Genomic DNA, 121,896 nt, shown 5'->3' with positions numbered 1-121,896 from the left:
CTTTGCCTTGTGCTTTTGCAGTGAGAATTTCTCCCTAATTGGTATTCAAGTGTGCAGAGTCAGATCAGTTTCTCTTCAAAAAAGAGTGTGGCTTTTTATCCAGATGAAAACAGATACTACAGACTTCACTTATGGGCTCTGATTTTTAAAATTACTGTAATTAGGCTTTGATAGAACCACTGTGATAACAGATGTGTGGTTAATGTGTTTCCTAATTTTATGATAATTCAACTACAGACAAAGTAAATAAATGGTTTAAAATAAGAAAAACTTTAGGAACTTGGACATTGCTGGTGAATGCCAAATTCAGAGCTGAGAAGTCTCCTCTGGAATAACATGAGTTCATATCCTCCTACTTCTCCACAATCCTAATCTTTAAGACTTAAGATAAAGAAAACTTTGAAATTTGGACTTTTTATCTGAATTTGCTTTCTCAGGCAAGAGATAAACTTTAAGCTTCCAGGAGTTACATATTTACAGTCTTGTTTCACAACAAAGAACATTGATTCTTCTAGTCAGTAGAAAAATAGAAACGCTTTCTCTAGAAAGCTGTATTCTATAGTCAACAATGAGGAACTGCTTGAAAAATAAGTAGGAAAGGAACAGTAGAGGGTGTTTTTTTAAGCTCTGTAAAGAAAGGTTATTATTAGAACTGCCAGAATTCTTTACATTGGTATAATTCAGCTGGAACACTGGCACACTTTTCTACTAAATCATGGCTTTCAGACAAGCAATTTAAATGGATATTTTTACAAATCCACACGGTCTAACTGAAGGGCTGTTGGCTAGAGCCATCCCACTGCCTATTTCAAAACAGAGGTGGAGAACAAGTGTATGATCTGCTACATACCTCCTCCTGTGCTTGCCACAGCCTGACCAAGAGCCAGGCCGCTGATGCCACGCCTGCCTCAAGCACTGCACTGGGAGATTGCAGTATGAGCAGGCACAGAGACAGCAAAGAAACACCTGTATGTCCTGAAGGGGAAAAATGAATGAAATAAATGAAATATAAAGAAAGAAATAAAACTTCAGTTTTAAAACTACTCTTCCATAAGAGGCATTAAAAGGGTCTCATAGCTGTTTTACACATTAAAAAAAAAAACATTGAGAAGTTCAAAAGACACTGGTTGCCTTTATCCACCACACAGTTTGCTTTCGAGTCTGCAGTTCTCTGTGGTTTCTGAGATGAGCAGATCTCTCTTCTAGATGTTTCTAACACACCTACTGAGTCAGATTCTTATCCTGCAAATACTAACAGCCATTACGTGCATGCATTCTGGTCTGCAGCATCCAAAATATATTTTATGTGCATGATATCTAGGACAACTTTTAAAATTACAAGCATTGAGGAGAGACACACACAAAACACAACAGAGTTTTGTAAAGTATTTCTGTCACTACAACAAAAAGTACAGCAGTTTGTAAATCAAGAAATCCTAAGTAAATTTCCCCCATCAGCTCCAGGTAATCTGGTACACTTCCCATCAAACCGAGATTTTGCCTTTCTTGTACTTCACATATTCCCTAGTTTAAAGCCAGCTGAACAACTTTTTTTTTTAGAGACTTGAGGAACTTGGAGCAAGACAATGAAAGCTTTCTTGAGAGCTAAAGCCAAGACTTGCCAAGTGAGCAATCCTCACTATTTATACTAAGAGTTGGAGCCTCACACTACTGTATGCTATGTTACACTAAGAGCCTTGAGATAGCTAGAGGTGCTTGGGAAAAAAAATCAAGCAGGGAGTGACCTCTGACTGCCTGAAGCTCTCAACCCAGTCTGCCACTCAGGCTATGCTTTGCCTGACAGCACAGAGAACCATAGAGCTGAAAGCAAGCAAACACAGCCAAGAAACTCCAGCCTCAAGGAAAACTAGAGCCTATCTCCCTCTGGTACTTTTTTCATGTCTTAAATAGACTGCAAAATACCTTCAGAGCTCCTTAACCCAGTATTTGCTTCCTTGTCCATGCCCTTGCAGGGCAGCAGCCATTTAGGCCTAGTTAGTCTCAGTATACAAGCTCAGTGATACACATCTGCCTAGTGAGCCTACCCATACCCATCACTCTCTCCTGCTTAATCCTCCCCTGCCTCAAGAAATAGGAGCTGCTCTTTAAGTTTCTCCAGACAGATTTTGTGTATATAAGACACTACCATGCATTTGCTAGCCAGTTTTTAGTTAAGCAAGAGTTACCTGGTCAGTGTAAATCTCACTGGCCAGGTAACTCTTAGGAACAAAGCAAACTGCCTGGAGCACAGCTAACAGCAGCACTCAGGTTGTCTTGCACCACTATTGACTTTTGTCTGTGTTCATGTTATGGCAAGGATCCTCAACCAAATCAACTCTCTGGGTAATGATTTGCTCTACCCATGCTTCTCTGGTGATTACAAGATGCCAGAACTTTTGGGTTTTGGAACCAAAGCAGGAGTCCTCCAGCTTTTGTGTGTTTCCTCACACATGCCAGAGATGGTAATTCAAACACGATTCTCCTCCCCACAAATCTCTCACTTCTCCTCTTCAGCTGAGCCCCTCTTGCTCTCAACCCCTACTTTCTGGAGGGAACATGACTCAAAACTGGGAAATAGCCACTGGGATTGGCTCTACAGAGAACAGGTGCTTTCTCTGCATAAATATCTGCAAGCAGATATCTTGCCCGAAAGAAAGTAGAACAACATTAGCTTACAATGAATGAGGTTTCCTCTCTTTCTGTGCAGCGTCACAAACCAGGCTGCATTATATGTAGGCTCACAGACCAATTAAAACAATTTAGGAACTTTTTTAGCCTAAGAACTTGCTGAGATGGGAACAAATGGCTGAAGGGAAAAGGTTGGATGACATACTCTGCTTAGCTGTATGTGAAGAGCGATGTGAAACTGAACTCACTAGTCAGCATAACAAGAGACAGAGAGTGCTCTTACTGCTCATAAAAGAAAAATAATCTGAACTGTACACATTTTTTCTAGTGCTTAGTAGGAAAAGGAGAAATTAAAAGAAGAGATGTTGAATAAGGGTATAATAAGGAGCAATTAACTCCATGTTGTGTGTAGAGCAATTTCCTCCAGCACATCCTCTTTGCAAATGAGGCACAGCAGGAACCAAGACCAATGGAAACAGCAGTGCTTTTTCCAGAACACTTACTAGTAGAACTTATCTTCCATAAATAAGAATAAATAAATCCTGGTAGTTTCAGCTCAAATTTGCATTCTGCTGTTTTAAGTACCACATAAACAGACAAGAAGTCAAACTTGCCCCAAAACAGTTGCAGTCTAAAGGCAATAAAATTAGAGGAAGGAAATGTTTATCACATACAGATAGCAAGCTAACATAGTAGCTTGTATCACAGAAGGGAGAAAGAAGCCAGGCAAGTCAATTTACTTCAGGGAAGGAAAATTATAAAGAAGGGCGTTATGGAAAATGGGGGAAAGGTCCCTGCATGGGGCACTGCAGAGGACCCTCATAAAAAGTGCAGCACTGCTTCCCTTCCCAACTGTGCACAGCCAGTGCTCCTCAGCATCCACACACTGCACAGGCCTGGTCACTCAGAGCTTTCAGGAGCTATAAAACATCTATCTCACAATGGTTTCTGAGAGAAGGAGACCCAGGCAGTGATCCAGGCTGCCAAAGCAATGCACTGTATAAATATTTGCTCCTCTTAACCTCTACTTTCCTTTGCATTTTCCAGTGAAAACTCTCAAGTGCCAAGAAATACAAAGTGGCATCTTAAGGCTATCCAGGGCAAGTATATTCCATAATACAGCCACATGTGAGTACCTATGGAGGATCATCTGTTTTTCCCCCTGCCTGCACAGCTATGTTCCTTCTTAACGAGACTAGGACTTTAAGAGAGAGAATGGGAAATGATGCACAAACAGGCTTATTCCAACATTCAATAATTTGATGGCCAGTGTGCAGGTCCAAGTCCCACAGTTTATCTGAGAAAGCAGTGTCACAGGAATGCAGGTTTAAATACATGAATGCACCCTTTTAAGGCTTTAAGAACTGTACGGCTGCACTCAGGTTAAATGTTTGACATCTTCCAGCATTTATCTTCTAGGCCATGGAAAGATGTTCCCTTTCTAAATGCATATCAAATTTCCTTAGGTTCACATATGAAGCGGATGCTTCTGGATTTTTGGCCTCTCACAATAAGGAGCAAATGGAAAAATGGGTATCCATTCTGTTAGCTCCCTTATTGATTTTGTGATTCATAGTGTAATCAATTTGCCTGTCTCTCCCCAGACTTCTGCCTCAGGGCAAGGAGAGCTATACTAATGGTATGGGACAGTTGGACTATCTTTGTTTGGTGCTGTTACAAATACTGCTGATCTGTAAACACACACTCTCAAATGCTTTTTTTATTTACCCTCCCGCCTCTCTGATGGGCACATTGCCCTGAGAAGGTCAACAACCAGGAAAGTCCCAGTTTCCCATAACAATTACTATCCTTCCACATCCTGACCCCACCAAACTAATAGTGCCCACTCACAACTTATCAAGACAATCAATTCATATCTCTTACCATCATTTATCTCTTACCATCATTACTTAGGCTTTATCTGTTTCTCTTCAGTCATATCAACACTGTTTCTATGTTGATATTCCCATATTTGAGGTTCATATCAGTTTGTGACCCACTGGCTAAATGATTGCTAACACAACTATTTGGTTTAGGGGATATTTGCTTCAGCTGCAGCAGTATCCTCTTTTTCTTCCTTCCTGAAGCTCACTGTCTTCCAGTGCAACATATACTCACTGCATTCCACTAGCAAATAATACAACCCATGGGTGTTCTTGTATCCTTCTTTCAAATGCTGCATTGTTTTGGCTAACAATGTTTGTCAGAGCCTCTGCATCAACACATTCTGAGCTCTGGCATGTCTTTCTGCATTACTTGTCGCCTGTAGGTTTCACTTTCTAGTACCCCTATAGTTTTGTTCAATCTTCATAAATTTCATAAACCAGCCTGGGTGTTTTCCTCTGCTTTGCAAATTACAATTGATCAATATAACTGGTCAGTTTTGTGGTATCTAGTAATAATTTTCTCTGATTGCTTTGTCTCTGATCTCACTCGGTATATAGCAGTTCCTCAGGGACTATGTTAACTCCCTTGATGAAAAAAGCTGGTGCCTCAATTTGCATTTTCAATTTGTATTCCTGTAGTAAAAACAAAACAAAAAACCACACACCCTCCCCTCTTACCTTTATTTGGTCCAGCATCGAAAGTCTGAGCCATATCAACTGATTCAGTATGAGAGGGGAGAAAAAAAAATCTCATGACTGTCTTCATCTTTTGCTGGTACCCACTGTCTGCATAAAAGGCTTTTTGAGTTGGCCTCTGCTTTTCCAGAGCCATGTCAGCTGTGGTGCCATTTTTAGCTCTGACATTTTCCTCACTCAGAATATTTTCTTAGTCCATTATACTCCATGTACCATCTGCTGTACAATAGTCACACACTGCCAAAAAGCCTGGTCACAGTCTGCTTTATTCAGTGGGTGAGTCCTAATTGCTTGGCCTGGCCCAACATGAGCCACCGCATAGCACGGCATCCAATATCAACTGCTCGTGCCACAGTTTCTCAGGGGGACAACACACCAGCACAGTGTCAGAGGCAGCTGTGACCACCGATTAGTTCCAACACAGAACAGCCATGCTTCCATTCAACTCCTCTGAAGACAGGAGGGAGTGACCACTCTGTGGGCCTCTGGATGCCCTTTGTTCCCAGTTTCACGCTGAGAACATGGCAGAAAACAAGAGGCTGGGAGGCTGAGAGCTGAGCAAAGCACTGCACATCCTGGATACAAATCATCTGAGTGATGCTACTGTCCTGCCTGGTGCTAAAGAATGCTGGAGGGCTGGGGAACAGGAAGGCTGTGGTTATGGTATTGTCTCTAGTTTTGTATTGGATGCAGCCTCAGTACATATGGACAAGGATCATCTAACCTGTTGAACAAAGGGCAGATGCTGTACAGCTGTTGGGTTTGAACACCTTGGTGCCAGCACTGTAGAATGCAAGCATCCAGTCTCACTCTTCTCCTCGGTGAGTGGGCCAAGGCTCCTCAGAGGCACAGGCAGTGACATAGATCAACCTGCCAACAGAAACACCAGGGTCAAGGGAACCACTCAGCACCCCTGACAAGTCTGAACACAATCCTGATCTAAACAGGGAGACTGCCCAGTCCCACAGCTCTGTGACACCCCAGCAGCCTCTGTTAACCAAATAGGGAAGATTTCTTGTCCTGCCCAACCACACCAGTACACTCTCAGCTGGCGCTGACTCTGCATCTGCTGCACTCTCAACCTGTACAGGCAAACGAATGTCAATATGACAATGACATGTTTTCTTTTTGATCACTTGCTATTTAGAAAGAAAATGGTACTTCTACGTGGTGGAAACCAGGATAGGTTTGGTGGAATGGGAAGGAAGAATAACAGAATGTACTAGGAGGCCAGTTCCATAATATTAATACTCACTTGTTAACCCCTTTTGTAGTTCCCCATCAAAGTACTCTGTTCTTGAAATGTCTCAAGGTCCAAATCTGTGGTCCCTCCACAACAGTCAGTAGAAACTGATGGCACGACTCAGCATTTTGTAGGATCAGACCCCTGATAACCAATAGAGTGTCTCAGAGCAAGAAAGCCTACAAGAAGACTTAGTAGACAGGCATACTGCTTGGAGATGGGCCAGGAAGGAACAGTGCCTGAAGAACCTGCCTGTGAGAATAAAGTCCTTTGTGACATTTCTGGGCTGAAAACACCCACTAGTACCACTCACCACTGTCTTGGGAAGAAAGAAAAAAGCAGCTCTCAGTCTGTTCCATTTCTGCCTATCATCCAGTTGCTAGGAAGGAACCATTTGGATACAGCCTCTGCACTTTGCTTGGTTACAGTTTCATTCATAGAAGCCTTTCCATGAAGTTACTTATTCTGGGGTTGGCAGATCCCACTCGTGCAAAACCCCAAGGATGAGCCAGCTCTAAATAAAGAGAAGGGGACATGTAAGAAAGGCAAGGAGAGGAGCAATGTTCTTACAAATCCTTTCTGCACTGACAGCTAATTAGCATTTACACTAATCCAAATATTTAATATCTGAAAGAATTACTGTTGCATAAAATGCAGTTGAAGCAATTTTGCATGTAGCTTATTAGCAGTAATGGATTATACTGAACACACCATAGTGTGCTACATAGTGAGATATAAAGCCAGCAAGATTGAAATGTAATTTTATTCTATTCTTCCTCTTTCCCTTGAAATGAGAAGGGTTTGTAGACAAAGTGGGGATTACTAAAGTAGGAAAAACTGTAAAATGGCAAACTAAACTACAGTTGACTTCACACTGTAATTAGTGAGGGAGACACAGCCTCTCTGGTCATGGGCATCTCTGCCTGAATGGCTGCTCAACTGGAGAGCAGCTCATCTATAAAACAAATGAAGTAGGAAGAAAATGGGAGCTGTTAATATAAACAGAAATTTGTCTCATATTTTGAGGAGTTAAAGAAATATTGTATTAAGGCACTACATTTTGAAATGTGTATAAGTTGCTGCAGTTTCTAAGGTAACAATTTAGTGGCACACAAATTAAACAAACAGCAAGTTGTCAATGAAACAAATTATTGCCTTGTGGGTGGAGACAATTAGAATCTCAGCTGCCATCAACAGTAATATTATTTCACTTTATTCTCCTTCACATTGTGCTAAGAACATTCCCTCTAAATAACAATTATCTCTGAGGTACAATTATATTTTATTTATTAAAAAATGTTTTTTATTTCTTTGCTATTCAAGAGCTATTAAAATAGACAAAAAGATGACTTTGACTGCATGTAAGAAAAGACTCTAATTGTCTTTAGTTAATCATTACCAGCTCTTCCTAACACCCTGTTAAAGATTTGGACAACTCAATGCTGGGATTGAAAGGAAGGTAGCACTGGTTAGTGACTAGTGCCATCTTGTGAACAAAATCCCAAACACCTTTCCCTCACCCTTTTTGCCAAAATGCAGCCATGCAGCAAAGAAAAAAGAAATCCAACTTTTGCAAGAAAAGTAACTTCATGGTAAGAGCTCCATATTTAGGGATAAAACATGAGACTAGGCCTCCAACCAGGCCAGACAATACTGATACACTAGAGACAGTCTAGGAAGAAGATACTTTATAATACAGTAAAAAGCTATTCCTTTTTCACCGCATTGCAAACAGTATCTAATGTTGCCTTACTCCAGAAATGCACATCATGTCAGCTGCAGACTTAACTAACCAACACTGACAGACCAACCTTCCTTCCTTTTTTGGGTCTGTTTCTTTTCAAAACTTCTGTTTCTCCTGTGCCCAGGGTTCAAATGGCAGAAGAAAAGGTTACACTGAAGCTATTGAATATACAGGAGTTTATGCTATAAAGCCATCAGGCTGCCAAACACAGGGGTGACCAACTCTCCAACCTCACTATGCACTTCACAAGAGTTGGATTTGCAGTGTTCTGACCAGGAGCAGACTGGAAAAACAGGAGAGATCAGGCAATAAGCAGCACTGACGCTTCTCTAACAATTTTTATTACAGCATCTGCTCCTGGCACCATACAATTGTAACCGAAACTCTCCCATGAAATCCAAAATTATTTTGTAACTCTTATCAAGGCACTTGTACTTATTTTTCTCCTCCCTGCCCTTTCCACCCTACTTCACCAGTTTTTATGATCAGGTTTGGCTGTTATCACTGGGTCCTTGTTTCCCAACATCAAGGCTTAGCAAGAAGTGGGGTGCATTAGATTTCCCATTCTAAAGTATGAGTCCCTTTGCCATCTTAGTGTCACAACCAGCTCTCAAGGAAATCAGATGAACTTTTTGCCTTGACTTTGACCATGTTTTGCCCTTTTACTCAATCTTTTCCTTTTCAAGAATACATTGTGGTTAACTCTTCATCTCCTAGACTTTGAGGACTAGATTATCATAGTAGTAGGAAAATAAGAATTAGAACTCACATCCAATGTGGTTACTTGTTTCTTACGTACCATTTCTTGTGAGGGACTTCAGCTTACCAGATGTCTGCTGGAAATACAACAGAGCAGAGAAGAAGCAGTCTAGGAGGTTCATGGAGTGTGTGAAAGGTAACTTCCTGACACAGCTCTGAGTGAGCCAGCTAGGGAAGGCATGACAGAGCCTGTTGTTTGTTAACAGGGAAGGAGTGGTGATGTGCTGGTTGAAGGCTCTCTTGGGCACAGTGATCGCAAAATGGTAAGAGTTTTCAATTCTCAGACAAGTAAGGACAGGGATCAGCAGAATGACTGCCTTCGATTTCCAGAGAGCAGACTTTGGCCTGTTTAGGAGACTGGTGGACAGAGTCCCTTGGGAGGCAGTCCTGAAGGGTAAAGGAGTCCAGGAGGGTTGGGCATACTTCAAGAAGGAAACCTTAAAGTTGCAGGTGCAGGCTGTCCCCATGTGCCCAAAGATGAGCCAGTGGGGAAGAAGAACACCCTGGCTGAAAAGAGAGCTTTAGCTGGATCTCAATTAAATGTCAGATTTCACACAAAAGAAAGCCAAAATTAGAAAACAGAAAACAAAGCACATAAAATTCCTTGAATTTCAGATGCACAACAATCCTGTATGCATGAAGATATCATTATCCTACTGAATAGCAGCTTCTCTGCTGTTCAAAATTTACTGTAGAGACTTAAGAAGAAGAAATGGACTGTAGAAAAATACTGAGTGGAGCCCAGATAGCAGACAGGCTTGTCTTCTCATGACTTGTCTACTTTCTGATTTTTCCCTGTGACTACCCGCAGTTATTTCCACTCCAAGTTCCTTGGATACTGCAGGCATCAGAAGCTTCATTTGGACTGATATGGTGTGTCTAGCTTAAACAATGGCAAGACAGCACAGCATCTCAGCATAGAAACTCTGAAAAAGCACTGATGTGACAGCGAATTATAAAGCCTCTTACAAGTCACAGAAGGAAAACAAACTTGGATTTGTATTTTCAGTCACACAGTTGCCTTTCTAAATATTTCACTTCACATATTCTACAAGCATGCAAGTTAAACATGTGTCTTTGCAAAGACCTCCAAAAGCAATAAATTTCCAAGGATGAGACAGAAAAGGGAGCAAATGTTCCCAAACAGAATCACTGAAGTAGAGGTACACAAAATCACTACTTGTTTGGAACAGTCACGTAGCCTTCTTCTTGAGCCCTTGCTGTCCCTGATTTCACAGCACCAGTATTTTTTCCCTGCTGCAAACGCAATGAATGGTGCACATCAGCCTAGGAAGTGGAAATGAAAAAGGTTCTCTAATGGGACATCTTACCTGGCTAATAGCTTTTATTTCCGCATGCAACCCCACAGTGTAGACTCACCATCTGCCTTTGTTCTAATAAATGAACTCCCATTACAAATACAGAGCACAAACATACTCATATCCTGAACCTACTGCACCCAAGGGCCAGATGTTTTTGCAGAATGTATAACTAGTAAATGTTTACTCCCAAACATTTGAGACAGCTCACAGTCTTTCCTAATAACAAGCATAACCAGTGAAAAACTCATCATAGCTATATTATGGGAGGTAAAAATCCATAAAAAATTACTTATCTATTTTCTCTAATTGCACCTCAACAATATCTTTCCAATTTATTTTCTCTAATTGTATCTCAGCAATATCTTTCCAAGATACAATTCACTTCCCACAGAGTCTTGGGTGTATTACTAATATCACAAACAAATAGATACCACCTGTCTGCCTCCCTGTAACATTAGTCTAACTCTGGAAGCTGCAGGCTTTCATTTCCAAAATTTCACTTTTTAGATTAACAACTCATTTAATTGTGTGTCATTGCTGGTCTGTGAAACTCAGGAAATGGGTTTTTCCCCAGTAGCTTAAACATGATCTTAACTTTTTCCTTCATATATTGACACTCAATGCTGATATCCTCTCCAAATATATGTATCTTTCAAATAACTCTTCCATAAAACACCTCATAATTGGTAATTTGTACCTCTCAATGTATTTAGAAGTATAAACTGTACAACAGATCAAGCAAAAAAAATTACAATATAAATGAGGTTTCAGATTTCATATACCAGTTTTCTCCTATGAGACCAAGGCTGCCTTACAGGTGTTGGAGTTTTGGGTCCCACTTTTATAGTGCTAAGTTTCATTGAAATTATGACAATCAACCATGGCCATAGTGTTGTTACTAACTGCTTAGTTATTCTACCTTTGGAACCCAAGGAACCTTCAGGTATCTGAAAGATGCCCAGAAACAGCCTTTTAGCTATCAAACGAACCACGTAAGATCTGCTGTGATACCAGTACTTTAAAGTTCAGCTGTTTTATTCTCAGTAGTGCATATTTGTAAGGAAAGAAAGATTATCCATGCATACAGTATAGACACAATAACTGTGTGGATTTCTGTCTAGTCTTAGCCTGTTGTCAAAGACATCAGATGGCAACAACCAAATTTGACAGAACAGTAAATGTCAGATATTCGAAGACTTCATACTCCTCTAAATTTGATGAAAATAGTCAACAGACAGACCTTACTCGTCCTCACTGAAGCACTGTCCATTAACACAATCCCTTAATACATGCTGTCCAATTTCTGTAGGAGACATCAGAGAATCCCACACTGAAAAGTGGTATTTAGGATCCCCTGACTGCAGGAAAAGCTTTAATTCAATTACCTACTTTATTAAACATCAGAGTATGTAATCACAGTGCACCAAGCCATAAGAAAAAGTTTTTAAATTGGGTTTTCTTAGTCCCTCTACTTCAATAATTATTTGCTTCTAATTTAAATAATGCTTAGAACAGTGATGGCATAAAGGAATTTAACACTTATGCTTGCCAGATACAGCAACCAGCTCAGTTTAAAGGAAGCAAAAAGCAGGTTTTGTACAGACAATTGAGTCAGTCTCAGCAGCCTCCATTGTTTAAAGACAACTTAAATAAGAGAATAATCAAGACATTTATTGCAATCACTGCATAGTAACTTGTTTGTGCAAGGTGAGCATGATTCAGTACATGTATGCTTTTTCACGTCATTTTAACACCATTTTCCCTGACTACCACATCTTTCTAGGGACAGATCCTCACAGAAGCATAGAATGGCTTGGGCTGAAAAGGACCTTAAAGATCATATTGTTCCAATCCCCCTGGCATGGGCAGGGACACCTTTCACTACACCAGGTTGCTCAATGCTCCATCCAACCTGGCCTTGAACACCGTCACAGATGGAACATCCACAACTTCTCTGGGAGACCTGTTCCAGTGCTTCACTACCCTCACAGTAAAGAATTTCTTCTATATATCTAACCCAAATTCCCCCTTTTTAAGTTTAAACCACTTAACACTTGTCCTATCACTAGTTTCTTCAAGTAAGGATACTAGGTACAGATATCCTTGGCATGTGCTACTGGTGAGCTTACACAACCTTGGAAAAGCTGAAGTGTTGGAGGGTGTACAGTCACTTTACTCAGCACTATAACAACCACATGCACCCCATCAGTGACTGGGCCTCACAGGATGAGGCAAGGATTGCTTAATGCTGAGACTCAACTTCCTCAAACCTTATCATAGTTAAAAAAACTTCCAATGATCTAGAGTTCACAGAAGCAGAGTCACAGAGACCAAGTTAAGCTTTCTGACCATTCATCTCAAAATAACATCTGCTTTATGGAACTATAGCTGAAGGCCTTTCTGTCAGGGGCACTAATTCATGCTACTTTATTTTCCAGGTCTGACTGGAAATGAGACTGAATGAGAAAGATTTAAAACTTAGAAATACTGTTCTCCATTTAACACATTGCTACACAAAATGTGACAGTGATGCACAAAAACATCAAAGTTTCAGCCACCCACAAAACATGTATTATTGTTCTGGCAATAGATGGTTCAGTGTAAAAATGAAGCCAGTGGCTGTCTGCAGCTAAGTCTGTTGGGTTGAGTCAAGTCACCTGATTCATATTTTTGATACTTGCCTACATCTCATTTCCTTTTGGGGACGAACAGTTCAGTGCTCTTGTCTTTGTACATGCTGACAAGCACATAGCAAAGTGACAAGGCACCAAACAGGGCATTCCTTCAGTCTCATTTATGTGCTGTATACCCCAAAAGGACCAAACCTCCAGTCCTGAAAGGCACTTGGTGTTACAGGGTTCAGACCAACCTAAATATCAAGAGGGCTCAGACTACATGTAGTCATTGACAGAACTGCTGTACTAAAGATAAGCATGTGCTGAGGGAAGCCACAAAATGATGGCTGTTCAGATTAGAATAATGCTATCATTGTTATACTCCTTTTTAACATCGTTTTTCATTTACTATAAATGTTACTAGTTTGCTATTTATTACTAGCATGGCAGAAAGGGCTAATGGGTTGCTCAGCAGGGGTCAGCAATGCATAAATCTCCTGGATAATACTCTCCATAAAAAAATGGAGATGACATGTAATAACCCTCCTCGAAGAGTCATTAGGAGAATAGTGTGATTTAAGCACATTTTTCTCTGAGGCCAAAGATTTGTGATACAATAAATTCAGCTTCAGGACTCATGGCATTAGACAAAAAAAAAACCTGTGGTGCCCTGATGCAAAGCAATGATTTCTTGCAAATTAATTTGTAAACATACCAGCTGAATAGGACCTTTGCCAGCTCTAATTTGCTAAAAAAATTTTGACTGGTTAACTTCATAACATTAAGCTTTAGGCTGGAAAACTACCACTTCATTCCATGTACATAACAGCCGGTGTTGAGTGCTGGAAAAAAAATCATTATCACATCTCACAGCTACTTTGTCATAAACTGAGGCAAATAGTCACCTCTGGTCCACATCAGATGTGTATGACTGGGCCATCTAGCAAGTCTACAAGTCCAGTGGAATGACAGCCTGTGTGAATCAATCACAAACTTATATACTGCAAGAAATGAAATCCACACTCAGAATAGAGCCACCCTCAAAGTCACAGAATGCTCAAGAACTTGCCCAGTTTACTCTGTCAGTACAGGCCCTGTCCCAGTACTTGACCTCCCCTTACACACACACACACACACACACACACAATCTTAGTATTTCATTGGAGTTTCCCTTGTTACAACACAGTCCATTGCACAAGTCACCAGATACTCTTCTGAGCTTCCTCTGTTGCAGAGCAGCTGTTCAAAATCCAGGTTAAAGATCCAGGCATGTTTTTGGAATTGTATCATCCAAGATCACAGAAAAGGTCCTGCAGTGCAAAGCGGCACAGCTGCTGAAAAGGAAGGATGAAGTTCCTTCAAGCACTTAAGTCTGGCAGGCTATGAGCTATAGATTTTAGTGGTAGGAAAAGCAAAGACCAACACAACTTTCCTAACAGTGATGGAAAATAATTAAGACTTCTACTCAGGAAAGAGGCAGCTGATAACACTTCATACCAAAGCAAGTCCTGACTTGCTGATTTCAGTTCCAAATTGGAAAGTGACTTGCAAAACCTCAACTATTTCTGCTAATCAGACAAAGAACATCTGAATTTAATAGGGGATAAAGACAACCTGGTCCACTAACAAGCTTCTTCCAGAGTGAAATTTGAAAAATTAGGATGTTATTTAGAATATAAACGCTTGTTTATATAGCTAAATGCTGAGCATATTAAAAAGATACCATTATTAAAATACAAAAGCATCTTACATTATACTGCTCACTGAGTCTGTTTCATTCCTCTAAGTACTGAAAGAAGGTGAAACATTGTAACTTTAACAAGCCCCCAAACCCACAAGTGATAGGAAACACAGTATTATTTTAAAAATAGTTTTTAATAAAAATGAAAATAACAGTTATGATGATAACTAATGGAAGCTTATGCTTAAAATTAACCATATTTAGTGTGCTTTACCTGATCCTCCAACAATGTTGCACAAGTTTTATTAAGGCCTGGGAATACAGATGCCCAACAGGTTGTCTGCATCAGTAAACCATCTTAAAAGTGAATTAGAAATAGTATTCTTATTTTGTATCCAAGGACAAATACCAAGAGGAGGCACTGGATGCAGTCATTTCTGGTTTACCAAAGATGAGCACACACAAGGCTATGTGCCAGCTTCCATTTCAAACACACAATGCTGTTGCTAATCAGCAAGGACTTATGTCTTACTGAAAGGCTTTTGAAATTTCCCTTGAAGAAAAACTCTTGGAACACGCAAGTCTTCTTTCCTATTGACAGTTTCTCGCTGCACATATTCATTGACCACTTGCTCATACCCCTCAGCCTTGAAAAGCTGAGATAAGAACCCTGGAAAAGAATTTTAAAAAAAGATGAAATATTATGTTTAAGCTATTTTTAAAACACCAGACGGCATTTATATAAGCATATGTTCTTCTGTGTTACAGCATGGAAATCAAACAGGCCTTCAGATTTCAAGCTGTTCTATGCAGGCAGAGTGCTGAATAAAAATCAATACAGATCTCCTTCAGAAACACCAACCTCAGCAAAATAGCTTGTAAAACTGAGGCTTAAGCTAGTTACGCAGTTGCATTTCAAAAAATTACCACACCTCTTATTTTTATTGAGGCTTGTCATTCTCATTGTGACTGATGCCAGTGCATTTTCACTTTGTGCAGCTGACCTTTGGGTAGCTGAATACATCAATCATTGCAAGTATTTCAAAGGTAATGCAGCCTTGTAGATGCAGCTCTGCTCAGGGAAGAACACCACCCTATGTTACATGCCATTGCTCAACAGAGAAATGGACAAAATGGCAAAGGGGATATGGTGGTATTAAGCCTCCAGCAAGTTGAACTGAAAGTATTTTCCATAAACAAAAGCATTTTATTCAAAGCATCTCTCACTAAAGAAAGCCAGAAATACCTCACTTAGAGGATGATCTATGCAGCAGAGAGAGCTGCTTATGCTATTAACTTGTCATGTTAATTAAAAATCATAATTTTTTTCCTTTTCTGCACCTTGTTTCACTTACTCAAGCAGTAATTTCACAGTAAATTTAAGCCATTTCTAAACTTGTGTTCCTTGACAGAAAACAAAGACATGCCATTTTTCATTGATTGGGGGGGGTCAGTTCAATGAAACACTGACCATGTGCGTACAGGAAGCACCAGAAGAGATGGTGTGTTGAGGAGGATGAGACCACCCATGGTGGTGGTACTGCAGGTTTACATCAGCCTAAGCCCACCATGGAGCCTCATGCACTGGCTGTAAACAAAGTGTGCATGTAAAATGGGGGACCCACACTGAAGATTTATAAATAAACAGCACTTAATTGTGGACCTACTGAAATCTCATTGTAAGGAATTGGCACATATAACACAAAATTACAACCATGCATTCCTCCACAAATTTAGTATTATTTCAAACAGAAGAATGGATTTTCTTTTTCCATGGAAGAAGTTCAGTGTTGTTATCTGAGGCCAGACACATTATAATAAGCATTATTCCAATCATCCCATACAACAATTACTTGGTGTACCAGTGTAGTGCCACACAAATGAAAAATAGCATGGGTTGCAACCTGTGCAGAAGTTATGGGAGTCATGACACCAGTAACAAAAGAATTCTCGAGCATTAAGCAATATTTATATGAAAATTTGTGAGATGAATGAGACCATAATGATTAAAAATGGGAGCAGAGATGATCTGTGAAACAGTCACAGACCAGCCTAAGGAAAAACAATTGCTAACATGAGCAATATAAAATTAATTCTCTTCTGTCCCTTTTTCCTCTTCCTCCTCCCTACCTCTATGCTTCCACCAATGGAAATATGCATGCACACTAGCAAGGAATTTCTCATTCAGAAACAATTCTAACACACAATAAAAATGGGATTTTAAATTCCACAGCTATGTCAGTCTCTTATTTGTTCCCTTTGGCATCCATTCTCTTTGCAAGAGCTAATTGTTTAAACAGAACTAAAAATCACTTAATAAGTAACAGTTCTAGAAATGCTTCAATGAAGCACAGCCTGCATTATCTTAGATTTCATCATTGTCCTATGAAGACTAGAGGGCTCAGACAAGATTAAGATTTTTTATATATCCAAAGAGGTAATATGTTATGGCATAAAATATGAATAACATTTACTTGGCTCCAAGCTGGTCTCTTCATATTTTGCTTTAGACTAAGAACAAAGAGCCCCACAGAAATAAACTCACAGCTCTTATTACACAATGCTCTACAACTGACAGGGGGGAGTAAAGATTTTAGCCTGAGAAACTGGGAGTTAGAAGCTATAGCCAAACTATAATCTCAACTCATTTTGAGAGTCTAAGCAAATTCTTTCATGTCTCTGTGTTCCAAATTCTCCACCACTAAACTGCAATAATTACCTTCCTTCTTAAACCACTAGGAGCACTGAATGAAGAAGTTTATTTTATCTTATGGAAATGCTCTTTGCACCATCTTTACTGGGGAAAAAAATATGAAACAGAACACAGAGTGACCACAGCAAGTCAGTGCTATCCCAGCAGAACTTGTGCACAAGCTTCTCTGCACTGTAGTCACGGTTCTGCTTTAGAAATCAATGGTTTCTTCAGCAGACCTCCTTTTGCACGCCAGGAATAGTCTTGCACAAAAACTGATGTCAAGAGAACTGCTTAGTTGTTTCATGAAGATGATCAATTCTCTGACTGAACATTGGTCTTTATCCCTTAGCTAACAAATCTAAATGAAATTCAGCATATTCAGAAACTGCTGCTCTTGGCACATTATAGCAGCTTGTAAACAAGAAAGTGCACCACAAAGTCCTGCCAGTCTAAATACCCTCTCTTCTCAAAAAGGATGGTAAATAAAATAAACCACAATTTAACAGTTCATCTGCATGAAACAAAACTTCCATGGACATGTTGGCAGTTCCCTGAAGCAAGTTTAAACAGAAGATTAACAGAAAAGAAAGCACTTTACAGTATGTCTTACCTTCAGTAAAAAAGTATGATCTTGTCCCATCTTGTCTAACATAAAAGTTTTCTCCAAGTTTGCTGCCGGATTTAAACCTGAGCATTGCATGGTCATACAGTCCATAGTCGCGGAACAAGACACACTTGCCAGGTTTTAACACCTGTCACGTAACACATGCTTTAATAAGGTAAACAAATGTAGCCGTATACAATGTATTTATTTGTGTACACACAGACACATCGACATATAATCAAGACAAGGTAGATGAACACATTCGATACAGCACTGGTATATAGATATAGGTATAGATACATCTACTCATTCCCTGTGCAACAAAAAGTTGTGTAAAAACTGGATCATTCACTCTTAAAAATGTTTCCCCATGAAGAGGTGACTACAAACCTGTCTGGGTGCTGATCAGCTAAATAAACAACATACTTCAAATACAGAGGAAACAAGAAAATACACAGTTCAACAGAGTCCCAAAAGAGCATTTTCTTTGTTGAGTAGTATACTGTTTAGCACCTGATTTTGTTTAATGGTTAAAAATAAAATTTAGAATATAATTTATTTTTCATGGGAGAATGAAAAATGTTGCAATATATTAAGAAATACACAAGGAACCATTTCAGGAAAATGGGTTGTGGATTTTGGTTGTTTTGGGAGTTTTTTATCTGCTCTTTGTTAAAGAAAACAAGCCATAAGGAATTTAAAATTTAGAAATACATGGTCATAAGCCATGCTGATTTTAGATATCTGATGCATTCAACTTTCCTACGTCATCAAATACCAACTCTATTTGTTAGAGGAGAAAAGGAAAACTTGCCACTTGCCAATTTGTGCAGAAACCTGAAAATTACTTAAACGATCTAGGCATCTCCACAGAGAAAACAGCAATTAGCCCATTCATAAGCTTGAGCTAAGAACCAATCCTGATTTTGGAAAACAGCTGGAGATATACCCCAAAGTCCCTAATATTCCCTTTTCAAACTAGGGATGATAAAACAAACAATATCAGATAATATAAAACTTACATATATATAAACACATACATGCATAAGTAAAAAATACGTTGACAGTTTCCCTCTGCAGTCAATATATGACATCTTAGGAAAATTCAGAACAATCACAATGCTTATTGTTCAAACCACCCTTTGGATGGGCCTATCTCAGTCTATCAACTAACAAAGGCAATAAGGGAGATGAGTCTGTCTAGATTCATGTTGACCTCTGAACCCTCCACTTTTAAATCACCACAGATCAAGTGTGTTTAATAGTAACAGCAACATTCTAACTCCAAGTCACTGTATCCCTGGAAGACAATTTTGGCTCACTATCTTTAACACTTTATCAAGACAGACATCTCTGCAATCTATAAACATTATTTACAGCATGCAACCCAAGTCGCAGCTTTAAAATCATAGAGTGGCCTGGGCTGGAAGGGACCTGGAAAATCATCTAGTTCCAATCCCCCTGCTATGGGCAGGAACTCCTTCCCCTAGACCAAGTTGTTCAGAGCTCCATCCAGCCTGGCCTTGAGGACTTCCACAACTTCTCTGGGCAACCTGTTCCAGTGCCTCATCACCCCCCACAGTAAAGAATTTCTTCCTAATATTTAATCTAAACCCCCTCCCCTTTCAGTTTTAATCCACTCCCCTTGTCCTGTCACTACATGCTCTTGTAAAAAGTCTTTCCTGTCGCCTCCCTTCAGGTACTGGAGGACCACCTTTTATATACCTTTTTGATATGCTGATGGCATGAATCGGGCTTCAACCCAAAGCAATCTAACAATACTAGGAGAAAAAACCTTTATAAAACCTATTTTAGTCCTGTATACTAAGTGAACTAACTAAATACATCCATGGAATATAATATTAAAGATCACTGTTACAAGAAGGGTTATTTTCTCAGAAAAAAAGGTACTTGCTAGCTAAAAAGAAGTGCTTTAAAGGCTGTAAAATCTGCCAGTTGTTACCTTGTAAATGTTCTTCAAGACAAGATGCATTTTGTCAGGATGAATGGCAGAAAGGACAAATATAAGTGTGACAACATCCACAGAATCAGCTGGTATATTGTCCAGAAGATCATCTTTGGTAAGATCGCAGTGGAACACTTTACATCTTTCAGTACTGTATAAGGCATTTTTCTAGGAAAATAAAAAGAGTAAGCTCTCACTGAAAATTAGCAGCATTTGTTATTGCTGAGAAAGAGTAAAAATGTGTGAAACTAACCAATATACCAACACAAAACATGGTGGCAAAAGAACAGTAACTTCCAACAGGAGACTAATGCAATCAGAAATTCTTTGCTGCATATGCAGTAGTGAAACCACAGTGAGTAGAATAGTCAGTTCACACGAGTTTGAAAAGGAATGTCCATTAAGACAGTTCAGAAAACTTACCATTTCTGTTTTTCTTTAAAAAATACATAAATACTATTAAAAGAAATTCTGCATTACAGGGTGATCAAAGTACAAATCGGGCTACAAGAAGATTGCAAACAGTTGGGGTTCCTGTCACATAACCTGCAGCTGGGCTGTTCTAGCCCACAGTTCTCTGGGTAAAATGAAACCTGGTCTGGGCAAGAAATGAGTTCAGCAGGAGCCATGGAGGAAGATGCCACTAAGTCATCCAAACCCCCAGGCCAACCTCACCCTGGGGTGCAGCTGTGGCATCCCAGGGAGCTGCTGTTCCCTCCTGCTTGCCACACATATTTCTTCCCATCATTCCCATGAGACATGCTGTTTGTGTCTTGTGGTTCTTGGTCACAAATGTCCCACAAGGCAACGCTTTCAATTAACAGAGATATAGAAATGTACCTGTGATTAGAAACTTAATGAGCCAGGAGACTTTTAAAGCCCAAAGCTCCCACCAGACTTGCTGGAAGGCTCAGATTTGGACTGCGGTACCATCTACCCATGAATAAGTATAAACATACCTACTCCTAACCAGGCTACAAATTTCTTTAACAGTAATTTTCATAGTTTCAGGATTCCCCTTGGGACTTCCTCTGTTGAGGGAAAGCATCGCTAATAAATTTTGCTTGTATTGCACAGTCAGCAAAAACTTAATAGTGCTCCCAAAAAAAACAGTCCTCATAAATTATTCCAGTAATACACCATAATGATAAAATGTGATGCTGCAAAGCACAGTCTTGAGCAACAATTTGGCTTCTTACATAGGATCTCAACCAAAATGGATCAGTCTCTATTTTTTGGCAAAACGTATTCTACCCTTCTTACAAAAAGGAAGGCAAGAGAAGCCTCTTACATTCATTTGTAATTTCAGAAGCTTCTAAAAATACTCTAAGAGAAGTTCCAACTATCACACCAACCTTCACATACTCCACAGCTCTAGGAGAGAAATCACAGGCATATGCAAAAATGTTCAGATCTTCTTCTAAGAGCGGAAACAAGCAGTTCCCAACCCCACAGCCTGCTTCCAAAATGGTCAGTTTCTGATCTGCAAACTAGGGAAGAAGCAACACAAGATAAAGCACATCATTTTGGTTTTCCCCATTACAAAGCATTACACTCTTCAGTGAGCAGTTTAAAAGCTATAATCAATTTTAATTATCACTGATTAAAAAAAAAACCAAAGTAGACAGCCATTGGATAATATGACTCTAAAGCCCAGACAACTTGATTTCTGCAAAATTAGAAATCTTCTTCAAATATATTAATATTTCTTTAGTCATTTACTCCTTAAGTAATCCACGGAGTGTTGTACCATTTTTGTCTTGTCTTTCATTCAGCTATAAGGAACAAGATGCAGCTGGCTATTTCCCTTAAAAACATTATGCAATTAGCCTGCAATTCTGGATCCTTTTCTTTAAAGCATTGAAGTGCACCAACTTGCATCTGAAAATATCACAGAAAGACAATCTGCTGATTTAGGACACAAAACAAATATTCCAGACTTCAATCTTACGCTATGAACAGTATCCCCATCCAGTATGGGTCAATTATAAACTGAAACTGAACTGATGCATCTGATTCTGAGAAGCTGTCTTTGATATTAAGATAAACTACACAGGGTACTGCAAACTTACCAAGGTGCCAGCTCTTACCCAAATGGCTTTGTTTTAAGTATTATTAACTTGAAACAACTGATTGGAAACAATCAATCCCATATTTTACAGCAGAAGTGTATAGATCTCACCTCACGACATTCTTTTAACTCTTGAAACTCTCTGGTTGTCCAATGTCTGTCTTTGAAGAAGTTTGTGCTGTTTCTTTTGTAAAAGAGATCCCAGTTCTTTTGTGCCTCTTTCTCCAGTTTTAGTTGTTTGAACTCAGACACCAAAACCTGATCTTTTGCCAGTCTCTCTGCTTCCTCTGGGCTAAGGACTCTCGCACTGTGGCCTTTTGTTTGGAAAGCACCATCTTCAGTAGGTGTTGCTACTATATTTAAGCAATTGGCTGATGTCTTTTCTTGGAACATCCTAGATTCTTTCACACAAATACGAATGCCAAAACCCCAAGGGTCATTTTTTTTCTTTAGTGAATTGTTCCATCACTTGAGTAAAAAAAGTGAGGATCTAGAAGAAAAAATGGGCAATAATTACAGTATGCACTTACAACAATTTTACAGTGATCTGTCCTACCTGATGGACTGACATACCACCAGATTTCTCTTAATTTCAGAAAACCTTCATCCAAACTAACAAGCATATACAACATTGCACTGATGCCAAAGTTGCAGCTACTTCACAGTCTGCTGGTCTTCCCTCCACATCCTAGAAAGCTACTCTAGAAGAGAAAGATGGTGCAGCTCCAAGCTTATTTCCACTAAAACAGCATTTAGAAGGAAAGCAAAGGCTTGGTTTCTTGTTAACCCCAGCTGGAAGACCTCAAGAGAATTGTAACTGAAAAAGCAGTGACATTTAAAAATCACATTAAAATTGATGAAACAAAGGATATTCATGTTAGCATTTCTCCTTCCTGCTCTCACCTCTGTGAGAAAACCCTGGTGAGAACATCAGCATTTATAACACCACATCATCTGAACAAGAAAACAAAGCCAGTACTGTGGCCAAAATGCCCAGAGCTGGCCTGTGCCAGCATTCTTTCCAGTGCCTCCTGCTGAGGATTCACGCTGGGTTTAACAATCACAGGTGGTTTCATTTTCAGCAGTTAACAAAAACGGAACAACAAAGAGCTTTACTTAGGCTGGGAAGGGATCCAAATATTTTCTCTGATGTTAAACTAGTTCTGACCTCTGCCTTGCCATGAACATGCAATGATGGCACATTAAATCCTGCAAGGCCCAGGAACTCTCAGGGTAGGAAAAAGGTGCCACTCGTGTACATCAGTGCCCAGAACCAGGCACTGGCATCATTTTACCAAAATGGAAGGAAGAAAAAATGAGCAATAACCACACTACAACAACATTTCACTTATGTATTTTGTCTCGTGACAAAATACATGACATGGTATAAATATGTACCATGATATCTACAGGCTGTGTGTGATGTTATCATGATCTATATGTGTTATGATAAACATAAAATAGAGAAGTATGCAAATTAAATAAAGAACTGTCAGAATTTTGTCCGGCCACCCAGGAGACAGACCCACCCTTTTTCCTCCGAAACCAACAGGTCATAGAGAAGAGGTTCCTCTGAAAGGAAGTCTCAAGAAGAGCATACCCTTGATTCAGGGTCCCCTCAAGAAAAAGGATTTTATCCCTGCTCCATAAAATCATAAGGTCTTTACTAATTTTTAATGAGAACTGTACTAACTTTGTATTTTATATTAATTTTTGATTTCAGCTTGTACCTTAGTTTGTCAGTGATCTTAACCATGCAGAGCTTTAGACAAAGAGGAATTTAACGCTGTAACTATAAGATGAACTTTAAGAAATAAACTAAAACCTGGGTTAGATTAGAGGCTAAACTGTAAGAAATAAATCAGAAAACCTGTCTAGGTTGAGGCCTGAAGCAGTAACATTGTTTAGTTAAAGGAAATACAGGGCTGCAGAGGTAAGAGCAGCCCATTAGATCTGTCAAAAGTCACCCAAAATATCCTGCTTAACTTTGGGGAGGGGTTATCAGTTGTAACTGAGTATATAAACCTGGAAACACAAAAGTCTCGCCGAACATGTCTTCATTGGAATTATCCCCCATAAAAGGAAGGATTTCGTCCTATTCTATTGGATTTAACTCACCCTCAAAACAAAAACAAAACAAAGCTTAATCGGCAAAATTTCCACTATATTTCTACTACATGCCTATATTCTATGTATGCTCCAAGAAGATCAAGGTGGACAGAACGAGCCAGGGAAAGAAAAAAGAAAACCCAAGCCATCCCTTGCACTGCGCTCAGAACAGGCTGTGCTGGGAATGCAGCGCGATGATAAACTCAGTGCCAACAGCCCTCGCTTGCGCTACAGACCCTTTTAAAGGTGTTTAATCCAGCCCTAAACCCACAAACGCGTACCACCTCCATGCAATCCCCGGTGCCGTCGCGGGCACAGGGACAGCGGCCCCCGCAGCAGCGCCCGCCCACCCAGCGGGGCCGGTCCGGGCCCCGGAGGGAAAGCGGCGCCCCCGCCCGAGCCTGCGCTGCGGGACCTGCGCTGGGGGACGGACACGGCCGGCTCCCACCCCGCGGGACCCCCCGGGCAGCCCGGCCCGGCCCCGCTCCGGCCCCGCCGCGCCCGCCGTACCCCGCACAGCTTCCCGGAAGAGAAAGCCGAGAAGTTCCGGGAGCGCAGGGAGCGGAGGGAAGCGGGCGGCCGGCCGGGCCGGGAGGGGGGCCATGAACGGCTCGGCGAACTCGCTGCTGGACAAGGAGGAGCACCCGCTGCAGCTGGGCGAGAGCTTCGAGCGGCGGCCCAAGGCCTCCTTCCACACCATCCGCTGTGAGCGCTACCCCCGCGGCCGCCCCTTCTTCCCGCTCCGCTCGCGGTCCCCGCGCTCGTCCCGCGGCGGCGCCTCTGCCTCTGCCGCGCCGGCCCCGCTGCTCCCCATGGCGTCCTTCGCGCCGCCATCCCGGGGCTCCGGCTCCTCAGCGCCCCTCTGCCCCTTTCCCTCCTGCCCCCTCATCTCCCCTCTCCTCCTTCCCTCCTGCTCCTCATCTCCCCCCTTCCCTCTTGCCCCCTCGTGGCCCCGCTCCCCCTTTCCCGCTCCCTCCCCGCCACTCCCCCGCGTGTTGTGCCCACAGGAGTCCAGCCTGGGCAGAAGAGGAAGGTGGATGCTGGCGAGGAGGAGCTTTGAGCGAGGCAGGCCAGGGCTTTATGAAGTTTTTCATCAGTCGCTTGGAAGCATAAAGGGATCCCCTCGGCCAGCAGTGGCTTTTCCATTTTATTTGATTTTCTTTGGGGCAGTTGCAGGACAGGTCCCGCCGCAGGCCCGGCAGAGGCAGCCGCAGCACCCGCAGGTTGATTTTTGGCTGGGTATGTTGGAGGTGAGGCCGTGTGGAGGCAGCAGCCCTGTCCTGGTTGTCCCCAGTCCAGCCAGCTGCAATAAATCACTCTCCCAGGAAAGCGAGCAGAAAGGCCTCAGGCTCATCAGTAATGCCTAATAAATGCAAGATCAATCCTGAGGTAGGGTCTCAAGCAGTTATGAATAATTAAAAGAATAGTTTATATCTTTTTTTAAGACACCATATATTATTCCAACTGCTCTATTTAGCCTTAGGAGCAGTGAATTCCATATTAAAATACTGTTTTGAAGAGGAGCTCTCTGTATCCTGCACTTGAATTCTGTGGGCAAGAAATCTAAGCTAAATGCTTGGGATTTTTTACTAAAATTACTAATAAACCATCAACAGTAAATGAAAAGAATACTAAACTTACAGTTCAGCAGTTTTCTACGAAAGTGGTAAATTTACACAGGCAACAGCAGGATTTTTTGGTTTATGATGCATAATTCTAGACTCAGTCTCATGGCCCAGAGTCATACACTACAAAGCTCTTCAGACTACAATTGGGAGAATCTGTTTTTATTTCAAAAGACCTGTCTGTGTGCTCTATTTTCTATCTGTCACTTTCAAGTGAGATCTCTTCACTGCCTGATATTTTTTTTCCTAACTGTTGTTCTGCAATGATTTATCTGAGGTCCAAACATTGTATTGTTCCAATAATCCTTTTCATGCAAACTACAATGAGAGGATTTTGTAAGCTAAATTTGTTTCAGCCTTCTTAAAATACTTCATTCCTTTCTGTAAAGTTTATGAAATATGGTACTGAGAAACTGGATTATCCCAGGAAAACACATCTTAAAAACATTTGACTTTTGGAAAAAGGACTGTGGGTACATTTGGGGGGAAGTGTGTGCACTCAGCCTACAGCAAGATTAGCCAAACAGGTGGCCCTAGTAAGCTAACAAAATGAAAACAAGTTGCTGAGTGTTTGTTTAAAGTAACTATTTTGCTATACCTAAGGAAGAAGTGTGATAGTGATATTCCTGTTAAGGTGGTGACTGTGCTGTGGAAACTCCTGATCCCGTTTTGGCAAAGACACTCGCTGTCGTGCAGCTGGTTTGGTTTATTTAGCAAGCTTGCACATAAAGTAGGTGAGAAACAATAGCTAGAAACAGATTGCTCAGATGAAAATGAAGGCTATGATTTGGTCTGGCAGTTAACGCATGAGGTTAAGTCAAGTGTGTCTGATTCTGCTTGTTGTACTGTCAAAGTAAAACTGAATTAAACATTAACATCCTCCTAATGAGAATTTATTACAAGCCAGGATTTGGGGTTTTTTTCTGCAAATGTGTTTTTCATAGTGGAATTATATTTTAAATTTGTTCTGAGGTATTAATTTCATAGCTAATGCAATAATTAAAAGCCTTCATCATGAATATATTGCACCTCTTCATATCCAGGGATGTTGCAATTGAATGGATGATTTTTTTCAAAGGCAAACAAACAAAGCAAACCAACCTATATCTGTCTTGAATTTATTTCACGTTGTCGAAATCCTCTGTCAGAGTATTAGAGGTTCTGATATTTTTTCTGTGTTTCTTTATGGTTCATCAGCACAACAGAATAATGAGGGAAAAATACTTTTAATTTTCAATGTTCCTAGTTGAAACAAATACATTAAACAGAAGTGCATTGATGGGGAGACAAAGCATTCTATACAATAGAACAAAAATACTTAAAATTAGTCTTTAAAGCCATTACAGTTGCTTTAGTCATGCCTTCTATCCACAGTGACTTTGGTTTAGCTTGGAGACTGCTGAAGTAAGATCACCACCTCTTTTTTTTCCTCATAAATGAGATCTGAGCTCTCCTCCAGCCTCATGGAGCTTTTAGTTCTATTGTGGAGGCCAAGATGGCTGTTAAATAGCCTGAAATACCAGTAAGGCTTAACAAATTGGTGTCACTAAATTAGTGTTTGTCCCAGAGGGAGCCCTCAGGTTTGGAATTGGCAAGAGCCATGCAGAGCCAGGGGTCTTGGAAGTTGCTACTCTCTTGAGATGGTAGTTCTACTCTTGCCTGCTAAACTAAGTGTCACTCAAAGCCTGGGGTTTGAAGAAGTCTGCTTTTGGTCTTCAAACACAACGTCTAGAGCCTTATTTCCATTTCGAAAAGGAAGTTCAGAATGTGAGGTACCATCATATGTCTGGGGCCATGGCTATGTGTAGGTTATTCCAGCCCTGCTGCAAACACCAGTGGGTATTTTAGCATTCCCTGTAATCACAGTAAATGTACCGTGGCTCTTTGCAGGGCAGGATGGAGCTTCCAAAGACTCTAAGAAATGTAATCACAATTGTTTTCCTCTTCAGATGATTTTAAGCCAGCATCGATTGATACATCTTGTGAGGGGGACCTCCAAGTGGGTAAAGGGGATGACGTTACAATCACTTTGCCACACATTCCAGTAAGTCTCTTATTTATGTGTCCTTGTTTACTCTCCAGCAAATTTGCAGTGTAGTTACAGTCTAATGTAAATGCTATTTTCACTTTTTCTTTGCTAACGCTGGTGGGTTCAACACTGGAGCAGCCAGCATTGTGCTGTGTTACCTTAGGAAAGGACTGAACAACTGGATCTTTGTAAAGGGTTATATTTGTAAGGTTACAATTTGTTCTTTAATTCCTTCTCTCCTATTCTTCCTTGAACAAGAAGGAGAGTTTTTCGGTGAGCTGAAGCTGTATATCTGGTTCCAATCTATTTTTAGCACTATGGCTTAATGAAGCAAGGCAGTGTAACTTGGACTTTAGTCCAGGTTTGATGTTAGCAGCCACAGGCAGACCTGTAAACGTATTCCTGCCATTACTAACACATGTGCAGATAGGACATAGAGGGTTCCCTGTCTGTAGCTTTACTAGTGGGAATAAGGGCGGTGGTCGTGGTGAGTGGCAATGAAGTGCTTTGCCATCCACTTCCTTCTCTAATTATGCCACGAAGATCTGCTCTGTGAGGATGATGGTCAAACAGCAATAAAACAAGTGATCCAACTGTTTATAGGCACAGCTGTCTTGTAATAGAGGGTTCAGTGGTTTCCTTACCAAAAACAAAAGAAAGTGCTTGCATGCTGGAACTGGGTTTTTAATTAGCTGAACTAAATGCTATGTGTCAAGCCAATAAACCTGAATTCACAGTCATCAATGGGCTTGGTGGCTGCAGGGGGCCACCAGGCAGTTTGGAAACTGTGTGTCAGATCCTTTTGGTATTCTAGCACCTCAGTGGTTTTATTAGTAGGTGATGGTACTGTGGTAATTCTCACTGAATGAGGCTTTAGCCTGCTTCACCCTGCTCCTGGTTTTTATATGGCTTTTGGTCACCTTTAGTGCTGCAGGTTGTCACATACTGGTTTCTGTCTCTATAAAAATGATTAGCATGGTAGTGCTATTTGAGAGCAGGTAAAAGTGCAATTAATAGTGCCATACATCTCAGATTGACAGGAAACAGTGTTGGTCATTCATCTTTTGTGTTGAGCAGCATCACTTGTAATGTTCCTTTCCAAATCTCTCTACTGATGAGCTTAATTTGATTCTCTTCCCCTGATGTACAGCTTTAAGTTGTAGTGTGCGTGAGAGGCTGAGACAGCCAAGCCACTGTGTGTATGTTGTTCCAGGGCAGTGCTGCCTGTGTTCCAGACAGAGCTGGAAAACACGAGGCATACTGGAAAAGAGTGAGACGTTTTGGAACATTTTGTTCTGACAACTATTACTGAATTTCTTGGGTCCTGCTTTGGTTCCCAGTTGCCCAACAACTGGATAGGATTCAGATTCTAAGTTGTTGGTTTTTAAAAAAATTCATGATTCCTGAGGATACCTCTGATAATTTGTTCAGTGGAGATATTTTGGTGTCTCTTGCTGCTTGAAGTACATTTCTACATGTGGATTTAGTGACTTTTGTATTTGTTAAACGGTCTGTGTTGGGGAAGTGAAAAATTTCTGTTTGTTAGATTACTACGGAAAAGAAGATTAGGGAAGATTATAGAATATCCTGAGTTGGAAGGGATCCACAAGCATCATTGACATCCAGCTCCTGGCCTTGCACAGAACAACCCCAAGAATCCTTCCTGTGCCTGGGAGCATTGTCCAAACACTTCTTGAACTCTGGCAGACAAAAAACCTTCATGAGTGAAAACTAATTGATTAAATGTGACCTGTTTCACATACCATGTTCTTCTATCCTGTAATCAACACAAACTGTAAACCAGTGTTATTTAGGCACTAACGTAAACCCTAAACATTTGATTTTATTCAGCGAGTGGAACTGTTAATTTGCTTAAGTTGTTACATTTCTACTTATTTTTTTAGCCAGAATCACAGGCTTTGCTGAGATAAGAGGCTTCTGGGTAGCCAACAAACTTTGATCAATTTTCATTAAATTTGAGCATTATAAATTTCCTGACTTAGTTGTCAACAGCAAGCAGGATTTGACTTTCAGCTTTCTTTTTATTCTCTTAAATGTTGCTTTCCTCTCTTAAATGTAGGAATGATAAAAATATAGCATGCCTTTGAAGACTAGACTTTCGTGAGACATCCTTTCTGAATCATGTTTGTATCTCTTAACTGTGTCAGGAATTCAGATTTTTCACCTTCGTTGTTCAGAATCCATTTTAAATTCAAATATATTCTATCTATTAGGGTATGGAGAATAGGAATTGCTTTCCGAGTGGTTAAAATATGATTGTTCATTTTTGCTACTCAGAATAAAATGTAGGAGAGTGAGTTTTTTTCCATTTCTCCCTGATTTTGGTTGCTTTCCTATGGCACGTGCAAAGGCGAATATGAATAAACATTTACTTTTTTTAAAATTTCTTTTGTACGGTAACTGTACTTTACAGAGAAGTCTGAGAAGGTTTCAGAGCTAAGAAATGTAACCCCTTGAATAACATGGCCTTTCTGACGTGGCCAAGTGTCCATCTGTGCTGTGAGGTGCAGATAAACCACAGATTCCACCAGCTGTAACCCCAAAACCAGGGATATGAACCAGCCTGTGCATGGATGTGGTAGAGCTGAGCATAATCCCGGCATGATCAATTGGCCAGTGTGCTCCACCACAGGAGTTTGTTGCCTTTATTGCTTCTCTGTCTAAGCCTCCAGACTTTTATGGCTCTGTGCAGCCTTGTGTGGACTTGGGGACTTTCTGGAAGGCATCACAATACCCCCTTTGCTTTTGACAATACATGTCAGTATAATTGCATGGGCATGGACATGCTAATCTGACTATGAGAAAGGCAGCTGTTCTTGCAGAGTTTGTGACAGTTGCTTGTAATCTACTATGAAAATACTGACTTATAGATACGTATTTATGTAAAATATACAAAGCAGTTGAAATTATTTTTCAATTGACCACATATTTCTTTAGGCAATAGTTCTGCTACACAAATAATGCGAACTTTATTTCTTTCCAAACCCATGATTTCCAGAGCAGAAATGTCAGGAAGATTTCTGACACTTGTCAGAGCCAGCTATGCAAATTTAGTTCTGCTACCATTTTGGGAATGAGAACTGTAAATAATGGCAACCGTGGAGAAGATATTTTGTCACTGCAGAGACACTTAAAATGATGAAAGGCATAATATTGCTGTGAGGAAATGTCTGATCTACTGCACATTTTCTTTGCATTTTTCTCTTGTCATGAATGAATGTTTTCTGTAGGAACTAAACATTAAATGCTTAGCCTCTTGTTCAGAACAATGCATATATTCTTTTCTCTTAGTGTTTAAAAACTTTTGGGTAGGGGAATATAACCAAACAAATATGTGCACTTTCTTTGTACCAGGGTTCAACTCCACCAATGACTGTCTTTAAAGGAAATAAAAGGCCATATCAGAAGGACTGTGTGCTTATTATCAATCATGACACTGGGGAGTATGTGCTGGAAAAACTTAGTAGCAGCATTCAAGTCAAGAAAACAAGGTAAAGCTGGGAACAGGGTTGTTGGTAGGATTAATTCCTGCTGAAGTTTCTTCTTCATACTGTTTTTTTAAACAGAACTCTCTTTTCTTTTGTAGGGATGTTTAATTACTAAGCCTTATGGACTTTACATGGCCAATTATCATGCCCCAAAATGCACATAGGAGTGTGAATCCAAGAGTAAAGAATTTGTAAATTCTCCACTGTTGAAGTGACATAGTTTGCAGTGAGACACCTTTGATGATTTGAGGCTTTAGGAGCTGGCTAAAGGATGGGATGTGTTTCAGGAATCTCTGGTTAGCCAAAAAAGACCCTGTGGAAATATTAGACTGTCAAAAGGATCATTAGACTTTCTAGGTTTATTCCCTACAGATTCCTGTGGGAGTCATGATTTTTTAATAACAGAATCTTAGAGAACAAGAGACCTTAATCCCTGTATTGGATTAGTGATATATAAAGTGGAACACAAGTACAAAACCTCCAGTTGGCGAAATGGTGGGGACAACTGGAGAAAAATGGTTATGAGGTTTTTCCTCGAGAAATTGCTGAACCCACAAGTCTTTTCCAACCCAATAGTCTTAATTTGCCGTACAAATGCTACAAAGTTTGCATTTGGAACATTTTTTAGCAGTTTTACTGCTCAGCAAGTACCTGAAGTCTCTGGATTGTGTTCTTTCAGCATCACTGGATCACAGGTTATTTGAGATCTAAAGAGAAACCAATTACTCATATGTCTCATGAAGGAGAAACTCTTTACAGAGTTTTACATAAAAAACCCCCACTTTATTGCAGCATACAACTCTTAGCTGCTAAAACTAGAAGTATGGGCTGTGGCTCATGAGTAGTTGGCTGGATGTTTGCCAAGAACACCTTGAGTTCAAGGTAAATGGACCATAACACTCCTCTGAATCACTGATGTGAAAACTCATCCATGTGGCATTCATCTTTTCCAGTGGATATGAGCATATCATAGACGAGACCTGAATTTCCAATTTCAGTTCTGCTGGAGTTTATCCAGGTGAAGTGGCAGTCAGAAGAAGCAAGTAAGTGCAGGACAGCATGAGTTCAGTGAGGTGTTTGACACACTGAGCGTTGGCTCTGGTGTGGTGAAAAATATTTCAATTTTTCTCAAGCAGTGGTAGGGTAGTAAGAAATTGGGGGATCCCTGTTTTGAGGACTAGTGCTTTGCAAAGTCATTCATTTTCTAGATCAGAAGTGCCCTTGTGTTTGTTTTTATGGCTACTCTGATCTTTAATGACCTTGACACTGTGGGAACAGGGGTTTTAGTGTTAACACCTTGATGGCATTCACAAGGAAGTAAGTGAACTTCTCTACATAAAACCTTCTGTAGTTCCAAGAGCATAATTAATACCAGAAACAGCCTTTGGCTTTTATGTTTCATTTGATACAGTGAGTATATTCCCAAATCCCCACTTCTGTTGTAAATAGACTATGTACACTGCATTAATGTGTTACCTGATAGCTGCATCTCACTGATGAATGAAGAGGTGGTTGTGTGCAAGGCTGAATGCAGAGTTCAGTGAGGCACAGAGAGACCTGAGTAAATGCTAAATATACTTACTCAGGTACCACGAGTAGTTTAGGTGAAGTCCCAGGAAGTTTGACATGGATAGTTCAACTTCTCTCTAGGTGGGATTAGTTTACAGACACAAAGTGTAACACTGCTGAGTGAGGACCCTCCTAGAACTAAACTGCGCTCAAATATCCACATAAGTTGCTTCTGTGCTATGCTACATAAAGCCAAACCCCCACGGCTTTGGAGTTCAGCAATAAAAACACCACACCCTTTAACCTTATTGTGGTGTACTGTAAAGGAGCCTATTTTGTTCTTGTGGTTGTTTGGGGGTTTTTATGCCAGGCTTATTGACTGTCCTATAATCTCAATCAAGTAATTGATTCAGTAAAAGGAAGAAATTGAATTGAACATCTAGGCATACTGTTACTCTGGAGACTATTTTCCACTAAGGAAACAGCTTAAACTATTTTTAAAGACTAACCGCAAACAAATGAAAAACAGGAATTAAATGCTTGCATGCTTTATTTAGCAATAAGAATGATTACTCTAGGCAGGTTGACCTCTAAGAGAGTTCAGTTTGAGATTATTTAATTGCAAGTGAGAAAATAGTTTCTTTTGCTATGATTGTTTTAAGTGGGATTTTGTTACGAGTGGATTTGTAGTTAGTTTAAATTACTATTATTGATTATTATTTTTAAAAAATACAAATATTAATTACTAAATTAAAGCCTTCATTGTTCTTCAAGTAGAGATTTTGGCATCACTGAACCATGTCTGGAATTGAAAATAAATTTTGTTAGGGTGTTGCAGTGTGGTTGTTTGTGCTCCTTTGTTGCTGAAAGCAAGTGTTGCACACAGAAAGCTGCACTTCACTGTTTATCATTTTAAAACAAAGTAGAATCATAAAACAAAGTAGAGATCTGTACAAAAGAAAGACACGGATGATGCATTAGTAGAAGGATGTTGAAAAAGCTGAACACAGTTGTGCAGCACCGCTGAATGTCTCCGGTTGTTTTTGCAGAGCAGAGGGCAGCAGTAAGATCCAAGCCCGAATAGAACAACAGTCTGCCCGAGCATCTCAGCCTCCTTCACAGTTCAGAGCCCCAACTAAGCCAGCAGTTGGACCTAAAACTTCTCCTTTGAAGGATAATCCTTCACCTGAGCCTCAGTTGGATGACATTAAGAGAGGTAAAGAAGGGTTTGTAGTTTCCTGAGTTTTGGTTGGTTCTGTCTTTCTTCATACTAATAAAAACTATGTCTTTCCAATTTCTAAAAACATTCAGGGATTAAAAGATGGTACTTGACACCTGTTTTGTCATCTTTATATCTTGTTTGAAGGTGTCTTAGTGAATTATTTATTCTGCTTTGCTAGAATAGGTATTTATACTGCAGTCTTCTCTGGCATGAGAGAGCTATTTCTCTCTTCTGAAAAGAAATAAAAAAATAACCCTGAATTCTGAAACCTATAGCTGAGTGCTAGACAAATTGCATGGGTGTCTCAGGCAACCACAACAACAATAATAAAAGCTAATGGTCCAAGATCTAGTTATGCAATCAAGTCACTTGGACAAAAGTTATTCCAGCACTGAGTAAGGCTGGAATTTGTCAGTGTGATCAAAGCAGAAGGTGGCTGTGTTGCCAGCACAAGGCAAGCTCACACCGTGCCAAGCAGGGCTAGTAGGGGAGGAATGAAAGAGTGAAACAACTCTGCAGCTTCCCCTTTCCCACAACCACTCCCTTGCAGCTTTGATCACATCTGCCATATGGTTGCTAAGCTTTTATTAAAGTGTCCTAAAGGGCTGATTGGCTCAACTCACTCTTCTGCTCCAGCAACGCTTTCTCTCAGTGTTTCTCTGTGGGCAGGATGCACTTTCTTTGCCCATGTCCTTCTTTTCCTACTGGTGTAATACCTGTTTTTGCTGTGGATAATACAGTCAGAATGAGGAAGACTAAATTTTTACTTGGTTTTCTTTTGTTTTTGTCTGGGACCAGATGCAATTATTTTATTTTAAACTTGTAAGCTTGTTCTTTCAGGGTTTTTTTTCTGGGTTTCATTTTCTGTGTCTTTTTTCCTCTGTCCCATATAGCTATTTCTGTCTGTAGACTTAACCTATCTTAATTGGCCAGCTTATGTTAATTACTCGGCAGGGTATTTTTCCAGTTCATGGTAATCACTAGGTGACACTTTTGCTGCTAAGCTATCTGTGTGTTTGCGTCGGTGCTGACTGCTCTCACTCTTCTGCAGCAGTAGTGTTTGCAGTACCTAGATGGTGGTCAGCAGACACAATCAACATCTGAGAGATTCTATTACCTACATTTCCTTTAGGTGCATTGTCGGTTTTATTTTCTGTAATAGGTAAGGAGAAAGATAACAAGTGATATATCATTTTTTTTAATTCAATCAGTAGTGAATTTTAAATTTCTTTTAGCGTGTAATTAAGTCACTTAACATTCAGGGCACTCTTTTGTATACATGCAGTGATGTGGAAAGGTCCTGTTATAGTAAAATAGATACACTTGTCTGGGGTGAAATCTATTCTACAAGACAATTTTCTAGTGCTCGAAAGTGTAAGTCACATTTTTCAGAACTGTACTAGCATTTTTTTGCCACCTGTTCATCTTTTATTGAAAAGTACCTCTAAAGAAATAACCTGTAGAGCTTTGTTTCCAACATCAAGCAGAAGAGCACCTGACTTATGCTAAAGATAGGCCATCAAGTTGGTGTTTCATAGGGAGACTTGTTCAAGGCCCAGAAAGAGCCAAGTGACTGGGCAGGGGTGTTTTTGCTTACGGTGTGTAGCTTTTTCCAGTGTTGAGGATCTAGAGCATCAGCATTACTGAACCATTTATATCATAAGAATCTACTTACCTGTAAAAGCTGTAAGGTAGTCTGCAGTCCTACTATCTTCTCTTAGTGTGTCTTTTTATGAACACAGACTTGTAAGTCCTGAAGAGGTGTTTTTTCAAGTAGTGGCTTTTCTTTTGGTTCAAGTACCTTCTCTGTATGAAAGAAAGATAAACATAAAGCTGAAATTCTGTGGTTTTCCTTTAATGAACACAGCACAGAACTTAAAATCCCCAAAGGAGGTGCTTGAAAGGAGATCTGGTGCTATGACACTAATTTGCTTCCAGGATGCCCTATTTAAGGGTGTGGTAAGACACACAGCCCTTATGATGTTTAACAGTAGCTTTAAGGTCACCTCAATGCAGGTTTCAGCTTTCCCCTGGTACCCTCAGCTGTGCATTTCCAAAGCTCCTCCTACAGATGAGCTGGGAAATGAACTTTGAGGTAGGTCAGTTCTCTGTCCCCTTAAAGCAGTGTCTGAGGGCGGAGTCAGAGCATATGGGAGTTGAGCCACTCCTTCGTGCAGAGAGGCCTTTGGGAGGCTGTAGGGCTTTGCACCAAAGGAATCTTTTCCTCTGTGAGCATTTATGTTGTCCTTCTGCCTGAATGGAGCATAGGAGAGGATAACAGCTTGTTCTTTTGAGTACTGGCTTACATCTGATAGTGTTTCATGAAGCCATGGACATTTACACTCATAAACCACAGTACAGCTATTTATGTGCATGAAATAATTGGTGTTTATGTGATGTATTTGACCACAGTAGAAATGTTTTCATTAGCATTGACATAATTACAGCATGCAACATATTCACACATGTCAATAATGTTGACATAATTACAACATTTGGGAAAAAACCACAGAAACATATTTCTGGTTTGGAGACTCTAAACTCAATGCTTAAAAAGCTGAGGAGATCTTATTTACCTACAATGCAGCTGTAGTGCTTGAGGATTATGCCATAGCACTGTGTTTGTCTCTCAAGAACATCTCAATCAAATTTCTTGCACTTCAGCATAAAATACTGCCTCTTCCAGCTGCCATCTCCACGTGCTCAAAGTCCAGTATCAAGCTGATTTCTCTCTACCTTGCACACTATTAGTAACAGTAAGTGTTCTGCTATAGGCAAACAACCTTGCCCTCCCTAAAGCTCAATGACTTTTAGAAAAAACTCTGTGGTATTCTTGAAGTACAAGGTTAGGGCTTTAGTTAAGAATTCTGCATAGCCTATTGGAATTGAAAGACATAGGAACAGTTCAACATGATTGTGGAAAGATAATAGGGTATTTAATACTGAATATATACAGAAGGTATACAGCCCTGTTGAGAAAGAGTGTTCTGTTTGGATAATGGGTTCTGACCTTGAGGTTTTGTTTTACTCTACAAATGCATAGAGTGACAGTGTAAAACAGTAATTTTTGTTTTCTGAAAGAAAGCCTTACAGCTGTAACGTGAAATGTGGTAAAGTTAAGGTTCCTGTAGTAGAGTCAGCCTTTTCAGATGATACAGGCTCAATTAAGGCAAGTGTTGAAAACTGGAAAGCTTTTTAAAAGTGACTGCTGCACATCCTGACTCTTCTCATCTCCTAAACCTTAAAGGCGCATCAGCATGAAGTGTTTGGTCTCGTGGCACAAAAAGATCTAGGAAGGGTCAGACACTGTTGTTGTTCATATCACAGTCTATGTGCACATGCACACACACGACTTTTTAATTGGAGGCATCACAAGGAAGTGTTTAGCCATGGCTTCAGTACCTGGAACTGCACTAAGTATAACAGTCAAATGGGAAAATGCAAAATTGAACAATTCTAAAGCAGGTGTGTTTTTCTTACAAGGCCTTGGTGTCATGATGGGCTTAACCAGTGTTTTTGACTGTGTGACACAAGACTGTTTTGAACAGACTTCTCAGTTGTCCTGCTGGAGTTCTGCCTGACAGGCCTCCAGTGCTGCAGCAGCCACCATAATATTGGTGGAAACAGTTGCATTTTTCTCATCTGCACAGATGAGATGTTTAGAATTCTGAACTCAAGGAATTAAGAGAAAACAGAGACATCAAGGCAAGCTGTCAGCCTGTGAGGCAAGAGTTCACTAAAGATTGACTCAGACCAAGTTTCCACTAGTGATCACTTTCACTGATAACAACCTTAACTAGTCCTTGAAGCTTGTGATACTGATGCTGTTTTGCTTTTTCTTGTCCAGCATAGTGGGCCTTACCACTTCCTTCAAGGCATTCTACTGTTCCCTTCTCATGACGAACTCTCTTTTATGGGCTTAGTTTTCTGCTTCCCCAGCAGAAAACCCCCACTGTTCATTCTGACACTAATCTGTAATCTGTCTAAAATTGGCCATGCTAATTTTCTTTCCAATTGGTCGGACAGCATCACTCCCTTCAGTCATCTCTTTGCCTACTATATTGAGCTCAAACTTCTTGCTTAGATTTTTTTCCCTAGTTTTCTGGAGTGCATTTTTGTTTCACCTTTTCCCTCTCACCACCAGTGCCTTAGATTGCCTCACCTTCCTCCTCCTATTTTACCTGCTGCTCTCTGGGCTCCGTCTGTTGCCCTTGGCCTGAGTGCCAACACTACTCCATTTCAGCCACAGACGTAGCTCTGTAAGCATACATGTGTAATTGTCAGGCACCTGTCTTGTGTTATATCTTCTTGGAATATGGATTGATGTAGAGGATTGTGCTTGTTGCAATGCAGGATATTCTATCAATGTATTATTAGTATGACTTTTATTTGCAACCAACAACTCCATCAATAAACTATGTAGAAATTTTACAGCATGAAGCTGTGAGAAAAAAGTTTAAACCTGAGCATTTTAAAGTGAAAGAACCCATCTTCCTGTTTACCTTTCCTTTAGCTTTCCCTTATTAATTTCTTAGGCTTGAACACAAGGAACATTTACAATTTGAAATCCTCGATATGAGTGGGCTGAGAACAGTGACTTACATGTGCTTATTTGTCTTTGTATCAGACTTCAGGCCTGAAATGGGGTTTTAAAGCCTGCGCGACGTTGTTGGGAGGGAATAAGAGAGAAAAACATTATAGTACAAAGTAGTATCTTCTGTTGGCCTAATCATATATTCTTCCTCCCTCTTCTAATGGTCTCTTATGCTGTGTCTTCAGGATGAAAGAGCAGGTTTTACCTGGCATACTAAAAAAGTACAGAGAGCACAGATGGTCTAGACAGGGATCTCGGTTTAGGAAGTAAGTTGGAGGAACAACACTACTATCCTTAAATGCCCAGCTGGAGTGTAACTAGCATTTGAAAATGAGCTCAGAATTTTGAAATTGAAAAATAGTGGTTTTAAAACTGGCAAAAGAAAACATCATTTCTCAAACTAATACATGGTGAGCTAGAGGAATTCTCTATAGTAAATATTGAGGCTAAAAACTTAGCTGGTTTTCTATAGTGTCAGGCAGCCCCAGTATCTTATTAAAGAAGGGAAGACTTAGAGTTGCTCAGACTTACTCCTGCAGGGGCTGAAGATAAGAAACATTTAAATTGTGCCATTTTTACTTAAAGAAAATAGTAATTTTACGTGATCTGGCTATGTCATACACAAGAAAGGTGTCATCATCTGTGTAGCTGGGGTTCTTCACACTCTGACACACATCGGACCTCCGCCAAATCACTCCTGGCAGGAGTTCTCCCTTGCCAGGTAGAGGTGATACCTCATCTCTCCCTTCTTTCATTCTTGTCCCTTTAGTCTGTGACTTCTCCAGGGCAAGCACAGAGTTCTAACCCTGTGGGTATAGAACTGCTAGCACTAACAAAAGCCTGAATTTTGAGGGCTTTACATATCCTGTTCTTCAAATGCGTGTGAATGTTGCTCTCTCATGGAAACTTGTGTAAGTGAACTGAGTCATTACATTAACTAAACTTTGTGGCTGGATACAAAAGAATTGTCCTCCAGTAGTGTTTAGGCCACTTACAGTTATGACACATTTAAAAATATTGTATGATTTGGAGCGATGTACCTTAATAGCTCTTCAGTAACCAGTCATTCAGCCAACACTAGCTGTTACTGATGAGGCTGTTGTGGTGCTGGTATTCCACTCTTTCTTTGAACTGGAAACCCTGAAGTAGGAAGTGTCTTGAATTACCTTCCAGTTTCAGAGTAGTTTCTGTATCTTCCTGGCTACTTGTATGCTCTCTAGCATGTTATGGTGTTTGTACCACTCCGCAGCATGTGAGAATTCTCAGCTATTCTCATCTGCTCCACTGGAAGATTGTGATGTCACCCATCTGCTTCTGAATTCAGTTTGCTTAAAATGGGCTGTGGGACTGTGCTGGAGCAGATTCACATATTACCTGAAGCCAAGGCAGTTTCTGTTGTGATCATTTGCCTATGTCCAGTGCTCCCCACACACAGACACTATTTTTTATGTTTTCCAAAAGCCTAAATGTCACTGGCATCTAACAATTTAGATTTCCTCTATCAGGAAATGTACTCACTTTGTATGTGGAGCACATACCCTGTCAAAAATAAAGAAGTAGGAAGTGCTTTCAGGATTGTAAAGGATATAAAGAATAATAGTGGAAAGGAAGCTTTATGATACTAACCTATGCTGTTGCTTATTTAAATTTAGCTACAGCAGTAAGTAAAAGTTGTATTTTTTGGTTTCCCTTCCTGCTTCTCTCTTTCATGTGAGATATTTTGGTGTGACAAATTATACTTGACAAAACTATTGCATTTTCACATTCTTTTCCAAAATTCCATGGGGCCCTGTTTACGGTTTCAACCAGAGGAATGTCTTTTTATTTCAGAGCTGAGAGCAGAGGTTGAAATTATTGAGCAGATGAGCAGCAGCAGTGGAAGCAGCTCATCAGATTCAGAAAGCTCATCTGGGAGTGAAGATGAAAGCTCCAGCAGTGAGGGGGAAGAGTCAGCACATGTTTCCCCTTCCCAGCCACCACACCAGCAGTACAACAACAGGAATGCTGTCGCTAATGGCACCAGCAGGCCACAAGGAAGCAATCAGCTCATGAACACGCTCCGTAAGTAAATGCTTGTGTCTTACCACTGTTGAAAGCTGATTAAGACCACTCATTTACTTAGCATGTTAGGCTAACTCTTTGAAGTGCCTTTTGCCAAATAATAGTCCCGGGGAGTTGCACTGGTGTGCAGTACAATTTCAATACCTGGACAGATTTGGTGAACAGAGGGCTGAGACCTTTCTGAAGGTGGGGAGAGTCTGTGGGCATCAGTGCAGTGGACCCCACTGGCACTACTGAGCCTTGATTCAGGCCTCCAGGTGGAATGAGTATTTAGAAAAGAATCTACCCACTGGTGTGGGAGGATCTGTTGCACTGGAGGTTGGAAATTACTTTAATGTGAATACACAGATTAGATGGAAGTATTGGGATTGACACGTGTGTCAGTTAAAGGTTTGTAAAGAACTGTGAATGGCACAAGGCTGTAATGTGTTCATAAATGCAGTCTCTGTGGTCTTTGTTCTTGCTTTGTCAGAGTATTTGTTATGTTGGTCTTGGCTATAATTTCACAAATACCACATTTTGAAGGGAAATTTTAAGTGCCATGTATTTGGTTAAAATATTACAGCTGTGGTGTTTGCAAGCATTGAATCGGTACAAGCTCACTTCACCCTTTAAAAAGTGTAAGAAACATTTTTAGTTCTGTCCCATGAGAATATCTCTGGGGACACACCATACATCTGTGTTGCTGTTTCCTTATGCTAGATCAGGTATATTCTAACTCAGTGGAGTTAAAATACTGCATTTACAATTATCATAAATTGTTCTTAGTTCCTCCTGAGGCATGTTTGTGTACATCTCTTGGCACTCATACATAGGGGACCAGAGGAGTTTGAATACAGATATATGTAGGATTTCCACCTTTGAGAAAACAAGTATATTATACAGACCATACTGAAAAGGCCTGCTGGAAAACTGTAGAGCCTGTCAGCCTTCCTGCCAATAATGAATGTCTAAGTGAAATCCAAAGTTCAGCCAAGTCATTAGGAGTCTCTGTGTTTCCTGCCTTCTGACTGTGAGGGGTCTCCTCCCTGCTTCTCCTGGGCCATGACAACAATACTGCAGAGGTCATTGAAAGATAAGCCTCTGACTGCAAGAGAATCGGGGAACTGGTAGGGTAACTCCTCTATTCAGGTAGTGGGTTTTGCCTTTAGGTTTAAAATCCTTTTGCTATGGGGAGGGCACAGTTTTAAGCTACACCAGGGGAGGTTTAGGTTAGACATTAGGAAGAAGTTCTTTACGGAGTGAGTGACTGGGCTTTGGAATGGGCTGCCCAGGGAGGTGGTAGAGTCACTGTCCCTGGAGGTGTTTAAGAAGAGACTGGATATAGCATTTAGTGCCATGGTCTAGTAGACAATGTGGTGTTAGGTCAAAAGTTGAACTCAGTGATGTCAGAGATCTTTTCCAGCCTAGCTGATTCTGTGATTCTGTGAAAATCACCCCTAACCCAAGTTCTTGGCTCGTGAAAGGGTAGAGGAGATGAAGAAACGCAGGGCATAATTGTTGTGTAGCTGCTCTGCAGCTGTATTGGGGCAGGGCCATGGGGCAATGCTGGAAGAGCTGGTTTCAGTTACCAGAACACAAGCATGATTATTGCCCCTTTTTATCCCCTCTACCTCACCAAATCACAAGTGCTCTGCAAAGCAGGATCTGAGACAGTAGCTTTGATCCATATCCTGGCCTTTTGTCTGATCTCTCTGCACTTTGGAGGGAAGCCTTTGCTGTCACAGCACATGTCAGCTTAGTTCAGCCAGTAGCCTTGAATTGCAATGGCTTTAACATTCCTTTTTGTTTATTGACATGTGGAGGCCTTGCCTTGACTACCGAAATGGCCTTAAACAAAAAAATCTGTTTTAAAAGGACTAAGAAAGCCAGGGAATTCCCCAGAGCCATATATGGGAGCTTGGCTGGGTGGAGGCTGTGGAATGCTTTGAGCAGCTGCTAGCATGGAGAGGGCTGTTGTCCCACCAGGGAGCAACTCTGGTGACTGTAGAGCCAAGGATGCTTGGTTTGTCCTGGATCCAACTGTGTATTGGCCCCCTGCAGCTCCTGATGTTCTTGGGCATAGAGAGCAGTCCCATTAAATGACAGATGATGTTGGCATTCATTTCGTACATTACTCTTAGTTAAATCTTCTAGTGTAAATGTGACTGTCCTTTGGTTTGATTGCTATGAAATGGGAATTAATGCCTACTCACTTGTTGTGTTCTGTTGTTTTTTGTGTTCCATAGGAAATGACTTGCAGTTGAGTGAGTCTGGGAGTGACAGTGATGACTAGAGGCTGAGCTTTTGCTGTTTCTGTTACATATACATGAAGAGCTAATTTACCTTGAAGTGATCCTATTGCTTATGAAGAGGAGCTGACACAGAGATGGTTCCATATGTGGAATTTTAATAGAAGAAATGCATAGCCCTACAAACCAGCAGATGTTGAGGGCTGTTTTACTGTGTGAATTAAGTGTATATATTGTGTATATTCTTATGCTGTTAAAGCTTTGAATAGATATGTACAGTGGGTGAGCCAATATATGTTCCTGTCCGTGGTCTGTAAGTTTAACATGTAACTATATGATGTCATCTAAAAGTTTCTTGTTTGTAGAAGATGTTTGACACATCATGACTGTCGGGGGACTTTTGTATATAGGGTGAGCATGAGCCAATAATGAATTTAAAATAACATGCAGGATCTAGTGTGTGCACTGAAGTGAGACTGTCATAAATTCAGTTTCAATACTAAGTTAATTTCTTTGGTTTCAGACTTTTCTAATGCCTTTTTATTGCTATTTAGGGTTGATTTAATGGACAGACTTTTAAAACAGTTGGAAAATAGGAATCATAAAACTATATTCATCCCAAACCTTGCTGCACCAGTGCCTTATAAGCAGGTTTTTTAAACAGTGCTTCAATTCCTACCACCTTTCCTGTAGGGAGCAGTACTGAAACCTCCTCAGATTGCTTTTGCAAACAAGAGCTGTATGTCACATGTAGCCAGCTGTACTCTGAGGGCAGTGACTCTAGCAAGATAAAGGATATGCATCAGTCACCTAAACTCATCCAGCTAAGAATCAGATCAGCATTTGCTTTTGCAACTGAAGTGTCTTGTTTAACTCAGCCATTCAGACCTAGCCTGCAGAAATATTTAGAAGCCCAGCTACCAGTGAAATTGCAAAGTGACAAACAAAATATTTGACTTGCTGAAATTCTAAAACCAGAGCCTTCTTTGCAGTTTCCTAGAATGCAGAAAGAAGTGACTAAATAAGTAGCCACAAAACAACAGGAGTCTCTCTCCCACCACAGTTATCCAGGTAGACTTCAGTCCATATTGTTGGTTGGACAAGATCTGTTTGTGTTTGGCAGTAGTACACAGAACATGAAATACTTGCCTAGGGTGAAATTCATCCTTGTTTACGGGGGTTTGAAGGGTGCTTAGTTGGATTATCATTAACTTCTTTCACTCACATGGAAAATGAGTGCCATAGGCAGCCTCTTATAGCCTGAACACCAGGGGGACTTTTTAAAACCAAAATTCAACTGGCATAGGACAAAGTTGCACCGTAGTTGTGGTATAATGCACGGGAATGGGCAGCTGAGTCAGATACCTCTCCATTCTCATTCCTCAGTCTGCTTTGCACTGCTCTCATCTTTTAGTTTGTGTTTTAACTCCTGTTTGTTTACTGAGCTCTGTCCTTTTTTTTAATGTGTTGAACAGCAAGGGGACATTTGAAGGGAGATTTTATTAAATGGTTTATTTTTTTGCATTAGATACATATTTAGGCATATTTTTGCATTATTGTACATACAATTAAAAATACTTGGTTTTTTTAAAGTGTTTTGTGATGTGGGTACATATTTTAATGGACAATTATGAAATATACTTGATGAAAATCCAGGATTGCTCTCTTTTTTTATTTTCTCTTTCTTTCTCCCTGTTCCTCCTCTGACAATAAAATGGCCCTGTTTTAAGAAGCTTTTACCAATTTGGGATTTCACACTTTGGTGCCGGAGATCTGCATGGTGTGGTTGGTGGTCTAATTAATGTTGATACTGTTCCTGATTCTTCCCCAGCTGAACATCTGAATAAGCAGGGACACATTTCTCTGATGCCATTTCCCTATTACTGGAGCGAATTCCTGAGTTCTGTTGACATTATTTGTGCTCAAATGGAAAAAGAGCAGTGCAGCTTTTATTGCTTACCATTCACTGCCTGCTCATGCACTCTAAAATCCAGGACATGTCAAAGGAAGTTTATTCATTATGTGTTAATAAAATACATGAAACTTAAGAGGATAAGATAGCACCAGGCTACATTGATTTGAATTGCCAATTTAATTGTGAGTTAGATCAGCAAGTGGGAAAGCTTCATTCACATAATTGATTGCTGCCTTGTTTGTATTTGTACTCTAGGTCACATTTCCTTGCTATCCCCTCCGAAAGGTTTTTTTTTCACCTCCCTCTTTGATGGTAACAAAATTAAAATATTTTCACACAACTACACCATTTTTGGCCATCCTTTGCATCCCCCTCAGATGCAGGTATCAAGGCTGTTCTTTGTGAGCTGTTTAGCTGCCCATGTCCACACCCAGGTGAGTAACAGTCCCCACATGTGTGTGACCAGCCTGTCCTCTCCCTACCACTGTCCCCAGCAGCTCCTAGCATCTCCTGCCTGAGAAGCTCTCTGAGATCTCCACCCTTCCCACAATTCTCAGAGTTGCAAGGAATGGGTTTTGTGAAGGTGAACCACGTGGAGACTTCAGTAGGCAACATGTAAGATCAGAAAGAGTGGCTGCCACCTTTTCTTTTTCTGAATAAACATTTTAAAGCCATTGTCAGCCTGACATTTCAATTGGGCCCCTTAAAATTTTGTTTCATGTATTAGGAAATAATAAACATTGTCTATCTCTTCCTATTAAGTGGCTGTTCATAATTTGCAGTGAGTTTTATTTGTATGAAAATTGGAATTCAAGCAGTTATTTAGAATGCTCTTAATTAGTAATATATTGAACATGCTGGAGAAATAAGTTGACTAAAACATTTTTATTAAACCTGCTGATGAAGCAAAATATTCCTGATTATTCCCAGTAGGTTTTAATCCTGCAGGATTTTAGCACTAGCACATTTTACCACCTCACACTAATTTTTCTACATAAAGTAGGAATGTATTTTATATTCCAGTTAGTTTAAATGCGAATTAACAATGCATGTGCAATGCAATTATCAGGATGAACTGAAACAGGATTTCTTTGCACTTATGGAGAGCTGCCTGCTGGCCATGGCAGGGTGAGCAGGTCAAGGCAGCTTTGGTTTCTGGTGGTTTCTTCTGTTCAGTGGCTTCATCCATTTCAGTGGTTTGGCTTTCCTTAAATTTTACCAGCAAACACGGCCTGCTTGTGACTTCCCATAACTAGGATTGTCATAGTTAGGTTGTTGCAATTTCAAATATTGTTAAGATATTCAGTCATCTGCTTGTCCATGTGGGATGTCCTAAAATAAAATTACAGCAATGCACAAATGTGCAGAAAAGCCTCCACCCATCTCTGCCTTGTCCCAGCAGCAAGGATTGACCAGCCCTGCCAGCAGGCACAGCTTGAGTCGCAGCCAAACCACAGGCACGTCACCTCCAGGCAAAAGGTGTCCCGGTTCCCTGAGGAGAGTCTCACGTGTGTAAGAGCATGTGATTCTGTGGAGAAGGCAGACTGATGGGAAAAGGTTTTTCTTCAGCATTTCTCAGAATAGCTCCACATTTGACTGTGGGTGGTACATCTATTTTGAAGATGCTGTGCCTAAGTTGATTTGCAGTTTCCTTTATTATAAACTAGCTATGGACCTGTTAATAGATATGTATGGAAACTGTTTGCTGTGCCAAGCTTTATGGTCTTTTTTTCTCCTTCAAAGTCTGTTTGCTTGAGTTGTCAAAACAAAAAAAAGTAGTTCAAACAGTCTGTGCATGTCTTTTTTATTATTTTTTTTTATTTGGAAACTAAGAAAAATGAGGCCTGGAAATGCACGTGATGGAGAACATTTCGTTTCAGTAATTGCCCATGCTTCATTATTCAGTGTGCTAGCTGCTGAGTCAGAGAGATCCTATGGGAAACACAGCTGTCCAGCAATGGGCATCATGTTGGGATGAAGGCTTCTGATGATAACTCCGTGGATCCAGCTACTGATGACGAATGATGGCATCTTGAATCTATCTGGTTGTTTAGATTTTGTTATACCCACACAAATACGTATACTATCAAAGGGAAAAGAGCAGTGCTGCTGCTTGCCTTGGGAACAAGAGGTGTGATGTAGAGGTGTCATTGGGACAGACATGTGAACTGCTGGAAGTAGTTGATTGTACACCCAAACACTGTTCTCAGAAGATAAGCTGATTAACGAACTAATAGTCAGTTAGCTGATAACTGCCTCTGGTTTATGTGAGAAGGGTGTGTCTATAAATTTAAAAGTATCTGTTTCGTTATTTCTTCCAGTTTCCACTGCTTACACTCCCTTCCTTTCTTTCTTTTGTAATTCCATTACTTCTAGCATAGTTATGCTTTCTGCTGCCAAAGTCCTGTAGGAATTTTCAGGAAAGGGGGTGGGTGTTGAAATCTTACAAATGAGTTGGCTGTATTCACCCTTGCTCGAAACTTACTGTAAATGACAAAGACGTTGTGAATGGACCCATCTTCCTCTCTTGTCTTTGCCTTTTATTAGAGTTAAATAGTATTCATTTGGACAGGAGAAGGCACCAGATGACAGAGGGTGAAACACCTCAAGCTGATGTTGAGTCATCATGTTGAGTTGATGTCCCTGCAGATGTTAAGGATGGTCTCTCACTGAGAGATAGCCTGAACTATCCTGACTCAACCTCAGCATCAGTTGTAAACTGAAGTTGTTGCTACCATTGATTGCCCTGTGGCTGGGAGGAGAAGGGTAGAGGTTGGAGAAAAGGAGGTTGAAAATACCCGGCTAAAAGGATTTGTGCAGGAGTTTTGATAGGATGTTTGGCCCTGCCAAGTTTCTTTTAGGTCTGTCAGTGAGTTTTTGTGTGCCCTATGTAGTGGGGGTACCCAACTTTCCCTAATTTTTTGGGTAGATGCTGGTGGAAGCAGAGGCTGAAGCAAAGCTGACATGTTTGTTTGTTTTTTCTATATGCTGCTGCATTTAGTTGAACTCTGTATTTTTAAAATGGCACTGACAAGCTAAATGAAACAACTGATAGGATATCTTGAAAAGAAATATATGAATCTGACCTGAAATCCTACAGAATCTGTCATTTCTGGTACCTCTGAGCCATTTTACTTGTCACAAACTTTTGTAAAAACAGAGCTTTCTGATTGGCAGAGTGTAAAAATGCAGTAAATACCATGCTGAAGGTTTTGCATGAAAATTTTGAACTGTGTTTCTTCCCAGACCAGCCAGCTTTGTTGTAGGATCTTGTGTGACAACTGAGGCACACTTGTAACAGGGCCAAGTCTGAAGGAAAATGTTCTCTGCCTGTTGCAAGAAAGATATAATTGTCCACTTCTTTGCAACACCAGTCTGCCCATAAATTCTGCTATCACCTCTTTGTAACTTGGGAGTTGGCTTTTTCCTCCATAGCTCTGACACCTCCTTAACCTTTTCCTACTGCCTGATGTTATAGTCACTAACAAAAATAAACAAGCAGCTGCTCAGGAAAACAGCTATCAAATACTTCAGTAAGGAGCATGTGTTTTACTCCAATGCTTCAAATAAGTTTCAGGATTGTGATAGTCTGCTAGGAATACACACCCTGTGATATGAAATCTGGATGCTCATCACAAACAAATATGTAACAAACCAAGATTGTAACAAAGATGGCAAAAAACTTTTTAGGTGTATGGGGCATGTACCAACATTTTCAATTATGCCAGAGCCGCAGACTGTGGCCTGTGTACATTGGGAAGCTGAATTGGGAAGAGATGTTTGGGAGTGAGAGGAGATGACAGCTGGGCTGTTGATGGAACTGAGGTGGAGGGGACATGAAGGTCAGTGTCCATCCAGTGATGCCAGCCGCAGAGCCCTGTCAGTTGGGTCACACTGTCACCCTGGAGCAGTGCAACACAACCAACATGAAAGGTCACCAGTGTGGTGGAATAGCTTTGTCTGCCCTGAGAAATGCTGGTGGTTGTCATCCTTTCCATCATGATGTTAGAAGTATTATATAGGTATGCAGTCATTGTGTTATTAGGGAAGAGAGATAGTCACTTGGGTCTGGATGGTGGAGATCAAGGGCAGAAGGGAAGAGTAGGGATGGGGTCCACTCAGCAGCATCAGGCTCTGGTGGTTTCCTCTCTTTTCCAAGTAGAGCTACTGGATCGTAAGAGAAGGGAGATCACTAGTTCCCACTGGGAATAGATATTGATTGAACCAGACCCCCAGAAATGACTTCCAAAACCAGCTCTGCTGTAATCCTATTTTATTCCAAATTAATTTTTCAGGTTTATGCAAGACACTAAGGTGCTTTACCTCAGAAATAGAGCCAGATTTTTCTTCTACTGTGGCTGTTATCAACACCATAAACAAGATGGTGTAAACGAGAAAATAAAGCCCCTGATTAACCATTAGCTAGTCAAAATACCAGGCTTGGTGGTTAATTAATTCAGCCAGTGAACTTGCCTCCCAAATGCCATCAAGAGATTTTTAAGGTGCATTAATGTGCTGCAGCTGTGTCTATGCTAGCAAGTAATAGAGCCTGGGAGCAGATCCGTAACGCAGAAGAGTGCTGAGATTGCAATGTGCACATTGTCCACCTTTCATCTGAGAGGAATCCACCTTTTGTGCCCTCTTCATGATGCAAACCACAGCAGGGCAAGTGGAGATGATTAGGGCATTCACTTTTTAAATGCTCTCCTGACCTGACCTAACCACTAATGTGTAGGCACCTTGCATGAATTGGCTCCATTCCAGCTTCTCTGCAAAAATACTGGGATAAGAAACACATTAAGAAACATTGCTTAATCCCAGAAGCATAATATTAGACTTAATGGAGACATTCTCAGTATGGAATTAATACATGAATCATACTGAATAATAACACATGATCAAATACATAAGACAACCATTTTTTGGAAAAAAAATCTTTTTCTACAGCGAAGACTTGTAATTTTCACAACCTTTGAGGCACGAACAGCATTCCTAATTAATACATACAAATCTCCATCTTACAAGGTGCTAAGTGGCTACACCAAATCCAAGAATGCTGTCAGCAGCATAGCTGGGACCAGTCTGCAGACTTTCTCTTCTAATCCTTATAGCAGCCTCATGCACAGACATCAGTGCAGGCCTTGCCCTTGCGGACAGGTATCCCAAGAAACCCAAGCTGGAAACTAGTCTGATTTCCACAGAATAGCTTTTAAGTGAAGATCAATGCTGTTTGCTTTTAGAAGCTTAGGCTAAACTTGTGAAGGAGGGGAGCTTTCTTTGCCATGGGGTATTGACCTGGCCAATGGCATTGCTGTCACTGCCTGATTGGTTTTTTATTACACTTCCCCTATAGCAAGTGACTGTATCAGAAATAGGGATGCTTCCAACATCAGTGTGGACTCACTCACAGAGCAGTTGCAACAGAAGTTAGGGCAAGACCCTGTTGTGCTTGAGAAAAGACCCTCAAGGTATGATGGGCCAGATACCGACCTATCTGTGTCAGTTCACACCAGTGCTTGTACCAGTATCATGTTTTTTTTCCTGTAGACAATATAGTCAATTTTCCTCTACTTCTCCTCTCTTTTAGAAGGAAAGTAAATCACTACAGTTAAAATCACAAGTCCTAGTAAAAACCTGCTTATGCCCAGAAAGCTAAGTATCAGAGCTTGCCTGAAGCTTAGGAAGAAGTGGCATCTTTTTCAATAAATTTACATCTCTAAATAGATGATAAGTGCTGAATCAATTTCCATATGTTTAAAATAGCAGAGCATTAAGGATTCTGGCACTTCAACCAATCAACTAATTTGGGACCATTATGAGATATCTTTTATATTACGGGAGCAATTCATCTGAAAATTATGGACAGTCTGCAGCTTTGTGCTCTCTCAATATCATAAAGGATCACAAATTGACAAAAAATCGTGTTTGTTTGCCTGATGAGATGGTGCCTTATGACATTCAGGTCTTTGCAAAATCACCTTTCAGCCCTTAGTAAGCCCTTAATAACATATCACCCACCTGGCTTGCCTGGCCACACAGTCTGCTCATGGCTACAAAAACACAGTGATAAACAAGAGTGTTTTGGCAGATACTTCCTGGTGAAAAATGCAGGAACTGTAATGTTTCAATCTCTGTGTTTAAAAAAAGATGCAAAGGCACAAGCTGTCTGATGCTCCTTCCCAATTTCTCACATCCTTGAAGCCAGTCTGGGCTCCCTAAGCCTCCTCTCTGGCCACGCTGGCTGGCTGCTTGCTGACCCTCAGCTGGCCAGCCCTAACAAAGTTCACAGCTCTTCATTCCTAGTGTTGTGCCTGTGTCTGAGATGAGACAGACCGTTTCCAAAAGGAAATATTAAACGTGTAAGCAGCCTGTGCTTCAGAAAGCTTCAAGGAAAATCATCTTTTAAAATTAGCTGGTGTTGGCGTTACCTGCACATGGTGGTATGAAGGCTTTGTGCTGGGCTTTAAGGGTGAGAAAAAAGGGAAGGTGGAAGAAAAGTTTCAGGTGAAGGAATCCACAGTTAATCCAGCCTCTTGTGTCACCCTCAGTTTGCTGGGTCATCAATTATTTCCATCATATTTCAGTACACTGCTCATAAATGTAATGTGCCATAGCTTCAATAAATTCATAGCACTACCAAGGCGGTGGAGACACTTTTCCTGCTCAGCACCCAGCACTATGGTGTAATAGTCCTGGTCTAGGTGTCAAGAGTAATACAGACTTCAAAACTACCTGCCTGCAGGACCAGGAAGGTGACAGGGCGCCAGTATATTCTCTCTCATATTTGGCACATCATCTTAAAAAGCAGGGACTATGAGGAGGATTGATTCAGGGGGTGTTTGATGATTTCTTAAAATTTAAGTTCATATTTTGAAGCAGGCAATACCACCAGGGAAAGCTGCTAATTAGCAAGTGGATCTTGCATAGCCCAGATCTTCATCACTATTTATGTGTTTAATTTCTTGCTGCCAAAGCAATAGGATGTTCAACCACTGATTTCAAAAGGAGGATTTGTGGGAGCAGCAGGATCTTCATTCTATATAGATTTTTAACTAACATTTTAACTTCATTGAGAAACTGTGCATTTCTAATTCACTTTCCCTCTACAACATCTTCTTGGCTTCCATCATTCATCACAGTTTTCTTGCTCTTTTCTCAACTCCATTTATCATAGCAATGGGGTAAAAAAAAAATGAAAGGCAACCCAAAGCAAAGAGAACAGCCACAGCTGTGTTCCTCATTAAAGACAAGAAAAACACAGGCTGCTGTCTAGAAGCTCTGAAAAGCTGAGTATCCTCAGGGGCAGGGAATTCAGGTGGGGAACAATTTGCAAGATACCAGCATGCTGACTCCTGGACTCCAGACTCAGGGGATGATGGGGCTGTGTGCTCAGGGAGGATGCAGCAGCTGATGGGCAGGTTGGAAATACAGCAGGCAGGAATTTTTTGTCTTTTAGTAACCTCAGGGTTAGCAGTTAAAAACTAACCTTTTCATCAACAGTCACTCAGATTGAGTCCCTGAAAGAACACCCCATTGCTTTGCTGCAACAGGACACATTTAATACTGTTACAGGCTTGGTGGGAACACATGTAGAGCTGAGAGTGCAAGCACTACTGGAAGCCCTGCATAGACCAGGATATTGCAGGGACAGCTATTTCAGCACCTCTTCAGCGAGTGCAAATATCAGGGCTCTGGACCTGTGAAAAGAATGATGTGAATGAGCCAGTACTGATAACAATAAAAAACATTTTCTTGTTAGAGGTCCATGATGTAAAGAATGTCTATGAGGGTCTGGCCATGAAGGAATCAACCCCCGTAAGCTATTTTATTTCCCCCTAGGATTTCTTGATCCTTTTCTCTTCTGGAGCAAGGTAACCAATCTTTCCTAGGAAACCAGACTGCAGAGACAGCATAGAGATGCAAAAGAATAAGCTGACACAGTACAGCATTTAAGGGTGTATCTCTAATAATTTACTGGAGCTCACCCTTCTGACCTTTCTGTATTTAGATCAGCAGGAAGGGTGCATAATGAGGGCTGCAGGAGGGCAATCGGGTTCTTACAGCTGGTCAAGCGAATTAATGCGAATTGCTTGGCAGTTCACCAGAAGCAGAGCAATGAGGGCTCTTCATAAGAAAAAAAAAAGAGAAAAAAAAAAAAGAATCTTGAAGGTGGCCAGTCCACAGGCAGGATTTGTCAGATTTCTAACCTGCTGTAAGGGAGAACAGTGCTTCAGTGTTTCAGAAAGACACCACAGCTAAGGGCAAGTTGCCTTTGTCTGACACATTTCAGAAACCCTTCTGCTCCACCACTGTCTGCAGCTCCTCACCCCTTGCTCCCTGCATGCCTTTTCCCATGTCCTTTAGTGTCGCTGTGTCCTGGGGGAGTAGAGGCATAGTGAGCACCTCACACTCTCTTCCCTTCCTCACCTGAGAATGGTACTGTCAAGTTTTCAGCCTTTGAGACCACACTTATCACAAGGCATTGCAGAGGCAAGAGCTTTTGTAATGGTAACTCCTGGGAAGCAGGTTCTTTAAAAACCTTCCTGTCCACACCTCCTCCAATCCACACAAATGGCAGAACATAGATCTATCCACTCAATCCTCGTGCTGTCATTCCTCTTTGACCTGAGTATTTAATTTCTGTGAAGGTGGAGTGTTGGGGTAAAGTAGATTTGCAGCAATCAGAGAAGGCAAACTCAGGCTGCAGTCTGAGCAGAAGGCTTAGACCTAAGACAAAGGACTTTATTTTTAATTACAGCTTCACTTTTATCTACTCTTGTATATAACATGCCAGCACACTATTGGTTATAGTTAGTTCCCCTAACATACATGGAAAAATTCTACTGGTTACAAGGTATCACACATTCTACAGGTGGCTCTCTGGCCCTTAAGGGTGCATTCATCAGTTACCTCAGACCTTAGGAGATCCACGCACACACTGTCACCCCAACAGTGGAGAACATGCATAAAACCAGAAGTCACCAGTAAAATGCGGATATTTATATTTTTATTCCAACTAGCATGACCATGGCAGTGAATGTGCTCTCCCTTTCTGATACTCTCAATATCCTCTCCAAAGTGAAACTCATTTTTCAGTAGGTGATAATTACTGGCTAGTGACATCCCTCTGAAAAGATCTAGCAACATTTACTGCCCTCCCTATGGCCTGGATCAGGGAAATGGAAAGCATCATTGCTGCTGTGTCCCACAAGGAGATGGAAATGGAAGTGCATCCCTGCAGGGCAGAGGAAACTACTTTCCCTCTGGTGTGGTTTCCCTTCTGCCAACCATGCAAGAAGACAGCTTCTTGACCTCCCCTCTCCTCTCCCAAGAAGACAGTTGCTCCCTTTATGTGGCCATGCTTTGGGTCATGAATGCTTATGGGTATTTGGAGCAAGTAAGAAGCAAAACAATGTGTGTGATTTCAGTATGTAGTGGTTCAGAAAAGCTGGGGCATTGTACAGCACTGTTGGCCATCTACCCATCTCCTCAAATGAGCGGCAGGTGCCTCTGATTTTGACTTGCAGAGAGGCATAAGGGTGTCATGAACATCGCATCTGCCTCTGTGTTGCCATCCCTCGGCCCCTGACATGAGCACAATGACTAGGGCCACCAAGCCTGGCTTGCTCTGCAAACAGCACTTCTGCAGGTTCCTTTCTAGCATTGCCAAAATCACCATCCTTTACTGGGTTGTTTTTATAATTTTCTGCTGAGGTAAAGATGTTAGGGCAAAGAGATTCGTCACATGCAAATAAACAAATAAGCACATCTGTCTGATTTGAGTGGCTGCCCTGTCAGATGTGACAAAGGATTTTTCAGCACGTGCTGCAGTAAGGTATTTAAAATCTCATCGGAAACCTGTCAGCTTCCCTGCTCCACAGAAGGGAGATAAAGAACAGCACATACTTCAAAGAGATGTTTTAAGGACTAAAAAGACATTCATGTGGGGCTTTGAAAATGCACATAAATCACGGGTGTTAACACTAAGACCTCATCTATTTAAAATGGTGTCTGTTTGCAATGCAGTCTTGACCTCCCCTTGCTGCTATGGCCAGGGCGCTATCAGGCAGGAGGACATGGCTGCCTCCTTCAGGAAATGGCAAGAGGTTTAGGATTTCCTTTCCAGCTGTTCAGGACTCAGTACTCTACCCCTAGGCTGCCTGCAAAGCCACAGATCTTCCTCAAGTGCCCCACACAGCGAATGCTTTGTGGGTATTAGCACACTCACCTCCCCAGGTCTGTGTGCCAGGTAGGAGACTGATGTTGCCTCATTTTCCCCTGGGGAAGAGACATTTGGCAGGAGCAGGGTAATTACCCACAGGAGCACACCAGATTCTGGGATTTCAGGCACCTAGGCCAGGATAGGAACATCAGTAATTTTGGAACATTAGTAATTCTTTGGAACATTAGTAATTTTTACCCTGCTTTGCACATTCAGAGCACAGCTCTAAGTGTAGTGAGGGGTTCTCAGCACTTGCCTCTCTAATAGCACCCCAGGAATGAGAGCATTATCCAGAATATCTGTGCAGAATAAATGAAACATCCTTTGGTGGAAAAAACCAGCAGGCATTTTCATCCCACATGCACAAAGGGACTGAGTTACAGCCACACAAGCACTCATGTTGTTGGCATTTCCTGATACCTTAGTGCTCCACTGCAATGCCAGTGGAGGTTTTTCTCTGTGGTATCATTAGTACCAAGTTCTGCTGCATCCATGGCCACGTCTGGGACAAGTCAGGGGCAGGAGACAATGACCATGGGGCTGAGCACAGCAGAGTGGGGCCTCAGAGCACACCCTGGGCCAGCCAGAGGCAGGGGTTTGCATCCTTGCCGTATCCTTTCTGGTTCTGCCATGCTCAGCCTCATTCCATCTGCAGCTTAGAATCATAGAATCATTATTTACCACTATGTTCTAACCAACTGAGCTAATCTCAGGGTCATTCATGTTGGATAAGACCTCTAATACCATCGAGTGACCTCACCAATTACTTTGCAGTGGTTGAATGATTTGTGTACCAGCTCATACATATGTGTGAGTGTATGATGTGTGACACAGACCACATCAGCTGGGCATTTGGTATCTGCTGTGGAAATGCAGTTAAACACAACTTGGGAGACAGGCAAGAGCCTCTGGGCTGTTTTGGAGGCCAGTGTTGTCTTTGTCCGTGCAAGCTCTTCTGTCCACTGCCACACATGGGCTCTGTGCTTCCTGTTCACCTCTATGAATTCCTGGGCATCCAGCTGAAAATCCACCCAGGCCTGTGGGGATTTGTTTTCCTTTGTGACACAGTAGACATCAATGCAAATCTAAGGCCCTTTATAAATGCAGATCAACTCTCTGCTTCTATGCCTTGCTGGGACATACAGATAATTACTTGGGATAAGCTTGGAAGAGTAATGTGAACCTCACTGCAAACCCAACAGTCCCCAACAACAGGATGGAGGGCTGGGGGGAACCTCCAGAAAGCTATCCCATGTCACTGGGTGGATATGCCTGCATGTGCACAGCCCATCAGCCGACATTTGGTTGGCTCCCACGGAACCCAGTACAAGGGGTACCCACCCCACCCGTGTGTTCAGCACAATGGGCTCTGCCGAGATTCTGGGAAGGTGCAAGGGAAGCGGCAAGGCAGCGCCTTCCTGAGTGACCTTCCCCCCTCCTCCTCCGCCCCCTCCCCAAGTTGCCAGAAGGCGTCGAGTCAATTGTCTGCAGCGCCTGCCGGCGGGGCGGCGCGGGGCGGTACGGGGGGCGGGCGCGGGGCGGGCCGAGGCTCGGGGGGCGCAGGCGGTGCGGGGGCCGCGGGCGGGAGGCGGCGGCGGCGGCGGCGGGGTCGGCGATGGCTTTCGAGGCGCTGGCGGAGGCGGCGGAGCGCTGGTGCGCCCGCACGCCCTTCCAGCTCATCGCCGCCGAGGAGACGGAGCGGCGCATGGACTTCTACGCCGAGCCCGGCGTGTCCTTCTACGTGCTGTGCCCGGAGGCCTCCTGCGGGGACAATTTCGTGAGTGCCCCGCCGGGGGATCGGGGGGTGCGGGCGGGCGCGGGTGCCCTCCGTGCGGGACCGGGAGCGGGAGCGGGCGCGGGCGCGGAGCCCCCGCGCCGCTTTGGGACGCTCCGTCCGTGCCGGTCCCCGCTGCCTGCGGGGAGCACCCGAGGGGGAGCGCTGGGGGGGCGGAGGACGGGGCTGTGCCCGGGAGGGAGGGATGCGGTGATGGAGGGCGGCGGGGCCGAGGGGATCCTCCCACAATCTGCAAAATGGAGTCCGCTGTCGATGGGGGGCGGCCCCGCGGGCAGGGGCACCCCCGCCCCTCTGTGCCCCCATCCCCATCACCCTGGCCCGGGGGCGCTGCGGGCCCGGGCGGGCGGGGAGGAGGAGGAGGGAGAGCTTCTCCCCCCTCCCCCCTGCCCTCCCGCGCCCGCGGGGGCTGCAGCTGCCGCTCCCCCCGCGGCGCCTCCATCCTCCCGGGGTGCCGGGCCGAGGCACGGCGCGGGGACGGGCGGGCTGGCAGGGCTGTCACGGCAAATGGAGAATGGGCAGGAATAAAATGGAGGCAGGATGACAGGAGGGCCGCGCCCCCGCGCCGCTCCCCTGGGGCCGCCGCGGGACCCGGGCAGGTGCCGACGGTGCCACCGCCCCAGCCCCGCCAGCCCCGCGCGGAGTTCGGCGGCAAGTTTGTGCGGACATGAGACCCGCACCACAAGCCCTGGCGGTGGGAAGGGTGTCCGGGGGTGCTTTCCCCTTGCCCAGACCTTCCGGGTGGTGAGCAGAAGTGCAGGAGGAGTCACCGAAAAGCGGCTCCTCGACACGGGGTTTGTAACCTGCCAAGTGCCAGTTTATGAAAGGGGTTTATTTGGCTCTGTTTTTTTAACAAAATAGCTCCTAGCACAGACCGTTATTGTAGGAATGTTGTGGAACCTTCCCTTCCCAGAGCAAGTTTCATCCCTCCACCTGTCTGACAAATGTTCACTAATTCCCTTTTGAACAGGTAAGTGCAGAGTAAGCCCATTTGATAGATGAGACCATGGAAACAAAGAGCAATGAAGTGAATTCTCCTCACCCACAGACCCCAGTGAGAAGGATATTCATTTGTTGTGTTGGGCAGATGGTCATGTTGAATTATGAAAGAAGTTTTCTGGAGTTTAGTTATGCATCTGTCCAGGGATACATGGCACCTCCAGCTGCAGCAGTGGAGCATCTCAGGGGATAGAGCCTCTCTGTCCTCTGTGGGACTCGCCCTCCACATCCACCTTCCCAGCACCTCTGAACCTGTCGTACCCCAGCGCTCATTCCTCTCTAGAGATGCCTATGCCCAGGAAGGGCCATGCCTGCTGGGCTCTTAAGCAAGGATACGTATGAATCCAGTGCAGCACTAGGCTAAAACTTTGATTGAACACTGATGATATTGGAAATTGCAAAGAAAGCTCATTATTTTTCTTAGATGTGTATTATTTCTTTATACACTGCTCAATAATTGAGTGGTCTCTTTCAAAACAAAGTCTAGTCAACTTTAAAAAAAATCTTAAGCAGTTTCAGACTCAATTCCTATGCTTCCAACACTGGCTGTTTGGGGTTTTTGAGTTTTCAATCACATTTTCCCCTTTTTTGGCAAATATTTTCATTCCGCAATTGCTGTGGGAAGGACTCCCTGCCCAGAGCCACCAGCAGTAAACCTGAGCAGAAGGGCTCCTGTGAAATGCAGAACATAAACAGTGGAAAACCAGAAGCAGTGTTTCCTTCTGTCTTTTTCAGCATTATTACTTGCGACACTTTTTGTAATGATAATATTTATAAAACAGTCAGATAGCCATCATTCTTAATTCTTTTCCTGTTACAGTGTCTCTGTAATGTGATTAAGACACCCTAATGAACAGATTCTCCAGCCTCCTGTTTTCTGTTCCTTGTGCACTGTGGGACTTAATTTCTAGTCCCAGCTTGGCTATCTTGTTTTTTGTGGTCATTTTTCTTTTTTTTTAATGTTCCAGGAGATAACTTTCCTTTCTACCTGCAATTACAGGCTAAAGTTTATTTTAAGGAGACTTAATACAAGCCAAAGGACTGATTGTCATTTGCACTTTAAGCCTTGTTGCATGGCTCCTTTAACACAATGGAGTGTGAAAGTGAGTAAATATAAACAAAATTCACAGTGACACACTTTACAGCCCTTTTGCCCCCTGTGAGTCTTACAAAGGAGCCTCACATTTAATAAGCATCTGCTGCCTGGTATTCTTGTTCTCTTTATTTCTTCATTTCGGAATAATGTGACTTAAAAAGCTATGTAGGAGGTGCCAGAGAAGTCCATGATAACCCACTTATGAGAAGGAAACGATGAGCATGATGTACTTAAAAGGGAGGAGGAGAAAAATGTAGAAAGGTTGCCAAGATGCAATCTGGGGGAGAATAATTCTGAATTTTGTATAAAATCAGAGATACCAGATCACAACAATCAAATACTTTTCATTTACAGCAAAGGTTTTTTAGAGCTAGGTATTTAACATGCTAGGAATGCAGGAAACCCATGTAGATGCTTATTGGCTTTTCAGTTCCAACTGGACACTAAAACTCTCTGAATCAGCATTTTAGGTAGCTGAACTATGTATAATTTAGGTCCTGAGGCTCGTAGTGTTCTCAAGAAATTAATTGGGCTTGTGTAGCCATAACCAAGGAGGATGAGGGTTGTAGTGCTATTCCTTGTAGTCTGTCATTTGTTTTGTCACCATGTTATTACTTGTGTTCAAAGCAACCAATAAAATAAATAAAAATATGAGGCCATCTTGATGTAAGATTTCCTGTAAAATATTTTAGAACAGAGTCAGTGAGTCTGAATGTTTTCTACGAGTCAAATTATGCCCACAAAGAGAAAGTTTTGCTGCCATGCCCAACAAGTGGGCTGGTTAGAAAAAGGTGGTCCAGCAAGCGGCTTTATCATCCAGCAACACTGAGTCATCTGAAAGCGTGAGGGAAAGCAAACCCTTCCAGATGCAGCCCTATGAATTGTCTCAGCTATCTGCTGTGTGTAGATGCTCAGCTAAATAATTCAGCCATGATCCTAGGTCAGCTGAGGTGGAAATTAGTGGCTGTGTGCTTTTGTAGTGAGACAAAGCAACTGTGAGCAAAACTGGGCAAGCTTGGAAACCACATGCTCAGAGGATGAGGTTAATATTTTTTTAATTAAACAGGCACAGCTGGGCATGGTGGTCCACCAGCTTGACAGCAGCCTGCTTTTCCTGCTGCAAAGAGATCCTTAGGCATCAGGTTTTCCAGGAAAAGCATCTCCTTATGTGCAGCCTTACTGAATGCTTTAACTTTCTAAGCAGGAGCTGAATCCTCAAATTACATTTGTTTTTATTTTGAGACACCAACATTCCTTTTGCAGGTTCCTGTGGAGATGCATGAGTCAGTGCTGAGACAGTTCCTGCACTGCCTTGGTGCAGCACTGAACCTCCACAGAGAGCTGTACATGCTGCTGAACCTATAGGCATTATAACCCTGGTATTTATTGTGGTTGAGGGTTTTTTTGGGAAAGGATGAAATCAAGCCATTTAAGAATGAGATGCATGCACTGATAGCACGTGAGACCTTTCACAGTGCATTTGTTGCTATAGTTAACATTTTAAATCTTCTGCACATAGGAAGATTGTTGGAAGCCTTACTTGCTTATTGCCTTATGATGCTATGCAAAAAAACCTCCTTAAAACTACAATGATGAAGTTACTCCCTTAGGTGTTCCCTGGTACTAGATCATCTTATTCTGCAGTACTGCTGACAGATTCACACTGGAGTCTAAAACATGGTGCAGCTTTGTGCAAACATGGTAGGACAACATGGAGTTAACTTGCCATGGGGAATGAAGTAGCTATTATTTATTAAAGGACAGGGCCTGATTTTTATTTATGTGGTAGCTCCTGTATATAGCTCTGGTAGTCAAAAGAAGCCACAATTTAAACAAGAATGAGGATCTTGGCAGTCATAATCATTTTATACATATAAACAATTACAACAGGTTTAGCACGAGCTAGGAATTGCCATTCTGCAGTATCCAGCTCTGAAGTTTGATGGAAAGATTACCAGTAACTAAAGAGTTATTGCTAACCCCAAATATGGAGCCAGACCTCCAAAACCTTGGGTCTGTTCTTAAAAGTATTCTGATTTGAAAGTATTCATTTGTTATTTTAAAGAGGGCTCATTTGAGTTTACTTCAGGTACCTTCTGCCTTTTTAGGCTATAGAAATCACAAAATGCAGGGATTTTTTGCTGCCTTTTTTTTGTAAACAGAAACTGAGATTTAGTTGTATATTTAGAGGATTACAAGGCCCATGACTCTAAGATGGCACGAAATACCATGAGACTTGTGGTATGTGCGTTTGAGAGTTGGCGAGACTGTAAAGAACTTATTTTTATTGCCAGAATGGTTAAGAGATGACTCTGGTTGTATGGAAAGAGCAGAACCTATTCAGTAATGCAGAGCTGTTTTCATAACAAAACATTTCACTATGTTTATGCTTGTAAAATGCAACAAGCAGCAAAGAAAATGTAGGTCAAGTGAGGTTTGTAGCAAAGCAGTTACAGTTTTTATCTTAAAGGTGCAGCTTAGATGATGTTAAGTACTGTTTTCTTTCATTAAGTGTAAAATTGCGTCCCTGGCAGGTATTCACCACTGAAGGGGAAGGAGACATGCCAGCCTTATGTTAGGGATTGAAACATCTGTCGTTTTGAGTCTTTTCCTGAATGTTAGTTAAGCTTCAGAGAGACCCTCCTTTTTCCTTGTTTAAGCATAACCTGCTGTTTATAGCAGAGTAAAAAGCTACACGGCAACTTTGGGGAGAAGAGCTGCTGTGCAAAAAGAGAGGTACAGGAGTCTCAAACCAATTTGGCAATTTTGTGCTTCTCTGTGTAGCTGATTGCCTAAGACAGCCCCTTGCACAAAGTCTTCAAAAGAAAGTCTTTAAGATGATGCATTAGCTTGTGCTGTGTGTTACCCTTGTGTGCAGGAGGCATCGTTGCCTGAGTGTTCCCACCATCACTTGCCAGCTCTGTTTCAAAAACCTCCTAAACAGCAGAATAAACATCAGTTTTGGGAGAGGCTTCACAGAGTCAGGCTGGGGAACCAACAATCTCCCAAGCAGAAGCAAGATAAGAGGAAGATCCGAGATGGGTTTAAGTGTGCCTACTTGGAAAGAGATCATGTTGTAGGAGGAGTAAACCTGAAAACAGGGAGAGAGGCTTGAATTGTCAGGATGTTGTGAGTGCCCAAACATCTTCCCTTGGCTCCGTGTCCTGACTGTGGGTGTATTTTACATCTTTTCTTCTGCATCGTCAAGAGAATTACATACCAAGTTCCACCTCCAGGGTCACATCACATTTGCACTAACGCCAGGAAGAGAAAGAGATGCTTTAGCTTCCTGAGGGCTTCATTGCACCGGGTGATGCAGAGGAAGAGAAAACCCAACATGGCTTCCAGGTCTGAGCAGGGCTTATGTCAAACAAAAACACATTTATGGCTAAAATGTGTGTGTGCAAAGTGTGTGTACCCTTCATTGCTGGTGCAGTCATGAGGCACTTTCACTTCTGGATCCTTTTTCATGCCTTGTGATGCATCATGTTAACAAAATGCAGGTTTCTCCTCAGAAGTGTGGCTTCTGAAACAGCCTGCAGTGCCTGTCCCTTGGGCGGGTCTGAACTGCAGGACGTTCAGTGTACTTTGGCAGATGTTTACAACATGTCACCTTATAAAATTGCATGGAAAGGCTGGTGTGAATTCCTGTTAATGCCTTTGCTTTCTTGTGTTGCTGTTGGCTTTCAGCATGTGTGGAGCGAAAGTGAAGACTGCTTACCTTTTCTGCAGCTTGCACAGGATTACATCTCCTCCTGTGGGAAAAAGACACTCCATGAAATATTGGAAAAAGTCTTCAAATCCTTCAGACCCGTAAGTGTCTTTTATTCGCTTCTGAACTTTTACTGTTACCTGTGACTTTTAATAGGACAGCACTGGATAGAGCAAAGTGTTTTTTCTTCTCCGGGGACTTAAATCTCCAGTTGTCTGCCTGGCCACATGAGTGTTAGCACACACACTACCACCAGGCCAGTGGAAATTCTTTCTTGGAAGTCAGCTACCTTTTTATTTCCATCTCTATGTTAGACGATGAGATTCCCATGCGGGGTGGGAGGCCAACTGGCGTGTCAGCCGATGGCAGCGGGCAGGGGCTCACATCCTGCTGATACAGCGCTGACTCCGAGGAATGGGACGCGAGTCAGCGCTGCAGGACTTTGTGGCAGAGTTGTTTCCTGGCACTGCAACTGGGGAGTTTTGCAAGGATATGAGTAGCAAGAGTAAACCTCTGGAAAGCTGGAAGTACAGTCTCTCCTCAGAGTGGTTTGTTTTATTTTACAGTTGGCTTTTTTCTCCCCCATGTGATTGAGATTTTGCTCCAGATTTTGCTGTTAGGATGTTTGCTACTTGGTATTTGCAAACGCCAGTTTGGTCACTGCTTGAGAAGAAGCTGGAACAGAAGCTGGGCTTTGTGGGGATGTATGTTTCTGTTTTGCTGCTACTCAGCTTTCACTGTCCCTGTTTAACACTAAGATTTGGGTCAAAGCCTGAATTTCATCAGGGAGAGGTGTCCTAGGCTGGCCATTGTCCTTCATTTTTGCCAAATCCTCCCTTTGCAGAGCCTCTCCTTTTGAGTGCTTGGGACTGGCTAATGGCTTGGTGCAAAGCAGAGTGGAGGTTTATTGCCAGAGCCACACTCCATGATGTCCTTGAGAAAGTTGACTGATGGACATTTTTATACTCAACCGAAAATGTAGAGCTTTTTCACTCCTGTCTTATTCTGGCTGACTAATCAAGAAGACTGAAAAACTGTCCTAAGTATTTAGCCCAAAAGGGAGCACCAATATGAAAACACTGGCCCTCCCTGTGTTACACCCTTGCAATGGTTTGCCATGGACTGTCACAGCTGGTCAAGATAAAAGAGCATCATTTTAAAGAATCCTTTGAGAGGCTGGAAATAAATAGAACAGATGCACACTTTTCTTAGAAAGGACTGGAAATTTGATCTGTCACTACAGCTGGTTGTAATTGAGAAAATATACAAAAAATGTAAATATGTTTCCCAAAACAATATTTGGCTCTTAAATCTTCATAGCTGTTTTCTCCTGCTCAGAGAAGCTGTGTCTTTGATGAGAAACTTCCACTGGTTTAACTAAAGAGGACTTCAAAAAGACTTGATTCAGTTGGTACAGATTACTTAATTCATTTAAACCACATTTATTTCAGCATAGTTCAAGTTACTGAGAAATTCACTTCAGTCAAACCAAGTTGAGCTACTCTTCAGAATAAAAAGATTCAAAGCAAGGGGAACCATTATGCTTATATAGTCTGGGCCCTTCATTAATGTGTCACATTTCACCCCATGATTCCCACAAACAAGCACAAAAATTGTGGTTAAACTGGAACGTGTCTTTTCCAAAGACACCCACTCTTGATGTAAAGTCTTCAGGTGAATTAAAGGATACAACATTGCTTGGCACTTTTCTTCTCATCTTTAGTTATGGTGCTCTGGGAAACTATTTTGTTTACAATCTACATTTTTCTAGTTTTACTTCCTATCTGCTGAATATCATTTTGCTTCTGTTTGCTCAGTCTGAGACTGCCTGAGACCTCTTGCAGACTGCAATTAAGTAGCTCTTAATTTTCTCTTGGATGTACCACAAAGATTAGGTTTCTCAGATTATCTTTTGACCTAGCATTGAGAGATTTACATCTGTATAACGTCTGGGTGTATCATTTGAAGTGTGGTTGCATGTGGGTAAGTCTAATGAGGAATGTATTTACATTTTTTCCTTATTGTAATTATTAAAAATTGCATATACATGTAGGAAAGATGTTTTTAACAAATGGTTTTATAATAGATTTATGGAAACTGTTCTTTTGCACCCCTAGGCCTTTGCCAGAACAAAATCACTTTTCTTCAGTATTGGGAAATTATTTCCTTGGTATCACTTCATGCTGTCCCGCATCCTTTTTCTGCTGGACCTCTTTTGCTAATGAAACCACCTTGCTGTCAGCTTCAAGGCAACAGTGCATTTGCAGGGCATTTTTTCTCCACTATCCCAAGCAAATCTGCTGTCAGAGACCAGTGTGGCAAAATTCAGTTTTAAAAATGACAGTGTAGGCCAGACTGGCTCCTCTGAAGTGTCTGGGACTCTGGCTCTCAGTCTGAGCTGGTGAAAGGGGACCAGGTTTTTAGCATGTGCTTGCTTAAGCACCTTTTGAAAGTCTTCTGCATGTCAGTATTCCCGGTGGACATCCAAGATTATTAGATAGTTCTGAAATTCTTTGTTGGGGTCCTTTGAAGGGAAGTACTTAGAAGAAAACAATGGCAGTGCATCTGCAGCTCTCCGTGCCCTTGTGTACAGCATGAGCATCTGCCCTCCCATAACTGAGAAGTCCAGGACCAATTTTTGTCCAGTAACTCAGCTCAGCCCTGCTCTGCATGTTCATGGTAACAGCCCAGCAGTGTAAAAGCCATTTATCCCACATTCACTGAATTCATGTATGTCCCAGTGACCTCTCCTCTACCTCCAGAGGGGTAGTTTGGACAGCAGGAATAAATAGATGTAGTTCAGGCAGTGGTGCCCCTGATTGTTGTCCTCTCTCCCTGCTTTCCTCCCTCTCTCTTCACCATGCTCCTGTCCTCCTCCTTCCCACAGGTCCCCACCTGGAAGTTTTGTTCCCCTTGACTCTTTGACTGATGGATCAACTCTCTCTTTGTACGCCCCTTTCATGTTTTACCTCTTTTCTCCGTGTTTTTGCTCTCCAATTAAGTCCTTTCAAGTCTGCTGCATAGCTAATAATTTAATATGTGAAACAGATATGGACTAGAAGCAGAAACTAGTCTGTTTGAAAGAAGACAAGGTGGAAGTCAGTCTAGGGTCAGCTCAGGTCATCTTCATCATCTTATTTTGTTGTTACCTATTGAACACCCTCCTTGTGTTTTGACCCAATGTTTTTAGAGCTCTCTGCACTGTGGACCCTCATCCTCCCTCCTTGGGGTCAAGATGTGGACTGCAGCATGGAGAGAATAGTACGGGGTTAACAGCAGTGATGGACCATGGTCCTTTGAGAGGCAACAGGATGTGACCCCTAAAAGCAAGACCTGCATGATCGAGGTGCTTGGTGCCTTGGAAGGTCATAAAGTGTCCATGGGAGAATAAAACTAGATCTCCCTTGGAGAATCCTCCCATCCCACCCTATCCCATCCCTCCTCACCCCACCTCATCCCATCCCCATCCTTCCTCTGTAAAACCACTAACATCACTCTTAGCATCACTCTTATTTACACTGCTCCAGGGAAAGAGGAGATGGATTTCCCAGGGGCAAAGAAAGGGGGGATGTGTGAAAAGCAGGATGTGCTTCCCATTCTTTGGGATTGTGTAAGTCTTTGCGGTTCTCGTGGTGTATGTTGTGTTTTCCATGCTAATTTTGCCTGGGAAAAGCTTACACTATCCCATAAGTGAAGACTCATGTGCCTCATTTCCTTGCAAACAGAGGATGAATTATCACCAGAGCTGGGGGGGGTGGGGGGGGGAAATGAGGTCAAAACTCTTTCTGCCAGGTAATGTAAACAGAGGAGTACAACACTCACATTTAATTTGAATCCACCAGTTTATCAAAAGTAATACTGGTGTATAAGAAAGTCTAGAGAGAGTCCTTACTTTTGCCTTTTGAAAACTGAGTATGTTAAGTTTAGCTTCAACATGGAACAAAACCCTCACATCCTGAAAATGAACCAAGCAGTTTCACGTTCAGTTAAGCATTTGATTTGAAAAAATAGGTACACGTAGGAATTTACTTTGTTCTGCTCAGAAAACAAAAACATTTTCATTTTGAGGTCTCTCCATAAATATTTTTAAAATGCAAAGGAGGGGATCTAGTCAGAAAATTCTTTCCCTGCCAAAGAAACCCTGAAACTAAAAAACTATTTTTCTCACAGTGACAGAGAGGAATAGAAGCTTCATTGCATCCAGAAGCTCATTCTGGGCATTGTATTTGTGTCCACTGAATAATTCTGATTGTCGATCACAGACTAAATTAGTTTAGGTCCCTGAAAATCTGCCTTGTCATGGTCTTCTCCTTTTCGTGCTCTCACCTAGCGAGTGTCACCCTTTTTTTCTGGGCTTTGCCTCTTGCAAGAGCTAACAGCTGCATCACTCTCCATACAGGGTGTTTGCATACATCTGCACTGCCCTTCCAGCCCTTGCAAGCTAAATACACGGTATTCCCAGTAATGCCTGGCATATGATTTTGCCTTGTGACTATTAATAGCTGTTAGTGTAGGATTCTAATAGGAGATTTCTACAACAGATGCATTATTGTGACTATTATTTGGTTTGTCTCTTCCTGACTTCTGTTGGCTTGGCAACCTTTTGGAGGAGAAGGGAAAAGTTCAAACATGGCTGTTTGTTCCTTTTCGTATAGTGAACAAAGGGTGTCGCAGTGATTGGAGCCATCAGATGGAGGTGTCCAAACGTTGTCCAAAGAAGATGGGCTGGCAGTTCCTCACAAGCCCAAATCTCATTTTCAGAAGTTTAAAGGAACTTGGTCAATTTTGAGTGGAGTACAAAGCACTTCTCACTGCAAGGGCTTTGCCCAGCATGCAAGGCTTTGATGTAATGGAGTGAGGGGTTAGAGGGGTTAGAGAGAGAGTTCTTTAGGTTTTTTGGGGCTCCTTGCCCACTCCATACTAGCCAGTTCTGCGTGAGGCTGCTTTCTTCTTTGGCTTGTGTGGGGGATGCTGAAAAACAATCTTAAACCAAGGTAATGACTGCTACAGTATTATTATGCTTCTTTCTGAAGTTAAACCACTGCCAAGTCTTAAACACTCAACAATTCATAATGCGACCTCAGGGAAGAATGTGAAGCTTTTTGCAAGTGCTTTGTTTTGATTTTATTTATCTTCCGGTCTCTGAGCACTTAATTTGGTGTGAAGATGCATTTTCAACTCTTCTTCTATCCCAGGAGGGAGAGAAAGAGAGTTGAGATCATTATGCAGTACTGTTATTCCAGAGTGTGAGGTTTTCAAGAAGTAGCACATAGGATTTGTGTGAAGATTTGCAGTGAAGCTACATGAGTGGGTAATGCACTGTTACACAGTATTTTCTCTTCTTTGTAGTTACTTGGGCTTCCAGATGTTGATGATGATGCATTTGAAGAATATAACGCAGATGTGGAAGAAGAGGAACCAGAAGCTGATCATCAGCAGATGGGTGTCAGTCAGCAGTGATTTTCTGAGACGCTAAAATAATTCGGAAGCCTTTGGTACCAGGTGGAGTCAGGTGGTCCCACGTTAGCCTGTTCAGATTAGCACATCACAAGGGGATATCTGGCTGCCAAGATAAAAGTTTTACAAAAAATGGTTTAAAAAAATAATAACAATAATAACTTGTGATGAGCTTTGCTAAGAAGTGACCTGAATTTTGCTCCTGCTTCAGCGGGTTTTCTATGGAGTTGTCTTGGTAGCATTCTGCCGCTATCAGTCTAGAAGTAGTTTTGTTGCTGACTTGTCTCTTCGATTTGTGCTCGAGAGTAGCATTCACTGACATGAATGTAGAATACTGAGAATGTAGGGAGTGTGTGGTGAGAGTGTCAAGTCCTCACCAGTGACCCTTCCAAGGAAACCAGCATGGAGAGCAAACATGACCTGCGCTTTTCTATTTTCCTCAACAGCTGTAGTTTTTGACAAAGTACCAAACTTGGAGAGACTTCTCCTGATAAACAGTAGTTTAATAGTGGTTGGTGCTGCAGAAGTGCACGTGAAGGCTTAACAAAAATGATGGGAGGTGGGAAATCCAGGGGGTATCAGACATATTAATGTCGTTTCACTGACAGATGAGTTTACAAGTGCTGAATTAATAATGGAGAGTAATGAGTATCAGCAGCACACATTACAGCCAACTCTGGTACTCCAACACCATGTGATTCAAAGGCAAGTGCTGCTTTCTTACAAATCAAGTTAAAAATAGCCATTGCCTATCCCACTTCTGCCTGCATGACAACCAACTTGAAGCTTTGCTGGTTTTGATACACTGCCAAATTATTACTCAAACCTCGCGGCTTCGTGAATTAGAATCATAGAATATGCTGAGTTTGAAAGGGTTGATCAGGATCATCGAGTCCAGCTCCTGGCCCTGCATGGTAGACCCTAACAATCACACCATGTGCCTGAGAGTGTTGTCCAACTGCTTCTTGACCTCAGACAGGCTTGGTGCTGTGACCACTTCCCTGGGGAGCCTGTTCCAGTGCTCAGCCACCCTCTGTGTGAAAAATCTTTCCCGATTTCCTAAAGCTCCCCTGACTCAGCTTCATGCAGTTTTCTCAAGTCCTGTCACTGGTCACAAGAGTGAAGAGATCAGTACCTGCCTCTCTGCTTCCCCTTGTGAGGATGTTGAAAACCGCAGTGAGGTCTTCCCTTGGTCTCCTCCAGGCTAAACAGACCAAGTGACCTCAGCTGCTCCTCGTATGGCTTCCCCTCCAGACCCTGCACCATCCTCATGGCCCTCCTTTGGACACTGTAATAGTTTAAGGATACAGTTGGCCCTCCTGGCAGCCAGGGCACTGCTGACTCAGCCAACTTGCCATCAGCCAGGACCCCCAGGGCCCTTTCCACAGCGCTGCTCTCCAGCCTCTCATTCTGCAGTCCATAAACACAACCAGAGTTGCCCCGTCTCAGGTGCAGAATCTGGCACTTGCCCTTGTTAAACTTCATGGGGTTGATGAGAGATTGCCCATCTCTGATTTGTCAAGGTCTCTCTGCAGGGCCTCTCTGCCCTCAAGGGAGTTGACAGCTCCTCCCAGTTTAAGTAGTGTTGGCAAACCTACCTGGTGTTCCTTCAAGTGCTGCATCCAAGTCATCAATGAAGATGCTGAAGAGAACTGGACAGAGGAACCCCGCTGGTGATGGAACACCATCCCGATATTATCCCACTCAGAGTAACGTTTTGTGCCTGTCTTGTGAGCTAGTTGCTCACCCATCGTGCAACACAGTTATCCAGTTGTATGGATACTATAAAAGACAGTATCAAAAGCTTTGCTGAGGTCCAAAAAGATTACACCTACTGGCTTTCCTAGACGACTGGGTGGGTTATTCTGTCATAAAAGGAAATTGGGTTCTACAAGCAGGACTCTCCCCTCATGAAGCTGTGCTGGCAGTGACTGATGACTGTGTTGTCCTCCAGGTGTTTGCCAATACCTCCCAGAATAATCTTTTCCATGATTTTGCTGGGCACTGAAGTGAGACTGACAGGTCTGTAGTTTTCCAGGGTCCTCCTTGAGTGCACCTTAAGTGCAACTTGTGTGCAACTTAACATTGAAGCCATAAGGGTATAAACCAGCACCTGGTTCTTAAAATTATGCTGAACATCTTCCTCTCACTGGGCCTTTGAGCTAGCCTGGGCATTTACATGTGGTTGAAGTGGAGCTAAAATACTGCTGCTTTAGCTGATATAAAGTCTAGTGAGTTTTACTTATCAGGGAACTTGCTCCCCAGAAGGGTGTGGTGAGGGTCTTGTTATCAAGGAGAGGAAGACCTCTCATATTTTATACCTGTTTTGCATAGATTTAAGTGACTTGGATGAGTGCCAGACTGTGAAGATGCAGGGTCTCTACTTGCCTTTTGTACTGAAAATATAAGAAGCAAAGGTAATTCTGTTGTAATACTGCTGTTTTCCACAATCAAGAAAAATGTTTCTAAATTTTCTCCTTTTATCCATTTTTTAAAAAATTGTGAAGTGAGGGTCACATGCTTCAAGATCCCTTTTATACAGAATTAGCTTTATAAAAACAAAGAGTGAGTGAAGAGAAAATGCTTGGACAACTCCTAGAAACAACTCACATAATTTTGAAAACCCTGTTGTTAGCAATGTCTCCTTTTCAATAGATTTTTTAGACTCTTTTTCCAAGGTTACTAAAGAGAGCAAGATTTCTTGATGGTTTACATTTATGATGGTGGCTTGAGAGATGCATAGCACATGATTTTTTCAGTTGAAGGCAAAGACCTTCCACAGCTGGGATGAGGTGTGGTACCTGAGTCTGCACAGAAGTGTCTACAATACTGTAAAAGTCAGAGTTTAAGAATATAAAAAGAAAACCAGAGCTTAATGCAACTTTGTACATTCTTTCAGCATGCAGACATAAACATGATAGTCGCAGCACATTTTCTATGGACTAGTGACGTGAGAGCCGTGGCAGTTCATTGTATAACACTGTACAGCAATAGGCTTTTTGCTTACTAAAATAAAGTGTAAGACCGGTGGTTTCCATCCCTGCTTTAAGTCGCTAAATTTTTCTTTCTTCTTCAGCTGGAACAGATATTATAACCTTAAACAGAGCCTTACTTCTGGACAACCTTTCTCTTCATAGCATCCAGTCCTTGGGTTGCGGCTCATACAGGTAGATCTTCTGGGGCTGACTCTGCTCTAACATAAGGCAAGCAAGCAATTTACAGGAGGCCAAGTCCTGCCTGCCAGGTTTGCCGGCCACTTGCACCCCTCTGGCCCAGGGGCAGGTGGCTGGCACTGACGGGCAGGTGCAGGCACCCACATGCACACCTGCACAAGCCCCAGCATGGCTGCATCGTGAGCTGGGCTGCGGGATCAGTCTGGCTGGGATATAACCCTCTGCCTTTTTACAGACAGGCAGTTTTTCCAGCTGGATCAATCTTACCATCTGGCTCAGTGTGTGGCTGCGCAGACAAGTGCCAGCAAACAGAGGGGAGGGTGCAGGGGTGGACAGGGGTAGTAGCTGAGGACCTGCTGCTAAATATGCGCCTTGCACAGTGTCGGGGGCCCGTGGCAGAGGTGCAGAATGGCCTAAATGCTGTGAAGGATTGACTCCACAAGGCTCAGTGGAGAACTGGGCTCTGGGCGGCAGTGGGATGGGCAGGAATTCAGGAAATGAAGAAAGACTGTAAGATCAGTGCTTGTAACTGCATACAGGAAGTTGTAATATGTACTGCACTCTGCTACCTTTCCCTGGGTATTGATTGAATTGTTAATAAGCAGTTGAACATTAATATGGTTGCAAGCAAGCAACACTGTAAATTATGTAGATACATTACTATTTTCTGTATTCACTAACTCACTTTTTTTTGGAATGCTGTATGCCATTTGGGTGAATTCCACACCAGACTGCAAGTGGTGGACAGCCACGGGGCCCTTCTGCAGTGCACACCTCTGCAAAACTCCCACTCCACAAAAGCCAGCGAGATTTTGTTCAGACAGGACCTGAAGGACCGGGGGATGCGTGAGGCTTGGTCCTGCAGAGAGCTGAGCACTCTCCTTACCTCTCACTGTGCTAGGAGTGGAATATGTTGGACCCTGCTCCTGAACTGAAGCATGACCAGGCAGCACTGAGAATAAACTGGAATTTTATACATAGAAAATTTAATTTACATGTGTAATAAATGTGAATGAACATTAATATAGAATGTATTTTATCAAAAAATATTGATTCCTTTGACCAAATACATTTCTGTATTACTGTGTTACTTGTTCCATATTTGCTAAATGATGCAAGAGATGCAGAACTGGTCTGGCTGTATTACAAAGTGGTTTTACATTTTATTTCTGTATTATTTTTCCCTCCCCCTCACCACATATTGTGGTTAGTAACCATTCAGTAGTTATCAGGAGTAGCATGACCCAGTGGCTAGGCTGCTGACTGACACACAAGGTTTGCCAACACATGCATAAATGCTTGCAAACCTGGGAACTCAGTGAGATGATGTGGATTCCTAATTATGCATCCAGGCCTCCAGAAAATTTAGAAGGAGCAGGGCAACTCCTTTGAAAGGTCCTCCTTAGTCCTTTGGTAAATGGCACTGTTAGTATTATTTGCCCAGCAGTGTATACAGTGCTTTAGATCTGTGGGTGAAAAGAGGTACACATGATCATTGCCCAGCCTCAAAGCAAACCATTAAGGAAGGACACAGAAGAGTGTCCCTTTTCTCATAGGCATTTCATGTCCTAACTAAATATAAATATACCAGAGCAGAGCCTCTTGTGCAACTGGCACTTCTGAATATGAGTTGCATAAATGCAGTGAGCAGAGGGCTGCTTGAGGGATAAGAAATACATGGGATGCCAGAGGGAAGCACAGATTTCAGAAATGTGAGGCTGGTTTGGTTAGCAGGGTCAAGAGTGAGCAAGGCCCTATCCAGAGAGATGCTGGGATTTCTGAGACAGCCCAAACCTTTGTGCCAAGCATCTGCCTATTGAACTTGTAAAAAGCTCCTCTGGACATCACTGGGGTCTTGAGCTCAGTCATGTTTTTCTGTTAGTGTCCTGCCTGATGAAAGCATTGAGTGAGATAGTTGAGGAAGGGAGAAGGGAATGGAGAAAGAGCAAACTGAAAAGCCTTCTGTTTTCTTCCTCAACATTATAATATTGTGTGAGTAGGTAGGAGCAGCAGTCAGGGTGCAGGAAGCTGTGTTATTAGGTGCACAGTAACATCTCTTAAAAGGACTTGCTCCTTTCTTAGTGCTGTGACTTTAAAAGTCACATGCTCATCAAGAATGCCACTTCTGATGGGAATAGCCAGAGTCAGCTTTCCTGCACCAGTGGTGCTCACAGCAGCTGCTGCATCATGTCACTGTGTCCCATGTAAGGTGTGCTGTGTGAGGTGGGGGCTCTGGGCAGCATGGAGAAGTTTTTGCTACAACTTAGTTTGGTAGCTCACTGCCCTTTCCCCCTCTGCAAGGTGGGACATGAGACTGTGACAGTAAAAGTGATTGCCATAACATTGTGGACATTGATTTGGAAAGCTGCTATTCAGGACATATTCCCAGCCTCTTTCCTCATGTTTCCTGATCTTCCCCTGGGATCCAGAGCTGACATCCATGGCTGTTTTGCTCAATGTCAGGTTTAGCTGTGGGAGGTGGCAAGGTTATCACTTCATCCATCCTAACCCTGAGTCCATCCTTACCCTATGTCCATACTTCCCTACTGTTCATTGTTATTCTGTTCTCAGAATTTCTCACTCACAGAAGAAGGGAAGTGTACAAAGGGGTACAGGAAGATCTTTTACCTCCCACAGCTTGCAGCCAGGTGCGTCAGTGAAAGCTACAGTTCAGCACAGTGTGTGTTACTTAGTCGCACTGTCCTTCCTGCACAGGGGGATGAGAGGGCATGGGAGATGTGTTATCCCTTGAGGACTCGTGCCAGACAGGGGTTATGCAGAAGACAGCCATCATTTTAGGTGCCAAACCCAGCATCTTTTCACAGGGAGCAATGTCTAGCCAAATAATCCACTCTCTGAAAACCATAACCTATTGAGGCTTTTTGGGCATCCAGAAAATTAGGCCTGTCCGGTTTCAGGTTGCTGGAACATCTCTTTCTCAGTGCTGGCTGGTTTTGGTTTGGCCACATGACATGGGTAACTGGGAAGGATCCCTTCAGGGTCTCTAGCTGGATGCCCCTTTCTGTAAATTGCTAAGCAGAGGCAAATGCTTTGTTTAATCTGTTTAATTCTGGCAGGACCTCTCCTCCTCCTCAGCAGCCTTACTCTGCAGCCAGCTGCAGCTGGGAAGGCTTTGTGCGAGAGCCAGGCAGGAGTGACTCAGGGCAGCAGCTCTTAAAGCTTGTAGCAGGCTGGGCTTGAGGTGGTTCTTGCAGAATCACCAGGGAGCTGAAGGGTCAGGGATATAATTTCCAAGGCAGATACTAAAAAAAAGAGATTCCTTAAATTGGTCCTTACCTGTGATAGGAAGGGCTCTGAGGGCAGACCCTGTCATTTCAGTTTTTTATCGGACTTTTGAGACTTAGTTGCATTGTTGGTATCTGATGTCTGTGTCACGTCAGGTGTACAAAGGAAACCACTTAACCACAATCGCCGGTTCAGTGAGTCAAATTATGGTACATTGTCTAAGTTTGACTTTTTTTCTCATTTCTGATTGTTCTTTTTAAAGAAAGACAATCCATAAAGGCACATCTGCATTATTACAAACTCCAGTTTCTACAGAGCCATGTAGCACTGCACTGTCAGTACAAGCTTGGACATAAAAAAAATAGAGATTAACAAAAAGGGTCTTGATTTTTCTGTGATAAAAAAACTTCTTCGAACTAGTTATTGCTGACTACAGTAAAGCTCCCAGGTTTCATGTAAAATACATTGAACTTTGAAATTCCCTTTCTGTACCAACATGCTGTTGCTCATGTAGGCAAAGATCTGCGGTAGTGCTGCGTGTAAAGAAAGCTTTCATCTGCGGGGGTGGTGGTGTTGGAAACATCAGCTCTGGATTTCAGTCAGTGCAATTTTTTTGTTGCTGTCAAGTTTTCCTTTACTAATGCAGGGACCAGTCAGCCCTCAACACGTCAAGCAGAAATCATGGCCACGCCATGCCAAGACTGTCTTTGGTGTGGTTTCCATAATTTTTCTGTCTGGAAGATCTCTCTGTCTTTGGGACTACAAAACTGTGAAACAGCTCACCAAAAGAAGTAGCCCTTTTGTTCAGTGCTTTCAAAGGTGTAAGCCTTTAGTGAAGCACTGCCTTCCTTCTGATCCTCTTCTCCCACCACTGAAGCATCAAATCCAGCAGTGTCGTTATATGATGAGCTTGCCATTAAAGAGCTTACCAAACTCTGATGACTGATGGAGTCTTTTCTCTGAAAGCAAAATGAACTAACTTTTGAATTTGAGGGGCTAAAACATAACTATAGTGCATGCAACAAAGGGAATGACAAGCTTGAGTTTCCTGGGTACTGCTGGTGTGTGGTGGGATAACACAGTGTTTGCAGGCATAAGGAGGAAAAAATTATGTCATTGGAGCTTCAGGCACTGTAAAGCTAGCCTTGCGGGACCAAGACCATCAGGTGGTTTGGTTTGACATAGTCTGAGGAGGTGGATTTGCTGTTAGGAGCTGGGAATTAGTGGTAATAGTGGTGTATGAACCAGTATTTCAGACCTCTCAGGTCCTTTTCTGTTTTGCACAGATTAGGGAGACATCTGTTCTAATTAAGAGACATGTAATGATGCTGAAATGAAAATTGGTGATTCTATTCAAATAATTTGCCTCTTTTCTTTAAACACTTCACTTTTAATTGCTGCTCTGACATCTTCTCACCCTGATTTAGTTAAAAGAGTGCTGTCAGTTGTTACCTTTTGTCACAAGCCTCTGTGGGTTGACATTTGCCACCCAATGGAAGAGGAAATGCTTTGACTTAGCATTTGTTTTGTATTTTTGGTACTTCACAGCATACGAGCACTGAGGGGAGTGTGCCAATTATATGCCCCACGGTGTGCCCAGAACCCTAAGCATTGTCTATGAAGCCATTGCTGTGGCTGGTGGAGTGTGTGCCAGGAGTGACTCCCTCCTGTTGGTGCATGATCCCAACAAAACACAGGCCCCACACCTTCTTGAAAGACCTTTACATATGGTGGAAGTCACTGTGACAATTAGGCTCTGGCTACAGACACAGCTGCCCTTGTCCCAAGTACCTCTTCAGCTGCTTGGAGCCTGCTGCCAACTCAGGTTCGCTGATGGACTTCTTCCTGTGTCCGAAAATGGGGTAAATTTAAACGGTTTAGACAGCAGCCCTGTCCTAGTATGGACTAATATCTGCCCTGTTGTGGTGGAGAGCTGCCCCTCAAGGTGGTGGTTGCAGCCAGGAGCACTCTGTCATATGCACAGTTTTTGCCCAGTCCAAATCTGTCTACATTCCAGCTCTCCAGAGTCATGTCACTCCTTCCTTAAGTTGAGAAATTGGAATACTCCAGGGCTGTGATAGGCATTGGCTTTGTATTAAGGAGCACAGATCCACTGGAGGTTTGCAGTTTGTGCAGGCTCTGTAGGCTCCTGCCTAATACTCTGTCCCCCACCACAGCTGTCCTCAGACAGATGGGAAATGCAGTTATCCTCCTCAGCAGCACCATGTGCTGTTTTAAGGAACACATCAGATTGTATGCTTGGTTTCTGCAAGTCTTCTGTTCCTTATTCTCTGGGGCAATGTTCTTGCTTCTTTCACTTCTTTAGCGAGTGATGAAATGCCACATAAAATCACATTTAACTTTATTTCCAATGCCTGGGTGTATGTGTCTATGCTTTTCACAAAGTAGTGCTATAGTTGTAATACCAAGGCAAGATTTGTATACCTTTTATTAGGCAAACTGATACAGAAAGCCACAAACTATAGAGCTCCCAAGTGCTTCTCACGCTGAAATAAAAGCAGCAATTATTATAGGGCAGTCTGATAGCAGGCAGTATCTCTCCACAACAACCTAGCCTTGCTTGTACACTTTTTTGAGGTATTGCTGCCATAATGGTACAATGAAAGAGCCAGTGTTAGTGCCGGGTTTTTATTTACAGCCTCCAGCAGTGCTAATGGTCCCCGAAACTGATTGTATCAGCTACGTTATATCCACCACGGGGCTCCTTCAGAGCCTGTCAAGGGCTGTAACGTGCCATGAGCTTTGAAGCCTTTATGGTTTTGGGTTTGTAGCAGTCCCCTAGAGGTCAGCAGAGTCTACATTTTGAAGCAACTCCAGCTGATGGTAGCATTGTAGGAACGATAAAAGCAAGTTTTCTGCTGACCTGTGAGACCCTGCTTTTGCTCTCTGGCAATTTCAGCTGTTGCTGGAGAAGGGATCAGGCTGGGGAAAAAAGAGAATCAGCACATGGAACAAGAAGTCCTGCTTTGGAGACAGACAGATGGGTTGAGCACTTGCCTTGGAGAAAGACCATAGGGAGGAGGGGGGAGCCTGAAGCTAAGTGCCAGCATTGTCAATGCTGCACAGAGCAGTGGGAGCTGGTGCCTACAGCTCTTGGCCCCATTCCTCCTGGGATCGCAGCTGCATTGTACTGCATCAGGAGCAGTGTCCTGACAGTAAGCTGTGCTCCACTTTTTGTGTGTGCATCTGCACTTCAGTGTTGCAGTGGTGTGGCTGCTGGTCACACCAATCTGCTCTTGGCGTTCAGGTGTGTCCACAGTGCCACGCTGGCCTCAGACACGCTGCAAGCGCTGACCACGTGTCATCTCTGCATGCCCAAGTCCTTGCAATCCCAACCTACCTCACACAGGTACTCACTTTACCTGCAATCCCGGCCCAGGACTGGAGGTGGAGCTGGGTTTTCCCTGGACTTTTTCAGCTTCTGAGGTTGGAATGACAGTATAAGGGAGTTAAGCCCTGCCACATTCAGATGACTTGATCCTGACAAGGTGGTTGCAGACAGCCATTCCATGTCCAGTCAGCTTTCCACAGTTCCTGGAGAGGGACTGAATTTTGGCACAAGGCACCAGCACAGACATAGCCTAAAGGGTACTGAAGAGATTTGAGTGGCGAGTCCTACTCTGCATGTGATCCAGAGGTCAGGCCCCAAACCAGGACCTTGTTTCCTGCTGCCAGCCATTGGAAACTCTTGGTCTTGCAGCAAGCCGTTTGGTCAGGGGGAGATCCAAAACTAGCACTGCATTTGCCTTCAGGGCACTGCCAACATGTGCATCACATTCCTCAGTTAGGAGAAAATGAGTTGCCTTCAGTGGAAGTGAGCTTGCATTCACCCTACACACGGCTTGCCCTCTCCCAGCTGCAGCTTCAGTCTAAATAACTGTGAGTGCAGTTGGCAAAACATGCCTCATTCTCCCCAGTTTTGCTCCTGGTCAGCGTGCCCAGGACTATGGCTGCCCTTTTCCCTGTTGTTTAGTTGGACACCCTCCAAGCACAGATCTCCATTTTCCTCTGCATCCTTAAGCACCATATGCTTAGCTCTAGCAAAGAACAGAGACTTGCAGGCTTTGTTCAGGAAGATATGTAGTGCTGGAAATGCAGCAATTCACACAGAAAATCAGAGCCAATTTTCATGCCTTCACATTGTCCCTTTCGGTTAATAAAAGTCCAAAAAATTTTATACTGGCTCTCCTTGAGGGTTTTTCTTTTTCATTATTCTATTACTCCCTGTATTTATTTTTGTTTCTGCAAAACCCTTATCAGGAAAGGTTTTGAACTGCCTGTGAGTCATGTAGCAGCAATGGGGAGTGGCAGCTCTGGGGAGCCAAGCATGTGAGTGTGCCCTGCTCGCATCTCATGACAAAGGCTGCTGATGTGTCACCCACAATGTGTCAATGGCCTTCTTGGCTGCTGTGCTTAGGGTGGTCAACCACGGTGCCAGTCACATCTCCCCTCTATGTGCCGCTGGCTTGCGGAAAGTGAATACCTTAACCTTGATGCATTCAGCTCTGGTTTTAGAGCCTTCTGAAGTCAGTGTAGCAGACTGCAATAAAATTACTTATGCCAAACCTAAATTACAAAGCACAGACCAGGGAACCTTTCTCACCACTGTGAAATGTCAGCCTGAGGGCAAGACAGTTTTATGGGTGCAGCAAGCCATGAGCTGAAGATGTAAAGTGGAATAATGAAATGTTTGCTGAGACCTCTCCAACTGGGCATAAGGATTTCCTTCCCACTAGTCCCAGTGCATGGGTGTGTTTTTCCAGCTCCGTGTGTGTGGCTCGGCTTCGCGAACAAAGATTTGGGAAGGGCTGTCCCCACGTGGGTGTGCCCTTCCAGTCTGCGCAGTGGATTTTAGGTGAGGCTCAGCGTGCGCAGAACTGGCCCCACCGTTTAAGTCCTGAGGTTCATCTGCAACAACCGAGAGAGCTTGGACAGTGACAGTGAAGTCCTCAGGACTAGAACCTACAGCACCTGGCATTTCCCAGGAGGTCTTCCATCCAAGTACTAATCCGGGGCTGACCCTGCTTAGCTTCCGATATCTAATGGGATCGGATGTCAGGGAGGCATCCAGCTCTGTAGGATAGCAGGAAACACCTGGAAATCACCACAGCAAGGCTCTTGCTAAATTCCATCAGGTTTTGTCAATGTAGTGTCTTTGTTATGTCATCCAGAAAAATGGAGGGGGAGGGCATTACCTGCAGAACCGGTAATGTGATCTCAAACCCAGACTTCAATCAGCACCCCCTGAACCCTACCAAGCAGAGATGAACAGTTAATGAGGTAACTGGCCCCATGCAGCATCCCTGGTAAAAGAGAGTTTGCAGTGCAGCTGCAGATCAGCAAAGGCACATACTACCAGGCTCAGGAAAATGCTTTCATCCATCAGTACTCAAAAGAGCTCAAGGGGGAAACTATGGATAGACTTGCCATCTCTGGGTTAGTCATAGAACCATTAAGGTTGGAAAAGTGATCACTGAGTCCAGCTGTTAACCTAACACTGTCAGGTGCACCACTAAACAGTCTTCAGAAATGTAAGAAATGGTGGTGATAGCATCTCAAAACTGGGGTGAGGGGTGTTTTTGGAGGGGAAAAAAATCATCTTTGTTACTGTGGAAACCAAGGAATGAAGGGCAGCTTGTTACTTGTGTTGCTTCGCAGAGAGGGATGCTGGCAGACTCAGCCCCAGAGGAACAGCAGCATCGACCTTGGGCCAGCAGGCTGCAGCAAGAGGCAAAGGGAAGAAGCCAAGGAGAGCATCTGGGATGTCACAGACTCCACCTCAAAGGTGACTGTATTTCAGGAGCTGGTGGCATACTCGAGACAAGGAAAAGGAAGGATTAAGAGGAGATACAAGAGGAATGAGACCGGAAAGAGGGCATCATAGGAAGGGACTGGTGGAAAAGAGGATTGGTGAGACTTGTGACAGATGAGTGCAGGCAAGTTCAGCCAGAGCCAGCAACAGAAATGGACATGGAGACATAGCAGCATCTGATGGAAAACCACTGAGGCAAACATGGCTGTAGCAAGAGCCTCTCAGCAGAAACCACTGTACTTCTTCCTCCTCACCAGCCCCCGGGAAGGTGCTCTACAGCTGGTCCTGCACCAGGTACTGTGGACTCTGGGAGCTGCAACCCACCCGTGGTCCACTCCCCTGTCACTCAGCTTTTTCAACCTTTGCAGAGAGAGCATTGTCAGGACACCAAATCCTTGTGACTGAGCACCAGCTGCTGCCACAGTGCTCAACACCCAGCCAACAGCACACTGAACAGACAGGGCTGTTTGCTGCTACGTGAGGCACTTCTGCAGCTCTGTGACTAAAGTCCTCTGTACCTTTGGCACAGCTTGTCACCACATGTGTTTGCACAAACTTGTACATGTTATCACACCGTTGGAGCTTTCACCATCAATTGTTCTTTCAGAACAATAAAAATCATGTTTTTCTTCCTAATAAAGTCTCTTTCCTTCCACTGGCCCTGCAATGGTGCTGTTTGTACAACGTATGGCAAGCCTTGCCCATGGAGAAGGGATCTGCCCAGGCCTGCACATACCTTAATGGAATGACCATGCTGAGAGTTAATACAAGCAAAGCAAAGTGACCAAATTTAGCCATTCAGTCACCTGCAGTAGCTTAACACCTACTGTTGTGTTGAATGTTTAGACAGGCAAATTACACAGAAGACATGAATAACATGTTTCTGAGTACTGCCACTGAAGCCAGCACATCTGATGGGCAGCTCATGTGGTCTTGCAGGTCCTGAACCCCTGTTCTTCTTTGCTTGTGCAGCTGCTGCTTGGCAGAGTAAAGCTTCCAGTCAGTGCCTGTCACTTCATTTCTCAAAATGCATGTACCACTCTTTTCTAGCAGTTGTACTTAAATAGGGTCAACCTGCAATCCCAATATCCCATAAAAATTATTAATTAGCCATGATAACAGAGGAGAAAAACTTCAAAGAAGAAGACTGATGGTCACCAGTGTTCACATTAGCTATCCTGGCAATGGAGATTTTGACATTAAAAAAAACATGATAATTTCTGAAGGTCTCCAGATCAAACTCATTTTGCCTTGTTAAATTTAGGCTGCAGCACAATAAAAAATATAGCTCTTTCTGTAGCTGACCACTGAAGGAGAGTTTGGAGTGTAGCTAAGAGGAGTGGGGATGCCCCCTGATGCTCCCATGCAGTCCTAACCACGAGTAACCACTACTGCTGATGACAGGTGAGTCTTATAACATGTGGTATCTGCAGAGTACACAACCATTACTCATCTGTCTAGCAGCCAGCCTGAACAGGTGAAGTTGACTGGCACTGACCATTTGCAGCTGAACTTGTGGGTTTCATGGCCAAGTGATGGCAAAGTGCTTCTGAATGGACAACTACGCTCTCAGAGTTACGTGCTCTATTGCCACCTCCACTGTTGATCCCAAGAACAGATCCCACAGTTCACAGCCTCTCTGATGAGCAGCACAACCCCTCCTAGCTAAGGTGGGCATTTGTCCATAAAGTCTCCTTTGAAAGGTCCTCTGTCCTCTTCCCCTCTCGTCCGCTGTTGCTGACACTGCTACAGCAAGCTGTAGCCAATACAGGCAGTGGTGGAGCAGGGAAGTGACTCACCAAGCCACAGCCAGCCCAAAGAGCAGGTCAAGTGCATGGGCAGGAGCCACTCTCTGCAAACAGCGAGCAGCAATCCTGTATGTGGAGCTGTCTCAGCCACAGCAACACGTCAGGATTTTGCAAAGTCCCCATCAGTCCTGGAAAAGCAGGACAACATAGGGTGCCAAACGGCGCTTACAAGGGCTGACCTGCCAGGTCTGCAGTGTGGACCCTCATGGCTGTTTTCTCTTTCATATTCTGTTGGTAACATATGAGAGACTCCATGTGAATTTAGACTGACTCACCCATGGTAGAAAAACCTATGTGGGGAGGAAACAACTTGATCTGGTGACCTGTTCTATGTTTGAAACAGCAAAAGCTTAGTTTAGTTTTCCTCCTCTGCAGTGACTGACTGCATTCCTTCAATGCTAAGTGGTGTATTGTTGCATTACCGCCATGAGGGTTACTTCAGAAATCAGAGAGTCATAGAATTACAGAATCTCTAAAGTTGGAAAAGACAGCTAAGATCATCAATTCCAAATGCAAGAACTTCCTTTATTTCTTAAAGAAATACATGTTTTGTGGCAGAAAGCAGGGAGTGGAAGTATCCCAGATATGCAGATGAGCTGTTACTGGGAATACCCCCTAGCTTTTCTGCCTATGGGAGTAGACTGGGCAGGACAAGCTTAGTTCCTCTGCAGTGACTGACCTCCTGGCAAGTTAGCACTCAGGGTATTAAGTAGTGCCACTGGATTTGTTTACCAATAAACTTGTTAAGATTTGAAATCTGTGTGAAAAGACAGCACATAGTTAAAGCTGATTTTACTGACATAGGTCAGTGGTTACAAGAGCCTCATAAAAGAGCAAAATTCCAGCTTCCAGCTTAATCAGTGAATCTGAGAGCTGATTTTCATCCAGCTTCTGGGTTTTTTGTCCACCTAAACAACTGCTTTATGGCTGCATAGAGAACTAAGGATGTTTTGGTGTTTCCTTTTCCTTTCATCTTCAGGATTTTCTGCGTCATAGAGTCCCCTGTCATGCTGCCCTGGCATGTGTACATGACTGCTAGAGGTGCCTTGGAGAGCAGTCTACAGGGATGGACCTTGAATAAGATGGCTTTAATCCAGGAGAACTGGACAAGCCACCACAAAGCCTGGGTAAAGGCATGGGTGAGAAGTCACATGCTGACCAAACCCTGTGGAGTCATCAGCTGGGCAAGCCACAGCTCTGCGAGCCAGTGGCACTGTGTGAGGGAGCATAGACATGCATTGTGTGCCATCACTCTGCCATCACTCTGGCATCACTCCACATCCTCCAGCTTGCCTGCTCTCTCCTACACCAGCCTAGGAAGTTTTCTCCCCAGCCTTTCTCTAATTGCTCATTCCTGGACCTTAGCCACTGTTTGCTGTTCTCAGTGCCTCTGGTACAGTTATCTGCAGAACTGTGAAGTGAGCTGGGCTAAAGAGCAATGAGAGCATCAAGGTTTCTGGTTCCTTCTGAAGGGATAATTTAAAGATCAGTCATGTTAGCAGCTTGTTTACGATTGCTCCAACTCAGGAAGCAGGGGATGACAGCACAAGGGAATAGGGATGGGGACACGATGGATGGAAACATCTTCAGCTGGCTTTGCTGCCAGAGCTGGCAAAGCAACATCCCTACACATCAGCTCTACTAGAAGCTCTCTCTACTCTTCTCAGGCTCCCACCACTTTGCTGGCAGATTCCTACATTGCTTGAAGGAGTTCCATTTCCCTTTAAGGTGTAAATGGTTCACAGAGTTTGGCATTTATTCTTTCGTGGCATATGTGGAACTATCATTAACATTAACAGGGATGGCACATCCATCCAGCAGAGAATAATCTGCTTAATGGCTAAATAGGAAAGCTGTGTGCATTAAATCGCAGGCAGCAAGTCAGCTTCGTGATGTAGTTTTCCTAACAATAAAATTGAGACTCATTTCAAAACAGGAAATTAATTCTCCCTCTTTTTATTGAATGGGTGCCATAAATACAAAGTTGCCCCTTGACAACCCACTGAAGTCTCTTCTGTAATGTATTTAGAGGAACAGACTTGCCATGGATACCTTAATGTAAAAACAGCCTCTGGCTTTGTTGGACTGATGGCTTCTGAAGTGACAGGTAGCCTGGGACATTTGTCTCAGCTCACAGCCAATGCCAGCTCATGAACAGTTTTTACAGGCTAAACTTAAACATTTGAAGTCTCTCTGCTTAAAAGGCAGGAGATGAGGTAATTAAAAGAAGGCTGAAAAAATGCAGGTAGATGATAGGTTGTTAGAGGTATAAGTTACTGCCAAGTATTTAGTTGTTCTCAAGAAGTGTAAAATCTGGACGTATTTCATCAGATAATTCAGACCAAATGGACTTAATTCCAGGCTATTCTTTCAATAACTAAAGTTCTGGCTATAAATTTACATAAACAAGGATAGAAATTCCTTGTTATGCGTTTTAATATATGAAATAGAAATACAGCTAGAGAGAATGGGAACTACGGAAGAGCCACTTAGTATCCAACAGCAGCAAAGCTTGGGGCTGCCACTTGAACTACTGCCTTCTCCATTACACATTCAGCTCTTCAGCAGATGTAAAGTAGTTGCTGATTTTCAGTCTTTAGAATGCCTTTACCACTGCCCATGCAGATTCTGAAGAGTATGAGCAACAGGCAGCCCCTGTGTGCACAGCAGCAGCAGCAGGCAGTAGCATCTGGATGGCATGCACAGTTCTGGAGAAGGTCTAGGTCAAGCAGGACTTCATTCTGTATTTGGCCACTCATTTCTCTCCAGCCCTGCTCTCTTGGTTGTGCCAGTGAGACTATTTGTCAGGACACACTGGAGACTTGATTTGTGTTAGCAATAACCTCTCATATAGATGAGGTTATTTCTAACCCAGGCTGGTTCACCTTTTGACCCCAAATCAGGAGCTGATGGAGTAACAGGAGAATGTTTCTAAGGGGTGAGGAATAGCAAGGGAAGAAGTTACTGCTGAAAGCAATGTGAGTCAAATGACTAGCGAAGATGGTGGTGTGTCACTTCTCCTGTACACGCTTCACTGCTGTTTGGCTATAGACCAGGATGTTCTTCCCAAGCTGCAGTTACTCCTGAAGTGCTGATTGAGGTTACACCTAAACAACAATGAATGTTCAAGTACTTGAATGCATGACTGTGTTAATTAATGAATATTAAGATACCATTAAAAGTAGAAGAACATAATTGAAACTCCTCTCACTTGTCTTGAGGTCACAAAAGTACCTGGACAAATCAGGACAAAGTGTGTTTCCTTCCCTACAAGTTCCCACATTACCCCTCACTTCATTCCCACTGGATAAGCACTTCCCCAGCTACTGGCCACTGAGCAGCAATCAGCTGCTAAAAACCAGATCAATCAGGCTAGATGTGTGGGACCTACATCTGGGTTACAATAACCCCCCCAGTACCAACATTTTCCCTGGAGCCAGGGGAAAGGTCTGAGGTAGAGTGGAACAAAAAGAGCTTCCCTGACCTTTTCCCAACCCGTCTGCAAACTAGGGAACAGATTAGGTTTCCTGCCACCTCAGGCTTCTTCCCATCTCAGCTCTGGTTAACTGGAAATGTGCCAGGCTTGTACTACAGTGCAGGCAAACCACAAGCCAAAGGAACATCATCCTTGATATTTTGTTTAAACAACAGTTTCCCATATAAACTGTGTATGCTACAGCTGTATGAGCTACAGTCTGATAATTAACAGCCTGTTGATTATGTCTGGGATGGAGAATGAACACATTGTGCCCTGTCTTCTCCTGTCATCTCAAATAAGTAGGTACTGTGAGTGCCTTTCTGGGCTGCCATTGGCTCCTAACATGGGCTATCCTTAGCAGAAGTTACGCTGAAAGGGGATAAAAACCCACCACAAGTGATATCTTAGTCCTCTCTCTGGCCCCTTGCCTCCATCTGTCTTTGCAGCCTCTGACATCCTGTGGGGAAAGAAGCTGGAGCATAACTTCTTCCCTCTTTGCCCCATCCTTGCTCTCCTGGGGGAGCGAGGAGGGAAATTGAAGCCAGGGTGGTCCCATCCACCCTCCCTGCAGCTGTCGCAGCTGCAGCCCTTCACCCTACCGAGGCAAAGCTGCTGGACACTGCAGTGTGAAGCCAGGGGAAGGGAGAAATTGGTGCCTTACCACATTTTGTATCAATATACAAGCGGTTTCTTTGTTATTTGCCTGAAAATACAGTCTCAAATGCTACCGCTTTTATCATCATTTGAAATAAATTATACATTTCTGTCTGGCATCAGGACAAGAAAGCTCACCCACAAAGCAGAGGCTCTTTAGAGCTTCAAACTTTGAAGTGGTTGTTTTTCACACAAGCACTGGGCAACATTCTTAAAAAAACCCTTAGTACAGGAGCAGGATTAAGCTGAGAAAATAAATATTCTTCTGCTTTAGGTGTACTAGCTTGGTGTAAATTCATCCTGACTTCTGCAGCTGCCCAGTATGATTTGAAGAGATGAAGACGGGAAATCTGATGCGGAAGGAATGGGGTTTGGGCTTGTAGATGCAGTGGATACAGGGGAGCTTCACAGATACTACTCCTTGTTTCCAGAGGAGAAGGAGCTCAGGGCTGCAGATGGCTTTGGGCAGTTTGTAATTGCAAGGGATCATATTTTATTTTTTGCTTGTGGCCAAGTCAGCTGCTGTATTAAAAAATGACCATGGTCAAAATCAGTGCTGGACACGGCCATGATATGGGGAGTAGAAACCATGCTGTAGCACATCTGCTGCCCTGGCACACAGCCCAGCACATTAACCAGCAGTGTTGGGGAAGAGAAAGGGAGAAGAGAAAGAGCTACAGCCTCCAGAGGCTTCCCTGTTCTGGTGGTGAGTCTTTCTTGGGAAAAAGCTTCCTATGTTGGGTGAGTTTGTGCATCCCTGTGCAGCCCACTCTTAAGGAATATTGCTTAAATGGTTTCCTGAATAGGGACAATCTCAAATGAAGATTCATAAGATTTTGTCCCGATCTCTGTCCTGGGACCCACCAAAGAGCAGGGCATAAGATGCTCAATGGAGCATTGGAGAGACACAGTTACCAGGCTTGCCAGCCTGTGCAGGAATAGAGAAAGGCAGGCAAGCAGGACTGTGAGGTCAGACTGGGAGCTTCCCTGAGGGTGCCCTGGGTTTGGCAGCCAAAGCAGCAGGGTCCCACTCTGCTTCTCAGTAATAGCCATGGGGAAGCAGATCCCACTGTGCTGCCTCATCTAACTCTTCTCTTCCAGCTGCTGGAGACTGCAGCAAAGGGAATCCCAAAGGCAATGGTTTGAGGTCAGAAATCTCCTGGCCTCCACCAGCCTCTTGTTAGAGCTCTTCAAACTCTCACACATGCTGACAGTTCCCAGGGGATGTTAACTGTAGGTTGGGTTGGGGTCTTTTAGTGTAAGTGCTTGGGAAACTATTTCTTTGCCTGGATTTCTCTGCTGCCACTACGGAGGGTACTGATCTCTGCCTAGGAGCCCTGTGTGCAGTCACTGTGTCAATATTTAATCATGGTAATTAGTAACAGGCTGGGTGGCTCAGGAATTCACAGTTCAGCATTTACCTCATTCACCTCACCCGTCTTTTGGGCACATAAGGGATGTGTCTGTGGCATAGAGAAGCAGAGGCTCACAGAAGTGTAGCTGCCCCATGTTTTTTGGTAAACGTTTTATTTATAGGCTTTCACAAATCCTTTTGCTCTGGTGGCACGTGATGCTGTGAACTCAGGAGGAGAGGAACTGCATTCCAGGTCAAAAGAAATTCTTTTCATATCTAACTCATGGGTAGCTGCCCTTTGCTACTAGTGTTTTAAGGCTTTTAAATACCACAGACTGGTGGCAGAGCAGAAAACTGCCTCTTTCCTCTGAAAACTGAAGTAAAGCAAGACTCTGCATGCCTCATGGATCTCAATCCCCACACTATAGCAGAGTAGAACATGTATCCAGTTACATGAATCGGTGCCCTGCACCTCCCCACAAAGGCAGCATCTGCCAGAAGTGGGTCCTCTCTGTTTTGAGGCATGAGGTTCAGCCAGCAGATTAGGGCTAACTGCTTCTGAATATTTAGGAATTTCTGTTCAGAAGAGTTATAAATTAAGCTGTCCTTGGAGATATCATAGATCAGATCTATGGCTGCCTGCCTTGCAGCAGCTTTCCAACACAGCAAGACTCTCACTCATGGTGTATGTGAACTATGGCTCCAGGATATACCCATTCTTTGTCTGTGAAAGTTCTAGTCAGTAGGTGTAGTAAAATGAATTAATAGGTGTATTAAAATCAAAGCCAAATTCAAAGAGTTGCAAAGGGAATGGGCAATAAAATGGCAGATAAAACTTAACATAGATAAATGCTTCTGGAACTCTTTTTCTGCATAAGAGAAAGTGCAGAGTGGGATGCTAAAGGTCTATAAAGTCATGAGTGATGTGAAGGTGGAGAACGTGAAAAAGGCTTTGACTTTTTCCTCTGATATAGGAGGTAGAGGCCATCAAACAAAACTAGGAGAAGGTTCAATTCAGTTCTTCACATAAAATGTACTCAAATGGTGGAATATATTACTTAACACAGGATGTGGGTGCCCAAAACGAAGCAAATTCTCAGAAGGAGATCTCTGGGGGGACCAAACTGAATGTAGTGTGCCCCACCCTCTCCCCCAGCCCCTTCTCTTTTTAGCCTGCTGTCTTTTTAATAGCAGAGGAGAAGCTGTGTGTAGCCATCAGAACAGGAGCTACATCAGTCCTGATCTGGAAGGACCTGTCAGCCAGAGAAGCAAAATTCACTATTCATGTAACAAAACAGTGATGGACTCGCAACATACACCTCCATCACTTATTGAAACCTCTGTCTTCAGCATTTACTGCACAACAGAAGACAAGTTGCTGGGTTCCCTCCTCATCCATCCTTATCCTCTCATACCTTCATCACAGCACATCAGGTGTCTAGGATATATAAGTGACAGGAGATACAAGTTTGAGCTGGCCATACCACTCACCAGTCTCAGCCCTCCGCAGAAATATGGATCCAAGTGAGCAAAGTGCTCCAAGACACAGGGTAAATGGTGCCCCGGCTTTTTTAGAGTGCAAATACTACAAAATATTGCAAATACAGGGTAATTAGTCTCTGTTCTGCTCCTGCCCAAAGGTGCTGACTTGTGGGACCACAGACTGCTAGAAGGTCTGTGACACTGTGGTGCAGTGAAGGGGGCAGCAAGGATGGGACTGTCCATCAGGGCCCAGTGAGAAGGGAACCAGCTACTTGGTTCTCTTCCCTTACATCTCTGTACTGAGCTGTCATTCCTGTAATGCCTGGTGAGATCCACCTACCACCACAGCACCAACCTGCCCAGTGCCTTGCACCATGCAGGACATACTCAATGTATCATCATCACCTTCCTCTGATGCCTGTGTGCACAGGCCAATGTGTCTGCATTAACTATAGTCATGTAAACACCTATGCAAGTATTTTTATATAGACATAAACAACAATTTTGAGTCTGCTATTTTCCAAACAGATGAGGATTTGGAAAGGGCCTTTTCTTCCCAGAGGAGTCAATTAGATAGTCTACCTATTTGAATAGGTGAGGTATCCTGTTGTGCCAGTGAGCAGTGAAGACAACTGCTGAAACAGCCAGGCTGTGCAGCCAGTGAGCATTTGGCTTAATCATTTTTTGACAGGAAATGTTATCTGTGGAATATTCATGAATAATTATGCTGGGTGCACAGGAGCTGGCTCGTTGCTGCAGACCCACAACAAAACAGACAACAAAACCCAAACAAATCCCTAGTATTTTCTAATTATTGGTGTGAAGCTTCCTACTAAACCAAGTTCAGAACAGAGCTTCTCGGTCATGATGCAGAGGAGCAGGTATGGCATTAGCATCTTCAGTGACAAGGAGAAGGGGGGAATATCTGGAGCCCCAGTGAGCATGGGCAGCAGGAGGTGAGTGAATAGGGAGCTTCACTTGAAGGGTGACAGCTGTGAGGCTCCATGTCCCCTCTGCTCCTGACAGCAGTGCTTCCTGGAGCTATTGTTTCTCTGCAGCCAAGATGACATCCTTGTGCATCTTTTCACATGGGTACACCTTCCTGCCAGGCATGGTTGCTGTTCACATGGGATCGAGTGTTGTCAGAACCTGATAAACCATAGGGCATTAATGAAAAACAAAAGGTGGCTTTCTTCAAACCTAGACTCTCTTTCTCATTTCCAAGTTATCTGGCTTTCAGTGAGAGCAGCTTACCTAACCATACCACTTCAAATAGTCAGGAAATATGCCCTGTGCTGGCAATGATTAGAAAAAATGTTGCCTTCTCAATGCAAATGGAATTGGTAACAAGGGAGCAATCTGCTCAGAGCTTTGCACATCCTGCTTTCTGTCACCCATCCTGCTACCCTGTGTGCATCAGCAGCATCCTTCCTGTGCTCTGCCCTGTTTGCTGCTGCTCTCACCACATTGCTGTGACCCCTCTGAATTCAGTGCTGCGCCCTCTGACCCAGCACTGTGTCAGTGAGGGATGGAGGGGGCTGTATTCAGCCACGCACCTTGTGACAGTGCCACCGAGACACTGAGTGAGGTATGACTGCCCCTACAGCACAGAGTGTTTGCTTTGCTGGCTGGTTTCACTTCTGAAACGCACCCTGGCATGGAGAAAAACACTCATGGAATACTCCAGGTGTGTATCTGAGTGAGTTGAAGTCCATGTTTAGTTTGATTGTGTATGTCCTTCATCACCTCGTGGACTTGTTTAAGGCTGTAAATACTGGATTAACTGCTTTGGTTTTGTCTGGAGCAAACAGTGAAAGCTCCAGGTTGGGCTGGGATGCAGGACAGTGTTTTGGGAACTGGCTGCAACTCTGATAAGAACTCTTACAGACAGCCTGCAGGCTTCCCTCTGAACCTCTGACACTTGCTTTCCCATGTTCTTTCCCTGCTTTTCACACAGTTCTCTAAAAGCAACCCCGTCTTGCCTGTTCCATTTCCTGCCTCTGACCAAGAGGGGGACTCCACAAGCCACTTTATCTCTGTACTTCTTGGTGTTCCTCCGCACCAAAAGCTCTGCAGAAAGACCTAAGGGTGACTGTTCCCAATTTAACATGCATGGATGATAACACACTATGGTAAAAAAGGAGAGACATCTGATTCACACGGGGACATGTCATACACTAGACACTGTGAGCACCACAGAGCTGCTGGAGTCCTGTGCTTGGCATCTAACAGTGTGCCAAAACAAAAGCAGTGTGTAAATTCCAGTAGTTTGAAGAAAAGCAATGACCCAGGGTGGGTAGGGGTGTCCAAATAACACCATCAGTAGCAAAAGACTGTACAAATGGGCAATGCTCAGTGAGACCAGAAAGGAAAACAGAAGATTAAGAATGAGGGCTGCAGCCCTCAAACATGCTGCTACTTATGTGCAGGGAATAGTCTTTCCACCACAGGCATGACAAGGAGAAGTGAACTTAAACTGCATCAAGGGAGACTTAGACCAAAAATTCAAGTTTCCCAACTCTGGCCATTGTGAGACACTGGCGGAGATTGCCTGGAGTGCTTATTGAGTCTTTGTCACTGAAGGTCTCTAAGAGCAGATTAGGAAAAGGCCTGTCAAAAAATGTTTTACATCTAATTGATTCTGCCTTGGAGCAGAAGGATAGATCAGGTGGATACTAAAGGCCCGAGGCAGTCCTATTTCCTGAGGTGCTTTTAGATATGGTAATGAGCTAAACAGTTCCTAAGAGCTAGGTATTTGTTTTTAATACCTAGCATAGCTGGTGTGTTTGGCATGGTCTTAATCATGGTCTGGCTAAAAAGAGAAGCTTCCCTTTCAGTCAACTGGAAATGTTCCAAGCAAATCATCTGTATTAAAAATGCTATTCATGGCACGTATTTTAAGAGCAGCATATTCTTCAGGTTGCCAGCCAGCCAGCTTCAGGACACAGAGCACATGATATCCCTGGCTCACACATATGACCTGTGTCCCCATACGCTCCTTAAGGTACCAAAAATCTGTGACTTATGACAATAAACAGCCTTGAGTAGACTTGACCAGGTTGGAAACGCTCACATGTGCAGGCAAGGTGTCAGGCCAGAGGGTCAGGAATCCCCAGCACAAGCTGGAACAAGCACCAGAGGCACTCTGCTCTGGAGATTTCCAGTAACTTTCCAGTCCTGGTTGGTGTGCTGTGCTCATGAAATCACAAAGGTCCAAACGAGGCATCATGCTAAAATCCACCACAACTTGACACCTATGGAAAAAGCAAGAACAAAAAGAAATAAGTGCACGTGGGGCACTGCCAAGCCAGCCATCTGCTTGTGGTGCCAGCCTGCTTCCCCCATGTGTGAGGACCCTGCAGGAATGTGAGACAGAGAAGCACAAACCACTGTAGGGGAAATTATCTTCCGTGCTGGTGATGCAGAACGAAGAAAACTGTATCTCCAAAGTCACACTGTGAGTAGGATGGAGCTAAGCTCTGCCCTAAGTCTGCTTTTGTTGAGAGCATCCTGGCAGAATGGATCAGGGATTCTGTGGCAACTCAATTTAAATATGAAAACGTACAGAGTAAGTATGAAAATTAATGCACAATTCAGAGCCCTCTGTACTGATCTGGGTCTTACTTCTGACAGGCTTACACTAAGAAGCAATTAACTTTGCAAATGACCTGATTGGACCAAGAAAGCAAAGCAAAAATTGTCTGTCTGACAGCCATTTCAGGCAATGTCAGTTCTTCTACACTATTTCAACATATTCTACTTTTCATCTGCTGTTATTGTGGTTTTCTCCAAAACAGCGCACAACTTTGAAGTTCCCAGGCTCTGGGGATTTGGGGAGGATGTGAATGAACTCATTAGCAGGAACAAAATGATCTGTGAATGAAATAATTTTCAGAGACATTTAAATGGCTACTTTCAGATTGCAGAGCTCTTCTTTGACTAAAGAAGTAACTTCCTTTTGAAGTTACTGCTTGAAATTGTCTCATGCTTTGGAGACAACTTGCTGGCAATTTGCACTAAGTTTTCTTCATGTGACGATCTTTCGTTTGAAAACAACATAGGTAAAACTTCAAAAAATGCCTGTCCCCACTCACTTAAACTAGCTCCTGAGCTTCTCTCTTGCTGGAAGCTTTAGTTTCTTGGTCTCAATTTCTCCAACCCATTTTTTTAGCAAGGTATAGAGACTTTGGCAGTTGCCAACCAAGCATGGAAATAAGGCAAATGGTAAAGGAAAGGAGATAGATGTATTAATTACCTGCCAGAACGGAATACTGCCAAGGGTATGTCTGTCTGACCCAACTCAGCACTATGCTGTTTTTTTCCACGGAGGTGCAATGTCTGCACCAGCACTCAAAAGTGGCACACCAGTTTATTGTGTAAAGGACGGAAACAATAGAAAAAGCAATTGCAGTCTTGGACCCCTCATGCTGCTGGAAGCCCCGGCTGCTGCAGCATGGGATGAGCATCTCTGCTTTGATCATGGCATTTTGGGATGAACCTCTCTGCTCAGATGATGGTACACTGGGATGAGGCCCTCTGAGCAGCTCTGAGTTCACTAGTGCTCCAGCAGGGTGGTGCCCACAGTACAGATTCATCAGTCACTGATATGCTCCAATGCTCTTATCCCATAAATAAAATTGCAGTTCCCAAATAGGTGCATGTGATATTTCCAATGGATAAGACAATGTATAGGATACATACCCTTATGCCCATTGAATACACATGCATTGATTAATAAGGCATTGATTTGTGTGCATGGGTTATGCTGCTGCTGAGATATACCATGATTAAGTAGCAAAGGCAGAGCACCCCTGACACAGAAGTGCATAGCTGGACAGTCATCGTACCGCTCATCACTGGCTGGTGAGCTCAGGTTGCTCAGCATACATGGGAAGGCACCAAACATGCAGATTTCTCCTTGTACTATAACCATAATCCTCATACAAGCATTTCTGGGTCCCACACAACACACAGAGAAACAGCTAAGTAAGCAGTTAGTTCTCCATATGAAAATGAACAAAGTCAAGGGAAAATAAAAATACAACAACATTCATAAAGCTCCACACGCTCAAGGACACTGAGATCAGGCAGCTTTGGTGGAAGGCCTTTTATGGCACTTTATGTGTGCGTGCAAACTGCACCTCCATGAATTGCTAACTTGTCCTTTAGGAGTGAGTTAGATAAATGAGATTCCAGTATCAGAGCTAATGCTCCTTTGAAGTGTCACTTTGCCTTTGTGCACGTCTGTTTCTGCATTATCAAAATGTCTTCCATGAAGCTTTATTATCACTGATAACGTAGAACTAAGGGGCAAAATTTTCTATTCAAGGATTGAGTAGTTAAAAGAAACAATACTTCCCTGTATACTGGAAAATCAAATAGAAGACTTCAGGGCAGAAGAGCTAATTAAAAAAAAAAAAAGCCTGCTTTACTATGAAAACCCTTGAGGGGAGATAAAAGCTGAAGGGAGGTGCATGCTTGAATAATAAAGCCTTAATGAGTTTGGTTCCGTGTCTAATACAAAGCATTGATTGTGGCTGCTTGATGAAGTTAGCTATTTGATTAGAAATATTTAATTTAAATGGACACTGCCCACTAAGATCACTCTGCTGGAGAAGTCTGTATTGCTGTCATGAGTAGCTACTATTTCTTTTTGAAAAAGAAAAGAGACAAGAGAGAAAAAATCCTTTGGGCAATCCCTTTACTTCACACAGCTGGCAGAATTAGTTGCATGTCTTAGCTTCTCTCTTTGCTGTGTCCACTCCTTACATGTTTTGTTTGGTCTCTCAGTGGCTCATAAAAGAAGAAGATGACTGGAGAAGTATAGTTTAAAAAAAAAACAAAAAGGAAGATGTGACTATAAAAGAGCAGCAAAATATAGAAGCCTCCTGGATAGAAGCCAGGAACGGGATATTTTAAACCATGATATTTTAAATACTTTGCTTGAATCTGGGCTATTTCCAGTCTGAGAGTGCCCACTTAAGCAAGTGGGAATCAGACACATAATTCTCAGGGCAAATGTATTGTTTCATTTAGAAAGTGCAGATCGGGAGTAGGACTGGGATACTGACACACCTCAAGGTAGTAAGAATAGTGCTCGACTAGTCTTAATATCTTGAGGCCTTATCTGAGCTCGAGATTTGAGCTTCCTTTGTAGTAAATGAGAAGAGCATGAGTCATCTCACCCCAATTGGGACGGGTAAAAGAGGGCAGATGAGTAATGCCTTACAAGTACCTGCTTCACTGATGATAAAGGCCAGCTCAGATGGAGGCATCTGATGACTCCCACCTTGACTGGCAAGATTACTGATGCAAAACCTGAGGTTAGGCAAAGAACAACGGACAGACTGCTCAGCGCCTGTATGTTACATTACCCTATTTGGGGACTTGATGAGAAGTCTTGTATCCAATTGTTTTCTCACATGATGTACATCAGCTGGAGAAGAAAGTCACCATTTGTTCAGGACTCTCCTGATGTGCTTCTGCCTCACAGGAATGACCACCTGGAACATCTTAACAGAGGCAACATCGTGGGTTAAATGCTGTGTCCCAGATTATGCCATTGTTCAGACCGGTGGTTGTAGCAGTTAATTGTAGTCTGAGCATCTGTGGGAACCATGTCAGCAGGTGCACCAATTCATGGTGTAGGGATATGAATGCCAGCAAGGCAGCAGGTTTTCAGAATTAAGACAGAACCAAGTAGTTTTCACCTTTTCCAAACCCACCTCTCTTCAGTCATCATGCCTTGTCCTCCGCAGACTGTGACAAACGGGGACAGTGGTCACTGGTTCATCCACATCTGGTGAGATCGAGCAGCAAGGGTCACTGAAGAGATCATGCAGAAGCTCCTGTTTCTTGGTGATTGTAACACTTGGACATGCTTAGGAGGCAGCCTCTGTGGCATCACCCAGGAGCTCAGCTTAATCAGAAGTACAGACAAAGAGGGGTTTCCCCCAGGGTCACAACCTCCCTGAATGGCCAGGGCCAGTGGTTGTCAAGTTTATCAGTCTTGACACCATTCCTTCAAATCAACAGTCCAAAAGCAAACCTGTCATTTAGTAATGTACAAAGTTGTCTTTGGAATGAATGAAGGATTCAGGACTCAATCAAAATGACTGTATGTCTGATGCACATTATTTTTGCTCTCATTCCTGGATGGTAATTTAGGGCTCTGTAGAGTTGGCTAAGCCAGCTCCTGTAAATGCTGCCCATACTGGGTTCTGGGTATGTGCTACATGGACATGTCATTGACACTGAGACACTATTTTGCCACAGTCTCCTCAGTGCCACAACCTAAGTTCTCAACATTGCTGCAACATGCTTTCAGTGATGAATAGGCAACTCATTTCACAGCTAGTTTGCTTGGGGGAAAGCACTGCTACTGGCCAAGACAGTGCTTTCAAGACACCCTGAAATCCCCCTGCAGAGTCAGTCAGAATTAGTAACTGGGCAAAACTTTGAACAGAGCATCTACAGGCAAATCTATGACCACAGCCTTTGAGGCCAGCCTGGAGGGCAGAAGAGAGGAGAGAGTGCTTAAAGAGAACCAGTTAGCCACTTTTGCAGACATCTAAAATTCATGTGCCCGTTTTGTAGCCATTCTAGAAAATGGGCAGCATAACAACGTCCATTAATTATAATAATACTTGTCATACTCCCCTTAGTTTCTAAACAAGACCTGTTTCATCATTCAAATGTCACAGGAAAATTCTCCTGTTTGGTCTCCCCACCATTGCAAAGCAGACCCTGGTGCTGAAGTTCACTGCCAGTGTTGCAGGCAAGCACATTGCTCTATAAGCAGCAGAACAAATGGATATTGAATTCCTACATATTTGTGTCCTGTTTTCCCTCATCTGCCTCTGGCTATGCCCTCCACAGCATTCCCAGCTTCTGCCCAGGTCATCTGATAAAGTAACAAGGTCTATGGTGCAGTTCCTTCGGACTCCATGCAGGGAAACTAGGCTTACAGAGATCTGATCTCTAAATCACTGTATATACATATAGGTTGAAATTTCACCACTTGTGGAAGAATGGCAGGACAAAGGGAAGGGTCATGGCATGTGATTTTGCACAACTGCAGAACCTGCTATGGTACAATACAACACAACACTGCAGACACAAAGGCTTTGCCTCAGACACCTGAGGAGGAAAGGAATTGTGTGTGGAATTGTCTCTTTTTTAATATCAATAACAAGTGTTCCAAAATCCTCTCATTTAAAACCACTCTGGCATATTTATTTTCTCTCTCTCAGGCTTGTTGGTGATGTTTGGTGTTGAACCCAGTTCTCAGCTTGCTCCATCCCTGGCAACTACTGAGTCCCACCTGTGTGCTAGCAACTGCACCTACTATGGACATTTATTCAGGGGCTATCAATTGTTATGAGCACTCAGAGATTGTTTGAATCATTTTTCTTGACTACTCAAGTTCCCAAATAGCAATAGTATTACTTATATCCATCATGTTTCTGATTAATCCAAATCCTGCCCTCTAACAAAAAAAAAAAACAAACCCCAAAATCCTCCTAAGGGAGGAGGTTGCTTCTGAGTCACTAGCAGAACAGCTTGTTCTCTGGTCTCATGGGTTCCCCAGCATATCTGGCCTTTAGTTTCCCCTCTTTCTGGTTTTATGAGTCCTCTCTTGGATTACAGTCAGCTGCCAGAGTCCTACAAGGTGGTCATAAATGAACAAGAATGTCTGGGTATTTCTCTTAGAGCTGCCAATCAATATGAGTATTAAGTTAATGACCTAGTGCCTGTTCACATTGCCAAGTACCATTGAACATGAGTTTAGGGCATCTCTCAGCAAAGAAAAGTAAAATTATGGACTTGTCCTTATTTTTGTAATTTGAAGGCTGTTGGCCTGAAGTGATTCAGCATTAAAAATGTATGTTATAACATGGCACGATAGCCAGCCATTCTATGACCTAGCTAATGAGGAAAGATGATCTCAACCTGTTTATGAGAAGCAAAATGCTTCCAGCAGTGTCCAGATGGCAAAACAACTTGGTGTGTGGTAGCACTTCACTTCCACATGACTGGGTGAAATCCTGTGTGAGAAACAACGATGCTGAGCCCGAGTCCTGGAAACGCTCACATGTGCTACACCATCGGCCTACAGGCAGAGCTGTCTGAGTGAGCAACAGAACTTGGACCTCACCTCTAAACAAAGTAGCCAGGCTTGTGATTGCCCACAAAAGCAAGTTACATCCAAAAGCTACTTGCTGCTGGAATATGAGGACCATGGTGGGCCACTGCTGTTGTGATGCAAAGACCTGCCATTCTCTTGTGAGAGTGATGAGTGTCTCTCAAGAACATCAGATTTGTTCCCCTCCTTAGATGAAGGCAAAGAGCATGCCTGACCAGACATGTTAGCATCACTGCTCACTTTCTGGGGAGAAGGACATTAACTCATTGTGACATTGGGAACAGTGAGACTGGGTCTGTAGTTTTTGCTTGTTTGTTTTATTGTTTAAGTTGAGAGAACTGTAATGAGATAAAGTACCCTCTGGAAAAAGCTAATTGGATTTGAATAGCTTAATTAATGGAGACAGTCACCTACATAACTCTTTTTTTTCTCCCCAAATAATGGGGATCTGCAATCTGCAAAGAGTCAAAATCAACACACTTCGTGATACAGTGCTCAGGTATTAGAAAACCATAACATTATTAATGGTTGATGAAGAACTGAAAATAGTTCTTATGTTCAGGTAGGATATATGTACACTCAAATGTCACAAGCCATACTGCAAAATCCTCACCACTAAGATCTGGGAAACTTTATAATTTATTTTTTTATCTTTTAAAAAAATACAACACAATTATAAGAGAGAATTAAAATATGAAAAAATTACAAACAACCAACTGACATCTACTTCATGGTTTAATAGCTGATTGAAGGTCTTAATCTGAAATGAAAACATCTTTTATTTAACTTGCCGAAATTTTCCTGCGATTACTGTTAATATTGATGAAACTGAACAGTTGTAGCAGTCTGGGTCACAGTTTAACAACATTCCTGGGTCACATTCCTGCTGCCTGTTGGAGCAGGAAAAAGATATAGTTTAGGTATGGCTGTTCTCTAAACTGTCGCTTCCCATAACCTTCAGGAATCACCCAAACCAGTTAATGCTTAGCTGATAGTAAATCTGATAAAAGTCTTTCTCAGAATACACAGGGGATTCCCAGGGCAATAGCAGAATTTCCCCTTTCTCAGACTCCACAGGAAAGAGGCATCAGAAAAGAAAGATTGCTATATTAGGCAGTGGTGGTGAAAGGGGAACAGCCATGGCATGGGATGCACACATGACCACTGGCTTGGGAGGCATTTGAGAGATGTAGGGAGAAATATGTTGAGTTACACTTTACTGGAAGCTATAGACTGTCCATGATTTCCTTTCAGCCTGCCATCTATCCTAAAGTATGCCCTGCCAGACTAGTATTGTGATGGACCAAGGTGCAGACTTAAAGGTATAACACTGACAAGTTTGGTGCTCAGTCATGATACTCTGTACTATTTTCATAATATTAGGTGGGATATTTCTATGAAATAGATATCTTCTGTTAAGTTTCCATAGGGTTTTCTTTTAAAGGAGAGCCATGCTCTTAATCTCAATAGCAGTCCCATGGAACCAGGACTTCACTACCTTCTGAAGTCCCTCCTGACACAAAGGGAGCTTCAAGCTGTTGAGTCAGCTGAAATGCTCTCACAGGCTGTCCATGGAGAGGTATTACCTAGTAGAGTTGAAACAGGCTTTTTTTTGGCATTTCAGTACTGCTAATTGTGGTGCTGACAGACTAGCTCTATCACCATGCTATGAAATCAGACATCATCTTAATTGTCTTGCAGGGCTTAGATTTTTAAGTACTCAGTGCTTATACCCTCTGTATAGGTCTATTTGGAGATCAGGTTTACCCTGAAGATCAAGATCAGGTCCCTTGTTTCAAGTGCAAAGTACAAGCTACTGTGCAGCAGTGCAACTGGACATCTCCCATTATTTTCCCTTTGATTAAGAGACAAAGGAATCTATGGTTGAACTCCTGCCACTTGCCAGATCTCTTTTTGGCTATTCTGCTAAACTGCACAAAACACTGATTTGATTTTCTTCTTTCTTTTCAGTTATAGTGGCCTAGTAGAGGGAGCAAATACACGAATCTGGTTGTTCAGCAGATTTCTGGGCAATGTAACAAATGCTTTGTGAAAAGTCACATTGACTTAATGTCACTTTAAAATTTCAGACCTCTGCAAGTCTGTTGAAACCACATCCTCCTGGAAACAAGCTCAGAATCCCTTTAACCAATGCTACAGCTTTTTGAGGCAACAGACACAGCTTCTAACATACATGAAACCTAATCTTAGCTCCTCCTTTACTTGGTTTTTACCCCCAAATCTCCTTATTCATTTTCCCTACCACATTTAATGAATTGGTCCTTAATATCCTTAACAGAGTAAATGTCTTCAGCTCTGAAAGCATCCTATCACAAAAAAGTTTTCTGTGTGATATAACTGACACCTTCAAATTTATCTTTTTTCCATAAATGAATCTATTCTAATGAGGTCATTTGTGCCAAGAGAATTTTCTGTTCTGCAGCGTTAATCCCCTTGCAAGTCTCTTCAGGCCTTCAGAGGAATCAGTCACATCATTGCTGGGAATCAGTCACAGCTTCCCTGAACTAACATGGGCCATGGTGGCACTTCGTCACACAAACCAATGCCAGGCTAACGAGGCAGTAACAGCAGGGCTTTTTAGTTTGATTGAACTTTGGGGATGTGAATATCTTTCTCACCCTCCTTAAGCAACTTGTTTTGGGAGAGATAATGCAGAGAAAATGTGGCCCAGAGATACGACTCTCTTCAAAATACCACCTTCACTTTATTATGAACTTTTGCCTACCAGAATGCCCAGGTTTTCTACAGCAATGTGTATTCATAAAAATGGACAATCCATGTTGCACAAGAAATCTGCACTGTACACAGAAAAGAGATTTAAGACATAAGTGGAGACTGAAGCAGCCAGACAGATGACCAGGAATTGTATGGAGAGTTCCCAGCAGATGCCCATTTCCCAGAGTTAACAGAAATACTTGGTAAGCAGAAGAAAATGTAGCACAGCCTTGAAGCCCTCTTGCCTTGGAGGGCTGAAAAAATAAAAAAATAAATATAGCTTTTCCCACAACCTCATTCCAGGTACCTGACTCAGTAGGAACAGGGCCCAGGTTTTACTTAGAATGGGACCTTCTGTTATATCTGGTCAACAAATTCATATGACTTATTTCACAAATTTATCATCATAGACATTAACAAAACCCAGATGTGACAAAAGTATGTAAATTAAATTCTTCCTCAGCAGCCATTAAAACTACTGCTTTTCAAATGAAAAGTATAAGCACATATACTTGACTGTGTTTGAGTGTGTACAAGAATAGGTCCTATGTCTGCAAAATGTCCATTTGCATAACAGCCAACTCTTTTCCTGAGAACTCTTATCAGGAAACTATTAAAATAAAACACAAAGTAAATGAATAATTTAGACATCTCATTTGTATTTGAATCCACTTCACAAAACATGTGAATGTGTGAAGGGGAAGTCAGCTGCCCATAAAACAAAACAAAAAGCCATGAGCTCACTGTGGAAGGAAAGATATTTTTAATCAAATTTTAAAGAAATACATTCTATTCAAGGCTTCATACCATGGTCTATTAAATTATAAGAGTGAAAACAGGTTCTGATTTAAGAAGAGATAGCACAGCAAGATGTGATGTGCCAGAAATGTAATTGTGTACTGTATGCTGATGCTCTGCTTCTCTTCAATATGTTGGAGGCTGACCAAACAGGGAAGTTGAGCATAGCCAGGAGAATCTTAACCCTCAAGAGTCCAATACTGCAGCTTTTATATACAGCAGTAGCATTTCCCCCTTGCATAATCAATTGTGCCATTTACATCAGTTAAGAATTCACAGGGAGTAAATGCCCCAAAGTACAGTTACAGTCACTGGGGCTGGAGGAGACAGCTGTCTCTGAAAATTAGGTCATAAAGATCAAACTCACAAATAATATAGGCATGGACAGGCCCCCCCCTCAATGGCAAATGAAAGCTGGGTGTCTTGCAACTAAACGTACATTGCAAATCTGGCTCCAAGTGCTGGTCACACCGATCCCTACCATACCATGCCCCAGCAGAATTAGTGACCCTGGTTCATCAAATCTCCTCATCATGCCCAAGGAGCTTCACTTGCCCCCAGCACACCTATGACTTCTGTTGTGGTGCAGAGGCCTCTCCCAGTCCCAGTCCCACTTGTGTTTATGTGCCTTGGTTGCCAAAACCTGATACATGGGCAGCTTGAGGAGAGGCAAAGAAAGGCATGTATAAATAAAAAATGAAAGCTATTTTGCAGTTTAAATGCTATCTCAAACATAAAGTTTGACAGCCTTGGCATTTGAAGGGAAGAAAGGAAAGATTGATCTTGACTTCTGTGATCTAGAATGACCAACCTCTGGCTTCTTACAGTGTCAGTGGAAAAAGGCAGTGCCCAAGGAATGGAAGTTGCAATACCAAATGAGGGATTACAGTGGCCAAACTGGGTGTAGACTGTGTTGATCATGCTAAGTACTAACAAAATCTTATCATGTAGGAGAGCATTCATTGTACCCAGATTTAGTCTTCTAGATATCAAGCATCTAAGCAAACCTTGACACAGAGCTTATCTTTATAGCCAGTGGATGCTGGTCACCACTGGCGGTAATTATCACATCCTAAAAAAGGAGCATAATCTTGGTGGGCTGAATGGTTTTTGGGAGACCAGTGACTATAAACAGAGCCTATCTACACCAGATAAGGTTAACCCTGTGTCTTTTTTCATTGCCAAGTCAGAGAAACAACTGACAGCAGCAAGTGACTTTTCATTGGAAAATAGATGCTCTTGCTGACTTCTGAGGGGGTTGCAGGAAAATGCTGGAAAACTAACAGGTCCTTAATAATTGTGCTTTTATGGTGTCTCGGTTTGAGGGGAAAAACCAAAATGTTTTACCCACAAGCAGGGGAGGGGCCTCCTCCACAATAATCACACCACTCTTTATCAAATTTAAGAAAAGGAATTTTAATACAAGAAGGATAACTGCTATATATATATATATATGTAAACAGACTAGTGCAACCCACTTCCCCAACACCGTAAGAGAAAAAAAAAACAACAACAAAACCCAGCAGGTTTTCCTCCGGGAGAAAAGGTTATACTTAAGTGTCCTTGTCACAGCCCGCTGGCTGCAGAGTGAGTTTCAGTCCCTCTCCAGCGAAACAGACGAGCAGTGGGCTTTCAGATGGACTCAGTCTCTTCCCCTGTGTTCCCCGTCCAAGAAGCAGAAAGGTACGAGCAACCAGCAGCAAATCCAAGGCAGGCAGCAGCACAGCAGGAAAAAAATAGTCCGAAGTAGGCAGCGGCAAGACAGCCAGGGAAAACCCCAGCAGTAACCAGCAGGGCAGCCTGCCTCCTTGGAGCCCCCACTCCCCCGTTCCGCCGAGCCAAGACTGAGGAGAATATCCAAAAAAAAAACCAAAAGAGACAAACCTGCCCCCCACCCCAGCGATCACAGTTAACTACTTCTTTTGTCAACCGCTGGCCTGGGCAGTTAAGTGGCAGGGGAGAGAATTTACATAATAATCCCAAACTACAACATTATCCACCCCTAAATTCTCTTCCATGCCGATACTCTACATTAAACTTAAATTTTCTTTCAAATAATTAAGTGTTTACAAATACAGTAATATGAGTCGTTTACCCAGAGATAAGTTCCCCTTGAGGTACACATCGTGTCTCTCCATCTTCCTGCATCACCCACCAGGTGGAACCAGATCCTTGAGCAAAGACAACCCCACGAATGGGTTTGCCTTTGCCTGAGGCAGGGTTGATCCAGACTGTTTTCCCTAGCATACCTCTCAGGTGTATTACAGGGACTTTGTCTCCATCTACAGTGTGAAGGGGTTCTGATTGGGCAGGGCCGGCTCGATTGACAGAGCCTCTAGTGTTGACTAGCCATGTAGCTTTTGCTAAGTGTTGATCCAGTGTTTGAAAGTCCCTCCACCCAACGCCTTCAAAGTGGTTTTCAACAGTCCATTACACCGCTCAACTTTCCCGGCAGCTGGTGCATGGTAGGGGATATGATACACCCACTCAATGCCATGTTCTCTCGCCCAGGTAGCAACTAAGCTGTTTTTGAAATGAGTTCCATTATCTGACTCAATTCGTTCTGGGGTGCCATGTCGCCACAGTACTTGTTTTTCCAGGCCTAGGATGGTGTTCCGAGCAGTGGCGTGAGGCACTGGGTGTGTCTCCAGCCACCCTGTGGTTGCTTCCACCATGGTGAGCACATAGCGCTTGCCTTGGCGGGTCTGTGGCAGTGTGATGTAGTCAACCTGCCAGGCCTCCCCGTACTTATACTTATCCCAGCGCCCACCATACCACAGGGGCTTCACTCTCTTAGCCTGCTTAATGGCAGCACATGTCTCGCAGTCGTGGATAACCTGAGAGATAATGTCCATGGTTAAATCCACCCCTCGGTCTCGTGCCCATTTATAAGTGGCATCTCTGCCCTGATGGCCCGAGGCATCATGGGCCCATCGAGCCAAGAACAGCTCTCCCTTGTGCTGCCAGTCCAGATCTGTCTGTGATACTTTCACTTGCGCAGCTCGGTCTGCCTGTTGGTTGTTGAGATGTTCCTCATTGGCCCGATTTTTGGGCACGTGTGCGTCTACGTGGCGGACTCTCACAATCAGCTTCTCTACTCGGGTGGCAATATCTTGCCATATATCGGCAGCCCAGATGGGTTTCCCTCTGCGTTTCCAATTGGTTTTCTTCCATCGGTCTAACCATCCCCAGAGAGCATTGGCCACCATCCATGAGTCGGTGTAGAGGTAAAGCTTTGGCCATTTCTCTCGTTCAGCAATGTCCAGGGCCAACTGCACGGCTTTAAGCTCTGCAAACTGACTCGACCCACCTTCTCCTTCAGTAGCTTCTGCAACTTGTCGTGTGGGACTCCATACAGCTGCTTTCCATTTGCGATTAGTCCCTACAATGCGACAGGAGCCATCGGTGAAGAGGGCGTAGCGTATTTCCTCTTTTGGCAATTGATTGTATGGTGGAGCTTCTTCCGCACGTGTCACCTGCTCTTCCTCTTCATCTGCTAGACCAAAATTTTCACCTTCAGGCCAGTTTGTGATGATTTCCAGGATCCCAGGGCGATTTGATTTTCCTATACGGGCGCGCTGCGTAATCAGGGCAATCCACTTGCTCCAGGTAGCATCAGTGGCGTGATGTGTAGAGGCAGCCTGTCCTGACAACATCCACTTCAGCACTGGTAGTCGAGGTGCCAGAAACAGCTGTGCTTCTGTGCCAATCACCTCTGAGGCGGCTTGAACTCCTTCATAGGCGGCTAGGATCTCTTTCTCTGTGGGGGTATAGTTGGCTTCAGATCCTCTGTAGCCTCGGCTCCAGAATCCAAGTGGTCGGCCTCGAGTCTCACCAGGCACCTTCTGCCAAAGGCTCCAAGACAGGCCATTATTCCCGGCGGCGGAGTAGAGCATGTTCTGTACGTCTGGTCCTGTCCTGACTGGTCCAAGGGCTACAGCCTGAGCAATCTCATGCTTGATCTGGTCAAAGGCTTGTTGCTGCTCAGGGCCCCAGTGGAAATCATTCTTCTTACGGGTTACCAAGTAGAGAGGGCTTACGATCTGACTGTATGCTGGGATATGCATCCTCCAGAACCCTATGGCACCCAGGAAGGCTTGTGTTTCCTTTTTGCTGGTAGGTGGAGACATTGCTGTGATCTTATTGATGACTTCTGTTGGAATCTGACGGCGTCCATCCTGCCACTTCACTCCCAGGAACTGGATCTCTTGGGCTGGTCCCTTAACCTTACTCCGTTTGATGGCAAAGCCAGCTCCCAAAAGGATCTGGATGATTTTCTCTCCTTTCTGAAAAACCTCTTCTGCTGTGTCCCCCCACACAATGATGTCATCAATGTATTGCAGGTGTTCTGGAGCCTCACCCTTCTCCAGTGCAGTCTGGATCAGTCCATGACAGATGGTGGGACTGTGTTTCCACCCCTGGGGTAGTCGGTTCCAGGTGTACTGCACGCCCCTCCAGGTAAAAGCAAACTGTGGCCTGCACTCTGGTGCCAGAGGAATGGAGAAGAACGCATTAGCAATGTCAATAGTGGCATACCACTTTGCTGCCCTGGACTCCAGTTCATACTGGAGCTCCAGCATGTCCGGCACAGCGGCACTCAGCGGTGGGGTAACTTCATTCAAGCCACGATAGTCCACAGTCAATCTCCATTCTCCATCAGACTTATGCACAGGCCAGATGGGGCTGTTGAAGGGTGAGTGGGTTTTGCTGACCACCCCTTGGCTCTCCAGTTCACGGATCATCTTATGGATGGGGATCACAGCATCACGGTTCGTTCGGTATTGCCGACGGTGCACTGTCGTGGTGGCAATTGGCACTTGCTGTTCCTCAACTTTCAACAGTCCAACAGCAGAAGGACTTTCTGAGAGACCTGGCAATGAGTTCAATTGTTCAATCCCTTCTGTCTGTACAGTGGCTATTCCAAAAGCCCATCTATGCCCCTTTGGGTCCTTAAAATATCCATTCCTGAGGTAGTCAATGCCCAGGATACATGGGGCGGCTGGACCAGTCACAATGGGGTGTTTCTGCCAATCTCTCCCTGTCAAGCTCACTTCAGCTTCTAGCACAGTCAACTCTTGAGATCCCCCTGTCACCCCAGAAATAGAAATAGTTTCTGAGCCCACATGTCCTGATGGCATTAATGTGCATTGAGCGCCAGTATCAACCAAAGCCTTATACTTTTGTGGGTCTGATGTACCAGGCCATCGAATCCACACAGTCCAATAGACACGGTTGTCCCGTGCCTCTACCTGGCTAGAGGCAGGGCCCCTCTAACACTGATCCTGGTCATAGCGGTCAGAACCTTTTCTCGATGAGTACACCTGGGAGGTGCCCTCCTGTGGGTCAGATTCTTGCCCGTGGGAAACTGGGACTGCACTTACTCTCACTGACCTTCTTCCATTCTCCTTCAGTTCTTGTACTCGGGCTGCAAGGGCACGGGTGGGTTTCCCATCCCACCGTCCCATGTCTTCTCCATGTTTGGCCAGGAAGTACCACATCTCAGTTCGTGAGGTCTGTCCACTTCCTCTGGCTGGGGGGCGTCTGGCTCTGACTTCAGAGGTTCTCATTCGCACTGGTGCCACTTGGAGACTTTCCCTAATTTCCTCTCTGATCGCTTTTACCTCTGCAGGCAGCGTCTTGAGACTCTCAACCAATGTCTCTACAGCAGAAATACGGGCCTGCATTGGGCTGTGGGTCATGCTTTCATATATCCGGAGCTTATTTGCTACTGCGCCCACTGTTTCATGGTTCTCTTCCCTATACATGGATGCCAGGAAATCGGTGTATTCAGCTGGCCCCGAGCGTGAAAGGTCCCACCACATATGTGGTGTGCATCTGACCTTGTCAGGGTCATTATTGGCTTGCCCACCTCTTCCAAAAAGCACGTCCATCATTGCCATCTCCCTCAGACGTAAAATTCCTTCTTCCATCGTCTTCCAAGTCTTCCTAATATGATGTTCCTGCAGGATTTCTCTATAAACAAACTTCTCTCTTACACTCGTTAGAAGTCGTGCCCAGAGTGAAAGGGGCTTTGATTCCCTCACGAACACCTGTTCAATAGCCACATCCTGGGCCAGAGCCCCCAAAAACCTGGCTTCAGCACCATCCAGTTGTAAGGTTTCACCCATAAGGTCCCAAACTCGGATCAACCAAGTCAGGATGGGCTCACCCGGGTGTCGAGCAATGTCTTTCCGCAAACTACGGAGATTATCAAATGACAATGACTCAGTGATGATCTCAGGCTCTGGGTCTGCTTGCTGTGGAGGTGCAGCAGCCCCCTCATCGTCTGCTGGGTGGTCTAATTTGGTCTTATATTTCCTTTTCTGAATAGGGGCAACTTCCATAGGCTTGGCCTGTCCTCCTGGTTTAGCCTCATCCTTTTCTCCCTTCACTGTGGCATCAGGGGTTTTATTCTCTCGCTTTTCCCCCTTCACTGGGCTAGGTTTCTGAATGCATTCTGGAAAAACCCTGGCCCTACCTTCAAACATTCTGTAAGCTGCAGGGATACAACCCTGCAGAAAAACCATAAAGAGCAAGATATCTCTGGCATCCAGGGAGAATTTAAACATCTCAAAAGCTGTTGTAGCAGACTTGAATGGGGAATGGACAAAGGGTTGGGAGAAGAGATTCCCCTTTGTTCCTTCCCAAGGGTCCGTACTATTATCACTGAATCCCCAGAGGTAGCAGCTTAGGTTGCGGCAGGAAAACAGCCTGGAGAGCACCACCCACATGACATCCAAAGGCATCGAATTCATGGCACCATAAATCCAGAGTAAGAACTCAATAATAATTGCGGCTATTTGAGTTTTGCTCATTGATTTGTTGATAAGACTTAAACCTGCCGCTCCTTTTGGCATGAATTTGTACCAACAAAAAGCCAATATATTATACAGGATGGTCCTGATGAACCCTAAGCTCAAGACCCACATGGTGCCACAAAATAGCAGTTATCCTTCTTTGTTTACAAGCCCCACACGTTGGGCGCCAAGAAATGTCTCGGTTTGAGGGGAAAAACCAAAATGTTTTACCCACAAGCAGGGGAGGGGCCTCCTCCACAATAATCACACCACTCTTTATCAAATTTAAGAAAAGGAATTTTAGTACAAGAAGGATAACTGCTATATATATATATATATGTAAACAGACTAGTGCAACCCACTTCCCCAACACCGTAAGAGAAAAAAAAAACAACAACAAAACCCAGCAGGTTTTCCTCCGGGAGAAAAGGTTATACTTAAGTGTCCTTGTCACAGCCCGCTGGCTGCAGAGTGAGTTTCAGTCCCTCTCCAGCGAAACAGACGAGCAGTGGGCTTTCAGATGGACTCAGTCTCTTCCCCTGTGTTCCCCGTCCAAGAAGCAGAAAGGTACGAGCAACCAGCAGCAAATCCAAGGCAGGCAGCAGCACAGCAGGAAAAAAATAGTCCGAAGTAGGCAGCGGCAAGACAGCCAGGGAAAACCCCAGCAGTAACCAGCAGGGCAGCCTGCCTCCTTGGAGCCCCCACTCCCCCGTTCCGCCGAGCCAAGACTGAGGAGAATATCCAAAAAAAAAACCAAAAGAGACAAACCTGCCCCCCACCCCAGCGATCACAGTTAACTACTTCTTTTGTCAACCGCTGGCCTGGGCAGTTAAGTGGCAGGGGAGAGAATTTACATAATAATCCCAAACTACAACATATGGTTATAACCATGGTGAGGAGGACCTAAGAGAATCCTCACCATGACAAAAACCCCCTCAGCAACTGTCCACTCAGAAATCAGGACATATTGTCTCTAGAGAGGAGTTGAATAATGGAGTCATTAAGCTTCATAATTCATAATGCTTTGCTACTGAATTACAGTGCTGAGGAATGGAACTGTTCTGGAAAAGTCATCCAGAAGTACCAGCAAAGTACTCCTAAGTGCTCCTATTTACCAAGATAAGAATGAATAACTATTCTGGATAGGTCACAAATCCAAAGACAACAGGAAAAATGGAAAAAGAAAGAAAGGAACTGAGCATTTAGCTTGATAAACATCTCAGAAGGCTTCCTGAGATTAGTTGTTGAATACATGGGCTGGTTGGTGCTGTATTTATGTCAGCCTTTAATTTTCTTCCAGGCTCTTCCTCTTAACCCATAATATGACAGGGTTGTATTTATTTGGTGTTGAACATAAGGTTAAAAGGCATTTGATGATGGGTAAAAAATACACAGAAAACCTCCATAAATGTCACTTGCAATCTGAGAGAGGAAATAACAAGCATGACTCACTTTGAGAACATTGAACTGGAGGTCTGATATAGCTGGTCATTGCTACATAATTTTGTCTCTGGTGGATTCTAACTTGCAGAGATCTGGGAATATAAATTGGAGGGAAAAACAAATCAAGTGGTTTTCTTCTCTTGCCTCCATGCTGCCAAAGGAAAATATAAGCAAAACATGCAAAACCTCCCAAGAGCCTTATGTTTCTCTTCAAATGGCTTTGTGCTTAGCACTGGTGGTGTTCTCGAAGCTGTCTGCAGTATATTACTCAGTCATTTCATCACATGCATGTATTCTATATGCTATAAAATACAATTATTAGTTCTTTCTTGTCAAAGGCTTCACTTTTCCTTTAAAATTGCTCATGTGCTTTGAATGCAGAGTGCTCTGTGTCTGACTTCACTGCTGCATTAGACATAGTGAGGGTAGATCCAGGATATAATGGGACAACAGATTGGCCAGTATGTGCACAGATTTGTAATTGCTTGTTCCTGCCTCCTCTGGAAACAATTGAGGCACAGAGGCAGCTGGTATGCAGAGAAGATGAGGCATAACATCTCTCTGGGAGTGCTGACTGCCCAAGCACCTCTGGGCCTGCCAGTCCTGGGCTGTGTGCTGGTGAGAGCAGGCAAGCTCAGAGGGCTGGTTTTGAGGCTGTAGTCTGTCCCTGCCTGTCTGCTGTTTGTTACTATTGCCCAGCATGGGCATCTTGCTTTGATCTGCACAGTGTTGCTGCATTTCTCCGTGTGATGGTTCTGAAAATGAAGCAATGATGCTGATAGGGTATTGAGCATTAGACAACCTTGTAAGCTGAATTTGGCCCTTTGTGTGTTACAAAGGGAAAACAAACAGCACAGAAAGCACCATAGTGTGGCTTAAACAAAAAGGCTTGATAAAGACATCATTCTCCATGTCCTCAGCTGGACTTGCTGATCTCATTGATTTTAACAGTTATTCCAGGCTACACAGGTGAGAACACAGCCCACCAGACTATGTATTGCATTGTGAAATTCCTGTGAGTGGTACAGTTTATTTTTTCATTTGTTGGTTCTGCCATCTGGCACAGTCTTCTTATATCCTTCTCCATTTACTATCCTCTGAAAACATACTTTGTGTTGTCTATAGACTGTCACATTTCCCTTGCCAAATATTAGCTTTATGACAGAACACTTCTTCTGATTCCTTTTGAAATCATTTCACAACATCACCTTTTTCCCCCTGAGAATACCTTCAGGTGTCTAATATGAGATGTTGTATTGTATTTCCAGGTACACTATGAGTTAAAAGAATACAGCTCCACTTTGGCAAACATTTATGCAGCTTCACAGCTTTAATGGGTTCCAGTGACTATAAATAAAAAAGGGGAACTAAATAATACACTCCTTTCTGTGAGTCAAATGTAGGTTGGCTCCATTTCTGAATTCACCTCCTGAGAGAAGAAGCTTTGCCTCCATTTTAAGACAGACTCATATCATCCTGGGATGGCACTGCAGGGTCAGACTGTAGTTGATGAAAAATCATGGATGTCACAAGCACCAGAATGAGACGTTTAAACTCTAAGCTCTTGTAATTTAAACAAAACACAGTCTCCCACAAAGGCTTACGCTCATCTACTGAGGGATGGGATTTGGAATTTTCCTGCAAAGATTTCCATCCTATCCTTTGACTGGATAGATATAAGAGGCTGTTCAATGTAGAAAAAGGTGCTGCTGAGCTCTTCTCTCTTTGAAATACATCTGAAGAAATGCATTGGTTTGGTTGGTGTCTATCAGCTGATGGTTACAAACAGGAAAGGTGGGAAGGAGATGCATCAGGGTGAAGCCTTTCAGTCCTATCCTGTCCAGAAGAAGTAAGGCACAGCACAGGGGGTTACTTTGAACCTTCAGTTATCATGGGAGTTGAAAATGTTCAGCTGTTCTTGGGTGGTCCTCAGAGTGTTTCGAGACCAGGACTTTTTTTCTAGGACATTGTGTATGGGTTGAACCACTTAGAGTGACTAAACAGCAATTTAAAAATAAATCATGAATGTGTAGGGTAGGTGAACTCTGACAGCAAATAAAGCAGAACTTTTGATCTTAAGACAAGTTCTTTCTTCCCTGGAGGGTGTCCTTTGATTCAGTCTGTGTAAAATGATTAGAGAAAATTAGATATATTGCAAAATATCAGGAACAGCAAGAACCAAATACAAAAGGAAACATTTAAACACAAATGCAGGAGTGGCAGAGGGGCCATACAGAGAGAGAGAGAGCTCATCTCCATTTCACTGGTACTTCTTTCACACTTGTAAGTTCATCACTGAGAAATTGTTTTCAAGGATGTGATGCAAGAAAGAGGAGCAGAGATTCCCTAATACCTGACTGGCAAGCTGGCATGGCGGATCACTAAATGTCATCAATCATTTGCAGATCAAGATCAAAGAGTAAAGAGGACACAGTTCACCTTGCCCAGCAGTTGTGCAGGGCTTTGACTACCTGAAACATTCAGTAAACCACTGGTTTTTCCCTTCTTAGCCCTAACCTCTTTTCACCTCTGTTGCCTTCTAGACTTAGTCATGTATGTGTTAGTCTGCCTTGTCTATTTCTTACTTTATTTCATCATGTTAATGAACAAGCCAAATTTTGCTCATTCCAATAGTTTTTTTACCAAGAAGAAATCATACCTAAGGATTTCTATTAATTTTTTTTGATCCCTTTCTTCCAAGTACTGAATCTTATATTGGGTGAAATAGAAAAAAATCTCCTTTTAGGAAAAATAAGGATTGACTGGTCCTGTGGCTCATCCTATTTCATATTTTGCCTCCACCTAAATATAGAGTCTTATAATTGAAAGACCTACGAAACTGGCAATCAAATTATTCTTGTCTATTTGCAGTTCATATCCAAACAGTCAGATATGGGCATCCCATAAACATAAATCACATAAATCTGTACAGCAGGAGAAATTTTTCTTATTCAGTCATCCAGAGCTGAAAATATATGTCTGAGACCTCTTCTAAAATCAAAGTATGATGCATAGCAAACATCCTGGAAGAAGAGTAGCAATCAACACATCCAAGACAAGAAATGAAAAATGGGGCTATAAATTTAAGCATCCCTAATGCCACAATACTTCCGAATCAAGTCTGACAGACCTCTGGTTCTTTTATGGATACAGCAAAGTCATGCCTGAGATTTTCAAACCCCTGCCTTGAAGCTGCAGTTCTGTCAGTCTGAGATGACTGAGGTTGCTGTTACCCCTTGACTGCAGCAGCAACACTGCTGATTGGATTTTTTGTCTCTCCCTCACACTGGCAAAAACATACCTAATCCTGCAGTGAGCTGGTTTGGAGAGCTACACTGGAAGGAAATGCTCTTTCCCCTCTGCTCCCCTCAAGAAATTAGTTGCTGGTTTCTGCTCCTTAACTGGCTCCCAGTATGATCACACAAATATCAGTGAAGAGAAGAATAGAGTGTCCAAGGTAAAGCGGAGGACAACCCCACTTTAGATCATATTAAACTGCTGTGAAATTGCAGCTTTAAGAATAAAATCCCTCTCCCAGTCATATATATGTGTATATGTGGATATTTCAAAAGACTTACATGTTCACTTTACAACAGCAGAGTGTGTTTACTTTGATACAGGATGCTTGAAACACTGGGTCACTTTCCCTCATGAGTTAACCATACAGAACCACCATACTCTTTGGCATTTAAATTTTCATTAAAGTACAAAAATTGCTCTTATCCATCATGGTTTTTCAGGAAATCTTCCTAGTAGGACCAAACTGTGCCGTATTTCCTTTCTTCAGTCCAAAAATAGTCAGAAATGATACTGATGAGAGATAAATGCTGCCCAAATTGCTTGTTTCTATTCGGGCTTTGACACAAAACCTTATTGACAACATTATAAATGTCAACATTTGATACATAATACATGAATACATTTTAGCAGATGGAGAGGAATGGAAATGAAGCCAAGATGCAGTTGAGGCTGGATTTGGTATTGCTGGAAGGAGGAGGATAAAGAAAGGAGACATGCCAAGAAGGAAGTAGAGCAGAAACAGAGAAAGGAAGATGGGAAGAAAGGGAAGAGAAATCACTCCTCCTGAACTCTGCTGTATCAAATACTAACAGAGTGAAAGTATAATAAACAGTGCATTACCTCTTGTAGCAAAAGATGAGGCTTTGCCTTTGTTCATTCTCTGAAAGCCTTTGAGACAAACGGCTGTGGACTGAAGGCTGACCTATACTCACACTGTAGCCCAGTCTCCATACACAGGGGTGGAGTTTGTTCTCATTCACAGGACAAACAGGTCAGACACATCTTAACTAAAACAGCCTGTTAACCACCAATTTTAGATTAGCAAAAGTAACCCACTGCCTACAACAGATAGCTATATCAATACTACAAACTGCACTAAACTTCTGAAAGGGTTTTGCCATAATTAAAGGTTATGATAATTCTAGATTGAACAGATATGGGATGCTACCATTCATCATTCAGGCTGTAAAAAAATCCAAACCTTTTTAAAAGGCAGCAGAAAAATATGCCATAGGGATGCACTGCCAGCAAAATCATTGTTCCAATCTGCCAATGCAAACTGTACTTTTAGGATCTAATAAAAAGATGACAGAAGATAAGATGAGAAACAATGTGATAGCAAAAGGTAAACTTATGATATTGCACTCTGGGGACCAGCTACCAAGAATTATTGTTACCCATACATCAACAGGCATAGAATGCGGTTTTCAGAAAACCCTTTACATTTTCCAAAAAGAAGCTCCTATGAATCTTCTCTTTTCTTCCTTTTCCTATGTTGTTTATGTGCCGAGTATTCACACTTCTCTTCTTAGGAACACAGTTGTTTTGTCCCAAAGTGTCTGCACTTGAAATATAAGTGTATTGATTAATGATATTCACTATTATGCTTTCCTTTGGTAAAATATAAAATAAGAACAACAATTCAATACTCAGAGCAGATTTCCCTAGGAAAACAGGGAATCTTTTTTTATTTTAGATCCTTTGTAGCTCCATTTTCATAGAGAGGTTCAGTTTGTCTGCATTTGGTCCCAGAATTGCTTTTCTAGCTTTCAGCAAGTGCTATGCACAAGTATAAGTCTGACAAACTTGATTTATGTTAAGAAATAAGTTTTCTGTCGTCATAGAAACCACTGCATGATGATCCAGTCATGAGTAAAAAGTAACAATGAAAAGCAGGTTGCTGGTTTAGCCAGTGAAATTCCCCTGGTTCTGGATGTCCCACCAGTAATTTCCTTGCCCCCTAAAGCAAAAAGGGGCAGAAAGATGGTATCTGGGTGGATGACTGAGAGGAAAAACTTGCCCAGAGGGTGACTTCAGTGTCACAAGACAGGCACACGTCCCAGCCCAGAAGAGGGTGTGCAGCCAGCACAACTTCTGCAAGGCTGCAGCATGGAAAGCAAAGTAAATGTTTCTTTCAAATAGGCCAGACTAGAAATCCCCCAAGCCTGTTACAGAGATGTCCATCCCACAGTGGAGAAAGACAGAATAATTTCCTCCTTGTAATGCCATGGGTTTGCTTCCATCAGCAGGAATGAATCATACCCACATTTTAATGTTTGCACAGCTCTTGGCACTGCACTGTGCATAAACAATTTTTGCTTCAATAAGAGGAAGCATTCACCTAGACAGCAACAAATGTAAGGGAGTAAAAGAATCAATGAACACTGATCATCATGATGTGTTCATGCAGAGGCATCTTCACCCACCCCAGCACTGCCTGCCCACGAGGTCTGTGACACAGCACAGGCAATTACACCCTGCCCGATATAAACGATCGTTCACTGCCATTTTTGCACAATGAGAGCACAGCAATGTATACTGTGTACTACAACACCTACACTCTACCCAATCTCCACCATCAGTCATTGACATTTTAGGGGTGTTTATCCCCAAGATTTACAAGGGCAATGAACACTGCTAGTACTTGCCACTACAGCTGTCAGACTGACTTGACTTTATTTCCCAAGGGAAATCTGTTTCTGCATCTGCTACTGTTGGTTCAGTTTACAACAGGCTTTCAACTAATGCGTTGTTGCTGTGGATTTGTGGCCTCACAAAAAGGCAGGGCAAAAATGTTACTGCAAGAAAGTCCAAAAACCTCTAACATTTTGTGCAGCCTTTGAGTTCCTCTAAGTGGAAAAGCCAGAGGACTTCAGTCGAGAATGCTCCTCTGCTGCAATTAGTACTGAGAACAGTCCAAAAAGAGGAGGACATGGATAGATTACAGCTTTTTTTTTTCCTCTAATAATGATTAATTGCAGTATGTCAATAATTAGAAGAGAGTTTAGTGAACAAATATTGCCCTTTTTTCTGCTGGTGCACTGTCCAGACAGTATATTATTTCCCCCCTACTATTTATCATTTGAAAATATTTGCCAGACAATCTCTTCAAGTCCTCCCTGAGCTGAAGCTTACTGGTATTAATTTTGCAACTACAAGAAACAAAGGCAGGTCTGCCATTGGTTCTGATTCCTGACAAATGAAAGAAGCTTTAAACACTGGGTGTGCCATGGATTGTGGAAAGCGAATTCTGAACTAATATTTTCCAATATTCTCTTTAAAATGTATTCTTGTAGGTTTTACATGCAGCATTCTCCTTATTAATAAGGAAAAAACTACAGAATACAAGGGTCAGGAAAACAGCTGAAGTAAACTTGCCTGATGATTTAAGTGGATATTAGTGGACATTCTTGACAGGGCTCACTAGAGTCCATTTACAAAAATCTGAATAGAAAGCCTGGTCATTTGCTTCTTTTCTCCAGAGACACAAAGGTGCATGGAGGATGGAAAATTAAAACATAACTTAAGTTATTGTCATGATTACTGTTGCTAGATGATAAGAAAGTGCCTATCTGCCACTTCTCCTGCATGTACACATGTACATGTCTCTTTTTATGTTTACTGCCTGTCCACAGCTTGTCTCATACATGCATCTCATTATGTCTCATTATCACATTTCATTCCCATGCTTTTTATAGTGCAAAACAAGGTGTGTATTTGGTTATGAAAATGCTTGAGGGAATCGAGGGTGGTTTTGCATGGGAGATGCTGTATTACCATGTCAATCACTGCTCCTTCTCTTTCTTAGTCTTTGCAGATTAATCTTGAATGAGCCTCAGCTGGGATGCTTCTGGCACTGAGGAAGCTGATTTAGATAGCAGGTTCTCAGCCCAGGTCCACTGGCACGTGATTCACACACTGTTACCAAACTTGCACTGAGGCAAGCACAAGCTTTCCTCCCACCATGCTGAACAACGGGTTTAGAGCTGGGCATAATTTATGGAAGATGGTCTTTCCCAGTTGAAATCTTTCACTCTGGGCCTACATATAATCTTTTTTTTTTTTTTTTTAGGGAGGGTTGCTCCTTATTCACTAGCCTAGATGCCAAAAAAGTAGGGGAGGGAGACCACAGGCTTCTTCTCTAGCGTTACAGTATCCACTGATGCTGGCTGGGCATGCCATTTCTACCTGTCACCCAGGCTCCTGCTGCACTTTGTCCCCCGTGTATGTGAGTACTGATGAGCTAATCCCTGCTGCGGAGGCTGATGAGTTGCTTCCCACTTTCTCTTTTGGTGTGAGCTGCGTGTTTTGACCTGTGTTCAGCAGGGGATACTATTAAACATTGAGACTTAAAGGCTGTCAGGGTCTCTTGGAAGAAGCTTTCTTTTCTTGGAGGCAGCAGGGGATGCAGAGGGTTTATAGTGGGAAAGACCTAGGCACCTTCCCCATGAGAGAGAAGTACGAACGGGTGGAAGCAGAGCTGCAAAAGCAGCATGGCAGCATATTCAGAAACAGCAAAACAAATCCCTGTTCAAATGGAACAGCAACGGCTGCTGGACAGGGGTGGTTGCTGTGACCTGAGATGCAGGCATCGTGTTCAACTGCGGGAGATACACTCCCCAAAAGGCAGTGATCTCTGAAAATGAGAGCTTAAGTCACCTACCTGCTCAGATAGCACAGCGTTGACTGCTGCGTCCCGGGGCAATTGCAGCTCCAACATGTTCATCACCTCCTGGTAGAGGCTCTGTTACGGAGACATGGAACAGGAGAATGGTTGTGGAGAGCTGGAACAGGAGAATGCTTGCAATATTAGAAGAAGAGTGGATCAGCAGGCAGGCCTGTGAGAGAGAAGGGGTGTTGCATTTGCTGGGATGTGGATATAAAACCTGCTGCTGCCAAATCGAACGGTTCCCCTTGTTTGTTTTCTGGTGGTTTGGTTTTATTGTTGTTGTTGGTTTTGTGTTTTGGGGTTTTTTGTTTCTTTTTTTTTGTTTTTGTTTTTACAAATAACAGTGATTTAAAGACAGAAAAAAATAATGGTATGCCCTCCTTTATATTCCAGAGCATCCCCCTTCTCCCTGCTGTTTGGCATCTCACCCATTTCCAGCAGGCACTTTCAGATGCAGATTTCTCCCTGAATAGGTATGGCGAGGCTCTTTGTCCTCGTCTCCCCCACCTTCATTAGTGGCTCTGCTGTTGGGGGCCTTGCTCAGCTATCAGAGGGACCAGGGCTGGGTAAGAGGCAGAGATGAGGCCCCCTGAATACTGATTCATTACCATACAAATGAAGGAACACCCCAGCTAAGCAGAGGGCGGTATCTATATAAAACATGCGTAAATAACATACAAAACAAAGACTACCCAGCGGTTATGCACCAGTTAAAATTCATCCTGGGTAAGCTGGATAACGCATATCCATATATGCTAAAATGGGTTCGCTTTGGATCCGCAAATGGTTTATAGATCTCCCCTGAGATAGGGGCACTGCCCGAGGCATGGTGGGCATATCAGCACAGTAATGCATCAGCAAGCCAGCAAGCCGTGACAAGAAGACAGATGGGGGTAGGCAACTGGAGATGGTCCCCCATTTGTCTGTTGTCTTGGTTTTGGCTAAATATTGAGAGATGTCGGTCAAACAGCAACATCCGTATACGTGTGGCTCAAGGGCCAGCCATGCCTGAGGAGTCACTCGGATCCGAGCTGGGTGCTGCGCCCAAATGTGTCCACAAATACAGACCGGCTCACCCCAGTGCTTCCTTTACCCTGCTGCAGGCTGGGCTATAACCCTAAATCCTTCTGCTGTCAACAGTTACACCGGCAACCTGAGGAGGGACATGAAAGAGAAGCATTTAAAATAAGGGCTTTTTTGTTATGGCTCATTGTTCATTGGGAACAAGTGACCGAGCACCTTGGGTTAGTCTAATGCTGAGAGCTTTGGGATATAACCACAGCAGCTCTGCCACCAAACAGAAATTATAACCAAAGTGCTCATACAGTTCTTCCACCCTGGTTGCCCTGCCCTCCTCTCTCCGAGGAAGGGGGACTGGGATGGGAATGGCACTCGAATGCAGCTCTGGCTGCACACGCTCTGGCTGGGTCTGCTGCTCACTTGCATCAAACCTACTGTGCAGACAGATCCTGAGGGGATAAACCTGGACAATTTGGCCTAGAAAAACCTGGTTCATCAATTCCAAATTCTATCTTGCCACTATCAAAACATTTTCTGGGAAGCATTATCTAAAATTTACCTACACAAATAGCCATACAACATACTGGATTTGTAACCATATAATTAAATCTTCCAGAATGATACATTGCAGCCCTCTAAAGACCTGAACAGTTTCGTAAGAAACACTTTGATGACAAGTGCTCTGGAAGGACTTCAAAAGCACAGTCTGCTGTGGTGAAAAAGAGTAACTAATCACGCTTTCTATAACCCCTCTGATTTATGGGGAGATTAAAAAAAACTTTTAAAAAGCACCATGTTTCTTTGAAAACCAGCATAAGGCAACAGTGTCTATAGAAATCTGCTTTATGTCCTTTTAGGTTCTCACTTTTCAGGCATATTCATTTGCTGGTATGTGAAACACATGTAAGCCTCTCAGTATCAACTGTGCTTTCAGATCTTTATTAGCAGTAGAACCAGAAGACTGGCAAATCCCAGATCTGGAAGAGGAGGATAGGGAAAAGATCTTCTGAGCTCCATGAGAACCAACATTTGGAATATAATTCAGGATTTCTTGCAAATGTTAACCAATTGACCTGCACATTGGACATGTGCCAGGCTGTAGCCTCATTAAGAGATTCCAGATTAATCATACTCCTCTCACAGAGACATCTTGGCAAGATTTTTCTGCAGTGACTATTGACATCATTTCAGTTATGTTTGACTCTAGTAAATATAAGGGCAGAATTTTAAGCATGTATGTTACAGAAAGGGGTGAAGAGGTATGTCAGGTTAGTTTAACCACAATTTCAGTTCCAGTCTGGCTAAATCTGCTCCTAAATCAATCTCGTTCTGCTACCTCTGTGACCAAACCAAAGCCTTAGAAACTGAAGTGATAAACCCCCAAGGAACAGCAGTTTATCATGAAAACAACAGGGATGATAATTAAACGTCTACCAATGCTCTGACTTGGCAGTCAGCTCAGTTAGCAAACAGTAATAGAGATACAGACCAAATTCTTTACTGCCTGTCTGTGGGACTGATCAGCCTTGACAATGTTTCACCCTACCTCTCTAAAACAGGGTGAAAGACTCTATTCAAGCAACAGGCAAAGCTGTTTCCATCTGGCATATTCCTCCTTTCTCATGAGTTTTCTCCTACTGTTTAATAAGGAGCTGTTTTATATAAATCTCTCCATCTCATTTGCCTCTGGACTCCCAGCTCATTCTTGTCTCATTACTTCAGTTTTAACGCCCACAAGACATTTTAATAACAATTAATTTCCTATCTGAGAAAGCCCTAATATATGCCACACAGTGATATTAACGAAAAATATTAGGTTCTGTACCATCTGATTTCTGGGCTTTTGTGACTAATTGTGACAGCAGCATTGACAATAAATATTTTTGGTTTGTGTCAACTGCTGATTGTAAAAAATACTTATCTATTTTCTTCCATTATAGGCTACATCTATAAATTGCCAGGTGAACTCAAAAGTGGCTTCCTCAGGCCACTACAATCTCTACATGATGAAGTAGCTCTATGAGTTATTTTTTCAGACAAATCCTGCTGTATGTGAGCTTCCAAGGTATCTTTTTCAGAAGTATTTTTTGCATGTTCTGTGCTTCGTGGCTCTGCTTAGCAGGAGAGCATTAGCGGCAGGTTTTTTTGTGACTGGCATTTGCATCACTTGGATAACATGAGTTATTTAAAAGCTCAGTATTTCCCAAACTCTCCTTGTTACAGTGGTCTAGTACAAAATGTATTAACCTTCTGTGCTTATTAACGTCCTTTTACTTACTGTTGGAGCTTCTTGCAATTTGTAATGTGTTTTGTCCTGACAAAATGATAAAGAGGTAGGGAGTAGAAGAGGAGGAACTGAATGAACTAAAGACAAAGTGACTTATAAGTTGTCCAAATAATCAAGTCAGATAGCTGAAAAACAAGCATTAAGTGTTTTTCTGACCTATGCTGCTGCTCTCCAATCATTGTACCCTCTTTCCTGTTTCTTCCACTGGGAAAACATACCATCTTTGCATTTTTTTCCACTGTCAAGATATTTTTCATGTAAATAATTTTTTATTTAACAACACATTTTTAATATTTTTAGCATCTTTATTCAGCTTGACTTCTTCTCTTTCCCTTGCAAAATGCCCTTCATAAAAATGGAAGTGCACTAAAGTTCCTTCTTCAATCTACAATGCAAATAGTGACCTGAATCAAAGACCAGGTCTGAGCACTATTAGTAGAGGCACATCAGATCAGGTGGGTTGCAGCTGATGATCTGCACTGTAATATTGTCAGACAGAGAAAACTATCAGATCATCAAATATGATTTTAAATGAAGTCTGAAATCTGAAAAGATTCTGGAAAGAACAATTTTCAGATAAAGGCAAGGAGAACTATTCAAAATGTAATGAGAGAGTTAAAAAATTTAAAAAGGCTTGTCAGCTTCTGCAGTTCAAGGGGTTTTATTATTATGTGTTTGTGA

General features: G+C 42.9%; 3 protein-coding genes across 4 annotated transcripts; 2 read left to right on the top strand and 1 right to left on the bottom strand.

Annotated features, from left to right (window-relative positions):
- Positions 1-14,755: 14,755 nt before the first annotated feature.
- Positions 14,756-24,584, bottom strand: METTL6 (methyltransferase 6, tRNA N3-cytidine). Of its 2 annotated transcripts, none has more exons than XM_071561195.1 (6): positions 24,530-24,584; positions 22,022-22,400; positions 21,195-21,329; positions 19,837-20,007; positions 17,880-18,021; positions 14,756-15,244 (listed from the first exon to the last, which is right to left on the bottom strand). In XM_071561195.1, the coding sequence occupies exons 2-6, from the start codon at positions 22,301-22,303 to the stop codon at positions 15,096-15,098; spliced, it is 879 nt and encodes a 292-aa protein (XP_071417296.1). In that variant the 5' UTR covers positions 22,304-22,400; positions 24,530-24,584; the 3' UTR covers positions 14,756-15,095. The 2 variants fall into 2 exon arrangements, with proteins under 2 accessions (XP_071417296.1, XP_071417297.1); XM_071561196.1 differs by lacking the exon at positions 24,530-24,584 and adding an exon at positions 24,301-24,403.
- EAF1 (ELL associated factor 1) lies at positions 24,417-44,455 on the top strand. Its single transcript, XM_071561197.1, has 6 exons — positions 24,417-24,724; positions 27,594-27,688; positions 31,049-31,185; positions 33,741-33,907; positions 40,338-40,568; positions 42,797-44,455. The coding sequence occupies exons 1-6, from the start codon at positions 24,622-24,624 to the stop codon at positions 42,841-42,843; spliced, it is 780 nt and encodes a 259-aa protein (XP_071417298.1). The 5' UTR covers positions 24,417-24,621; the 3' UTR covers positions 42,844-44,455.
- A 12,049-nt stretch (positions 44,456-56,504) lies between these two features.
- Positions 56,505-71,041, top strand: MTURN (maturin, neural progenitor differentiation regulator homolog). The gene is made up of 3 exons (XM_071561194.1): positions 56,505-56,713; positions 62,514-62,636; positions 67,885-71,041. Exons 1-3 carry the CDS (start codon positions 56,552-56,554, stop codon positions 67,993-67,995), a joined length of 396 nt encoding a protein of 131 aa, XP_071417295.1. The 5' UTR covers positions 56,505-56,551; the 3' UTR covers positions 67,996-71,041.
- Positions 71,042-121,896: the final 50,855 nt, after the last annotated feature.

Source organism: Pithys albifrons, chromosome 7 (assembly GCF_047495875.1).
Source record: "Pithys albifrons albifrons isolate INPA30051 chromosome 7, PitAlb_v1, whole genome shotgun sequence".
Taxonomy (NCBI): Eukaryota; Metazoa; Chordata; class Aves; order Passeriformes; family Thamnophilidae; genus Pithys; species Pithys albifrons.
The sequence above is the reverse complement of the archived record's forward strand: the minus strand, read 5'-3'. Positions and strand labels throughout refer to the sequence as shown.

Coding starts and splice junctions, on each gene's coding strand:
- EAF1 (XM_071561197.1), top strand. CDS start 24,622: ATGAACGGCTCGGCGAACTCGCTGCTGGACAAGGAGGAGCACCCGCTG. Junction 24,725..27,593: donor CTCCTTCCACACCATCCGCT/GTGAGCGCTACC, acceptor TTTCCTCTTCAG/ATGATTTTAAGCCAGCATCG. Junction 40,569..42,796: donor TCAGCTCATGAACACGCTCC/GTAAGTAAATGC, acceptor TGTGTTCCATAG/GAAATGACTTGCAGTTGAGT.
- MTURN (XM_071561194.1), top strand. CDS start 56,552: ATGGCTTTCGAGGCGCTGGCGGAGGCGGCGGAGCGCTGGTGCGCCCGC. Junction 56,714..62,513: donor CCTCCTGCGGGGACAATTTC/GTGAGTGCCCCG, acceptor GTTGGCTTTCAG/CATGTGTGGAGCGAAAGTGA. Junction 62,637..67,884: donor TCTTCAAATCCTTCAGACCC/GTAAGTGTCTTT, acceptor TCTTCTTTGTAG/TTACTTGGGCTTCCAGATGT.
- METTL6 (XM_071561195.1), bottom strand. CDS start 22,303: ATGTTCCAAGAAAAGACATCAGCCAATTGCTTAAATATAGTAGCAACA. Junction 18,022..19,836: donor TCTTGAAGAACATTTACAAG/GTAACAACTGGC, acceptor GTTACGTGACAG/GTGTTAAAACCTGGCAAGTG. Junction 15,245..17,879: donor ATCATACTTTTTTACTGAAG/GTAAGACATACT, acceptor ATTCTTTTCCAG/GGTTCTTATCTCAGCTTTTC.